The sequence below is a fragment of the Gadus macrocephalus genome, chromosome 9, assembly GCF_031168955.1.
Source record: "Gadus macrocephalus chromosome 9, ASM3116895v1".
Taxonomy (NCBI): domain Eukaryota; kingdom Metazoa; phylum Chordata; class Actinopteri; order Gadiformes; family Gadidae; genus Gadus; species Gadus macrocephalus.
The window spans coordinates 20,977,805-21,121,983 of NC_082390.1; the positions used below are offsets into that span (position 1 = coordinate 20,977,805).

Here is a 144,179-nt window from a genome sequence, read left to right on the forward strand (position 1 = left end):
AACCCGGAAGTGAGCGTCGCCCTGGTTTCCCTTGACAAAAAGCCAACGGGTTTTTCCATTGGATTTTGGATTATTGCAGAAAAATTAGCATCTTTGGAGCACCTCCTCAAAAACTGAAAATAAATAAATAAATAAAAAGATCTGTGCTCCAAAGAACGAAATGTAAACCAATGCATTCTGAATAATAATAATAATAATACATTTAATTTAGAGGCGCCTTTCAAGACACCCAAGGTCACTTTACAGAGCATATAGTCATCATTCAAAACTATGTAAAACAGACTAGGAATAAAAGAAAAACAGAGGTTAAACATGAAGAATAATAATAATTAATAACACTCAAAGACGCCTACAGTGAAGGGGGGACCTCACTAACCACCACCAATGAGTAGCACCCACTTGGGTGATGAATGGGAGTGTTTCTCCGATTTTTCCATGCTACACAGAACGAAATGTAAACCCATGCAAATAAAGACTTCATGTTCATAATCATTTAAATATCATTAATCTCCTGAGTGTGTCGAGTGGTATTCTATTTTTTTCAACGGGGCTGCATCCAGTCACTTGACCGTCATGGTTGCTATGGTGGTTGCTATCGACCGCCCCCTCTAATCCTTACATGGTTCTAAAAACCACGCGGCAAAGGAGCTGCCGTCCATTGTGTTGTTTTTGTCGTAAACTAGGGTCAGATGGTTAAAAAATAGACAGATATTCCAAGGTATCCTTAAAAGGCAGCTTGGATGTTTTTATTTTGTGCAGTTTAGACTTCTTCTATAACCTATTTTTGAAAGCAAAACACCGAGCTCATTGATTTAACGAGGCAGGGTTATTTGAAACAATTTATTGAATAAATATTTATGAGAGGTCATTCCTTCTCCTGAGTTTGCTTCCTATTTATGTCTAGTGTACACCCCTACTGTCAACAAGCATCACCCCCCCCCCCCCTCCCCATATGGATTTGGAGAATTGCTGCCACGTCCCGGTGGTGGAGGTATCATATATATGGAAGAGGGCATTCAATTATACTACAATGATCAATTAGGAGGCCGAAGCCCTAAAGGAAGTGATGCAATAGGTGACTGAGTCGACAACATATAAGTAAGCCTTGGGGTCTCTTATATATCAAAGGGGGTCTCAAAGGACGCATATACGCTTCAACCTGTGGCTTACAGGAAATGACTCAGCAAGTGCTCCATCTTGTTGCACCCACCCAGCGGCTCGCTTGCAAGATTTTGGCCTGAAGTTCTTCCCAGACCTACACCGTAGCCATCCAACCTGCATATCGGAGAATCAGGCCTCTCTTTAATAATGCCAAAAAGTTATGAGAGGAATACACATCAACTTTTGTTGCCTCATAAGCGGCGTGGTGCCGGCTGCTTTTGACCTTTTGACCCCAGACTTCTGAGGGAATAGCTGCATCAATTCATTAGTCAATCAGAAGTATGTAAATATCTTCCCGGTGTCGTAAGAGGGCGAACAAGGTGTCCTTCAACATCTACGCTTCCAGGCGATTGCAATGGTGCCACACATGAGCATATTCGAACATGTTTAATGGTAGTAATTAGCTGTCGAAATTGGAGGCCTTAATCAATAATGAGCAGCTATTGATTTACTTTCCGATAGAAATTTGTGACAAATGACATATTATTTAGCATCTACACGTTGAGCTGAGTCCAATGACACCAAGCATGACACTCTAGCAAATGTATTTTACATGGTACATATGGTCTAGGACATGATCTCGGTGTGGCAAGAGGGCAAGCTTGATCTCATTGGACTCAGCTTAAAGGACAATTCCGGTATTTTGAACATTGAGCCCCCTTTCTGGTTTGTTTAGGATGAAATAGAGTGGGTGACACCGAAATTTGAACTATTAGTCCTTTCTCGGGTATTTGGCTCATTTTGAATCGCTCCTGCCTGCTTCACAATGGTTGTCTGTGTGCATACACAAACCTGTCAACCCAGCAACCCTAAACGTTCGTTTTCAAAAATGTGCAAGTAACCGAGTGGTTAGTGGCATTCGTGAAGTTTAAAAAAAAAATATCGGCGCAATATATGTTTTCCATCCGTGTTAGTTGCTAAATTGAACTATTTTTTCAGATACCTCACAACCGCATATAAACTTCCGCACAAGGTCCCACTCCGTGCAGCACCTACTTTCGACTTCCGTCGGCATCTGCCTGCACTTCCCACAGGCACACCACCCGCCCGTGATCCCGGGGGGACCGCTTCAGCCGGAGCTTCAGGCGCCTCCGTAGCCCTAGCCTCCATCTCACGTAGCTCCTCTTGGGTGAATTCTGGTTCAAAACGATATCCTCTGCCGTCAAAATCGAGTGCGTCCTCCAGAAGCCACCTTTCATAATCCATTTTCAGTGATTTTCTATGTGATTTTCCCTAATCCGAAGTGCTCACGGTACAAGACTTCAAACCAACGTAAACAGCCCACCTTTCCGGTTCGGCGGAGTAATATCATCGTGCAGTAATGAGTCTTCCAACTGAAATCAACTGGCGATAAATATGCAATAAAACACGACAGAAACCATATATTGCGCCGATATTTTTTTTTTAAACTTCACGAATGTCACTAACCACTCGGTTACTTGCACATTTTTGAAAACGAACGTTTAGGGTTGCTGGGTTGACAGGTTTGTGTATGCACACAGACAACCAGTGTGAAGCAGGCAGGAGCGATTCAAAATGAGCCAAATACCCGAGAAAGGACTAATAGTTCAAATTTCGGTGTCACCCACTCTATTTCATCCTAAACAAACCAGAAAGGGGGCTCAATGTTCAAAATACCGGAATTGTCCTTTAAGCTGAGTCCAATGAGATCAAGCTTGCCCTCTTGCCACACCGAGATCATGTCCTAGACCATATGTACCATGTAAAATACATTTGCTAGAGTGTCATGCTTGGTGTCATTGGACTCAGCTCAACGTGTAGATGCTAAATAATATGTCATTTGTCACAAATTTCTATCGGAAAGTAAATCAATAGCTGCTCATTATTGATTAAGGCCTCCAATTTCGACAGCTAATTACTACCATTAAACATGTTCGAATATGCTCATGTGTGGCACCATTGCAATCGCCTGGAAGCGTAGATGTTGAAGGACACCTTGTTCGCCCTCTTACGACACCGGGAAGATATTTACATACTTCTGATTGACTAATGAATTGATGCAGCTATTCCCTCAGAAGTCTGGGGTCAAAAGGTCAAAAGCAGCCGGCACCACGCCGCTTATGAGACAACAAAAGTTGATGTGTATTCCTCTCATAACTTTTTGTCATTATTAAAGAGAGGCCTGATTCTCCGATATGCAGGTTGGATGGCTACGGTGTAGGTCTGGGAAGAACTTCAGGCCAAAATCTTGCAAGCGAGCCGCTGGGTGGGTGCAACAAGATGGAGCACTTGCTGAGTCATTTCCTGTAAGCCACAGGTTGAAGCGTATATGCGTCCTTTGAGACCCCCTTTGATATATAAGAGACCCCAAGGCTTACTTATATGTTGTCGACTCAGTCACCTATTGCATCACTTCCTTTAGGGCTTCGGCCTCCTAATTGATCATTGTAGTATAATTGAATGCCCTCTTCCATATATATGATACCTCCACCACCGGGACGTGGCAGCAATTCTCCAAATCCATATGGGGAGGGGGGGGGGTGGTGATGCTTGTTGACAGTAGGGGTGTACACTAGACATAAATAGGAAGCAAACTCAGGAGAAGGAATGACCTCTCATAAATATTTATTCAATAAATTGTTTCAAATAACCCTGCCTCGTTAAATCAATGAGCTTGGTGTTTTGCTTTCAAAAATAGGTTATAGAAGAAGTCTAAACTGCACAAAATAAAAACATCCAATCTGCCTTTTAAGGATACCTTGGAATATCTGTCTATTTTTTAACCATCTGACCCTAGTTTACGACAAAAACAACACAATGGACGGCAGCTCCTTTGCCGAGTGGTTTTTAGAACCATGTAAGGATTAGAGGGGGCGGTCGATAGCAACCACCATAGCAACCATGACGGTCAAGTGACTGGATGCAGCCCCGTTGAAAAAAATAGAATACCACTCGACACACTCAGGAGATTAATGATATTTAAATGATTATGAACATGAAGTCTTTATTTGCATGGGTTTACATTTCGTTCTGTGTAGCATGGAAAAATCTGAGAAACACTCCCATTCATCACCCAAGTGGGTGCTACTCATTGGTGGTGGTTAGTGAGGTCCCCCCTTCACTGTAGGCGTCTTTGAGTGTTATTAATTATTATTCTTCTTCATGTTTAACCTCTGTTTTTCTTTTATTCCTAGTCTGTTTTACATAGTTTTGAATGATGACTATATGCTCTGTAAAGTGACCTTGGGTGTCTTGAAAGGCGCCTCTAAATTAAATGTATTATTATTATTATTATTATTATTATTGTTATTCAGAATGCATTGGTTTACATTTCGTTCTTTGGAGCACAGATCTTTTTATTTATTTATTTATTTTCAGTTTTTGAGGAGGTGCTTCAAAGATGCTAATTTTTCTGCAATAATCCAAAATCCAATGGAAAAACCCGTTGGCTTTTTGTCAAGGGAAACCAGGGCGACGCTCACTTCCGGGTTGGGCAACATACGTCAGCCCTCCACCACGCTATACTGTAAAAACACATGTTCAAGTTGAATAATGATAATGCATGAATTTATTCTTTATTCTGCCATAGAATTTATTTAAGGGGGGGGGGGGGGGGGGGGGGGGGCATACAAGTATTTTGGCCATAGTGGATCCAGATCTGTTCCGGAGCATTTCAGCACCCCGGGCAACAGCGCAGGGTTGCCAGGTCCTGCAAAAAACGTCCCGCCCACATACCGTTCAAAATCCACCCAAAATGTCCTAGAAGCAGCCCAAATAAAAAGGATATTCCACCTTGGCCAACGTTTTGAAAGTAATAATAATTGAGGGAATATCTGCAGCGAAATGCATTGTGTGTGTGTGTGTGTGTGTGTGTGTGTGTGTGTGTGTGTGTGTGTGTGTGTGTGTGTGTGTGTGTGTGTGTGTGTGTGTGTGTGTGTGTGTGTGTGTGTGTGTGTGTGTGTGTGTGTGTGTGCTAGTTTAGCGAAAGCAGCGTCCTTAGCAACCTGACGTCATTGAAACATGCGAGCGAGCCGATAAAATCTTCCTAATAACTATAAAACTAAAGATCAGACGTAATCACTGACTAAAGATTATGCAAGTAAAAAGTATATTTCTCGCTAGAAATGCTATTAGACACAAGTTCAACGGTGATTCGGTCCTAAAATAGACCTATTGCATTTCCCATTCGATTAATAAAGAAACCAATTAAGATATCCCCGGACCCATGCAAGTGAACGGAGCGTTCCACGGCATTGAGAAGACCCGTGTAATAAAGACCCATAATATTTCTGTTTATGGCATAGATTTCTCCTCAGATTAGGCTAATTTATGATAATGATAAAATAAAAGTAAAAACGCTCGGGCAGATAATCTAAACACTGACTGGAACTACTTAGCAGGTGTCTGTAGCCTATATCAGGAGATAATACACACCCTGCAGCCAATCAGAATACGAGTATTCCCCCAGACTGTGGTATAAACAATAAACAAGAGTTATAATCAACCCCTACGCATCAATATTAATGATAACCCATTATTATACGGTATGACTTCTAGATGTCACGTCCGCTCGCGACACTGCATCGACGCGGACTTCCATTCACATAGCCAAAAACAAGACAATAGATCTATGGCTAGATCAAAACATCAAGACATACAATTCAGATTAAGATTAAGCAGCTACCCTTTTTTCTTTTGCGCTTTGCCTGAGCAGCGCACCTGCATTTAATAGCCTATATCCGTGAATTGTCACAATTTCTCAGAATCAAAGGTGAAAGTAGAAACGGGTGGCCTAAAGCTGTCATATTGTTCACAATTTTTAACAATAAATGTAGGCTACTGTACGGAGCTCCTTAAGGGACACTAGGGAGAACGCTCCCGCACAGAACCTTAGTTTGGAAGTCGTGCTGGTGACACGACAAATACTTCCAATTGAAATACATGGGTTTGAAATTTGTGCTTTATATAAAATACGTGATCCTGAACACATTTCAATAGATTAAATAACGTGACAGTGTCACGACTTTTCGTGAGACCGGGTTGCTATATTGGCCATATACATGAAGCACATTCTGTTTGGAATAATAACACTTTTCAATAACACAATTCATGTGTAAACATTACGTTCACACTCATGTTACGAAGTTACTATATCTGGTTTCAAGGAAAGTTTGTTTGACAGTGCACTGTCAAACAAACTTTCCTCTAAATCATTGTATCCTTTATCATTGTTTGACAGTGCACTGTCAAACAAGCTGTCCTCTGGCCCCGTTCACACGAAGCCGAAACGGGCGAAACCTTACGGTTTCGATCTATCCGGTTTCGAAGTATCTCCGTAAAGATGAAGCCAAGCGAAACCGGGTAGATCTGTAGAAACGCTGTAGTACACATTCCAGGCCCATAAGGGGCGCTGCTTCTGGTACAGAAATCCAGAAGAAATGAAATAAGAAGAAGAGGCGAGCATGCGCATAAAGAGGCTGCCCTTATGCGCATGCTCGCATGTGATTTCTGAGACTCCGCGGGCTTAAGAGCCATTGGCTAGGAGGTCGAGGGGTGGGGCGATGACGTCATGGTTTGCGGTTTCAGTCGGATTCAGGCGTACACACGAATCCAAAACGAAACCGGGTAGATTTGAAACCACCTCCGAGGGTGGTTTCAGAAGTTTGCGGTTTCGGTCAGTGGATTCGCCGGCTTCGTGTGTACGGAAGGCCGAACCGTACAAGACCTTTGCGGTTTCGCCATGAAATCGGCTTCGTGTGAACGGGGCCTAAATCACCATTCCACAGGCCTATATGTTTTCATGTCGGCAAATGGTCTAAATAAAGTCACTTTGTGACTCGGCGTACATTAGACTTTTTAGATGCAGACATGATTGCTGGAAGTGTTTATTCGGTTACACCACTCTAAAATAAGTTTTCCTTGAAACCATTACGCTAAGATTATGTTTTCATGTCGGCAAATGCTCGAAACAAAGTCACGTTGTGACTCGCGGCTACTGGACTGATTTTCCTTGTCACGTGTAGGGCAGGGGTGTCAAACGTACGGCCCGCGGGCCGCATCAGGCCCGCGAACGGGTTTAATCCGGCCCGCGAGATGATTTTGTGAAGTACAGTATTGTAAAAAAAAATAATAATAATTTTTTTTTTTTATTTTTTTTTTTTTATAAAAATCCTTCCTATCATTACATGGATTGCATTGACTGGCACTGATTAATTTGTTGTACATTGAACTACTGGACAATTGTGTGTAACTGGAAGTCGCTTTGGAATTTAAGTAAAATGATCTGCTATTTTTCAATGAAGGAAACTTCTTAATGTGTCCACTAGAAGTCGCAATAGCAATTATGTTAAGCAAGCAAACTTTATACCGGGGCTGAGCAGGGAGCAAGTATAAACAGGTGGTGCAGCTAGCCCGGAGCTACCTTGTCGTTCTGCCTTACACTTTCAACATTATGCGCTTTGGCACTCTCATCGCCCCAAAATGTCTTTGTCAAAAAGACGAAAAGTGGACACAGAGTGCAGAGTTTTCCAAGAAAAATGGTCATCGTCCTTTTTATTCAAGGAAGTAAATGGGAAACCTGTGTTTGGTGTGCTCACAGCATGTTTAATTTTACATAATTATGCCATATTTTTACCGGTCCGGCCCACTTGGGAATAGATTATCCTCCATGTGGCCCCTGAGCTAAAATGAGTTTGACACCCCTGGTGTAGGGGAATGTGTAGAAATGAGGACGGAGACTTTGTTGCCAGTGAAAATATATAGCGACGGATTTATTTCCCCAAACAGACAACCAGTGGCGGCGCCAGGGGGGGGCTAGGGGGTGCTAGGGCACCCCCTAGATTGGCCATAGCACCGCCATAGCACCCCCAAGAAATTAATGGTTTATTTATTATTATTTAATTTCATTCTGAGTTCTTAATAAAATGTATTGTGTGATAATAATATTTTAATCACAAAAGAAAATAACAGATTGAAATAAACAGATTGTTCACGTAGCACGACACAGACACGTTGCGTGCGTGAACGTGATTGTTCAATGAGTAGTAGGCCTAGGCTAAGTAACAGTAATCCTGGCGATCGGTCAATTCTCTTATTATTGTGGTTTTGAGTACCTACTGTTTGGTTTCATTCATGTTTTGATTGTGACCTAAAATAATATACTCTTTTTGAAAGCATTTCTGACTCTTTGCCTGTTTAAGTTAATTCTATCTGACATTCTAATCTGCCGTCTTTAGTTAGAAGTGTATTGAACTTGGTATGTTTAGTTTAATTTGTCGCTCATGGTAGTGGTGACCTAGTAGTCATCTGGCGCAAACTTTAATCCACACACTGAAGTAAGTGAAGTATTTGGGATTACGTTATCTATAACATGCTGCATCCATTTTGACCGTCGGAGATGAACGCGGCTTTGTGCGCGTCCGTCAGAAGTAGCCTAATGACAATAATAATACGATCGATTTGAATGGCGCTTTTTATGTACCCCAAAGACCCGTTAGAGAGCAAACGTGTAAACATATGTGACGATATGGTGGGGAGGTGTTGTAGTAGAGAAAAATGAGACTCGTATGCTATCACCCTAATTTCATAGCACCCTCAGTAAAACGCCGAGCACCCCCATAGCACCACCAGAAAAAAATCTCTGGCGCCGCCACTGCAGACAACCCCCTCACAGCCAGAGGTGCGTTCCTTAAATAGCGCGTCGCACCCCAGGTGCGTCTCACGCCCCCTTCTATAAAGGGGACACGCACCATACACCATACACACAGTGAATTACGATACCGGAGAGATACCGCTACAACAATACATTTTTGCTGGGTAGTAGGAAGAGTTTTTGAACTACTGCCATACACTAACCTAACTGAACACTATAACCCTATCAAAAATAGCCAAACCTGACCCATTTTCTAAAAAACGAAACAAATTTAACCATAATCTAAAAGGAAACTAGCCCTAGATTAGCCTAGCCCTCCATATAACCCAAACCTACAATGTAACAGGCAGAGTTACCTGCTTGACTTTGGGTTGTACACTACAGCTATGAACAAAGTTAATCTGAGTTAACACAGCCGTAAGTCTTGTCCTTAACTAACTGTCTATGACCATCAGTTTTAAATGGCCAAATTCACATGTTCCAAGGTTTACTGTAGATCCGTAATTAATAAAGGAAAAAAAACAAGACAGCTATTGTTTTCTCATTGTAATGACATAATAGTTTCACTGACTCACACTGCAAGACTTTGATGTAAATTGACAGTGAAATTCTATCAGTAATCTACTGTATTTAGATTTTACAGTACACTGCTATAATAAAAGTGCATTATGGGAGTCTCAATGATCGTTCAAACATTTCATCAATCAATGTATACATCTATAGCCATATACTTCAAATAGTAAAGAAACTTGTGGAAAATAACATTTGCCTTGGTTGAGTTGGGGGAAATCAGGCACCTCCACGAGGTACTCAGGGTGGTGGGATAACCCCTGTGTTGGCTGTGTGTTCTGGGTGATGAGTTAAAAGGCTGCCCTCGTAGTCCAGCGACGTTAGGGGCACAAGAGCCCCAATAGATTAAAATGATTAATCAATTGGAAATGTCATTGTTCTATATCGGGTGTTTGTGAGCTAGAGCCTAGGTGCTTCCCACATATCTGGCTTACTTCCGGTAGAAACTAAATGTTAACGCATTTGAAAACTATCTATTCACATCTGGCTATCTACACAAACAAAGTCATATGAAAGCTAAGACTCAAAGGAGTCCAACGGTACAAGCCTTATAATTTTGCTGCCAGTATATTACTGTATTATTACAGCGGAATGATGAGATTACAGAAAGCTACTGTATTATTATTATATTATACAGTAATACCACTGTAAATAAACAGTAAATTACTGGCATAACTGCTGCAAGTACTTTACTGTAATTTTAATAGAAAAAACGGTAGGCCAAATATATATGTGATATTACGGGAGATGAGATAGAAGTCGAACAAACTAACTAACTAAATCAGGAACTGGAAAAAGGCAATCATCATAAAACGTTCACTTGAGATCATTTTGAGCTTCACAACACCTTAATTAGCAGGTTCATACAACAGATTCAAGATTCAAGTATTTATTTGTCACATGCGTTATTTTTGGAACAAAAAGCAGTGAAATGGGGATTGCGACTGCAACTCCCAGCTGTGCAAAGTTTAATAATAATAGAAAAGTAAGAAGATTGAAAAAAGGGTGAGGATTAAATGAAATAAAATAAAATAAAAAGTACATGAAGAGTGGGAATTATGCATTCATTGTCCGTATGGCTTGGGGGAAAAAACTTCTTCTCAGTCTTTCTGTTTCCTTTTAGGAACGAAGCCGCTTTCCAGAGGGCAACCATTGAAACATTTTATGGCCAGGTGATTTTATGGCCATTTTATGCCTGTCATGGTATTTGCCTGTGACAGGCAACGCCTAGTGTAGATGTCCTGAAGTCCAGGGAGTGCAGTGCTGGTGATTTTCTCTGCACGACTGATAACTCTATGCAAGGCCTTCTTATCCTGAGAGTTGCTATTTCCGTACCAGGTTGTGATATTTCCAGAAATAACAGACTCTATTGTTGATTAGAATGTTTTCTGCAGCTCTCTGGATATTCTAAATGTGTTCAGCTTTCTAAGATGGCACAGACGCTGTCTTGCTTTTTTCACCAGGATGGAGATGTGTGATGTCCATGAAAGGTTCTCAGAGATGACTAGGTTCTCAGAAGCTATTTAAATGGTCTCACTGCCTCCACCAGGGCACAATTGATGTTCAGTGGTGTGTGATGTAGCCACTGCTTGTCCCTTCTGAAGTCAACCACCAATTCCAGTTGGCCCTACAAGGGTTTTCTGAAATATAAGGTACAGTTCATTAAAGACGTTCGCTGTTCTGAGTGCTCAGCTTTTAATAAAAATCATTGAAGGGTCTGGCACGTTGAACAGGCCTGGATTAATTCACAGGATCGAAATACACGCGTGTTCATCAGACTTTCATACCCACTGATATTACATTTTTCTTTAAATAGCAGCGTGTAGCATTATCTTTTCCTAAAGATAAGGCTAGAAAGCTTGCTTAGGCAAAATTGATCAATCTTTGCCTTAGCCATCTTTAAAGCTGGGGGGGGGATGTGTACAAAAGTGTATGCCTATAGTGTATATTTTCTTTATGCACTTTTACTATAAGTATAACAGAGATATTATTGTTTTGAAGATAAAGGTGATGCAGCCTGTGTCATGATTCATTATTTGTTAATTTCTTCTGAATTTCTAATTGAATCTTTGTTAATGTCAACCTCTTTTCACAACACATTTTCGTTAATTGAGAGGATTCTGCTTTCAGAACCGGACAGAGAACAGTGAACTGTATGGGCTGGTGTTTAATCCACATGGTGGCGCGGCTCTCCAAATCAGCAGTGGGCGGGTTCTCCAAACAGAAACACCTCAACCGGAAAACACTCCAACTCAGCAGTGGGTGGATTGTCCGGGCAGAAACACCGCAACCGGAAATGACGTTATCGTCCAGCAGAGAAAATGCAGTTGCAGGAGTAATGGCTGCAAAGCGCGAGCCGCTAAAAGGTAAGAGATTAACAGTTGGTTAACGTCATACTAGGCGCCAAAGTTATGTCGTATCGTTACAACTATTCCGCCTTTATTCGCATGTTGTAGTTGAACAATATGTAGAGTTTGACGGTTTGTGGTCGACTTGTTGGCAGGTCGGTGTTTGAGAGCTTTACTTATTTAATCAGTGTTTAAAGTTAAGAAACATCGACAGGAACACCTGGTCATCGCCGGCTAACGCACACACATGTTCTCCGATGAGCTGTCACTGTGTGTGGCTGGTTCATTGGACTGTTCAACCCGGTCCGGGTTAAGATGCTAACAGCTAACTTGCATACAGTCAAACTTTGCGTGATAAGTTCTCACGTCGGCGTTACGTTCAGAATGAAGAGACGTTCGGTACAGAGCCGGCCCCGGGTACGAGCCCAGGCCGGGGTACGAGCGCTTTCCCGTGATGATGGGATGTCTTTACTTAAGTGCGATAGGGCTTGTAGGCAGCCAGTTCCGCTTAAATCTTCCGCATTGCAAACTTGTTTTTATGGATACTTTTGTAAATGTTTTAATTTGGTTCAATACTGAATTACACACGGATGGTCTGTTAGATTCAAATCTGACCGCGGCGACCAAATCAACACATTACACCAGCCAGAAGCCCAATGTCAATGCTGCCTTATGGCGTGTTTCCACCGAGCAGTGCTGTTAGGTGCGGTACGGTTAGGTGGGGTGTGTTTCCACCGCTGACTGTACCATTATGGTAGGGCGGGGTTTAATCCGGAAAGCGATAACCGGGGCAACTCCATCATCATTGTGACATCATAGCAGCACGACACAGTGTAGCCTGCTAATAAAAAGTATGAAAAAGAAGAACACAACACATTAAAAATAGCAACAATGGAAGACGTCCAAGAAGGACGGCGAACTTTTGCTCCGATTTTCTCCAATAAACAAAGCTTTTGCCGTTGTCCAGAAATACTTCCCGGGTATTGTTTGTTTGTTTGTTTGTTTGTTTTATCGCCCTGTCGCACGTAAGTGACGATACTGTTGACCAATCAAAGGACTAAGTATGTAGCTCCAACCTCCCTATCAGACCGCTTGGTAGCCAAATTAAGGAGTATCGAAAAATAAGTCCGCCTAATGCTGCGTTTTATTATCCATCCGTCTCGGAGGTCCGAGGACGTTGCCCAGCGACACGCAAAAACACGCCCCTTTTCCTTGGACGGCGAACTCGCTATCTCGGTTGAACTCAGTGGTGACCGAGCAAAATTCCGAGACAGAATTCAAGATGGCTGCGCCCAGTGTGACTTGAAGTATGAACTGTTTTCATTGTGCTCGGACCACTTATAGCCTACTTATTTTGGAGTGCTTGGTCCTCTGCCAATGCTACCGCGGCAACAGCTTTCCGGGTGGCGACCATGTTTTCCTCCAACGACCGAGCGAAATAATAAAACGCTTGAAGTGTGGGCGTTGCGTCAGATCCGAGATCCGAGTCGGTTCGCAGAGAATACTCGAACGCAGCCTAAGCTCGGCTCAGTGGGCTTATTTTTGGACCCCGCCCACTTTTGGCGGTGGAAACGAGAACCGTACAGCACCTAACCGCACCGCTCGGTGGGTACGGTTGGCACCTCTTTGTTTGCGCCTCTTTTCTAATATTTACGGTAGCCATATCCTTGTTGTTATTGAGCGTGCAGTTATGATTACGTACTTTGTGTGCCTTCCGTTTCCCGCTGTTGTGGTGATGCTATAATGCAGGGGTGCCTAACCTTTTTTGGTCCAAGATCTACTTTTAAAGTTGATAGTGTATCGAGATCAACCAAGCCATATAGAAAGCCGTAGCGTAGCCACCATTTATTATGCACCTATATAGAACAGTTTTCTGACGCAAAGATAACGTTTTAACAACAATCATTCATTTGAAGTAAATGTGCGAGGTGCAAAGAATAAGTTCAAGTAGGCCTAGGACTGGCCTGTAACAACACAACAGGCATAAAAACAACCCAAATAATACAATGCCTAATTCAAGTGGTATCTATACCTTAGTGGGACACCTGGCACTGAGTGGAGGAAGCTAGTCTCACAGTCCGGACAGTAGCAGCTGAGTGCCAGCCGTAAGCAGGCTGCAAGGTGGTCATCAGTAGGGATGCACTGAAATGACAATTCTTGGGCGAAACCGAATATACTGAAAATGGCGTTGACGGGTGATCTACTGATGGTATTGTGTGTATAAAATTTCCTTTTAATAAACAATCTGTACACTTACAAAGTTCTCGATGCCTCGTTTCTTATGTGAAGACCCTTATTATACTACCAAAGAAGTGTCAGGCTACTTTTAGCCTTTTAAATGGTTTAAAATACTGATTTAGTTTTTTACCATTGCCCCCATTGTTCCAAGTTTATGGCATTTTGATAGAATCGGCTAAAAACAGCCAACTGAAGAAAGCGTCTATATGCGTTTTTTGTGCTCCAAAACGAACGTTTCAACTCGTTATCATACAAAACGTATCCCAAATCCATTTTACACCGGAATTACCCTTTAAATTCAGCAGAAATGCTTTTGAATGTGTGAATTGTGTTTAAATATGCTACAGTGGTCATTTGTTTAGCCAATTCATGTAAAACAATGAGGGTTTTGATTGTAGCGTAGCCTATGTGATAAAATAAATAAGTTGTTACATTTCGTCCACTCGCTCAAATTGATCGCTATAGACTACCGTAGGTTTATGAACTAAACGGCGGCAAGCTAGCGAAAGCCGGCGGCAAGCTTTGCGGAGTACCGGTATTTAACAACCATGGCGAATCAAAATATGATCACACACTTCTTCTTCTTTAGCCTGCCTATCCATTTTTTTAAGTGCAATATACACGGAAAATATCCGATTTTTATCCAATTTGACCGGTAAAATGAAACCTTCCCGGTCACATGACCGGCACCAATTTCTTCTAGCGGAAACACCGCATGTAGTGGCATGTTTTTTGTTTTTAATAAAGAGGAGAAAATTATATTTTAATTGTCTGTGTAAGTCAGTCATTAATATGTTCACTGTTCAAAAATGTATATTGTACAGAAAAGTGGCTTGTTAAGCAAAAGCAATTATGTTAACAAACAGAAGAGATTATGCCCATACTTGCTCTGTAGAATTAATTTATTAACATAATTTGAAAAAAAGCAGGAAAGGTCCAAGCTGCTGAAAGTTAAACCATAGTGAGACCGAGCTGGACCATTATTCATCTCTTTCCAGATATTTTAGATTTCATCGTGGTATCGAGTATTGAGGTATTTTCGGGCAGGTACCGTGTCAAAGCCATCATTTTGGTATCGTGTAACACCACTGAGCAGTCCACCTTCAATCAAAAACGACGAGCTATCGTGGTGAAATATTGCGACGCTGTCAGCAGCTGCCTACCTCTCCATCTAGCTCACTATCGTTCCATGGTTCCAATACAGCAATGTGCATCATTAAAAATATACTGTTATATCTTTTTCGATTTTTATTTTTTTATTTACAAAATGTGACTTTCCTGCTGTTGTGGTCAAGCTGTAATGTTATGCTCTGGAGAGCTATAAATATATGGACTAAACAAGTTGAATGAGATCTATTATTGGAGTATAACACATATCCCCATCCTTAAAGGTTGTATCAGCGATTCTAGGCAGAAACATGAAGGATCACATTCATATGATCTTCACGATCTGCGAGCTGCCTGCCCCATAAGCAAGCAGTCAAAAAAACGTGTCTCTGGAGGCAGGATGTTGTGGGGCTTTGCGCTGCGTTCATGATAGTTTTTACTGGATGAACGAAACATGGAAGGGAGGGGCGATCTGGCTCTGTTTATTTGGGATCTCATTGCAAATACCAACAGAAGTGACGTCACCCAACATCGCTGATAAAACCTTTAACCCCTAACCCTTAAACTAGGGCTGTACGGTATGGACTAAAATGTATATTACGGTATGATTTGAGGCATAGACGGTAATGGTATTATATCACAGTATAATTGTATCTTCTAAATACGATATAAATGCTTCTCAAGGGGTAAAATACTGGTTAGGCAGCAAAACTGCATGAAAAAAAAATGCTAAATCCTTTCTCAAGTTACTTCCATCTCTGAAAAACCCATGTGTATAATAGAATGGATCTTTCTCCACTTGTTCGCAGACCTTGGCGTATATTGAATGGTGAATTGAAAAAAACTATGTTGCATTACCATATTTTCAGTAGTTGCGCGTAACTTAACTTTTTACATGAGAAAGTATTTGCCTTACTGTATTAACATGTTACTTACTTTGTAACTCGTTACACACAACACTGTCTACTGGTCACACCTGTCTGACGGTAACGTCAAAATCCATACCGTAGCGCAACTTCACTCCGGTGTACTTTCTATACCGTTTATACCGTACGTACGCCCCTACCCTAAACCTAAGATAACCCAAACCTAAACCTAACCTTAAACCCTAACCATAACCGGGTTGCTCTGCCAGTGTAGAACCAATTAGATGGACTTCCAGAGAGGTGGAGCTGGACTAGGTCCAGAGAGGTGGAGCTGGACTAGGTCCAGAGAGGTGGGCTCTGCAGTGAGCCCCACTTGCTGATTTTGGCTGCCTGACCTACATCTTACTGCAATTAGCCTGTGTGGTGCAATTTAATAACATTAAGACATTATATCGGCCTGTTTCTATTATTTCTCACAGGTGAGACAGAAGAACACTTCGTAAATGTTGCGGAACACACAAGACCGGTAACCATAGCAACGCCGGTAAACAAACCCCTCGAAGAGAGCTCCCAGCCCTATGTGCCATCCAGAGGCTCACACAGCTTTTGGCCGTGATATTATGTATACAATTATATTATATTAATTCGCCCGATTCGTGTCTCTACGTTGACACGTGAACGCACAGTAAAACCGAAAAAAACGTGGCTTTGGCGATCCCGAGATCGCGTTGTCTGAAATCAAGATTTTGATCAGAAAACGATAAATCGTTCAGCCCTACTGTGCCATGACACCAAACTATAACTGTGCGGCTGGAGAAAATGTACAGCGAAGCAGCAGGCTCCCTCCGTGAGACCCTGTCCTTGGTTGAGAAAGTTGCCATCACCAACGATGCTTGGACAGCGTTGACTATGGAGTCGTACGTGACTGTGACGTTCACTTTTTTACTGACTGGGTTGTGCAGAGTGCGCAACCCAGAGTGCGAACACATTTTGCCAATTCTGCTCTATGCTCTGTGATATTTTGTTTAAGATCATTTCTATTAACTTTCTATTAAAAAATGCAATATTGGTGTGCTCCTGAGCACAGCATTTGAAATATGACGGGCGGGGAGCTGTCTTAAAGGAAAGCGCAGATCCTTTGAGCTCCGCAACTGCCGCAGCCACGGGGCCAAAAAAAACTAAAACGGTTGGTTGACGATTCATGAGTGTCGAGGTGTCAGTTAGCCAGACAACTCACCCTAACTGCTCCTGACGAGCTGGCTGTCGCCTTGCATGGCTGACACCGCTGTCCGTGTATGAATGCGTGAATGTTAGGCATTATTGTCTAGCGCTTTGAGTAGCCACTTGTTAGAAAAGCCCTCTATAAATGCAGTCCATTTACCATTTTTTGTTGCTGGTGAACAAGCTTACCCTAATATACAATAGATTAAACAAAAATCTATAAAATCAGGCATTGGATAGTTATTAAAACATTGAACCTCCTAACTATGTATGAGATTAATGTCATATTTGAACATTCTGCTCCTCTTGTTGAAGGTGTTTAATGTATTGTCCTCCAGGATTCGAGCCACAACAGCCTTCCTGAAGCCCTGTTAATGGCCCATTTGAGTTGACATAATGGCCCAGACTTCAAGTGGAAATGGATTCAAGCTTGATGTACCCCAGCCAAAGGGGATTGTGGGTAAAGAAGAAGCCCTCAGAATGGAGGAGGAAGCGATGGCAAAGTGTCAGAAGGAGAAGCAGCACTCTCTTTCAGCGTCCTCTCGCTTGTCTTCTTCCGCCCCATCCTCTTCTTCTCATAGACTTATGGCCTCATCTATCACTACTCCACCTCAATCATCCACCAGACCAGAAAGAGACCTCATCGTCTTCCCGGAGACCAAGAAGCCAGCGGAGAGCGACAAGTTCAGCGATATTGACGTGGAAAAATTGACCAATGAGGAGCTTGAGAAGCTCCTCCTGGATGATAACTTTGGGACTAGCAGCAGCAAGGCGACCCGTCCCTCCTCGTTGCTGGGCTTCAACCTCAGCGCCTCCTACCCGGGGGGCCATGCCTGTAGTCACTCTCCATTCCAGACTGGCCCGTGGACCCCTGTTATATCCACGACATCCGGCTCTGGTGTCTCCACTCCCACCAACCAGCAAGCCCCCTTGTTCCCCTCCGCCCCCTTTCCCAAACCGGTCTCCTTCCAGAACGGCTTCCCCCCGGGGATGTCCCCCTTCATGGGCCTGACGGCCCCCCAGCCTTCCTTCATGGGCTTCACCCCCATCCAGACCGCCGCTCCACTCGTCTACCAGCAGCCCCCAGTCGACCCGGTGATGGCCAGACTTTTTGACAAGATCGCCAGCACTTCGGAGTACCTGAAAAACGGCCGATTGGCCAGCATGGATGTAGACTCGGCCCCAGGCCCTGCCCTATCACCAGCCCATCCTGCCGCTGCCGAGGAACCCACTACGGTCAGCCGCTTCGAGTGGCTGGACCTCGACCCGCTCACCAGACGCAGAGACGAGGCAGAGGAGACGGCCGGGGCGAGAGTGACTGCAGCAGGGGACTCTGCTGGGGACCCCTGGGACGCAGTCCTTGAGACTGAAGGGAGTAGAGGCAGCAGCAGCCCCACCAACGAGGCCAAGCCCCCCCTCTCCACACAGGCTCAGCCCAGGAGGGCGTCAACGGGGGCCTCGGGGGGAGCTGCCATGACCAGGGGCCACCCCCTCAGCCCACCCTCGACCTCATCACGACAGCTTCCCAACAACCAGGTAGGCTTCCAGGTGGATTTAAACGCATTGATTGAATGTATTTACTGATGTTTAACTGCCTCGTCCTTGCATGTGAAAGTAAATGGGCTATCTGGAGCCATGGCACCCGACAGCCCAAACCTAACATGACAATCAGACAGAACAGAGCTCAATCAGCTCCTGGTTCATCTTTCTGAGTTCAGGCCCGCTTAAAAGAGTTTTGATTATATGAATTCATCATACTTTAGCTAAAACCATCCTTTTGAATCCTGTGCCCTGTAATACACACGCAAGCACGCACGCGCCAGATCCCTCTATTTCTGGGTTCTGCTGGTCATCCTGGACGTGTTGTCGCAAGAAACCAATGTAGGGAAGGTATGAGAAGGAAACACAGCATTTAATGAGGTTGTTGTAATTCCTGCTCCTTTAGAACTTCATGTTTTCTCAGAAGGACCAGAAAGTCTCTTGTATCCTTTCAAGTTAAGCAAATGGTTAAGGCCCAAAAAGCCGTAGGCCTAGTAAGGACATATCTGGAGCGTTGCGTCGTATTTCCTTCTGACCAGCTCTGTCTGGAGCAAGAGGAGCATATAGGAGTTGTTAAATCAACACCTAGGAGTGCTCCTCTGTGTTTCTATTGTTGTGAGCATACTAGGGTTGGGCAATCGTCTACAAGCTTCCATCGTCCGATAGCGCCCCCCAGCGATCGCCGATAGTCGATACTATCGGGGGGGGGGGGCAACTTTATAATAATTGTATAATATTAATTATTTATAATAATTTATCACTGTGAAAAAAATCACGTTTTTATTTTTCGATTTTTTTCTTAAAAACTAATACGATTGTCTTCCCCTTGGACCAGCGTGAGCCGTGAGCCTCCGCTGATTTAAGTTTCGATGCGTCGGCGCCGGCGGCGCTGTCACACGCTGATGACACACAGCTCGTAGCTGCGTTCGAAATCGTTCCCTATCACGGATATAGTGCACTATATAGGGTGCTCGCTATTTTGTAGTGTTGTTCGAATTCTCACTGGTTAATTTCATGCCCTATATAGTGCGCTTAAAATACCCAAAATGTGAGTGTACATATGATGTTCCCTACGTGTTACTCCCATATACCACAATGCAATGCGGTCGTGTTTTTCCGGAGGAGAAGAAGAAGCTCAATAACCGCAAGCGGGGAAAATGAATACATTTAATGATGGAGTCTCCGGCTTTCGTTTAGAAATATCAACAATTTATTTAGGATTTAACAAGAAAATGAAACATTCAAAATTAATAAGAAAAACCTTGTTCAAGGAAATGTAACATTCAGCATCAATACAACCTCCAGTTTTCCTCGAGAGTGCCCGGTTTGTTTACATGATCTGGGCGCATCTGTCTGCGTCACACAAATACCCGGCGCATTTACTGACGCAAATGACGTTTAGAAATGTTCAGCGTAGTGTCCGAATTCTCGTTTGTTCGATCCCTATGTAGTGCACTATATCATGAACACTATAGGGAATAGTGAGGGAGTGAATAGGGAACGATTTCGAACACAACTCATGTACCACAGCTGTGACCCGGAAATGGTGCAGCGGGGTGTGATGTCATTTCGCCGTGCGAGCAGACCGGTAGGTTTCGAGCCCCTCCCCTCTCCTCTCGCAGCAGTGAGTGAATACGGCAGGTCAGCGCTACATAGTATGTTTTCCACCGGTGCCAGTTCATTTCAATTACAATTTGCGGGGCTTTCTAAGTTGAAAAAAAGCTACCAGAGCGCTTTTAAAAAAATAATAATAAAAAAATAATAATAATTATTAAAATATAATTATCGCCTTTTTATCGGCTACTTGAGACGATCGACGATGGAATCCATCTATCGTCGATAGTCGATAGAATCGACTATCGGCCCATCCCTAGAGCATACAGTACATCTTAAGTCATTTATGGGGCAAATGTTTGATTGCCGATCTTCCAAACCTCACCTGAAGCTCCAAACAGCACCAATTGTCTACAACAGGGCTGCCCAAATTCTTCCCAGATGGGGGCCAAAATTGAATCTGTAGCACATAAAGTTAAATATGAATTAGGGCAAACTAAACACTATCACAAAGTAATTTAGAATAATGAATGAGTGTTTATTGTGCTGCACATTTTTGTTAAAAAATTAGAAAAAATAATTGAGCACTATGAAATATTTGAAGACAGACATGGAACATTACTAGGCCTTGGGCCTACATCTTCAAATATAAAGATACAATAGGCAAAGTAACATGGGACAAAACATGAGCCCATTAATCATACAGACCAGAACTTACTCCAAGGTGACACATCGGAGGCCGAGGCCTACACATTCTGCCCCAAGTAGGCCTATCAGTCAGAGACTTGAAGCCTGTCTTTGGTTTTTATAAGTCTCTCGATATCGGGCTCCAGCTGACTAACTGACAAAGTGAGAATATCATGTAGGTGAGTCTGATTTTTTTTTTTATACAGTTGGCAAGGCAAGGGCCAAACATAGTCGATCGCGGCGTAAGTTTTGCCCAAGTGCCCCAAATTGGGCAGCCATGAGCTACAAGATATGAAGTAAACAAGAGGTGAATGGTCTGTGGTAGTTACATGGGCGACAGGATCCCATACAAAGTAGGGCTGGGATAAACGATTATTTTTTAAACGATTAATCTAGCGATTATTTTTTCGATGCATCGATTCATCTAACGATTCATTTTTTCAGTCCGATTCGATTTCGATTCTCGATTATCTCCCCATTAATTGACTAATAGCAATTTATACATGTTGATTTACATATCTGAATTCCTTAACATTTCAATACATGTTTATTGCCTTTAAATTCCAAAATAAAAGTGAAAAGTAATGCATTCTTAGAATTCTACGGTGCTCAGTCATCTGCAGCTGCTACCGGGTGACGCCTCTTCAGGTGCTGGTGAATTGCCGTGGTGCTAGAATGGAAAGTCATCTCCATTTTGCAAAGACGACATATCACGGAATCGTTTCATTTCACATTAAAGAATTCCCATACTTTAGAGGAACGAGTGCGTGGCGCCTTGCACTTATGAAAGTCTGAGGAGCCACTCGCGTTGCAACTACGCTCCGGCGCCGCCCATTATTTATTTATTTTTTTTTTTTTTTAATCGACACGCATTTTTCGCGTCGACGTAATTTATGCGTCGACGTCGTCGATTACGTCGACGCGTCGTCCCAGCCCTAATACAAAGTGAACGTATAGACGCGTATCGGGCGAATTTTTCGCAAGAGAAAACTGGCAACACGTTTTGATTTGTCGCGCCACACTTTCGACGTGCACAGGCGAGCGCTTTCACGAGGATTTGTGGCGCGACAAATTCGCTCGAGTTGAAATATTTCCACTTTGACGCGAATTTCGCGTGATGACAGCCAATCAGCGTTCAACCCCGTGGCCACTGAGTCACATGTGTAACGTAACAGCCAATCAGCGTTCAACCGTCAAACTCAGTGCAGCAGTGCAGTCCGGGGTAGAGTTTAGATTTTCTGCCCGCACCCGAGCCCGAACCGAACCGAACCGACCAGACCCGCAGGCCGGGTCGGTCCAATATTTCCCGCCACTATCCTCGGGTCGGATCGGACCGGGCGTGATCAAGCTTTTTTAAAAAAAAAAGCACTGCTGCACTATTAGCTTAATTGGTACGGGCAAAATTGTCTATTAATCAGACGAAATATTCTATATAGGTAGATAATATTCTTAATGTATACAAAGTTGCAGAAGTCAGACTACGAAATTGCAAAAGGCAACGTGTCATGCGCAGTTTTCCTCCACTGGCAAGCGTAACACCGAGCCTTGTCTCTTCATTTGGATGTACGCTACGATCCAATTACGAATAAACACACATTTAGGCTACACGTGTTGTCCTTGTTGCATTGTTCATCTGGATAATTGTTAACCAATTTCTGTGATTCACTTCAAGCAACTCAAAATTGTTGTTGACAGCGTCGGCTATAACCGCCCACATATTAAGAAATGGTCGGGTTTAAATCGGCCGCGGGCTCATCATTACAGTTAATGTACCGGGCCGGGCCGGGCCGGGCTCGAATGAGCACAGGCTCGGATAGGGTCGGGTTAGATTTTTCGGCCCGATCTAAGCTCTAGTCCGGGGTGAACTGCAGCATGGAGGAGAAAGTGAATGTTGCCGTTTGTGACTCCCGGAGCTCTATATATAATATAATAGTATATAATATATTTGTATATATAATATCAAGGCCAAAAGCTCTGTGCGCCTCCGGATGGCCGTAGCGCGGGGAGCTCTCATAGGGATTGGGCTTCTCTGGGTTTGTTTACCGGCGTTGCTATGTTTCCGGTCTTGTGTGTTCCAACGGTTTATTAGGTAGGCCTATCTAATAAATCTCTGTCTATTCAATACTTCATTCGCTGCCTCTTCCGTGGTCATTACAATATTATGAATATACTGCGTCGGGTCCTCCGACGTCTCTCCCTCTTCCACAAAAGGTAAAGACATGCAATGGTGGTTATCTTGTTGTGGCGCGACAAATTAGACAAAACTTGCACAGTGACAGATTATGATCAGTGGCGCGACAAAACTTCGGCGACAACGCGAACGGGCGACAAATTTCGCGTTTGGTGTGAACGCACAGTTAGACTCAATCAATATAAGGTTGCGGTGAGCCGAAGCTGTTAGTTTGTATGGTAACAATATTAGGCCAAAACATTACTAAGAAACAAAGTAGTTCATCAATACAGGCTACAAAAAAGATTTTTTCTTTTTTTTTTACACGAAAAGTGAACCCCCCCATGGGTTCCGGCGCCTATGCATTCAATTCCAAGCTATCTGGTTCCAGATCAAGTGTATGTGGCGGGCATGACCATATTTTCCCAGATGAATCAGAAGCATTACTATTGTGGTAACATTAGGCTGGGGCTGGTGATTTGAATATGGCTTTTTCTACTTATCTTGTCTGCACAGTATGACTTTGCTTTCCAGTATGTAATAAGTATAGTAATGCTGGCAAATAGTAATAATAATGCCCCCCCCCCCACCCCTACCAACAGGTGGGCAACGCCATATTTAGTTATTTTTTTGTATCTTTTAAATACAGCCTCTTGATAAATGTAATTACTAACTGTACATTCAAAAGTATTTTTTGCTCAATCAACAAGGTTTAACAACTGCTGTTGTTTTTCTTTTGTTTCTCCTCCTCGAATGTATGTTTGTATACAGCGCGCAGGCTTGATGCGCATGCTCCGCCTCGTCGTCTTCTTTTTTTGGTACAGAACCAGCAACACATATAGGCCTGGAATATTTACTACAGCGTTTCTACAGCTAGATGCGTTTTTGCAATGAGTCCATGATTACGGGGAAATTCCTGAAGCGCTGCCAAGGAAAACGGGGGGAAAATATAGTTTTCGTCCGTGTGGACAGGGCCTTAATGTCAGACTTCATGTCTGTCTGTTCGCTAGGCTAGCAGGCAAGTCTCTTATGAGGTGTGTGTGATTGTGTGTGTGTGTGTGTGTGTGTTTGTCTTGACGTGGAGCAGTATGCGTTGGTGGTTGCTCCCCTCCTTTTGTCTCGTTGGCATGGCAACCCGTGTTGGTACAAGCAGGAACAAGCCCACGGTGCTCTGCTAAGGGGACAAATGTGTTCCCCCCCAGGGCCCGACATGCCACTGCCAAGCCTACCCTCATGTGGGCCGAGTTTACTGGGAGAAGGAAAGATAGAAATCTCTGTTCTTCCTGCCCCTATGTGCCAAATGGTTGCATATTTGTGCAGATAATATTTTACTTGGGCATAAAGAAGGAGTCTTTAAGTGCTTATTTTCCAGAGCATCTTAAAAGGAACGAAGATATCGAGTGTTTTCAGTGATGTGCGTTTGTGTGATAAAACATGAAGTTGGGAATGCAGTCACGATCTAAAGCCCATTTGCCCATTTCATTTTGGTCTCATAGGGATGCAGCGATTATACATTTTAATGGCACGATTATACTCTGAAGAATACCCAATGTTTGACTGCTTTATTAAATTATTCGATTATTATGCATTAATTATTTCAGAACACTAGGTATAAATAAAATCACATTAACACTCCATATATGTAGTGGAGTAACGGTACACAAAAGTCACGGTTCGGTTCGTACCTCGGTTATGAAGTCACAGGACGGTACGGTTCATAGTTAATGGGGAAATAAAAAAAAAACTGCTTGTTTTTCGGAGAACGGAGAATGGCCGTAGATCAGCAGCAATGAAAACACCATTCAACTTGGTTATAGAATTTGCATTTCTGAATTCCCAGACAGGTGTTTTTGAAATAGTGTTGTGAGCTGGGATTGCATAGCTTGTTTTTTTTCTCACAGCAACGGTGATAGTAACACCTGGACGGTGCCCTTTCAAATGCGTGTGCATGTTAAAGTGCCGTACGTAGACATGGAGAGCCCTCTCCATAGCTGAAGAGCCTGTCGGAGACCCTCTCCGTAGCTTACGTGCGCATACAATATTTTTCAACTATCCGAGGGTTAAGCTCAATCTAACCCCACGGTGTGTGGAACCTTTCATATATATATATACAGGTCCTTCTCAAAAAATTAGCATATTGTGATAAAGTTCATTCTTTTCCATAATGTAATGATAAAAATTAAACTTTCATATATTTTAGATTCATTGCACACCAACTGAAATATTTCAGGTCTTTTATTGTTTTAATACTGATGATTTTGGCATACAGCTCATGAAAACCCAAAATTCCTATCTCAAAAAATTGGCATATTTCATCCGACCAATAAAAGAAAAGTGTTTTTAATACAAAAAAAGTCAACCTTCAAATAATTATGTTCAGTTATGCACTCAATACTTGGTCGGGAATCCTTTTGCAGAAATGACTGCTTCAATGCGGCGTGGCATGGAGGCAATCAGCCTGTGGCACTGCTGAGGTCTTATGGAGGCCCAGGATGCTTCGATAGCGGCCTTAAGCTCATCCAGAGTGTTGGGTCTTGCGTCTCTCAACTTTCTCTTCACAATATCCCACATATTCTCTATGGGGTTCAGGTCAGGAGAGTTGGCAGGCCAATTGAGCACAGTAATACCATGGTCAGTAAACCATTTACCAGTGGTTTTGGCACTGTGAGCAGGTGCCAGGTCGTGCTGAAAAATGAAATCTTCATCTCCATAAAGCTTTTCAGCAGATGGAAGCATGAAGTGCTCCAAAATCTCCTGGTAGCTAGCTGCATTGACCCTGCCCTTGATAAAACACAGTGGACCAACACCAGCAGCTGACATGGCATCCCAGACCATCACTGACTGTGGGTACTTGACACTGGACTTCAGGCATTTTGGCATTTCCTTCTCCCCAGTCTTCCTCCAGACTCTGGCACCTTGATTTCCGAATGACATGCAAAATTTGCTTTCATCCGAAAAAAGTACTTTGGACCACTGAGCAACAGTCCAGTGCTGCTTCTCTGTAGCCCAGGTCAGGCGCTTCTGCCGCTGTTTCTGGTTCAAAAGTGGCTTGACCTGGGGAATGCGGCACCTGTAGCCCATTTCCTGCACACGCCTGTGCACGGTGGCTCTGGATGTTTCTACTCCAGACTCAGTCCACTGCTTCCGCAGGTCCCCCAAGGTCTGGAATCGGCCCTTCTCCACAATCTTCCTCAGGGTCCGGTCACCTCTTCTCGTCGTGCAGTGTTTTCTGCCACACTTTTTCCTTCCCACAGACTTCCCACTGAGGTGCCTTGATACGGCACTCTGGGAACAGCCTATTCGTTCAGAAATTTCTTTCTGTGTCTTACCCTCTTGCTTGAGGGTGTCAATGATGGCCTTCTGGACAGCAGTCAGGTCGGCAGTCTTACCCATGATTGCGGTTTTGAGTAATGAACCAGGCTGGGAGTTTTTAAAAGCCTCAGGAATCTTTTGCAGGTGTTTAGAGTTAATTCGTTGATTCAGATGATTAGGTTAATAGCTCGTTTAGAGAACCTTTTCATGATATGCTAATTTTTTGAGATAGGAATTTTGGGTTTTCATGAGCTGTATGCCAAAATCATCAGTATTAAAACAATAAAAGACCTGAAATATTTCAGTTGGTGTGCAATGAATCTAAAATATCTGAAAGTTAAATTTTTATCATTACATTATGGAAAAGAATGAACTTTATCACAATATGCTAATTTTTTGAGAAGGACCTGTATATATATATATATATATATATATATATATATATATATATATATATATATATATATATATATCTCAGGGCTCTAAAGTGCAACCTAATTTCTCAATGGTGCGACTAAAAAAAATCAGAGGTCGCACCGGTGCAACCAGCTGTTCAAAAAGAAAAAACCTCCAAGATAACCACCATTGCATGTCTTCGTGATATTATATATACAAATATTATATTATATACTATTATATTATATATAGAGCTCCGGGAGTCGCAAACGGTAACATTCACTTTATCCTCCATGCTGCAGTTCACCCCGGACTGAACTGCACTGAGTTTGACGTTTGAACGCTGATTGGCTGTTACGTTACACATGTGACTCAGTGGCCACGCTGTTGAACGCGGATTGGCTGTCATCACGCGAAATTTGCGTCAAAGTTCAAATATTTCAACTCGAGCAAATTTGTTGCACCACAAATCCTCGTGAACGCGCTCGCCTGTGCACGCTGCACGGCGAAAGTGTTGCGCGATAAATCAAAACTTGTCGCCGGTTTTCTCTCGCAAAAAATTCGCCCGATACGCGTCTATACGTTCACTTTGTATGGGATCCTGTCGCCCCGTCGGGTTTCGTGTGAACACACAGTTTAGACAGAGAGAGTGGATGTGGAGGAGGGTGACCAGACATCCCCGTTTTGGGTGACCTGTCCCCGGTCAAAGTCCCCGCTCATAAATGGTATGTTGTGTATGAACTTATTTATCGTGTGTGTGTGTGTGTGTGGGTGTGGGTGTGGTAACGTTAAAGTAAGTTGTTTATCTGAACTGAAGACCTAACGTAACGTTATAAAATTAATTAATAATAAATCAATGGTTGATAGTTGTGTGTGTTAGGCTAACTTCTGTATTTTGTGTCGGGCTGTGTGGGTAACTAATGACTGTAGTAGTTATAAATGCAGACCATCTGATTAGCTGATGCCCTGAGTCATGTAGCCTATAATATTAATATACTCATATGTTTTGACTTGGTCATTATTATTAATTACATCTTGATGATATTTACGATATTCATTTTTCACAGCGTGTTTCACGGCATGTGACTGCAATTGAGGATAGTCCATAAGACATAGAGCCATGAGATGTTCAGTTTGAAGTTTCAGTTTAAAACACTTTTCTTTTTATTTCATTTATCTTGAGATGTTTTTAGTTAGATTTCAGCTCAGTGAAGCACTTTAAGCACCAACATTTTTCAGTGAAATTACCTTTCTTGTGCAAACATTCAAATAAAGAACTTTATGTTGACCAGATTCTTAGTTCATTTACAAGTCAATAATGCCCATATGGGCAGCTATTTAAAAAACATGAACCTGTGAAACTGCAGTGTTGAATGCGATAGGTCGAAAATTTGGGTGCACCTAACATTTGCGCTGGTGCACCTAAAAAAAAAAAGGTTAGGCGCACCAGTGCAACCAGTGAAAAAAGTTAGTTTAGAGCCCTGTGTGTGTATATGTATGTATGTATATATATATATATATATATATATATATATATATATATATATATATATATATATATATATATATATATATATATATATATATATATATATATATATATATATATATATATATATATATATATATATATATATATATATATATATATATATATACAGGTCCTTCTCAAAAAATTAGCATATTGTGATAAAGTTCATTCTTTTCCATAATGTAATGATAAAAATTAAACTTTCATATATGTTAGATTCATTGCACACCAACTGAAATATTTCAGGTCTTTTATTGTTTTAATACTGAATACCTATCTCAAAAAATTAGCATATCATGAAAAGGTTCTCTAAACGAGCTATTAACCTAATCATCTGAATCAACGAATTAACTCTAAACACCTGCAAAAGATTCCTGAGGCTTTTAAAAACTCCCAGCCTGGTTCATTACTCAAAACCGCAATCATGGGTAAGACTGCCGACCTGACTGCTGTCCAGAAGGCCATCATTGACACCCTCAAGCAAGAGGGTAAGACACAGAAAGAAATTTCTGAACGAATAGGCTGTTCCCAGAGTGCCGTATCAAGGCACCTCAGTGGGAAGTCTGTGGGAAGGAAAAAGTGTAAAGTGGTAGAGTGATATATCGTACATAGCCGATATATCCTGCAGCCCTAGTCGGACTAACCCAATATTTAGATTTTCTTGAGTGTCATGTAAACGACTGTTTACATGACATGAAGCACACACAGTGTTCTGCAGTGTGCTTCATACTAAAGTGGGCATTACAACTAGGGATGCACCGATCCGATATTTGTATCGGTATCGGTACCGATATTGAAGACATTTCTAGATCGGGTATCGGTGACAAATGGGCCGATCCATATTAAAAAAAAAAAAAAAAAGTTTTTTTTTATTTAATTTTTTTACGTTTATGTACATACTTGAATCCTATTCCTACTACCTTGCTGCTTTGATAATTGAATTTCCCACGAAAATGTTCTCACGGGATTAATAAAAGTGTATCTATCTATCTATCTATTGGCTGATCTATTCAGTTTCTATGCTGTGCGCTGTGAGTGACATCATAAACAAGCAACACGCCGTGCGGAGCCTACAGTGATTGCAAAATGGAGCGAGCAAAAGGATCTGCTATCTGGAGCTATTTCACTTTACCTAAGCCAGCAAGCTCCACGGCTACATGCAACATATGCAAAGTAAATGTCCCGAGGGGTGGTACTAAACCTTCTAGCTTTAATACCACAAACCTTATAAAGCACCTCCAAAAATTCAAGTCTCATGATCCCAGTCTTTTCCCCTCAATGAAACTTACAGTTTGTAGCCATAATTTCGCGCTGTTTTTCTATATCGGTATCGGATCGGTATCGGCCGATACTAAACCTCAGATATCGGTATCGGTATCGGAGGTGAAAAAAGCGGATCGGTGCATCCCTAATTACAACGGCCAGTCAGTGCGGTCACGTGGACAAACAAATGATAGATGGATAGATATAAGGTTAAAAATACTGCGCTCTACAGAACAGTCCATAGCCATAATTTCTTCCTATCCTAGAATGCAGGACCGCCAGTAGGAAACTTGGGTGCTGAGTTACATCCCAGAAATAAGACGCCTATCCTCACACTCCTTCACTACCTCCTTTGTTTAAGACAAATGAAGTATGGCTGCTGCCTCATAGACCCAGCTATGGTCTAGTAAAGGTCGGGGATCCAGGGGGCCATACTGTAGCAGGGCTGCCAGACCTCGTTTGGAGGCAGACCGGTGCTCCAGGGGCCAGACCTCGTTTTTTGGTATATTGTTTAGTTTCTTCGGTTAAACATTAAACCTTTTGAAAACAACAAGTTTCTAGAACCTACTAATGCCATTGATGTCAGCAGAAAGGATCCAGACTGACCCTCTCTGTAGGGCTTGAAACTCTTGGCATAACCCTTACCGTTATTTTCAACACATCCTTGCACATTGTCAGAGTACCTTCAATTAACACAATCTTTTTTTTCCTCCATGATTGACAGGTATCGTCACATCTTAAAACCCTTTCTGGCGCCTCTAGTGATTTTCACAATTCACTCACGGCAATTCCGGAATAAATGGGCCAAGGGACAGCCCAGCCGAAGGCGGTAAACCCAAATTTATGAATTAAGAAATATGAGCTCCTTTTACTTCGCGATCTGTCCAGTTTCCAGTCATTGCGAAAAAAAAGTCGGTTGTACTTGCTGCTGACTGAGCACTAGGGGTGTAAATCTCTGGTTTCATCACGATACGATATTAAATCGATTCATTGGACAACGATACGATAATTGCCGATATCAAAAGTCTGCCGCGATACGATTTCGATTAGATTCAGTGGCCTGCGATCGATATGAGACGATATCATATGCCCATTTAACACAACCTGTTTCATCATCAACTCACAAAAAAATCGTAATTATAATTTCAACATTTTATTGCTTTGCTCTTCCAGATGTTAAACAAAAACCATACATTTAAAAGCTTAACTTAATAGCCTGTAATAGCTTTCAGAACAAATGTATTTGTAACCATTTGACCATAACAATAAATAATATAATAATCAAATATGTCCTCCAGTGTCCTTTGGGAGGTTTTTCTTCAAAAAAAAACAAGCTTAACTTAAGAGCCTGTAATAGCTTTCAGAACAAATGTATTGGTAACCATTCCACCATAACAATCAATAATATAATAATCAAATATGTCCTCCAGTGTCCTTTGGGAGGTTTTTCTTTAAAAAATACCAACTGGTCAACATGCTCTGCGGACAAAACACTGCGTTCAGAGCGGACAATGTCTCCAGCAGTTCTGAAAACATGTTCTGAAGGTAGGTTTTGGCAAGGTTTGCCAGGAGGGGAAACTTAGGCCCCGTTCACACGAAGCCGAAACGGGCGAAACCGTTACGGTTTCGATCTATCCGGTTTCGAAGTATCTCCGTAAAGACGAAGCCAAGCCGGGTACATCTGTAGAAACGCTGTAGTACACATTCCAGGCCCAGGCAAAGGGTCAGTGTCTTTATACTTGGCAACTTCTACATTGACTAGGTCTCTGGAGGTCTTTTGCCTTGGATCAGCAGTGCTGAATGTATCGCCAAAGAGGTCCTGAAATGCCTTCGACTTTTTGGGAGCAGGAAAATATTCTAAAATGACACAGAACAGAAGACTAAATTAATTCAGAAGAAATCTATTTTAATGCACTCCAAACTCATTCATACAGCACTATAACACTTTCCACGTAGGAAAAACACACACCTTGTTCTTGAGCCTGGGATGTCTCAGGGGTTGGCTCCAAGTCAGGCTCATCATCAGTTTGGTCAGCAGATGAGGGAAGAGGTATGTTCTCCTCGACATTTGTCAAGTGTCATCCTGTAGAATAGATCATGATCACACACACACATACACACACACACACACACACACACACACACACACACACACACACACTTAAATGGAAAGCATTTTAACAATAAGAAAAGGCAAGATTTATGAATATATTTTAATTATATTTATATTTTTAAGTATAATCAAAACATAACTATAATAGACAAAAAATATTAGCTTACTTTCTGGTCCCACAGCTCTGAAGCCTCATATGTGATGCTCCGGAAGGCCGCTTCTTTCTCCTCCTCACTTAGAAAGGGCAGAGTCTTGAATCTTGCATCCAAAGCAGATGCTATGTGGAGGACCTGCTGCACATCCTGGTAGCGCTGTGATAGCTCCCTGGACATAGTTTCCTTCATCTCTCCTAGTAAAGAAGAGTCTTCTTCTGTGATACGGTAATGCACCAGCAACTTAGCTCTGAGTGGAGCAATGACCGACAAAGTGGGTTGTTTCTCTTCACACATTATTGTGGTGGCGGTTCTGACTGGTCCGAGGAGCTTTACCATGTCTTCTGCAGCAGGGATGTCACTTTCACTGAGTGTGTGAATGTCATTCACACCGTTCCTTATTTTCCTGTCCAGGAGTGAAGCACAAACAGCAGCCTGCTGCTCCAAAAATCGCTCGAGCATATCAAATGAGCTATTCCAGCGTGTGCTCACGTCTTGTTTAAGCCTGTGTATTCCAAGCAACTTTTGCTTCTCTTTTAAAACTGCCGTTGCTACGTGCTCCGGTGAAAAAACATGACGATTCGTCTCACTCTGCCCAAAAGACGAGTTGCACCCGCACATTTCAGGCCTCTCTGTGTGGCCAAATTAATTGTATGCCCGAAGCACTTGATGTGAGGTGTCATTTTCGCCTCTGCTCCGGCTACCTTCATATTGCTGGAGTTATCTGTGACAAGCGTGGGATTTTTGTTGCGAATATTCCACTCTTCACATGCCTCTCTCAAAACTGCCGCAAGATTTGCACCCGTGTGTGAGTCATTCAAAACACAAGTCTGAAGAACAAAATTCTTCATCTGTCAGTCAGCGTCAATATGGTGGCTGGTCACGGTTACGTACGCTTCTGTTGTACAGGACGTCCAGCCATCTGTAGTCAGAGCGACTCGTTTTGCTTCCATCAACTCACGTTTAGCTTCTTTGTATAGCTTCGGTATGCAAGTTTCACTGAAAAACTGTCGGGGTGGGATTGTATATTTTGGCTCCAGAGTATGAAGTAGTTCACGAAAGCCGGCGTTCTCGACAACACAGTACGGCCTTATGTCTTTGCAAATGAAATTTGAAATGGCAGCTGTGATAATCATCTCTCTTTTGGAGTTGTGGTTCAGTTTTTGTGGGAAAAAACTGCTCAGGGCTGGTGTTGTTGACAATACCGAGCTGCTGTCGGACACATCGACGACGTTGCCGCGTGCTTCATGGGCGTCAATGCCGTGTTTCTTTTTGAGGTGCCCGGACAGGTTAGTTGTATTCCCCGAATATTTAATGGCGGATCGGCACTTTTTCATTATATATGCGTTTTGTGCATTGACCCGTCGTTTTTCAGAAATCCGAAATATTTCCACACCACTGACTTGTATCTGAGAGGGGATACAATAGCCTCGACATCATCTTGGCTGTTAGTAGGATTAGCAGTGCTGCTGCTGCTAGAAGCCAAACTAGACACTCTCCCAATCAAACATGTGCTCTTTGTGCTCATGATTGCCTCGTTGGTGGACGCAGTAGCGCACATGAGCGGCTTGGCGCGCTTGGCCGGAAATAGTGTCACAAACACCCGCGCAAGGAGACTGTCAAAATAAAAGCGTATAATACAGTGATATGCATCGATGTTTGAGCGTTGCATCGATGCATTTGGATCATTCGACAATGTATCGATATATCGATGTAGATCGATGTATCATTACACCCCTACTGAGCAGCACAGTGTCATCAAATAGTAGATCAATACGCCGCTTGTATTTTTTGGAATACTCGATTCGGTATGCAAAACTCAAAAGTTCTTGCAATTAATTCAAAATAAGGATTGCAAAGATAATCAACAGTTCCGTTATTTCTCTGGCACAAGGTCAAAGACTCTTCCTGCTCCAGCCCCTCCCCCAGGTAGGGTCACCCTTATATTAGTCTCGCAAAGCCAGACCAAACTACAGCAAGTAGAATGGTCTGGAGCCACGCTACCTCGAGCCGTCTATCCGTGGGGAAACTGGGCGGGCCTGTTTTTATTTCTTTAAACCAATCACAATCGTCTAGGGCGGGGCTAAGCCCGGTAGCAGCAGTTGTGTCCATGCAAAATAGTGCCGGGGGGAGGAATTATTTTGACGGAACTTCTTGACGTTCAGAGGCTGTCAGAAATGGCTCAATCCCAAACGCCACAAAAAACCATTAACGATGTATGTCGCCTATGTGGAGATAATTTTATAGATAAAAAGAACAAACATCGTTTGATTCTTTGTCACGATGATTTCAAGCCACCATGCACTTTGGCCCTTGAGGAGCTCACGGGACCTATAAAAACGAACGACGTTTTAACATTTATATGTGGTTCTTGTAGAACACTACTAAAGAAATACCGTAGGAGCTATTGTGAAGTGGAACGGATCGGTTCATTGGTTAAATCCATGTCAAACGCTCATGCCGCTGTCAGAGTGAAACGATGCGCCAAATCCACACCAACCGGCGATAGTCGTGACCGCAAACGCATCGTCCCCGGGGAGAATCCTGCCAGACGGAGTCTCCAAGGTAATGTCAAAATAGGCTATGTTGTGGTCCTACCATTGTAATGAAATCAGATAGTCAGTAATCAGTAATTACATTATATTAAAATTAAACAAGATTGGATGTCTAGTTCCACAAACAATTTCGAAAACTTGTCTGTAGGCCTATAGCCATTTACCACCAACTGCTATTTATGTGTCTCTTTGGAAAACAATGTTATACTGTCGATGTGTCCACGGAAAGAGCCAAACATGCCAACTTTACAGCGCCGTCAAAGTCCTCTTCAAAACTCGCCATACTGCCTAGTTTTCGAGTTTGAGGGGGAGCACAATACGGTAACGCCAGCAACCGGAAGGGGAGGAGTCGCGGCCAAATCGGCCGCTAAGCAATAGACGCTGTCCACTTCCGTTCAGCCAGACTACCCTTATATAGACGTCAAGGTCACCCGCATGGTCCAGCCACCAGAGGGAGATAACTCAGAGAAACACACAAATACGAAATGAAAGACACTTCTCTCCTTCTTCATTCTGGCTCCTACAATACTTATATTTATTTATTTATTTAAAGTGGTATGTTAAATTCAAGATGGGTGGGCAAGAGTAGGGATATAGTGCCATACCGTGAATATGAATTTCTGAGAGGATGGTCAATGGATATAAATCTCATTATAACAATAATTTATATCTATGTTACGAGAAAGGATGTAATGATAACGCCAAGAATAATAAAGGTCTCATGGTTATAATAATTTATATATAATTAACTTATAAAGCGTATAACGAGACAACGAGACGATCTAGTTGTGGGCCTATAACCTTGTACATAATAGTCTAACTCTATATGCATGTCAAAAGTCCGATATGCTGTAGGCCAGGGGTGCCCAACCAGTCGATCGCGGTCTACCAGTAGACAGCCGACAGATCCCAAGTCGACCGCGAGGGGTGAAGAAGAAAAATAAATAAAATTTGCGCGGGACATATACGCGCGGTAGCGCATGCGCTGTCAACAGCAGTTGAAAGCCGTCAACAGTAGATACGTACTCCTAAACGTTGGCATGGCTGAGGGGAAAAGAGCTAAGACCTACCATTTTCACCCTGAGTGGGAGGAAGATTATTGATTATTGTTGAGAAGGTGCCGTGCGCAGACGGAATGAAACCCCCACTGAAGTCCGTAGGTTCACGATACAATACCCCCCCCCCCCCCCCCCCCCCCCCGCTTGAAGGTAGGTTTGCAATGTTGACACTAGGCTGGTAGATCTCGGGAGGTTGGCTACTTGAAAAGTAGACCTTGGGTCAAAAAAGGTTGGGCACCCCTGCTGTAGGCCTACGAATAGGCTTGTTTTTTATATTATAAATATTTAAATATTGTCTGGTTATACCTGAACCATATTAGAACCACCTATAGAAAAAGTATTTGTGGAAGTGGATTGTCAATGGTCAGATACAGATCTTGAAAATGGTCTATTAAATTCAAGATGGGTGAATGGGCGAGAATAGGGATATAGTGCTATACCATCAATATGAATTTCATTCATATATATATAGGCTATGGTCATTTCACGGATCCCTGTGAGACCAGGTTGACTCGTCGTTGAGATGGGGATCTGTGTGTGTGCCACGGAAAATGAGTGTCATCAACATGCATTGGAGCAAATTCCGTGGGCATATCTCGGAAATTGGCGTGTTTCCGCCAGGATTCCACAGATTTTGACATGGATTAAAGTTCTCTCTCACACTTTGATTTCCGTCATTTGGAGTTCACAGAGGCCACTTCACATCTCCGATAACGTCGGGACAAATTTACAAACAGGCGTCATTTGGATAAACTAATCGCATATTAAGGATCTAAATAGGTACTTTCTCGCATAAAAAAATATTAAAACTTAAAGTGATGTATTAACAGCACTGAAGCGAGAATTAAAACAGCTTTTAGCAGCTTTACCGCTACCGCTGCCGCGAAATGCATTCTGGGAAACTTGCATACTGTATACTGCGGTGCAGTCGGTCTGCTGTATACTGCATACTGAATCCCACATTCAGTATGCAGTATACAGTACATACTGCGCAGTATGTAGTCGGCAGTATGGTAGTATGCAGTTTCGAACATGGACATAATACACGCGTGTATTATGTCGTCATACGTCAACGCCGGTAAAATTGTCAAATTATATAGTGAGTATTTAAAAGGTCTACCGTTAAAATTGACTGAAAACACAAGCATTTTAATGTACATCCCGATTATATATTAAATATATATTAAATATATTATATACAAATGTATATATATACACACCATTTTCGCGCCACATCTTACGTCTCTTTGTTGTGTTAGTGTTGAGTGTCAGAGCGAAAGTTAAGCTAGTATGAACTCCCTTATAATGATTGACGGCTCTGATGTATCGGATATTGATAAAACACAAAAAAATAAATGGAGATGGGCATGGCTGACGGAAACGGGGAACGATGGCAAGCCTTACGGTTCATGGTGCAAAAAAATATGAGACAAGCTTTGCAAAAAAAAATCTTAGAGTCTAATTGAAAAGACAACAAAAAAATTGCAATAGATGTAAAACAGTATTGGTCGAGCATTTAAACGTGATGGCTGCATTTGGTGCTGACGTCTTATACATTTGTATTTCTTAAGCAGGTGTCAAGTAACCTAACCTGGAACATGTTTCACACACTGCACGTGACTTGGCTGTAGAGCGAATAAAATTTCAGTCAGAAGATTTCTTTTCACTTTAATCCCTGTTTTGAGTTAAGCGTCCGTGGTCATTTCACGGATTCCTGTGAGATCAGGTTGAGGGAAAGACTACATGTATGAATGGGGTTATACATGCACACATTAACGCTACACATCCGTCATTCTATCCTATTTCCATTGATCACATATTCATTCTATACATTTGATGTAGGGTTGGGCCCCCTAGCGATCGCCGATAGTCGATACTATCGGGGGGGCAAATTTATAATAATTTTATCATAATAATTATTTATAATAATTTATCACTTCGAAAAAATGTTTTCCCCTTGGACCAGTGTGAGCCTCCGCTGGTTTAAGTTTCGATACGTCGGTGCCGGCGGCGCTGTCATGATGACACACGCTGATGACACACAGGTCGTAGCTGTGTTCGAAATCGTTCCCTATCACGGATATAGTGCATATGGTGCTCGCCATTTTGTGGTGTTTTTCGAATTCTCACTGGTTAATTTCATGCACTATAGTGCACTTAAAATACCCCAAATTTGAGCGTACATATGATGTTCCCTACGTGTTACTCCCGTATACCACAATGCCATGCGGTCGTGTTTTTCCGGAGGAGAAGAAGAAGCTGAATGACCGCGAAAACGAATAAATTTAATGATGGAGTCTCCGGCTTTCGTTTAGAAACGTCAACAATTTATTTGGGATTTAACATAGAAAATTTAACATTCAAAATGAATAAGAAAAACCTTGTTCAAGGAAATGTAACATTCAACATCAATACAACCTCCAGCTTTCCTCGAGAGTGCCCGGTTTGTTTACATGATGTTGGCGCATCTGTCTGCGTCACACAAATACCCGGCGCATTTACTGACGCAAATGACGTTTAGAAATGTTCAGCGTAGTGTCAGAATTCTCGTTTATTCGTTCCCTATGTAGTGCACTATATCATGAACACTATAGGGCAGTGGTTTTCAAACTATGGGGCGCGCCCCCCCTGGGGGGCGCCAGAGTTCTTCAGGGGGGGGCGCGACGTGAGAAGAAAATAAACCCGAAAAAAAACCTGAAAGTCGATGATTCAAATCATCAGTCGTACTTCAAGTGTAGAAGTAACACATAACTAAATCAATTTTCAACCGTTTATCTTCGTGCAAACCATTTAAAAAATCTACACACTTGTATCTTCAATAATATCTAAACAGAATTTTGATATCATTTAAAATTTCTTCAGAATCACAGTTTTAGTTTCATCCCTTTTCGTTTTCAGCTGTTTTCATGGAAGACGTCAGCCCATTCTGATACACCTACTTCTAGACATCGTAACTCATTCCTTTTTCAACCGTTTACCATCGTTCAAACCATTAAACAAATCTACACACTTGTGTCTTCAATATTATAGAAACGGAATTCTGATAGCATTTATACTTTTTTCAGAATCAGTTTTAGTTTCAAACCGGCATCGTTTTCAGTTGCTTATAATAATTTAGGTCACCATAGCAACGCCGGTAAACAAACCCCGCCGAATAGTCGAATCTCTGGACTGAAAAGGCAGATCTGATTCAACTGGCAGTTTACACAGATTAAGATGTTCAAGGTTAAGCTAAAACATGCTTAGATAAAGTTGTTAAATTGTGTTAAGAAATGTGTTTAAAAACGCACAAAGATGTTGTAATGTTTCAGAAATATGTTTAAAAGATATGTTTAATAAATATGTTTCAAATGTTTCAAAAATATGTTTCAAATGTTTTATAATTATGATCAGAGATGTTTAAAATGTGTAAAATAATTAAAATAGCTTTCAAAACATAGGTATTTATAAAAAAAAAAATTGGGGGGGCTCAGCTGAATTTTTTTATCTCTGAGGGGGGGCTCACTCTCTCACACTTTGAAAACCCCTGCTATAGGGAATAGTGAGTGAGTGAATAAGGAACGATTTCGAACACGGCTCATGTACCACAGCTGTGACCCGTAAATGGTGCAGCGGGGTGTGATGTCATTTCGCCGTGCGAGCAGACCGGTAGGTTTCGAGCCCCTCCCCTCTCCTCTCGCAGCAGTGAGTGAATACGGCAGGTCAGCGCTACATAGTATGTTTTCCACCTGTGCCAGTTAATTTCAATTACAATTTGCGGGGCTTTTTAAGTTGTAAAAATGGCTACCACAGCGCTGTTTTTCAAAAATAAAAAATTAATTATTAAAAAAAAAATATCGCATTTTTATCGGCAACTTGAGACGATCGAAGATGGAATCCATCTATCGTCGATAGTCGATAGAATTGACTATCGGCCCATCCCTAATTTGATGAATTCTTTCCTACATCCAATGCACGCATCCACCCTACTAGGCTTGGCCGGTATTTCGGTATACCTGGGTATTAAAAGATAGCTACGTCAAAAAGTCTAAACCTCCTCTTTCCATTAAACGTATTCAGACTTCAGGTTAATCCATTATTTTTATGATACTATGTAGTTGTTGTTTAGAAGCAGGATATGGAATTAAAGACTTTGCATTAAATACTCCAAAATGAAGACTTTCCACAGCAGCACACTGCTGCTGTGGTGGTGTTTTAAAACATTCTCAATAACAATTATGTACCGTATTTTCCGCACTCTTCACAGGGTATGTAAAATGGTCTGCATTTAAGCATCAGGAATTCCACGTCAGGGCAGCAAAGTTGCTCAACTATGGTGGGGTTTGTGCACCAAGAGTCATTGATGTAAATTAGGGCTGCAACTGTCGCATGCTGGCTCTAGCATGCAACATGAAATGGGGGAGACCACGCCGTTTTACAATAATAAAATAATTTATTATAGTAAGAAGATAATTTTACATATAATTAAATAGAATAAAGATAAAGAAGTGTGGTGTAAATCAGTTAAATGTAAAGTAACCCAAAGTGTCATGCAAAAGTCAGTCTGTGTGTAACCAAACAAAGGACAAAGAAAACCAACACGCCGGGAGGAGGGAGCGACCATGACTGTTGTGAAAGCAGGCTTTTAACCTGCTGCCAACACAGGCACACCTGAACTGCATCACCTATTAAGAGAGAGAGAGAGAACAGGCAAACCAAACAGCCAGGGTGGAGTCAAAGCAAGGGTGGAGTCAAAGACTCACCAGGGTCGTCACAAACAACGAATCGAGAAAAATCGATTGCTAAAAGCGTTGGCAACGAATTGGGTCATCGATTCGTTGAGTCGAGCGATTAATACGTCACTTGTAGGCGCGGCACTGTTTACAGCCAGCCGCCTACAGGTTGGTTCATGGTTCATGCACACCCACAGCGAACTTTAGTGTGAGCGACCACAGCTTGTATTTTGATCATATCTTAACACTGGACTGTTACTACAAAGGCAAAGTGCAGTAACTACGCCAACATTGAAACTGAGAAAAATGCCTTCAAAGTTTTCATACTGGCCGGCCAAACCTGTTGCAGGTACAATAGTGGTGATACTTTCAATTAATACCTTCATAGGAAGGAAAATTGTATAGAAAAAGAAAAGACCAACGATATGACCTTTGACCTCAAAATTGTAGATACTGCACTCTGCCTTTGTATTACCTCGAACAACTAGAGTACTATTACAAAGGCAAAGTGCAGTATCTACGATTTAAATGCGTTCTGAAAGTAACTTTTTTGCATTACCGATGCATTTTTATTTAATTTAAGTGGCTTGTGCTTCGTTTATGAAGGTTTTTGAGAGTATTGAAATTGCTTGTAACCTTCAATAATCTATTTTGTCCTTATGTCCCCGTCACATCGCAGCCCTAAACAATTGAAGAGTTTGGTTCCAACACGCTATATCCACAATTTTAATGAATTTTCATTAATCATTTTTTTATATAAAAAGGTTTTAGGTTATATCAGTGAACCTGGAGTTGGGATAGTGTTCTGTGATGTATCTTAACTTTAACAAAACAACAAAAATGCTATTTTGTTGATATCACTGGAGATACACAATATAAATATAGATAGCGTTTTGAAATCAAACCCTTCAATTGCGTTTTTTTGTCATCAACATTGTCATTATCTTCCCAAATATCCTTAACATTTTACACACAATCAATAGTATTTTGGTTTGTGGATTTTCATTTTAATTAGAAAATGAAGGGGGGGGGGCTACTGCATGGTGGCAGCCAGTGGGAAGCTTAGATAAGTGATTCACTGGAACTGTTGGATGCATACATGTGTGTATTAAAGTAAGTATTATACAAGATTGGATATTACTGTTTTGGCAAGAAGTGGTAAAAGACGATCAACAATTCATAGAGGTCACTCAGTTACATTAGTTTGAAATATAATAACCATAAGAACTACAGATAAGGTAGATATAATAAAAAAGTACTTGCCAATTATATCCCAAACTAGATCTAACGTCAAAATGAGTGACTGCCATTTTATACAATGGAAGAAATGAACCGAAGACGTCAACTGATCTCGATGGTGGTTTTGCAACCTTTGGACTTTCTGCTTGAACTTCATTGGCTATCCTTTCGACCAGGGGTTCTCAAAGTTTTGACAACTGAGGGCCAATTTAGGAACCCAAAATTTGACTGAGGGCCGCCAAAGAAAAAAATAAAATTGCCGGGAAACGCCGTCAGCATCCCAGTGGTGAAAAAAAACATTGCACTCGCACCGTGGACCTCTGGGAGTGAGGTCAAGTGAGGTCTAAATCATGAAACTGAGGTTCACCCTTTCAAAGTAATGTACAGCCGGATCAAAACTAAAAAATGTAAAAGGATTTAATTGAAAGCTAGAGAGAGTCGAATTTTCTCTTTATATTTATTAATATTTGTTTAAATTAATATTGATTAAAAAAGTTTTTTTTTTTTTTTTATAACTTACATAATTATGTATGTCATTGAGGGCCGCCAGGAATGATTCCGCGGGCCGCACTTTGAGAACCAATGCTTTAGACAATGCGATATTTTACCTAAACCATGTGATGTAGCGTGTGGAATGAGAAGTAAACAACCAATCTAAATGGACATTTCATTTTCATTCAATATCGTATTTGCGGCTGCAGGCGCTGCATGGCTCTCCTCAGGAAATCAGCTAACTCTAGAATGCTAAAGTAACAGTGACTTAAATGGAGTCGACTAACTAATGCCGCTTTTCCACCGCACATGTAGCTCCACTCGCCACGACACGACTCGACACGACTCGACACGGTAGCAGCACGGGTCCTTTTCCACCGCAAATAGTACCTCCTGGACGTGGGCGGGGTCGGCTGCGCGAAAGGGCCGTGACGTATTTTTGTACGCAACGCAAACAACACCTACGCAACCCACACATAGACAGAACCCACATAACAACAATGGAGGACATCGATGCGATGGTATTCGTGTTCGTATTATTAGCTGGCATGTTGAAGAAGTTGAAGAAGTGGAATATGTTGGCTGCGGCGCTGCTATAGCTGTTACCAGCATGGTTGCCATGTCGCTCTCGTGACTTCGTCACACTCTCTGGCCAATCAGTGGCCGGCCGTCTGCCGACGTCACCTTTTAGCATCGGCTCAGCTCGCTTGGAACCTAGAGCGAGGCGGTACTAGAAAAAGCAGCCACTTCAGGTACCAGATACCATGTTTTCGCGGTGGAAACGCAAAAAAGGCGAGCTGAGTCGAGTCGTGTCGAGCTGGTACCATGCAGTGGAAAAGCGGCATAAATGAGTAGGCTGATTTTGTTATCTTCACATCAGTTGGATTTGCTGCCCCGAAACGAAAATAGTTCCAGGAATGAAGACAAGAAACAAAACAGCGACGTGATCGTAATTGGCCTATGACAGCGTTTCCAGAGTGGAAAGATGCTACAGGCTTCAAGGGAGAAGGTTGGCTAAAATGGCTTAATAGATTTAGGTCAGTTGTTGATATTTTTCCATCGTCCTTACCATTGTCTGGATACTTGCGTTTCAAAGCAAGTTCCACCATGAGTTTTCCTCAATAGATTCGGATGGGGCTACTAAGGCAGACCGCAGTATCTACTGTGTCAAAGCCGGGTGAACAAAGGCAGAACGCAGTAACTTCACTTACTGCGTTTAGCCTTGGTATTAGGTTGGATTTTGTAGTTACTGCAAATTTGACTTAGGGATTTCTCTAGAACGGGACACAGTTGGACCAAGAGTTTTTGTCTCAAGATAAAGAAGGTGTTATAAAACCGATTTTCAGTCTGAACTCAATTTTGACAAAATACGTAGTTACTGCACTTTGCCTTTGTAGGACAGTGTAGGCCTATATAAAAGTGTTGTACCTTCACTTTCTTTGGGTTAAAAAAACTCCTTCAACTCAGTATCCGTCTAGTCCAACCGAAAACTGTCAGCTGCTGCTGCTGCAGACGGTGTGCAGACGGGCTCGGAGTCGGCACCGTGTGCATCAACAGTCATTCAAAGCAGCGGTAGTAATCACACAACCAGACGGTGTAGAAAGTCCCGTCAGTTAAAAATAGTGATCCAGTTTTTAAATCCATGTTAAAATCAGCAGGATATAATAATAATAATAATACATTTCATTTAGAGGCGCCTTTCAAGACACCCAAGGTCACCTTACAGAGCAGTCATCATACATTAAAAAAAAAAAAAGATATAGAGCTAGAGCTAGCTAGCTTAAATAAAAAGTAGCAAACGCTGTCAAATATGATGTGTTCAGGTCGGCTCAGTAATATGATTGATGGGTTCAAATGCAATACAAAAAAATGAAATTTGAGATTTTGGATAAAACTTGTTTCCCCAGCAATATAAAATAGATGGTAAGGATTGAATTATGACCAGTTTAACGTCCTATCTTGAGCTATGATCATCTCATCATCAATTAAAGCAATAATACAAGTTATATTTCAAAAAAATAATAGAAAAGTATCAGTAGTGGTATCAATAAAGACTTGGATCGTTAAGGAGACTAGAAAATGGTATCAATATCAAGAAAAATTAACTATCTCCTGTCATCTGAGAGAAATTAAGATGATTTAATTTATTTTTAACCGTTCGTATTTAAGGGTTAAAGATCTTATTGGTTAACCGGTTAACCATGGACATCCCTTATATGCTGTATATATATAAATGTGTATCTTACATTGTATCATTTAATATTACTTTTAATAGTTCCTGGACGTTGGAGCGATGACCTGGTGTATTTACACTTCAGTCTGCAATTTGAGTTTGAAATAATGTTCAGTTTTTGAATAAAGACGCTGCAATTACAAATGTTTCTTTTTATATCCAATTCATCGATTAATCGAAAAAATAATCGACAGATTAATCGAGGGAGCAAGAAGCTTGTGCATAGGTGAGGATTAAGGGTGCGCAGACCTTACTCCCACCATCTTCACATACCAGATGGACCTCCAGTGCAGGGCTCCAGACTAACTTTTTCCTTGGGTGCACTGGTGCGCCTACATTTTTAATTTGGGTGCACTGGTGCGCCTACATTTTTAATTTGGGTGCACCAGCACGTATTTATGGTGCACCCAAGTTTTGAGTTGTTGAGGGGGGGGGGTGACGCCATTATCGGAGGAGGGGCAAGGAAGTTGCGCACGCCGATATAAGTAGCCGATCTCCGGGTAGACTCGCTGAAAAGCTGCTCCCGACCACATACAGTGATACAGCGACGCTTAAAGAGATCGACTTTCATGGTACAGCTAACCCAGGCTTTCAGCTCAACATACCTCGCTAACCCTCTAATCGAGCTTCGTAGTACAGGCCCCTGGATTGGGCTTCGCGGGTTTGTTTACCGGCGTTGCTATTGTTACCGGTCTTGCATGTTCCAACGGTTTATTAGGTGTCTAATAAATCGCTGTCTAATCAATACTTCATTCACTGCCTCTTCCGTGGTTATTACAATATTATGAATAGACTCAGGGCTCCAGAGTGAGCCTAATTTGGGCGCACATGCGCCTAGAATTCGGGGTAGTGCGACCAAATATTTTATTTGGGCGCACCGGTGCGACTGAAAATGTATCTGGTATAATTTTTTTTTTTACAGAGCAGTCTATTCATAATATTGTAATGACCACAGAAGAGGCAGTGAATGAAGTATTGATTAGACAGCGATTTATTAGATACCTAATAAACCATTGGAACACGCAAGACCGGTAACAATAGCAACGCCGGTAAACAAACCCGCGAAGCCCAATCCAGGGGCCTGTACTACGAAGCTCGATTAGAGGGTTAGCGAGGTATGTTGAGCTGAAAGCCTGGGTTAGCTGTAGAATGAAAGTCGATCTCTTTAAGCGTCGCTGTATCACCATGGTGACTTACGCTCGCAACCAAACCTGGTCGGGAGCAGCTTTTCAGCGAGTCTACCCGGAGATCGGCTACTTATATCGGCGTGCGTAGCTTCCTTGCCCCTCCTCCGATAATTTCGTCAACATTTGTGGGTGTTCCCATGGACCTCGGCGCACTTATCGTACAGGCGTCTCTCCGGAGACAGAGGTTTTTTCGGGACAGAACCGATCCCTTGGCATTGTCTGACGATATTCTTTATGAGAGATACAGATTCGGCATTTATTTAAGGCATTTATTTAATGGTCAAAATATTATTAATCAGTGGCGTAAATATCGACGGTGCAACCGGTGCAGCTGCCCCCCCCCCCCCGTCAACAACTCAGCGCAAGGCAGGCACGGTCCAACGCCCCCCCATCCACCCCCCCCAACAACTCACAACTTGGGTGCACCATAAATACGTGCTGGTGCACCCAAATTAAAAATTTAGGCGCACCAGTGCACCCAAGGAAAAAGTTGTTGAATATTTTATTAATTTATTTATTTGTATTATTTTTGTAGCTTTAAATACAGCCCCTTGATAAATGTAATATCTAACTGTACATTGTAAGTATTTCTGCTCAATTTAAAAGGTTGAATCTCCTTGTGACTGAATGTTCTTATACAGCGCGCAGGCTTGATGCGCTCCAGTTCTTTGCTGGAGTTCTTTAGCAGAAGCAGCGCCCCTTATGGTTTCGCAATGAATCCGTTTTACGGGGATATTCTTGAACCGCATAAAACGAAACCGGATTGTGGACGGGGCCTAAGTGGTATCACAACGAGTGGTGATGAAACGTGACAGTTAGCTTCTGTCACATGACAGAAACCATGGAGGCCTTCTAGAGTCAATAATGAATTCTTCATGCTGGTAGTCTCACTACCGTCTCCCTCCCCTCCCTACCGGAGGGTGGTGATGTCACTGCCCTAACATGCCGGTCTTTATTGGCGCGTATCCACCGGTGGGTGTGCTTCGGCCCAGCACGCCATGGCCCAGTTGTGAAGATGCAGTTTGGCCCAGCTCAGTTACGGCTCGCGTTTCTACCGCTGACAGTACCCTTATGGTAGGGCGGGGTTTAAGCCGGATGGCGATAGCCGCGGCAGCTACGTAAGCATCGTAGCCTGCTAATAAATCCAAGGAAAAAGAAGAACGCAACACAATGAACAAAGAGCAACAATGTAGGACATCCAAAAAGGACGTTAAACTTTTGCGCAACATTTTCTTGAATAAACTAAGCTTTCGCCGTTGTCCAGAAGTACCTTGCTGGTACTGTGTTTGTTATTATCCCCCTTTGGCACGGAAGTGACGATTCTGCCGACGATTCAACAGACGGCGTGTGAAACTCGAACTTGTTGGCACCCAAGAATACCGATCCGAACCACACCCGCCCGAGATTGGGGCTTGTACCCTTCTGTTACCGCCTCTTCACGTGTGAAAGGAAGTGCATTCAGGGACTGCGGCCTGACTCAGGCCCCGTCCACATGGAGCCAATTTTTTGGTGAAACCGCATTTTTCTGAAACCATGTCCCAGGGTGGTTTCAAATATATCCGGACCTATGCGGTTTCGTGTTAGGATTCGTGTGGACGCCTGAAACGCAAACAATGACGTCATTAGCCCCTACCAGCTGGGGGACGTCAGAGTTGCGTTATTCTTTTTATTCTTTTATTTATTTTTATTATTTTTGTAGCTTTAAATAATACCCTTGATAAATGTAATAACTAACTGTACATTAAAAAGTATTTCTGCTCAATTTAAAAGGTTGAATATCCTCGTGACTGATCGTTTGTATACAGCGCGCAGGCTTTTTCTGTGGAGAACCGGCGCCTTGAATATTTACTACAGCGTTTCTACAGCTCGATGCGGTTTCCCAATGAGAGACTCTGTAGAATGAAAGTAGAAGGGGGGGGATAGATAACTGCTGCCACTTCGTGTGTGTGTGTGTGTGTGTGTGTGTGTGTGTGTGTGTGTGTGTGTGTGTGTGTGTGTGTGCCAGTGCCAATTGGAGCAGCTCTTTTTCCCCTCTGCAATGTTTAGTGACAGGAGATCAGTTGCCTGACCTGCTCTCTATGTGTCCTTCTGTAGGAGAAGGCCCGAGCCAGAGGAACGGAGAAGCCCTCAGCACTACAGGAACCCGAGGCCCAGAACCTGGAGGCTGTGGCCTTCTGCACAGAAGTTGCCATGTGAGACCATTTCTTCCACACACCATCGTCCCTGCTGTAGCTGAGCAGCATTGGATGTCGATGGATTGATGATCTGTTTTGTTGGATAACCTTCATTGCTCAGGCCGTGGTCGCTGAGCAGAGTCTCTCATAACTTGTATAAAGTAGTTTGTTATCTACTGTCCCCGCCCTCCTCTTCATCCTCTTCCTTCAGGCTGCGCTCCCGTTTCCCCCACGGCGACGTGTCCACCAACCCCGGCTACATCCTCAGCCCAGTCATCCCCCAGCGGGACGGGGGGGGGGACGGGGGCTGTTCCGTCAAGGTCTCCATCGAGATATCGGACTCCCAGGAGCCGGTCACCTTCACCTGTGACGGTAAATAGACCCTGCCCTGACAGCCATCACTAGAACCTGACCTGACAGCCATCACTAGAACCTGACCTGACAGCCATCACTAGAACCTGACCTGACAGCCATCACTAGAACCTGACCTGACAGCCATCACTAGAACCTGACCTGACAGCCATCACTAGAACCTGACCTGACAGCCATCACTAGAACCTGACCTGACAGCCATCACTAGAACCTGACCTGACAGCCATCACTAGAAGCTGCTCATCTGTTACCGCTATGGTGGTCTGTGACCGCCGGGGGCTGACCGCCTCACCACATGACTCCAGCAGTCCCTGGAGGTATTGCCCTTTATGTGTGAATTTGGGCATCTGCAGGCAAAGTTAACTGAGCAACTACTGTAAAGGACACTGGGACGTCATCGAATGAGCTATCAACACAAAACTTTATTCACATGTTACTAACATGTTAATAAAATGTTAATAACAACATGTTAATAACGTGTTCAGGGAGGTGTCCCTTAAAGGTCCCATGGCATGCTACTTTATGGATGCTTTTATATCGTTGTTAGTGGGCCCCTTATAAAGTATTTGAAGACGTTCAAGAAATTCAGCCTTGGTGCAGAATTACAGCCACTATGAGCCAGTCCCACTATGAGCCAGTCCCACTATGAGCCAGTCCCACTACCAGCCAGTCCCACTACCAGCCAGTCCCACAATGAGCTTTCCACAAACGTGACGCGGCGGTGCATATAGAATAAAATGTTATTCTATTTTGATTGTTATAACTTTAACAATTGCATAATGTAATGCGTTATTGAATTAAAAAATGCATTGCCATTTGAATTTTGCTACATCTATGCTTCCACACGGAAGCATAGAATGCTTATTTTAATGCCGTTATTCATAACGCCTTTATTCAGGCATATCTGGCATCTTTTATTTGTTGATTGACGGGTTGGCGCCCACTCTAGATTAAACAGGTTACTGAGAACGTTATTTTTCATTTGAATGTTTATGCCGTGGCCAGAAATATTAACGAGCGACATCATTGCATTATAATCGATTACGGTCGGCCACTCGATGCAGCATCGTCCATGTCCGCATCGCGATGCATTGATTATTTGATAAATTTTAACACCTCTAGTAGCTAGCCTAGCTCCTCCCAGTAAGCAGACCACTGCTTTTTATAGACCCACTCCAAATACACGCAATCCACTGGGATTTCAGTTCTATTGTATTTCCAGGATCCCATTTTGTGTGAACACCAGTGCACTCATAATATAATAAGAACAAATAAACCGTAATACTTTTTCTGCCTTACCTGATGTGGCAACATACACAGCGCATGGATCTCAGATATAGGATCAATAGGAAGGTTGATATCAAGCAACCTGAGTGTTTTCAACGTAGCTCCGCTTTACTTTTGGACATGAAATGCAGAAGTGAAGTCGACCATTGATTGGTGGTTCAGTGTCCTCACCCACCGCTGAATGTGCCCCTCCTCAATGCTGTCCTAGTCTCTGGACCGTCTTATGCTGGACACGTCAACATGGTGGTTATAGGGGCAGATGGTGGGATTGTGGTTCGGCTTCTCGCATATTAACCTTCTGGTTAGATTTCCAGTCTCCGCAGCCTATCTGTAGGACTCCCTGAAGAAGAAACCTCTGCCACGTACCTACTCCTTATTGAGATGGATTAGTTCAGTTCTTTATTAATCTTGGTTCAGTCAGGCTGAAGAGGGTGAATTAAAGCCCTGCCTGTATACATTTCTACTCCCATTTCTTTGTGTCAAATTGGATTCAATAGCCTGCTTATCAGTGGCGGCGCCAGAGATTTTTTTCTGGTGGTGCTATGGGGGTGCTCGGCGTTTTACTGAGGCTGCTATGAAATTAGGGTGATAGCATACGAGTCTCATTTTTCTCTACTACAACACCTCCCCACCATATCGTCACATATGTTTACACGTTTGCTCTCTATAACGGGTCTTTGGGGTACATAAAAAGCGCCATTCAAATCAATCGTATTATATTGTCATTAGGCTACTTCTGATGGACGCGCACAAAGCCGCGTTCATCTCCGACGGTCAAAATGGATGCAGCATGTTATAGATAACGTAATCCCAAATACTTCACTTACTTCAGTGTGTGGATTAAAGTTTGCGCCAGATGACTACCAGGTCACCACTACCATGAGCGACAAATTAAACTAAACATACCAAGTTCAATACACTTCTAACTAAAGACGGCAGATTAGAATGTCAGATAGAATTAACTTAAACAGGCAAAGAGTCAGAAATGCTTTCAAAAAGAGTATATTATTTTAGGTCACAATCAAAACATGAATGAAACCAAACAGTAGGTACTCAAAACCACAATAATAAGAGAATTGACCGATCGCCAGGATTACTGTTACTTAGCCTAGGCCTACTACTCATTGAACAATCACGTTCACGCACGCAACGTGTCTGTGTCGTGCTACGTGAACAATCTGTTTATTTCAATCTGTTATTTTCTTTTGTGATTAAAATATTATTATCACACAATACATTTTATTAAGAACTCAGAATGAAATTAAATAACAATAATAAATAAACCATTATTTTCTTGGGGGTGCTATGGCCAATCTAGGGGGTGCTCTAGCACCCCCTAGCCCCCCCCTGGCGCCGCCACTGCTGCTTATCATCATTTCTGTTCCCCTCCGTCTCCCTCCCAGTGAGCTCTCCAGTGGAGCTGCTGGTCAGCCAGACCCTGTGCTGGGTGCACGACGACTTGGACCAGGTGGACTTCTCCTGTTACCTGCTCAAGGTCTGCGGCCAGGAGGAGGTCCTGCAGAAGTGTGTAATACACACACAGACCGACAGACAGACACTAAATGTCATTTGGGGGTCTGAATGTGTAAATATTGGCAGCTCTGTGTTTGTGAATGGAGAGGCTAGACCCTGGTCAGACGTGGTATAGGTAGACTCTGGCCTACTGGTCTATTACGAGATACTGAACCCTGAACTGGTCATTATATAGAAACAATTATATAGAGCAATAGGCGCGTTCCGACTGAGGGTCTTTTCCCACTAGTAAGCCCCTATGGGTGTGGCTTGTCAGAGAGGATCCGCCCAGCTTCACCGTTTAGCGGCTCAGTTAGCAGCTCAGGTAGTACCTGCCTTGGGGTTGCTCCGAACCAGTCGACGCTGATGGTGTATGGTTGAGGCGGGATATGACATGAGTACGACGTATGATTAAGGCGGGATATGACGTGAGTAGAACTCAACACAACCACAACATATAAATTGTGCCATTGCTGCGTCGGCCTGTTTTGAGAGTCGCGTCATTGACGTCACAGTCAAAACTGTCGCTTAATAATCGCGTAAGACAAAAAGTGTTACAGAACTATTTGAAAAAATCCACAAAATGTTCAAATAGAGAATTTTCAAATAGAAAATAATGTACAAATATGTTTCCAGCTGTTTCTATCAAACATTTAATGAATAAAATAAATAGTTTCAACTCGATTATATTAGTTTGGTAATCGTTTGAGCAAAAAAAAAAACACACACACACACAATCCTTAGGTAATGGAATGCAAACCTTACTGAATGCAGAAATTACTAACTACATAAAATGTTTTGATTTATTTTCAGATTTGAAATAATACCTGGATACTATTTAGTAAGACATACCTTGAGCTAGAAGCTCCTCCTTATATCTGCTTAACTGCAGGCACTCTGGATCCAAGAATGACGTCATTAGAGTCCTATTAACAGTCTCTGTGCCCTCCAGTAAACACAGCCTGGGGAGCCATGAGTACGTCCAGAACTGCAGGAAGTGGGAGAGTGAGATCAGGTTACAGTTACTCTCTCAGTCCACCATGAGAAGAGACCTAGCCCGCACAGTAAGACCTGCTGCGACACACACACACACACACACACACACACACACACACACACACACACACACACACACACACACACACACACACACACACACACACACACACACACACACACACACACACACACACACACTTGCTTTAATAAAGCGCCCCCCCTCTGTTGCACGCTGTGTATGGCAGGCTGAAGACGAGAGCTCCCCCATAGACCTGGAGAAGCACCTGACTCTGGTGGAGAGGCCGTTCAAAGAGAATGTCACCAGGTAAAACACCTAGAGACTCACATGGACGGCAGGGGATGCTCTAAGTGGATCTGATATTGCTTACTAACGTTTGTAGAGCCTGAAGGAGCAGTTACTGAGGCTGTATACCGTATCCACTAAGGGTTCATAAGCTTCTCTTTTTCCCTCTATTGCCGTGATCTTCACCCATCACCACCACCTGTTCTCTTTCCCCTCTCTGTCTCCCTGTGTGCTGCTGTCCTCCCAAGACAAGGCCTGTCTGACTACCTGGAAGGCTACCACAAGCAGGTCACCATGTGCCTGCAGAACGAGGTAGGACTGGGCTGCCGGGTCGGAGGGGTGTACTGGGGAACTTTACTGGAGGTGACTCCTGGGAACAGGCAGAAAAGAGGCACAAGCTTCTAGTTGGGAGGGTAACGGGTGAACATGTAGGTAAAGATAAAGAACAGTGTGCTGGGCTATATTACCCTTCTCAGCACCGTGGGAAACTACCACCATACATTATTAGTAGAGGAACTTCTGTCACAGAGACCCACCACAGAGTAGGACTGCAGGATGATTGGTAGACTTGATTGATCTCATGCATCTGGCCTCTAGCGCTCGAACACACACACACACACACACACACACACACACACACACACACACACACACACACACACACACACACACACACACACACACACACACACTGTGTACCTCAACAAAACTAGAAAATGCAGTGAGTGCTGTAGTGCAAAGTGAGGTTAGTAAAGCCACATAGCTTAAGACGTAACAAAAGGTTAAAAGGCTTAAATAAAGTCAAGGGATATGACAGTCGAATAGTCTAAATGGAGTAAACAAAGGAAAGATGCAAAAAATGTTAAATGGTTTGAAACAAATAAACTGAAGAGTTAAACAAATAGCTAATGTGATCAAGTTTGAATACATTTGAGATAAAATATAGAATAGCTGAGCTGCTCTGATAGTGTGTATGTGTGGTAGTAACTTGGAAAAGTATGTTATTGACATTATTCCTTCACATCTACAGTATCTCACAAAATGGGGCTTTGGTGGGAATACTGGATCACGGCAATCACAAACTGTCTAAACCGAGTTCATCTGAACTTAAAATAATTATGGTCATTCGTCATTTGGGTAATAAAGGTACAATAACATACAACAATTGTACAACAAACAATCAAACAAACAATACAATAATCCAAGGCCTCAGATGGGAGTCCTCCCTGCGTCTCCAAGAGCTCCACAAGGAGAAGTCCCGATATGGGAGATCATCCTGCGTCCCTCCAAGAGGTCCGCAGGCTGAAGTCCGATGCATTGGCTTAAGCATGGACCTCTTTAACGGTGTTGTCAGGATGCAGAGAACAGCTCCATCCCAGCTCTGTCCAAAAAACTAAGTATTGGTGAACCGGAAACCCTAACCCTAATCTATTGATTTAACCTCCTCGGGATGTTATAAAGAACCCGGGTCTCTCACTTCCCCGAGAGGGTCAATTACCGCTTTTAAACACATCCCCCACAGGGGTCACGAAAACAGGCACATTCCAATGGCACTCAGAGAAACAGAATATGAAAATAGATTTTCCCATTACAGATTATGCAGCTTTCATATGGCATATCGTTTGTGTAGATAGCATGACGTTAAAAAGATTGTTTAAGCATTGTTGTTAGCATTCAGCCTATGCCGGGAGTAAGCCGCATATGTATGTAAGTACTTTATATAACGGGGGTCCCCACAGACAAACAGATATATAACAATCATATTTCCAATCGATCATTTTAGCGCCAGTGTAAAAAGAAATAACATAAACGTTTAAACTTGACATTGTGTTTCTAGGTTAAATATTGATGTTGTTTAAACTCTGCAACGTCTACATGGGTGAGCTTCTGTGATGGCCACGCCTGTTGGCCATCACCGCTCCAGCCGCTCTAGTCCAAGCTAGAGCTTCTGATGTCACACGCTCTAGCCTCAACGGAATACAACTGAAAATAAACAAAGCAGGTTTTAAATTAAACTGATGCTGAAAAATCTATAAATTATAATGAAATTCTGTTTTGATTTAATTGAAGTTGTTTTGTTGTTTTGTTGATTTGTTAAATGTTTGACTGAAGGTTAATGGTTAAAAATTGACTGTTGTTATCTTCGGATATCTGGCCTGTGGATGCCTTCCTCCCATTGACTTCCATTGTAAAAAAATAATAATATCTATTTAATAAAAAATAGCTTAAAAAGTTTTAAATATTTAAAAGAAAATCTATAAGTGAACAATTTTGGAAGGAGACTGGGGCAAAGTTTGTAAAAGAAAGAGAGAAAGAAACTTAAGAACAATAGTTGAGCGTTGCATGCAGCACTCGCCCTATAAAATGTTTAGGACTATGCATTTCATCAGTTTGCCAAATTTCAGAACGTCTGACCCTGGCGTTCTATGGGCTGCCATAGACTCCCAAGGCAGGAAAATAATAATAATAGGAAAACATAGCATAACAATGGTTGTCTCGCAGCTTTGCTGCTTGACCCCCAATAAAAGTCTTATTGGATAGAGAGTCATTTGAAGAGTTTACCTGTTTGCAGGAGGAATGGATATTCTTCTGTCCTTACTAAAAAGGGAAGTTATTATAAAGTGCAATTGCAGTAGGTAAAAAAGTATTCTTAAATCTGTCCCTTCTGCAGCTTAGCTGTCGCAGCCTCCCACTAAAAACACTATTTTGTTTACTCACTAGATTGTGCAAGGGATGTGTATTATCGTCCATAATACTCAACAATTTCTGTACCATCCTTCTCTCCATCACCACCTCCAGGGACACTACAGCAGTCCCCATCACATAGCCAGCCCTCATAACTAGCTTGTTAAGCTTTTTAGAGTCACAAGCCCTGATGCCGCTGCCCCAACTGATGGCTGCAAAGAAAATGGCACTAGCCACAACAGACTGATAAAACTTGTCAGGTCCATAAATATTGGGACATCGACACAATTCTAATCTTTTTGGCTCTATACACAACCACAATGGATTTAAAATGAAACGAGCAAGATGTGCTTTACTGCAGACTTTCAGCTTTAATTTGAGGATATTAACATCCAAATCAGGTGAACGGTGTAGGAATAACAGCAGTTTGTATATGTGCCACTTTTTAAGGGACCAAAAGTAATGGGACAAATTAACAATCATGAATCAAACTTTCACTAATACTTGGTTGCAAATCCTTTGCAGTCAATTACAGCCTGAAGTCTGGATCGATAGGCCTCACCAGATGCTGGGTTTCATCCCTGGTGATGCTCTGCCAGGCCTCTACTGCAACTCTCTCTCTGCTTGTTCTTGGGGCACTTTCCCTTCAGTTTTTTCTTCAGCTAGTGAAATGCATGCTCAATTGGATTCAGGTCAGGTGATTGACTTGGCCATTGCATAACATTCCACTTCTATGCCTTAAAAAACTCTTTGGTTGCTTTTGCAGTATGCTTCGGGTCATTGTCGATCTGCACTGTGAAGGGCCGTCCAATTATTTCTGAAACATTTGGCTGAATATGAGCAGATAATATCGCCCGAAACTCTTCAGAATTCATCCTGCTGCTTTTGTCAGTCACATCATCAATAAACACAAGGGAACCAGTTCCATTGGCAGCCATACATGCCCACGCCATGACACTACCACCACCATGCTTCACTGATGAGGTGGTATACTTTGGATCATGAGCAGTTCCTTCCCTTCTCCATACTCTTCTCTTCCCTTCACTCTGGTACAAGTTGATCTTTGTCTCATCTGTCCATAGGATGTTGTTCCAGAACTGTGAAGGCTTTTTTAGATGTTGTTTGGCGAACTCTAATCTGGCCTTCCGGTTTTTGAGGCTCACCAATGGTTTACATCTTGTGGTGAACCCTCTGTATTCACTCTGGTGAAGTCTTCTCTTGATTGTTGACTTTGACACACATACACCTACCTCCTGGAGAGTGTTCTTGATCTGGCCAACTGTTGTGAAGAGTGTTTTCTTCACCAGGGAAAGAGTTCTTCAATCATATACCAGTTGTTTTCCATGGTCTTCCGGGTCTTTTGGTGTTGCTGAGCTCACCGGTGCGTTCTTTCTTTTTAAGAATGTTCCAAACAGTTGATTTGGCCATACCTAATGTTTTTGCTATCTCTCTGATGGGTTTGTTTTGATTTTTCAGCCTAATGATGGCTTGCTTCACTGATAGTGACAGCTCTTTGGATCTCATATTGAGAGTTGACAGCAACAGATTCCAAATGCAAATAGCACACTTGAAATGAACTCTAGACCTCTTATCTGCTCCTTGTTAATGGGATAATGAGGGAATAACACACACCAAGCCATGGAACAGCTGAGCAGCCAATTGTTCCATTACTTTTGGTCCCTTAAAAAGTGTGGTCCCTTAAAAAGTGTGAGGCACATATACAAACTGTTGTAATTCCTACACCGTTCGCCTGATTTGGATGTAAATACCCTCAAATTAAAGCTATAAGTCTGCAGTTAAAGCACATCTTGTTCGTTTCATTTCAATCCATTGTGGTGGTGTATAGAGCCAAAAAGATTAGAATTGTGTCGATGTCCCAATATTTATGGACCTGACTGTACATAACATTTTGCTACACACATTAATTGACCTAAGCTTCCTCAAGAAGTAGCGTCTGCGCTGACCCTTCTTGTAGACAGCCTCTGTTTGTTGCTTCCAGTCCAGTTAGCTGGAGGTTGCAGATCTGAGAGAGGATTTACCCCATTTAAGAACTTTTTCCCATTTAGATAGATAGATATCTAAAGATATATAAATAAATGTTCACCAACACTTTTTCAGACAAAAGTGGAAATGTTTTCAACTGAACGAAGTGATTATGGAATATGATTCCCTTTTTAAAGTGTTTTATGGCTGTGCCTGTGTCCAGAGCACCCAGTACAAGACGTTGGAGCGAGTGATCCAGACGGTGAAGAACCTCTGCAGCGCCCTGGACGCTGTGGAGACCCAGCCCATAACCGAGGCCGTCAAGAGGCTGCGCCACCAGGCCAACCTCCCCCAGGCGCGCTCCCCAGAGGTAAGCCCCCAAACGGTCATGCCCCTCCCCAAAGGTCATGCCCCTCCACCAACGTCATGCTCCTCCCCCAACGGCTTTACTAAAAGGTTTAAACTGAATCATTGAAATTATTTTCTTAATTTCTTCACCTGCAGCTCGGATCAAGATCCTCTGGTCAATCGTCCTGTTGTGAGTACCTTTACAGACACAAACAGACCAACACACATGCACACAGTAACATCAGTTCTAGAGTCCTGACCTTTGACCCCCAGCAGGTAACGGCAGCCCTGTGCAGGAGGGCATGGCGCAGCTGACTGAGGCGGTCTACGACCTGGCCAAACTCTACCTGCGCTCCTTCTGCCCCGTGGCGCCCTCCTTCAGCCCCAGCCCCGCCGACAGCCCGGCCGCCGAGGGGAGGGCCGCTCGGGAGGCCTCTGGCACCACGGACCACCTGCAGTTCACCGTGTTCGCCCTGCATGGGATCCCAGCCCCCTGGATCAGCAGGTCAGCAGGGCCTCGACCACTGGGGACATTGCTGGGGAGGGGAGCGATGGGGGAGTTATGGGTCGACCTGAGCAGAGACAGAGGAGCAGAATGTGGCTAGACACGTTGACCATAGCCTGGCCAGAGCCATTCCCAGCACAGAGGATTATTTCCTTGTATGAAGTCTGTGATTTGTCCTCACTGGTAGAAAGAGAGAGAGAGAGAGAGAGAGAGAGAGAGAGAGAGTTTAGATTCCTACAGCTAGTAACTAGTTCCGTTTGTTTTCTGGAGTGCGAGCGTCATCTCCAGGTGAACGGAGCTCATGTATCACCAGACCCTGCAGTCCTCTGTATTTTAGTAAAATGTGAAGATGGAGCACGCTCTGAGTGGGCCGGTATCTACCACTCCTCTGGTTCTAGAGACCTTGCCTGTGATTGGAAAGCAGTGCGTTCCACACATATTACCTGGTTGACCTTTCTGAAGAGAATCCTTTGCTAACAGGGCTGCTTCTTTACAGCATCAACAGCTATGTCTAACTCTTTCCCAGAAGATGTTTTCAGAGCTAGCTTCACGCTTGTTGGCTAAAGGGTCTGGGCACGCAGGTTGATAACACTAGACACACACAAAGGAGCACGCTAGGTTTTGCGTTGCTGAGGCTAGAGAGTGTATCCTAGTTTTAGCATTGTTATGGCTTGTGTGTGCATGCTAGTCTTGATATTCCTGTGGTTAGCGTATGCATGTCATTGTATGTTCATCATTTAAGACATTTGTACATAGTGCTCCTCATCGTAATTCAAATGGTGATATACATATACTACATATATTGATCGTTGTGCTTGTTTCTACGTTGCAGTTATGAGAAGTACTACCTGACCTGCTCTCTCACCCACAATGGGAGGAACCTGTTCAAACCGGTCCAGTCCAAGAAGGTGGGGACCTACAAGAGCTTCTTCTACCACATCAGATGGGACGAGCTGTAAGACCTCTCTCCTCACGCTGACTCCTCCAGCCCTCCTGCTCTCGTTCATCTGCTCCTCCTCTTCTCCTTCTCCTCTCTGTCTCTCCTCCCTAATAACATGACAACATGTGGCAATTTTCCTCTTATTTCACATTTACTAAACCACACCCCTCCACTTACTCTAGTAACGTTCTGTTATTAATGTTTGAGCATACATTATACTGTTTATTATTCATTGTGATAATGTTTTGATCTGAAGATTTTCTTGGTGAGTGCCAAGATCAGCAATCGCAGCACTTGTTCTCCCACTGCTACTCTATACCTTTAACCTCTCACTCTACCTTTAACCTCTCTACCGCTACTCTCTACCTTTAACCTCTCTCTCTACCGCTACTCTCTACCTTTAACCTCTCTCTACCTTTAACCTCTCTCACTACCGCTACTCTCTACCTTTAACCTCTCTCTACCTTTAACCTCTCTCTACCTTTAACCTCTCTCTCTACCGCTACTCTCTACCTTTAACCTCTCTCTACCTTTAACCTCTCTACCGCTACTCTCTACCTTTAACCTCTCTCTACCTTTAACCTCTCTCACTACCGCTACTCTCTACCTTTAACCTCTCTCTACCTTTAACCTCTCTCTACCTTTAACCTCTCTCTCTACCGCTACTCTCTACCTTTAACCTCTCTCTACCTTTAACCTCTCTACCGCTACTCTCTACCTTTAACCTCTCTCTACCTTTAACCTCTCTCACTACCGCTACTCTCTACCTTTAACCTCTCTCTACCTTTAACCTCTCTCTCTACCTTTAACTTCTCTCTCTACCGCTACTCTCTACCTTTAACCTCTCTCTCTACCTTTAACCTCTCTCACTACCGCTACTCTCTACCTTTAACCTCTCTCTACCTTTAACCTCTCTCTACCTTTAACTTCTCTCTCTACCGCTACTCTCTACCTTTAACCTCTCTCTACCTTTAACCTCTCTCTCTACCTTTAACCTCTCTCACTACCGCTACTCTCTACCTTTAACCTCTCTCTACCTTTAACCTCTCTCTCTACCTTTAACCTCTCTCACTACCGCTACTCTCTACCTTTAACCTCTCTCTACCTTTAACTTCTCTCTCTACCGCTACTCTCTACCTTTAACCTCTCTCACTACTCTTAATGTCTCTTAACCTCTTTCTTAACCTTTCTCCCCACCCTTAACCTCTCTTAACCTCTATCTCTACCCTTAGTTAAGTTTAGTTTATTTCACATACAAAAGTATAAAAAAAACAACGCAGTGCTAAAACAAAGTACATGTGTGGGTCCACCAGAAACCTCTACAGTCTTATATGGAAACCACACCCAAATTACATTTTCATATTTGAATACAAAACACACGCACATAAGCACATACACACAAAACAAATACAAGGCAGTAATGTTTTTTTTTATAATAATTTATAAAAAAATCTGTTCGAATCAGTTACAACAAATCTAAATGTAGGGATACATATAGCGGTTTAGACTTAGCAAGCAGAGAGTCATGTTTAATATATGAACCAAATTATTATTTCAAACTAATTGCTTTTGATTGCATAGAATTCCGTAGTCTCTTTTTGTGCACAGACAATGTGACAGAAAAATCGTTTCATTCCATAAGAAGACTCTTAAGAATACAAAACTGACTGCGGGAACATTTATACAGAGGGAGATGAAGATTTTTAGCTTGTCTAGTACTGTGATTATGGAATTTTGAGTTCCATTTTTGAGTTCAACAAAATAACATCCAAAAGTATAAGGTAAATCCGTAAACTTGTATCTCACCTTAAAAACAAATGTGTTTTGGAGAATATTTATATAAAAAATAGACAATAACTTGAATTTATGGTGCACTGGTAAAACAGCTTTTGAGAAGGTCGCTAATCTAGCAAACTTTTTCTGCAGTAGCAACATTTTATATAGATAATGATAAATGTTCTTGGCCAGACAATATTACAATATGTTAAATATGGATAAATCAAACTATATTGTAACGTTAACAAACATGAATTTTGAACAAAAACTCATATTTTTCTAAGGATCGTAAGTGATTTAGTAACCTTATTGCAGACAAGACCAACCTGCTCTCTCCAGGAGAGTTTATCATCAATAACCGAGAACACATGTTGATGAAACTTTAACAATTTCTTCATAATTTATATTAAGTTTAATTTGGTCATTGTCTTGAATCTTTGTTTGGAACCAGATTGAAAACTGAATAAGCTTATGATTTAAACTTTTGAGGTCTCAAGACTGGCATCATCTGCAAAAAGCAAAGGGAATGTGAATTCAGAAACCTGAGCAATGCCATTTATATAAATTAGAAATAATAAAGCTCCTAATATGGATCCTTGAGGTACATCATATTGTATGCATGTTCTTGTGGAATCATGGGGGGGGGGGGGGTGAGAGAATATTTGGTATGCACAGAATCTATGAATTTAATAGTATAAATATTAATAATAAACTAGTAGTATAAAGGCTCAGCACTGTGTCATTTTTGTTTTCATCCTTTCTAAAGGTCCCATGGCATGCTACTTTATGGATGCTTTATTATAGATGTTAGGGTTAGGGTTTCCCCAAACGCGTCGTTTTGGTGTCTGTAGCTTGAATGCAAATGCGGAGGAGAGAGACGGGTCCAGGAGGAGGGTGGGGGTTTGGCCCTGAGCAGCTTGCGGCCACGGTACCATGCTCTATGTTTACAGTAGATTTATCGCAATGGCGAGGCACACACAGCCTTTGGCCGTGTTCTGTAAAAATTCAAGAATGCTCTATATCTAAATAATATCATATTATACGTAGATATCTATATCATATAATATATATTATCACGGCCAAAAGCTGTGTGTGCCTCCAGACGATTTTATGAATCTCAAATGACTGCGTCGGGTTCTCCGATGTCTCTGGTTCTTCCACGTCCACATCAATCTAAAATAGACTGAACGACGACATTGAGGAGAAAGGAATTGTTGCCCGCGATTGTTGACCGCGGTTGTCTCCCCCGCCGGAGCCTCGCTGCCGAGGGACCACCGTCTCGGCAGCGGTCAGCGCTTAGGCACCACCGCAATACCGCACTTCCACAATGAGACAATTTAAAATGTCTCTTAAATAACCCTTTAAATGGTTACTTCTGGTGAGATTTTTTGGGGGAAAATGTACAGATGTACGTCCAAATATGACATAACAACCAACAGAGTCAAGGCATCGCCTGAGACAAGATCATTGTGAAAATTTGTCTTGAACTTTTTTTTGCAAATATTTTGTTTGGAAATTCTTTTTGTTTTATGCAGTGCCGCTGACAATCCACCGCTGCTGAATGCATATAGGGGAAAAACTGGACACATTTTATTTTCCTTGATGAGCTCAAGACAGTTTGTGGGGCTATTATTGAAACAAATAATATCAGTCAGGTGTTCGGTAAATACCACCTATGACCACATTTTTTTTATTATTGTACGACAAGATTTCAATAAATACAGATTCAACCTCCACATCATCGCACTTTAAAGAAATGTCATGTCGATCATCAAATTCAAAATTTTGATGGAGAAGACTGAGACTCCTCCCCCAGACCTGATTGGTCTGACTAAAGGGGTAAAGTTATATGATGGCAGCTCATAAATGCCTCTTCCTTTAGATTCTTTTGTAAGCCATGTTTCAGTTAGGACAATTGCAGAAAATTCATGATTTAAAGATGATAAATAATGTACCAATTGATCATTATTTCCTGGAAGACTGCAAATATTTAAGTGCAATACTAAAAATAGCTTACATTGAACTGGAAATGTTTTAATCAGATGGTTAAAACTGTTTTCATTGTTATATTCAGATATGGCAAGTTATCAGTAGGAAAATTACTATTGGGGTCAAAATCAAAAAAATGATTTTTTCGATGTTTGTTTATTTCAAATGGATTGAATAACATACTATCATTTATTGTTGGACTATGGTTAATGTTAAGACTGTCAGACATAAGTACCACAAATTCTTCAGTTTTTTTACCCATAACCTCTCGTAACTGTCTCTACCCTCAAGGATCAGCCTCTACTCTCTACCTCTTAACCTCTCTCTACCCTTAACCTCTCTTGACCTCTCTTAACCTCTCTCTCTACCCATAACCTCTCCTAACCTCTGTCTCTACCCTCAAGGATCAACCTCTACTCTCTTAACCTCTCTCTACCCTTAACCTCTCTTGACCTCTCTTAACCTCTCTCTCTACCCTTAACCTCTCTCTCTACCCTTAACCTCTCTCTACCTCTCTCTACCACCGTCTCCATGGTGACGGCGCTCCTCTGAGTGCGACGTCGCGGAGCTCCCCATAGTCAAGTTGCGTCTTTTATGTTTTTCTCGCTTTTTAGTGCCGACTATGGCAATCAAACTGTCCCTAAACATCACATACGACCGGGCGAACTTACTGATACGGAGAGAGCGCAGTAATTCTGGCCTGTTTGACCCGAGTACGTTGAGCAATTACCCGGAGCTACTCATCGCATCGCCATGCCAACCACCGGCAGGCAGCTCTCCCACCCAACTGCCCGTAGCGGAGACGCGGTAGATGGGGAGGAGTGCAGCGAAGCTCGGGCGTTTGGCCAGCATAGGGAGGAAGGATATCCACGCAGAAGGACTTCCGGGATTGCACCTTGTTGTGTTTCTGCGAGACATGGCTGGGGAAAAGTCACCTGCCGAGGCTGTGACACTGGACGGATATACGGTCTTCAGGGGGGACCGGAGCGCTAGGGATAGCGGTAAAACCCCGGGAGGTGGAACGGTCATCTACGTCAAACAATCCTGGTGCACGGACTGCAGGATTATTTCCAAATCCTGTTCGGAAAACGTGGAATATTTGACGCTCACTTCAGCAGCCATACCATCATTTCCCCTGCAGTTCTCTGCTACTGCTACACTTGCATCGCCAGCAAACTGAACCTCCAGACCGAATAGTGGCCAAGTGTATCTTCTAAAAGGAAAGTCAGATAACCTGATTTGTCTGATTTCCATTTGTTAGCAAAAAAAAGTAATAAAACTAACCGCACTGATGTAGTATAGAATTGTACTTTACCTAAACTATTTAAATTTAAATTTGTCCTTATCTCAATTTTTAAAACTTTATATATTTTTTTATTATTACTATTTATTGTGCCCCCCCCCCCCTCTCTCTCTCTCTCTCTCTCTCTCTTTGTATTAATTCTGTACTCGACTTGGGAAGCCCTTCACAAGAATTCCAATGTGTATGAACTGTCTGATTTATGCACAAATGGCGAATAAAAACCTTTGAACCTTTTGATTTGAACCTTTTTGAACCTCTCTTAACCTCTCTCTCTACCCTTAACTTCTCTTGACCTCTCAACCTCTCTCTCTACCCATAACCTCTCCTAACCTCTCTGTTGTCCTCAGGATCATCTTCCCCATGGCGGTGGCGGTGCTGCCCCTGGAGTCTGTGCTCAGCCTGTCTGTGTTCGGGCTGCTCAACCAGAACGCAACCAGCTCCCCAGACTCCAACAGGCAGAGGAAAGGCCCTGAGCTGCTGGGCAAAGTGTCCATGGCTCTGTTCGACTTCCACAGGTAAGGAGAAGTACCCGGGCTTTGGGCTTTTATGTGGGTTGACTCCCCCGCGAGTCGGCCCCCACACACCCCAATGTGTCAACCCCCCGCGCACGTCGACACGCACGTCTCAACCATAACATATTCTTTAACGTTGTAGGCTTTATGCTACTCCAGTTTAGATTGTTCTCACTTGTAAGTTACCTTGGACTATAGTGTGTGTGTGTGTGTGTGTGTGTGTGTGTGTGTGTGTGTGTGTGTGTGTGTGTGTGTGTGTGTGTGTGTGTGTGTGTGTGTGTGTGTGTGTGTGTGTGTGTGTGTGTGTGTGTGTGCGTGCGTGCGTGCGTGCGTGCGTGCGTTCGTTCTATGCAGGGTGCTCGTCCAAGGGAGACATCTCTTGTGTCTCTGGTCGTCCCCTCTGGGGCCGGCTGCAGCGGCCGTGGGGGGGCGGAGGAGGAACCCTGCTGAGAGGATCGTACTGCAGGTCAGCTCCACTCACCCTGTCATAGCGCTTAGAACACACCTCTGCCTGTCGTGGAGCTCATCACTAACCTCACCCTGTCATAGCGCTCATCACTAACCTCACCCTGTCATAGCGCTCATCACTAACCACACCCTGTCATAGCGCTCATCACTAACCTCACCCTGTCATAGCGCTCATCACTAACCACACCCTGTCATAGCGCTCATCACTAACCTCACCCTGTCATAGCGCTCATCACTAACCACACCCTGTCATAGCGCTCATCACTAACCTCACCCTGTCATAGCGCTCATCACTAACCTCACCCCGTCATCACTAACCTCACCCTGTCATCACTAACCTCACCCTGTCATAGCGCTTAGAACACACCTCTGCCTGTCATAGCGCTCATCACTAACCTCACCCTGTCATAGCGCTCATCACTAACCTCACCCTGTCATCACTAATCTCATCCTGTCATCACCTACCTCACCCTGTTATAGCGTTGTCATTCATTCACCTGTTCTTCCTTCAGAACCCCATTTAGAGGCTCTGCTCTCCAGTCAGAATCCCAGTGAGAGGCTCTGTTCTCCAGTCAGAACCCCAGTGAGAGGCTCTGTTCTCCAGTCAGAACCCCAGTGAGAGGCTCTGTTCTCCAGTCAGAACCCCAGTGAGAGGCTCTGTTCTCCAGTCAGCTGCCAGTCAAACACCCTAACCAGGTCTCTCCGGCCCTTACTTGGTGTGTGTGTGTGTGTGTGTGTGTGTGTGTGTGTGTGTGTGTGTGTGTGTGTGTGTGTGTGTGTGTGTGTGTGTGTGTGTGTGTGTGTGTGTGTGTGTGTGTGTGTGTGCGTGCAGGTGGACTTCCCCAGCCCCTCAGCAGAGGTCCTCTATGTCGGGCCCCCTGCGGCCCCAAGCCCAGAGCACGACGCCCTGGAGGAACTGGACCCGGACCTCCGGCGCAAGCTGGAGAAGATCTGCAGCCGGGCCTCCACCTTCGGGTAGGACCATGCAACCCATTGGGACGCTTTGTTTTATTTGGAATACTTATACTGCTGATAAAATGCAAGTTATTCACAATATTGTTAATACTGGAAGTTTAGTCTTGAAGTTTAAGATATCTCCACACGATTGTATAATAGGATGTAATAAACTAAAGTGGTGAACCAGGCCTTCCCCCCGCCTCCCCAGACATTCTCCTCGATGGGCGTCTTATCATTGACTTTGTGTGTGTTCGTTTGTGTTGTGAACGCACCTTACACAACATTACGCTCATACACAACGGCGGTGCCTAAGAATACTGCCACTTTGGCCAGGCCTTGCTCGAAAAAGAGGTCATTTGCTCTCAAGCAATTCCTGCCTGGTAAAATAAAGGTTAAAGGAGACATTTTATGGTGTTTTCCCAACAAGTAGAATACATGTTTTTGAAGCTGTTTGCTGGAAATAGCTTTTAGGAAAAAAAATCTTGCCTACCGCTATTCCCCTCTGTTTCAGTCCCTTTCTGGTGTCTGTAGCTTTAATGCAAATTACCTGCTGCCCATTGACCAATGAGATTTCAGAGTGAACCACAGCATGGAGGAGAAGTGATTGTTGCCGTTTGCGGACTCCCGGAGCTCTAGATCTATATTATATAATAATAATAATAATAATATATGATGTATAGGTATTTATATAATATATCTAATATCACCGCCAAAGGCTATGTGCGCCTCCGATGATATTATGAATCATAAAGACTGTGTCCGACTTCTCTGGTACTTCCACAACAAGTAAAGACTCGTAGTTGGGGTTATCTCGGCCATGGTTGAGAAGAATTGGGGGAAAGGAACTTTATGTCCCCTTTAATAAATTAAACAGAATGATCACAAAGTGGCCATTGGTCGTAACCATGGGGTTACCACACCCCCCTGTCCCTAGAACTTGAATACTGTTCAATGACCTCACCCACTAATAATAGTGATACTACATTCCTATAGGCGGCCTTGTATACTTGCTTTAAGACCTGAAAACTTAGCCTTTAGAAACGACTGAATTACAATTAGGTCATTTAGCAGACGCCGACTGACCACGCCTCACTGAAACCAGTAGCCTATAGGAACGACTGACCACGCCTCACTGAAACCAGTACCCTATAGAAACGACTGACCACGCCTCACTGAAACCAGTACCCTATAGAAACGACTGACCACGCCTCACTGAAACCAGTAGCCTATAGGAACGACTGACCACGCCTCACATAAACCAGTAGCCTATAGAAACGACTGACCCCGCCTCACTGAAACCAGTAGCCTATAGAAACGACTGACCACGCCTCACTGAATCTAGTAGCCTATAGAAACGACTGACCACGCCTCACTGAATCCAGTACCCTATAGAAACGACTGACCATGCCTCACTGAATCCAGTAGCCTCAAACCCAGTGTCTCTACGGATGTTCTCTGGGTCTTCCCATTCTATTCATGAAGCCCCTCTGTCTCCCCCTGTCCGTCTTCTGTCCACCAGGCTGAAGAGGGCCGACTACCAGCTGCTCTGGGACCAGAGGCTGTACTGCAGGCGGGACCACCCCAGCAGCCTCCCGAAGGTGCTGGCCGGGGCCCCCAGCTGGGACTGGGCCAGTCTGGCTCACATCCATTCCCTGCTGCACCTTTGGGCCCCACTGACCCCCGTCACAGCGCTGGAGCTGCTCGACGCTAAGTACTGCGCTCACTAACTAGGATTAGACTGGGGACATGGGGGCCGATATGATGGCGTTTAGTGAATTTAACAAATGAGTAGTGAGAGGCATCTTAAGATGTGTGTGTTTGTGTGTGAGAGTCATCTAAAGGTGTTTGTGTGTGAGTGTCATCTAAAGGTTTGTGTTTGTCTGTGAGAAAGTCATCTTAAAGGTTGGGTATGGAATTCGCTTTTTTGGCCATTTTTGCAAAATTACTTGAAATCCTTATCATAACCCACTTACAGCCACTGAGTTAGAAGTACTGACATGAACATTAAACAAGTCAATCATCTGTGGAACGGGCAGGGCTCGAAAAACTCCAGCCAATGATTTCCATTGCCACCGAGTTGCATTGGACAGTAAGTACGTCAATCAAACGGTCGTACTGCACTCCCCCTCCCCCGCGCCCCGCGCGCGACCCCTTCGTGCACGTACTCAAACCTCGTGACCCAGAGCAAGCTTCTGTTTGTTGTTATCCTGCGGTAGCTACTGGAGCTAGCTAACTAGCAAATGACTCGCTCTCGCGCATCTGTGTTCGCTCGTGCATGATTGCGCGTCCATGTACTTGGAATGGGTGGAGTCAGAGTCAGCGTTGAAGGAGAGGGGGTAGGACCATTTGAGTTGTGTATTTTCAAAATCTGCTGGCATTTCGCAAATCCCATACCCAACCTTTAAGATTGTGTGTTTGAGTCATCTTAATATTTTTCTGTTTGTGCGTGAGAGTGTCATCTTAAGATGTGTGTTTGTGTGTGAAAGTGTCATCTTAAGATGTTTGTTTGTGTCTAAGTGTCATTTTAAGATGTTTGTTTGTGCGTGAGAGTGTAATCTTAAGATGTTTGTGCGTGAGAGTGTAATCTTAAGATTTGTGTGTTGTGTGTGAGTGTCATCTTAAGGTTTTTGTGTGCGAGTGTCATCTTAAGATGTATGTTTGTGTGTGAGTCATCTTAAGTTGTGTGTTTGTTTGTGAGAGAGTCATCTTAAAGGGGACTTATTATACCACCAGGTGTGAGTGTGATTAGCCTTACAAGCCGTTTCGAAAATCTGCCTAATATGACATCACTAGTGGGTGAGTCGGGTACAGTGCCAAAGGAGTGGCAAACCGGGGTGGTGGTTCCCCTGTTCAAAAAGGGGGACCAGAGAGTGTGTGCCAATTACCGGGGTATCACACTTCTCAGCCTCCCTGGTAAAGTCTACTCCAAGGTGCTGGAAAGGAGGGTTCGGCCGATCGTCGAACCTCAGATTGAAGAGGAACAATGCGGTTTTCGCCCCGGACGTGGAACTACGGACCAGCTCTTCACTCTCGCAAGGATCCTGGAGGGGGCCTGGGAGTATGCCCATCCGGTCTACATGTGTTTTGTGGATCTGGAGAAGGCGTATGACCGGGTCCCCCGGGAGAAACTGTGGGAGGTGCTGCGGGAGTATGGGGTAAGGGGGTCTATCCTCAGGGCCATCCAATCTTTGTACTCCCAAAGCGAGAGCTGTGTTCGTGTTCTCGGCAGCCAGTCAGTTTCGTTCTCAGTGGGTGCTGGTCTCCGCCAGGGCTGCGCCTTGTCACCAATCCTGTTTGTGATATACATGGACAGGATATCGAGGCGTAGTCATGGTGGGGAGGGGTTGCAGTTTGGTGGTCTGAGGATCTCGTCACTGCTTTTTGCAGATGATGTGGTCCTCATTGGATCATCGGCCTGTGACCTTCAGCACTCACTTGATCGGCTGGCGGCCGAGTGTGAATCGGCTGGGATGAGGATCAGCACTGCTAAATCTGAGGCCATGACTCTTAGCAGGAAACCGGTGGATTGCTTACTCCGGGTAGGAAATGAGTCCTTAGCCCAAGTGAAGGAGTTCAAGTACCTCGGGGTCTTGTTCGCGAGTGAGGGTACTATGGAGCGTGAGATTGGCCGGAGAATCGGAGCAGCGGGGGCGGTATTGCGTTCGCTTTACCGCACCGTTGTAACGAAAAGAGAGCTGAGCCGCAAGGCAAAGCTCTCGATCTACCGGTCGATCTTCGTTCCTATCCTCACCTATGGTCATGAGGGCTGGGTGATGACCGAAAGGACGAGATCGCGGGTACAAGCGGCCGAGATGAGTTTTCTCAGAAGGGTGGCTGGCGTCTCCCTTAGGGATAGGGTGAGAAGCTCAGCCATCCGTGAGGAACTCGGATTAGAGCCGCTGCTCCTTTACTTAGAAAGGAGTCAGCTGAGGTGGTTCGGGCATCTGGTAAGGATGCCCACTGGGCGCCTTCCTTGGGAGGTGTTTCAGGCACGTCCAGTGGGAAGGAGACCTCGGGGAAGACCCAGGACTAGGTGGAGAGATTATTTCTCAACACTGGCCTGGGAACGCCTCGGGATCCCCCCGTCAGAGCTGGTCAATGTGGCCCGGGAAAGGGAAGTCTGGGGTCCCCTGCTTGAGCTGCTCCCCCCGCGACCCGACCCCGGATAAGCGGATGACGATGAGGATGAGGATAGTGGGTGTGTCCACCTAGATCTGTGCTGGATAGATCTATCGACCAGCCTACCCAGTGGACTGAAGTAAACATTGCTCATCTATCCAGCACAGATCTAGGTGGACACACCCACTAGTGATGTCATATTAGGCCGATTTTCGAAACGGCTTGTAAGGCTAATCACACTCACACCTGGTGGTATAATAAGTCCCCTTTAAGGTGTGTGTGTGTGTGTGTGTGTGTGTGTGTATGTGTGTGTGAGTGTCATCTCAAGGTGTGTGTTATTGCGTATCAGGTTTGCAGACACTGAGGTGAGACGTGTTGCTGTGGGGTGGATAGAAGTGAGCACAGATGATGAGCTGGCTGACTACCTGCCTCAGTTAGTACAGGTAATGAATACAGGCACTCCCACTGGGATCCACCACTCTACCTCCCACTGGGATCCACCACTCTACCTCCCACTGGGATTCATCTCTCTACCTCCCACTGGGATTCATCTCTCTACCTCTCACTGGGATCATCCCTCTACCTCTCACTGGGATTCATCCCTCTACCTCTCACTGGGATTCATCCCCCTCTACCTCTCACTGGGATTCATCCCTCTCTACCTCTCACTGGGATTCATCTCTCTCTACCTCCCACTGGGATTCATCTCTCTCTACCTCCCACTGGGATTCATCTCTCTCTACCTCCCACTGGGATTCATCCCTCTCTACCTCTCTGCTCTTGCTGTGATTCATCACTCACTAACTCGCCACTCTCAAATATAAACGAAACCGTTAATTTCTATGAGGAATGTAGTTATTTATTTTAATAACCAGAATTAAGTACATTTTCACCTGCAGAAACTGTCAATTTAGCTCCACTCAGAGTCACTTAACTCTCAGAGGACCTGTACTTCCATGGCCCATGTTTGGCAGACTGATTCAATAAACGCTTTTCATCTAAAGCTACTTCACGTTGCTGGGATCAACCTCAGAATATTTTGCCTTGGAGCAGACCTTGTTCAGTCGGCTTTCTAGTCGCTCTTCCATTTAAATTCTCATTGTCTTGCTCTGTTTTCTCTCTCTGTCTCTATCGGTATGTCTCTCTGTTTAATGTCTCTCTCAATCTCTGTCCCTGTCTCTCTCCCCCGTTAGGCGCTGAAGTTTGAATGTCATCTAAAGAATGCGCTAGTCATGGCATTGCTGTCCAGAGCCCAAGGAAACATCAATATCGCCCACTATCTATACTGGTGGGTACTGAGAAGGGCACATGACACTAGATTTTGAGAAGGAGCAGAATTCCATATGTGGCAGAGTTTGGTAGGCATGGTAAAATGTAATTTGTATGCCTTAAAATCTAAATGAACACTAAACATGTTTCCAAATATACAGTAGCAAAATCCACCTTCAAAAGCCCCTTTAAGGCCCAGACTTTGCTGGAGGGAGGCCGTGGTTTAGATCGCCTACTTCAAACTAATCCATCCAGTTAGTCTTTTTAAATATAGACTTGAAATGGATGGAGATTCTTTTGCCATCTCAGACCCTGAACGCTGTCTCAGCCTCTCCTGTCTATGTTGTGGTAACCCGGTCCTCGGTTGGACCGGGTTCCACGGACAGAACTCGCTTGGCTTAGGGGTTTTGGCCATTTCAGGCGTTTATTCACAACCAACTTAACAAACCAACAATGACGGAGACTCGGTCTCTAGGGCCTCCGTGGGCCTCTAGGCTCTCTCGCTGCCACGAGCCCTTCCTTCCTGCACCCGAGCCGTGCTGTGCTGTGCTGTGCCTCCTTTTAAAATGGCCCCCGTGCTTTCGGCCAGGTGTCCCCCAATCACCCTGATTGGGGTGCCGAAAGGGCTGCTCTCCCTCGCCGGCTGGTGGGTGGGGGTGGTACACCCCGTCCTCCACGGTACCCCGGGCCCGTCCAGGCCGAGGACCACGTGGCGGGATGCCACAATGTGGACATTAGGGATGTGTCGGTCGAGACTGATTCGTTACAACGAACGAATCCCGAACGTGAAAGACAAGAACTGGTTCCCCAAAACAAGAAGAACTGGTTCTTTGATTCTTTTTTTTTTAACATAAACCAAACATATGGTCACGAAAATAAAATATACAAACGAACAGAGCTCCGTCACCCCGCGACTTATATTGATTGAGTCTACAACGTGCTCAAAGATTCAGCCAATGAGAGGTAGCAATGCTGTTGGAATGGTACCTGGGTAAACCAATGACAAGGCGGTACCGTCGAATATGCGCGCTTTCTCTGTCTGACGTATCTTGGGTCATACCATTCGACAATAGACTTGACCTCCATCTGTTTATTGGATAAACGCATTTCCCAATCCCAGGAGTCTTTGCTCCATTCTACGTCAATTTAAGAACAAACAAAGAAATTAAACTGCAGTTCGTATTTTTTATTTATGACCATGCAAGTTCTGTAATGCCTGAACAATGAAGAATTAAATATAAAATAAATTTATAAATGTAAAACCATGAATGAAATATAGAGAGTAAGCAAGTGGTATAAATACTGGTGGGACGTTCGATATACTATATAGCAGGCATCTCCAAACGGCGGACTGCGGTCTTAACGGTCCTATCCGGACCCATGACCAATTAAAAAAATTATTATTATTTTTTTTTTTTATTATTATTATTTTTTTTTAAGATGTAATCTGACGTAACAAACTAATCAAAACGACCGAATCAAATACACGAATCGTTATAGTGAACTGAACTGAAAGAACTAGTTCCCGGAAAATAATCATTTTGCCCATCCCTAGTGGACATCAGTCTCTTACCGTGAAGCCCTGTGTCTGCTGCCCCCTGCAGGCTGCTGAGGGACGCACTGGAGGACCAGGCCTGGAGCCGGCGCTACGAGCAGGTGCTGGGGGCCCTGATGTGTCTTTGTGGGGCAGGGCTGAGGGCCGAGCTCGACAGGCAGACCAGCCTGGTCAACCTGCTAGCAGGCGTGGCTGAGAGGGTCCGACAGGCGGGGGGCTCTGCGCGCCAGGTGAGTGCGGTGTGTGTACGTGTGTACCACGGTGCACACCATATGGTACAGCAGTGTTTCCCCCAGAACATGTCTGAGTCAAGGTGGTCAAGGAGCCTTATGGCATGACCGTTTTGTAACAGTATTACTGATGCATTATTAAGCTTTATTTTTTACACCTGATAAAAGTATGTTTTTTTTCCCTACGAGAGTTTTCTACTTTGTTAATGCATAATAATTTAAAAATATTTATTAATATATATATATTTTTTTAATATACATTGGTAGTCAAGGCGGGGCCCTATTGTTGTTAAGGCGGCCGCCTTAACAACACAGTACTGGGGGAAACACTGGGTACAGCCAAGCTATGCATCATAAAGTCAACAACAGTATGATTGGTTTTGTTCTTTGTATTTAAGCCATTCAATTATTACTACATGGAACAAGGAAAAATATAAATTAACAAATTCCACCGTCTAATAAAAGAGTTCTCAATTTAAAGAAGCAGTGCTTCAATAGCTCAAAGTACAGGATCTGTTTACCACACACTGTTAAACTATACCTTCAACAGAGGAGATGGTGGCGCCATCTGCTGCAAAAACAGCAGATGACACACAATAGAATCAGGGTGCATTCTGGGAGGTTGTTTATAGTAGGGGTACGGAGGATCAACTCCCAGCTCTAAGGTTCAATGTTCGATTCTCAATGTCTGCTGCTGAACTGAATGCACCCTCGAGCCTTTGTAAAAAATGTCTGTTAAATATAAAAAGGTACCATGTACAATCTACCATAAGGTCCACTTTGCATCTGAGGGGTGGTGGGAGGGTCTGAGGGTCTGAGGGGTGGTGGGAGGGTGTGAGGGGCGGTGGGAGGGTCTGAGGGGTGGTGGGAGGGTCTGAGGGGTGGTGGGAGGGTCTGAGGGGTGGTGGGAGGGTCTGAGGGGTGGTGGGAGGGTCTGAGGGGTGGTGGGAGGGTCTGAGGGGTGGTGGGAGGGTCTGAGGGTCTGAGGGGTGGTGGGAGGGTCTGAGGGGTGGTGGGAGGGTATGAGGGTCTGAGGGGTGGTGGGAGGGTCTGAGGGGTGGTGGGAGGGTATGAGGGTCTGAGGGGTGGTGGGAGGGTCTGAGGGTCTGGTGGGAGGGTCTGACAGGGTCTGGTGGGAGGGTCTGACAGGGTCTGGTGGGAGGGTCTGACAGGGTCTGGTGTGTGTGTAGGTTGCACTCCAGGAGGGACTGGAGAACGTCCAGACCTTCTTCCAGAGGAACAGCTGTCGTTTGCCCCTCAGCCCCAGCCTTGTGGCCAAGGAGCTCAACATCAAGGTACACACAGACACACACTCTGGTCTATACCCAACATGGAGTAAAGAGTGGAACCCGTTTGATTCAGTGTTTGTGTATGCATGCAGGCCTGCTCCTTCTTCAACTCCAACGCTGTTCCGTTGAAGTTGGCTCTGGTCAACGCAGACCCTCTGGGAGAAGAGATCAATGTCATGTATAAGGTAACGATGACCTCTTACCTCAGACAGTCAGGACGACCCCTGACCTTACACCGTATTGCTGACCTCAGATAGCGGGAATGACCCCTGATAGTCGGGTTAACCTGTGTGTCAGGTGGGAGAGGACCTGAGGCAGGACATGCTGGCCCTCCAGATGATTCGCATCATGGACCGCATCTGGCTGCAGGAGGGCCTGGACCTGCGCATGGTCAACTTCAAATGCATCTCTACTGGCAAAGACAAAGGTACCGCCCCCCAGACCAACCAGAGACCAGGCCGGCTTCTGTAGTTCAGACCCTCCTTTACGGCCGTCCGCCCAGTGGTGTTAGGAGTGTAACAGGTGCTGTAAGGACATACAAACTACTACTGTATGTCAGTGAGGCACCCATTGCAGTGATGCAGGGTACGATTCCTTTTTGGGGATATATGTAATTTATTTATTTTATCGTCTGCATTTAATTTGACTGAAAAAGTAGGCTACTATTAGCCTTGTATATTATAATATAGACTTGAGTTCATGATGGATTAATTTACCATAATTAATCCATCATGAACTCAACTGCTGCCGGTTTCTGGAGAGGGAGAGTTCTGTTCTGTCTGATTGTGCACGGTATTCACATCGCATAAAGAGACTGTTAAAATGGATTTTGGATGGTCATTTATGTAAGCTAAGCATAACACAGCAAATTACAGAAGACTTAGTCAATCCCCCAACCCAAATACATATTATAAAATTGTCCTTCCAGAAGTCCAGCAATGCTTATGTATCACAAATGTATCACCCCATTCTCCCAGTGTGTCACGCCTTTATCACCCCGTCCTCCCCATGTATCACTCCTTAATAATAATAATAATAATAATAATACATTTAATTTAGAGGCGCCTTTCAAGACACCCAAGGTCACCTTACAGAGCATATAGTCATCATTCAAAACTATGTAAAACAGACTAGGAATAAAAGGAAAACGGAGGTTAAACATGAAGAATAATAATAATTAATAACACTCAAAGACGCCTAAAGTGAAGTGGGGACCTCACTAACCCCCACCAATATGTAGCACCCACTTGGGTGATGCACGGCAGCCAATCGGTGCCAGAACGCTCACTACACACCAGCTTGAGGTGGAGAGTTAGGGATGAGGTGGAGAGTGAGGGAAAAGAACATATTTAAACACTATCGACCATATTTAAACACTGTCGATCACATTTAAACAATATCGACCACATGTAAACACTATCGACCACATTTAAACACTATCGACCACATGTAAACACTATCGCCCACATTTAAACACTATCACCCACATTTAAACACTATGGACCACACGTAAACCCTATCGACCACATTTAAACACTATCGCCCATTTGAACACTATCGCCCACATTTAAACACTATGGACCACATTTAAACACTATGGACCACATTTAAACACTATGGACCACATGTAAACCCTATCGACCACATGTAAACCCTATCGACCATATATAAACACTATCGACCACATTTAAACATGTAAACCCTATCGACCACAATTAAACACTATCGACCACAATTAAACACTATCGACCACATTTAAACATGTAAACCCTATCGACCACATTTAAACACTATCGACCACATTTAAACACTCTCGCCCACATTTACACACTATCGACCACATTTAAACACTATCGACCACATGTAAACACTAGCGACCATATTTAAACACTTAAGCCCCCCGTCCTCCCCATGTATCACTCCTTTAGCCCCCGTCCTCCCCATGTATCACTCCTTTAGCCCCTGTCCTCCCCATGTATCACTCCTTTAGCCCCCATCCTCCAAGTGGATGCCTGGTGTTTGATAAAGTGTACACAGAAGGTGAGGGGATCACATGATGAGAGTGTGTTCTCCCCTCAGGCATGGTGGAGCTGGTGCCGTCCTCAGACACCCTTAGGAAAATCCAGGTGGAGTATGGAGTCACCGGCTCCTTCAAGGACAAGCCCCTGGCTGAGTGGCTCCGCAAGTACAACCCTGCAGAGGACGAGTATGACAAGGTACATGGTACAGCCTACTGTAGCCTTCCACTGTCTAAACCATACTGTAGCCTTCCACTGTCTAAACCATACTGTAGCCTTCCACTGTTTAAGTCAGGGGTCGGCAACCTTTTCAACAGTGCCAGCTTGACATTTTCTCGTTAATGCAATGTTCCTTAAGCAACAATATATAAAAAATTAAGCTGAATTATGACACAGCGACCAAAAACATTTTCAGAAGACCTGGAATTGCACTATTTCCATATAGTCCACAATCATGCATTAACATTTTAAGGTTTTTTTGGTTGTTATATTTGCAACATGGGCTTACAAATTATAATTACATATGTCCCATCTTAAAACACCATTTTCAGAAACTCATTCAAAAACATATTTGCACTGTGAGAAATGTAAAAAACAAGAACATATGAGAATGTTGGAACCATCCACATCAATAACTTTAAGACATGTACAGCTTTGCAATACCATGTTAAGGCGATGCATACAGGCCACTTGCAACAATATTTTAAATATTTTCTTCACTATTACTCACAACATAGGTTTAAAAACTATTAATTGATCCCATTTCAGAACACTACTTTCTGTAACTACGGTAATTGAAATTGAAATATTTGCACTGGGAGGAAATGCCCAAACAGAATAAAGTGCAAAAAAAATCGGTAGTAATGATTATGCAGCCGCATAGTGCTGTCGATTTTATTAATAATAATAATAATACAATTTTATATATATATATATATATATATATATATATAATTTTTTTAAGTGTGCCAATGATTATGCTGCCCGGTGCCAGTGGTGGTGTCATGCCAAATTTGTACCGGCTGCCAAATTTGTACCGGGCGCGTCATCCATACGTAATCCATTCCAAACCTGCCTGGCAACAGATGATCGCATCGTCCGTTGCCTGGCAACGGACGATCGCGTCGAATGACGAGAAAGGTTCACGAACATTCGCGAACCTTCAAGCTCGTTCATTCGCACTTGTCCGTTATCTGTATTGTGCTATTTCGTCCTTGACCTGCTTTAAACACTCAGTTTACTAGCTAAATTTGATTAAACAATTAAATACAATACAAATATAAAGTAAAAGCAAGTGTTATCTAGCGATCCGTTATCTGTATTATGTTATTTCGTCTTTGGAAACATGAGCGCGAATGTTTTTTGAAACCTGCCCGGCAACGGACAACCATTACGTAATCAGTTGTCCGTTGCCTGGCAACGGACAACTGTTGACGTGCCCGGTACAAATTTGGCATGACAGTGGCACGCGTGCCTAGGGTTGCCGACCCCTGGTCTAAACCATACTGTAGCCTTTCACTGTCTAAAGCATACTGTACTCTTTCACTTTTTACTGTTTCTGTCTACTGAACAGGTTGGAAATGAATAGACCCAAGTTTTCCTTGTGTGTTCTTTTATGTCTTCTTGTGCAAAGTGATAGTGCTTCTGTCTATTTTCGTGAAGCTTTGCATGATGTACAAACCCTCTTTTTGTTTTTTAAGATAAGTTCCCAAATACGATGCAAGCTGTCATAATATTGGAACTTGCATTGAAACTCTGTCGTAAGAGTCGGATTTTGGTCCAACAGCCCAGAACTTAAGGTGCATTTACGCCAAACGCAGAGCAAACTTTTGGCACGTCCCATTTAAATAAATAATAAGTAATAAATAAAGCTGGTGGACAGAAAACATTTAAAATTGGTTTTACTTTTGGTGTAAACATGGCTTTAGGACTACTTGGGATATTGAAGCGTCTTTATGAAGCATTTTTCAAATAAAAACTGAGTTAACCGATTTTACCATTTAGAAATGACTATTATGTCCATTAAAGCGTTTTCACTCTGCTCTGCCTCTGGTACACCTACTGGTAGACCTACTGGCAGCCCTACTGGTAGACCTACTGGTAGCCCTACTGGTAGACCTCCTGGTAGACCTACCGGTAGACCTACCAGCAGACCTACCGGTAGACCTGAAGCCCTACTGGTAGACCTGCTGGTAGACCTGGTGGCCCTACTGGTAGACCTGAAGCCCTACTGGTAGACCCGGTAGCCCTACTGGTAGACCCGGTAGCCCTACTGGTAGACCCACTTGTAGACCCGCTGGTAGACCTGGTGGCCCTACTGGTAGACCCGGTAGGCCTACTGGTAGACCCGGTAGGCCTACTGGTAGACCCGGTAGGACTACTGGTAGACTGAGGAGGGTGCATGGTTTTGCAGCGCCACTAATGCATAATTTTTGCACGTACACACATGTCCACACGTGCATCACATTCTTCTTGTATCAACGTTGTGCAGTTTGGATACAGCGCAGGTGAAACAGTGAACATGTCCTCTGTCCTCCAGGCCTCAGAGAACTTCATCTACTCGTGTGCTGGCTGCTGCGTGGCCACCTATGTGCTCGGCATCTGTGACCGCCACAACGACAACATCATGCTGCGCTCCTCCGGACACATGTTCCACATCGACTTCGGCAAATTCCTGGGCCACGCCCAGATGTTCGGGAGCTTCAAGAGGTGAGGCTCGCTGAGGTCTGACCACAGACCAGGAGGGGGCGCTGGGTGCTTTGACCTCATGAGGGGAAATCAAAGCAGAAACATTGATTAAGTTACTGCAACTACCAAGCTAAGGTCTGAGGCAAGCTGGAAATATATGACTGAATGGGTACATGAACATTAACCCAAGGAGTTGGTCATCTCCCTGGTGAATCACTGGACTAGCTGAGCACGAATGAATCGGGGGCCCTGATCTTTGACCCTCAGAGACCGCGCCCCCTTCGTTCTGACCTCCGACATGGCCTACGTAATCAACGGGGGGGAGCGGCCCACCAGCCGCTTCCAGCTGTTTGTGGACCTCTGCTCTCAGGCCTACAACCTGATCCGCAAGCACTCGGGCCTCTTCCTCAACCTGCTGTCGCTGGTCAGACGCACGCACACACGCACGCATGCACGCACACACAGTATCAGCGTTTGGTAATCTGTATTTGATGGTGCGTGTTCAAAGTGGTGAAGACCTGTTCAGGGAGCCTTTGGCTGAACATGGCTTCAGCGTGACGCCAATAAAGCCACATTTGTAGAACGCTAACGTTTTACTGTAGGGCTCTGTTAACCCCCTTATGGATTAAACCTGGGGACAACGGTGTGAGGCCCAGTCAGCGGGCACTGGTTATACTGGGCTGGTTATACTGGGGCTGGGTAGTGAACCGTGCATGGTGTTATGCAGCCTGTTAGGTACACAAAGCAATGGTGTTTCAGGGTCCAGTGGGGTCCTCCACCCGGCCAGCAGTACCTTAGCTCAGAACCACTGGTGTACATTCATAGTTTGAATTAATCTATAGTGTGTGTGTGCTCAGTCTACCATGTATGAAGCGTACTGAGTGTGTTTCCTCTGCACCAGATGACCTCCTCGGGCCTCCCAGAGCTGAGTGGCTCTCAGGACCTAAAGTACGTGTTTGATGCTCTGCAGCCCCACACCACCGACGCTGAGGCCACCATCTTCTTCACCAGGTCAGTGAGGCTGTTCTGCTCTCAAAAAGATGTCTTCATTGATAGAATTAAATTAAGAAAATACATACATGTAGCACGGTTTCTCTCTGGTCTCATGTTGTAGCTTTAGATTATGTTTAAGCAATTAGGCGATGATAATAATATTTTATAATAAAATTTATATAGCGCTTTTCTAGACACTCAAAGACGCTTTACAGGAAGGAGCAGTCTGTTGAGGCTCGGTCCTGATCGATAGCGGATCCACCATATGAAATCCACAATCCCCAAGATCACCAACATATATAATAATAATAGATTGATTCTTTACAGCGCTTTTCTTGGTACTCAAAGACGCTTTAAAAAAGGAATACATACAGACAGTACACTAAAACAGAAGACAAATAAAACAACAATACAACAATATACAACACATTAAGAGAGAGAGAGGGTTTGAAGATGGCGGAGCATGATTAGTCAGATCTTGTATGTGGTCCTGAAGAGATGGGTTTTAAGCTTACTTTTGAACGAAAGGAGTGTTTCAGAGTTTCGGACGGCCAGAGGGAGGGATTTCCAGAGGGTAGGGGTGGCGATGGCGAAGGCTCTTTCCCCCAGGGTGGGGTACTTGGTCTTGGTGATGGGGGGGAGAAGGTTGGCATCAGCGGGAGCGTAGGCAGCGAGTGGGGGAGTGGCGTTGGAGGAGATTGGTTAGGTATGAGAGGGCAAGGTTGTTTAGGGCTTTGTAGGTGGTGAGGAGGATCTATGTACCCAAGTTGTGGCTTCACTTTCTAATCACATGCCTGTACAAGATTCAAGGAGATAAGTTGGATCCGAGCCACTATCGAGGACTGAGCACTATCTCTGCTATATGCTCCAAGATTTTTGTTGCATAATAATTGAGCGGTTAAGACCAATTAGAGAAATGTCCACCGATGATGTGATTTTTTTTTTGTGAAAATGTTATCGACAATCACGAGGGGGAACTATTCTGCTGTTTTATACGATCCTAAAGCAGCGTATGACAGGTTTGATCGAGGTACGCTCTTCAAAAATATAAGGATTGCGTACCTGAGCAAAAACGCTTGTCATGTTACTGAAATGTACAGTGGAGGAAATAATGACTTGATCCCTCACTGATTTTGCAAGTTGACAAAGACCACTGACTGAAAGAATTTAACAGTCTATAAATTTAATGCTAGGTTTATTAATACAGTGAGAGACCGAATATCAAAAAAAATCCAGAAAGTCACATGAATAACAATAAGATATATAATTGTTTTGCATTTCATTGAGTGACATAAGTATTTGATCCCCTATCTAAGCATTGCTCAGTGCTTGGTGGTGAAACCCCTGAGGGCGTACAGAGGTCAGACATTTCTTGAGGTTGATGACCATTTCAGGATAAAATTTGGACCACTCCTCTTTGCAGTTCCTCCCCAAAGCTTTAAGGTTTCGAGGCTGTCGCTTTGCAACTCGAAGCTTCAGCTCCCTCCCCAGATTTTCTATGGGATTAAGGTCTGGAGACTGGCTAGGGCTCTCCATGACCTTAATGTGATTCATCTTGAGCCACTCCTTTGTTGCCTTTGCTGTATGTTTTGGATCATTGTAGTGCTGGAAGACCCATCCTCGATCCATTTTTTGTGTCCTGGCTGAGAGAAGGAGGTAGTCAGCCAGGATCTTACGGAACACGGCCCCATCCATCTTTCCCTTGATGCTGTGAAGTCGACCTTTCCCCTTAGCAGAGAAACACCTCCAAAGCAAAATGCTTCCACCTCCATGCTTGACCTCTGGGATGGTGTTCTTGGGGTCATAGTCCAAATTCCTCTTCCTCCAAACACAGCGCGTCAAATTGATACCTAAGAGCTTGATTTTGGTTTCATCTGACCATATCACCTTCAGCCAAGCATTCTCAGATTCATCCAGGTGTTCATTGGGAAACCTCAGACCGGCCTGTACATGTGCCTTCTTGAGCAGGGGGACCTTACAGGCGCTGCAGGATTTTAAACCATTAAGGCATAGTGTGTTACCAATGGTTTTGTAGTAACCTTGTAGGAACCAGGAAGTGTTATTGACAGTTCCGCTCTCAGGTTCCTCTGAACTGTTCCCCTCTCAGGTTCCTCTGAACTGTTCCCCTCTCAGGTTCCTCTGATAGAACTGTTCCCCTCTCAGGTTCCTCTGAACTGTTCCCCTCTCAGGTTCCTCTGAACCGTTCCCCTCCCAGGTTCCTCTGATAGAACTGTTCCCCTCTCAGGTTCAGTGTTTCCCGCAGGATTTTTTTCAGCAGCGGTGGTGTGGTCCCCGATCCCTCTAGGGGGGTCCGGGGGCATGCCCCCCCGGCGAAACATTTTTGTACCCTTTACATTGGAAAGCATGAATCTGGTGCACTTTGAGAGGAGAATATGCACTTAAATCCTATTCAAACAGTCCTGTGTATTACTGTAGATGGGATTATTGGTGTTGTAACTTTGCCTTTTGTGTCTTCATTTACAGATTTTTATATTTTTGTATAGTAATATTTAAACAAAAAATGCCACAACGCAAATATAATTTGCACAATTTATTTACAGATTTTTGCCTAATGCTTAAACACTAAACATGCCCAAAGCATAACTGTTTTTTTACATAAGACACTTTGTTCAAAAATGAAATCCCCTGCAACAATGGGCAAAACACATCTTTTTAAATTATAAACCTAACTAAAATTTGAAAAGAACACAGACTCACACACATGAAAAATAAAAAATAAAGCTAATTTAATACCAATCAGTGTGAGCCTTAGCACTACAAATAGACCTCAGGTGAGCTCAGTTCCTTTGTGAGACAGTGAGAGTCAGGGGAAGAGGACAAGAGAGCGATGATAAGCTTGTTATTGCTTAAAACACTTCTTCTTAGTCTTGGGAGTCAAAAAGTGATGAAAAAATTATAAAATAAATATAAGTTATACATAATAGAAACTATTCATTATCTTTTAAGAAGTCCTTAGGTTTTTTCCCTGCATTTATGCTAATGACCACATGCTTACAGGCGATTAGCATAAATCCCTAACTAAAATACGCGATGAAAACAGATTTTATATGGCAATAAAGAACAACATCGGATCTAACAGTATGGATTCATTTTTCAAAGTTCCCGAAAATACCTAGGCTGGATATAAGCTCCTGTAAAGGCTATGAGTGATCCCAAAAAGAGCGACAACACGCACACACACATAGGCCTAAGCACACACACACAATACTAGAGGAAAAACGGCACGGAGGTTGCGGTTTATAGATACAATAAAATGATTGGGCTCAGAGGGTTTTTAACACTGGTGGTCATGTAGCGACACATTTTAGCAACTTACTTTCTCTCTCTCTCTCTGTCTGTCTGTCTGTCTGTCTCTCTCTGTCTCTCTCTTTCCTTCTTTCTTCGATCTTCCGCTTCACTCGCTACTGCTAGAATCAATGTAACTTTGCAACCGTGTAGGGTAGCCTACTGCCAACAACTGCCACACTCGCTGTGTATTTTCCTTCTTTGATGTTGGTTACGTGACGATGTGCCGCGTGCTGCGCAATTGACGTTACGCGCTGTACATTTTCTAAAAGGAGCTACGTAAAAAAAAAAAATGAGGAGAAGGATTTTTATTGCAGCGGCGGAGAAAATTCTGCAGCGGCGGCGCGCCGCTGCTGTGTGAACGTGGGGGAAACACTGAGGTTCCTCTGAACTGTTCCCCTCTCATGCTCTGCTCTTCTTTCATCAAGTTTCATATCACTTCCTCTCTTCTTCACTTTATATTATTTTCCAATCCAATCTACTTCAGGTCCTGAGTTGGAAATCATCATTGGTATCGATTAGGTTATGTTAGGTTTTAATAATAATAATGTTTTTTAACAAATTGATTATCGAATGTCAAGTTCAACTCTCTCTGTCTCCCTCTGTCTCTCTGTCTCCCTGACTGTCTCTCTGTCGCCCTGTCTGTCTCCCTCTGTCTCTCTGTCTCCCTGTCTGTCTCTCTGTCTCCCTGTCTGTCTCTCTGTCCCTCTCTCTCTCTCCTCCAGGCTGATTGAGTCCAGTCTTGGCAGCATGGCCACCAAGTTTAACTTCTTCATCCATAATCTGGCCCAGCTGCGTTTCTCTGGTCTGCCTGCTAGTGACGAGCCCATCCTGAGCTTCTCCCCGCGGACCTACAGCCTGAAGCAGGACGGGCGGGTGCTGCAGGCCTCCATCTTCTCCTTCCAGAAGAGATACAGCCCTGACAAACACTACGTGAGTCAGGCTGGTTATTGGGACTACCTTCCCCATAACCTCTGGTCTGGAGAGAAATGGTGTGATCTCAGTGAGATCCCACCAATCCGGTCTGCTCTTGAAATCGAAGAAAGAGCTAATTGGGTAATATTAAGTGACTGTATATGATCAATATTAAACAAAAATCAATGTTGGACTTATATGATCAATATTCCAATCAAATCACACGACTGCATGCTGTTCTCTGTACAAATTGACTCAGTACTCACCTTATGGACCGTCAGTCAACTCCCACTTAGTAATAATAACACCTATGGACCGTCAGTCAACCCCCACTTAGTAATAATAACACCTATGGACCGTCAGTCAACCCCCACTTAGTAATAATAACACCTATGGACTGTCAGTCAACCCCCACTTAGTAATAATAACACCTATGGACCGTCAGTCAACCCCCACTTAGTAATAATAACACCTATGGACCGTCAGTCAACCCCCACTTAGTAATAATAACACCTATGGACCGTCAGTCAACCCCCACTTAGTAATAATAACAGCTATGGACCGTCAGTCTTAAGGTGCGTTCACACCAACAAAAAAAGAAGTCCAAGTCAATGTAAAGACTTGTTTTGAGGCGTGAATTGATGAATGGCGCAGCGCGAACAACCTGGTTCCCATGGAGTTCGCGTGATTCTACTCAAGCAAACACTTTGGTCAAGGTGAGATATTTGAACACGTGATGCTTTGTGGAGACGCCAACCAGCGCTCACTCCCTGATGAGTAAACACAACAAGGAGGAGAAAGGGATTGTTGCCGTTTGTGGACTCCCGGAGCGCTATAGCTCTATAATATATGATATCTATATAATATATAGTATCATGGCCAAAAGCTGTGCGTCTCCTGATGATATTATGAACCCCAAACGACTGCGTTGGGCTCTCGTCTCTGGTACTGCCCCAACAAGTGAAGGCTCGTAGTGGTGGTTATTGCGGCCATGGTTGAGAAGGTCAAACTTGTGCAAATCCCTCAAACAGGTGGTTCGCCCAAGTCAAATTTGCGTGACCAATGGAGTTTTCTCCTGGTTGTGTTCTGTCTCCTCAGACCTATGTGGTGAGGCTCCTGAGGGAGGGGCAGAACGAGCCCCAGTTTGTTTTCCGCACCTTCGACGAGTTCCAGGAGCTGCACAGCAAGCTCAGCATCCTGTTCCCCCTCTGGAAGCTGCCCAGGTAATAAGCACAGGAAAAGGGAAACCTTAAGGACCCAAAGAGGCTGTCTGTCTGCCTCCACTCTGTGGTGGTAACCTCCCAGTGCTGTCTGTCTGTCTCCACTCTGTGGTGGTAACCTCCCAGTGCTGTCTGTCTGTCTCCACTCAGTGGTGGTAACCTCCCAGTGCTGTCTGTCTGCCTCCACTCTGTGGTGGTAACCTCCCAGTGCTGTCTGTCTGCCTCCACTCTGTGGTGGTAACCTCCCAGTCTGTGGTGGTAATGTCCCCACTCTGTGGTGGTAACCTCCCAGTGTTGTCTCTCTGTAGCTTCCCTAACAAAATGGTTCTGGGCCGCACACACATCAAGGAGGTGGCGTCCAAGAGGAAACTGGAGCTCAACAACTACGTCCACAACCTGCTGAGGAGCTCCACAGAGGTCACCCAGGTGAGGTGGGGGTCAGGCTCCTCCCATGTTATATAGGTGGTAAGAGAAATTTAACAGGTCGTTAGCTGTTAGCTAGCATGGCAATGCTACGGAGCGAAGCTGAGAAAGTATATATATTTTAAATGTATGAGAAGTTCTACAGAAGGTCATCATGGCCGAATAACCTATTGAGACACCAGCCCACCCAGCAGTGACCATGTGTCTACAGAGGATCACATCTTACTGCTATAACAGCAGGCCTGTCGCACCACTTATTCCAGTTACTCATGTGCGCATGTGCCAAGCAGCCTGCAGCTCACACACACAGCACGCGCGAAAGCATACATATGCCACAAGCACGCACAAACACATAGCACATACATACCACATACACACACCACACACACACATACGCACGAACATACATGGAATCACATACACACACCAAGACAAAGGCAGTGACACATACACGGAAGCGCACACACACACGCGCACACACACGCTCGCACACACACACACACGCATGCACACACACCGTACGTCAAGACAAAGGCAGTGACACAATCGCAGAGCTAAGACCTTAAGTTTTTAAACATAACTGCTCCGCCATCGACACTCGCCCAGGTAAGAACACACACACCGCAGCGACACTCGCCCAGGCAAGACGTTGTAGAAATTGCGATAAAATAAGGGAAGAGACAATTTCTCACCTCGACAACCAACGGCGGGTCGTTCATTTCGTCATATTAAAACAGTTAAATTCAAACGACTACACTTTGTTGCTCAAACGTAATATTACTCTACTCCTTGAGCCTCCCCAAATGTCTTGCGATATTGATATCCCCCCTCCCCCCTGTGGACTGTTTTAGTTTTACTTTTCTTATGTTTTGTGTGTATGCTATATGTGACTGTAGGCTACTGCTGCCTGTCTTGGCCAGGAAGAGATGTTTGATCTCAATGATGATTATTATTTTCAACTAACCAATAATAGTTGCCTTGCATTTTAAAATGTCAATGCACTTTTCAGCCCTGAATAACAGTAAAATCTATTTAAGAATTGATTTGAATGCATAGTATACTACACTTTCCGTTCAACTATTACCCGTTACCATAAATTGACTAATTTTATAATGTAATCAGATGCTCACACACTTGCTGCTTTCAGACACACGTGGAAGTCCTGCCGTATGTGCGAACAGCATATCCTGACATTTGTACCCTGAAAATCTCCTGAATAATTTTCTCTCGGAAATATAAATTACCTTATATGTGAATGAGGAGTAGAAAATCACACTTTTCTCACAATTCAGTGGGCGTGTTGTTGACGCTTCTGTATGTCATTGAGTGGCCCCCTAAATGATAATCAGCCTGTTGCCTTTTGTTCGCTGAATGGTTAAAAAATATTTAAATGTTCACACTGCTTTTAAGAGTCATTTGTGGTGAACAAATGTTATACGTTGTACAATTATAGGCAAAATGTTATTATATTATGCGCTCAGAAATTTGTTACATAATCGACTTGGGTTTCGACATTATTGCTATGGGTTTAATTACAACTAGAGGTTGAGTGCGCGCAACGCGCGTGTGAAAACTGTAGTATGTTTAATAGCATGATCCAACAGTCGATCGCTGGGAGGATCGGTTGTAAGAACAAAGATTCAGCTGCGGTTTTTCCTCGTTTCCACGTGACTACGGAGGTTTTTGGGCTAGAAACCAGAGACTTAAAGGCACCCAGTGCAACTTTATGTAAACATTCAATGAAAAATAAACATTCAATTTCTAGTCTTTTTTACACGTAGAAAGTTTCAATAACTCCATACCATTACATATCGACATTCAAGGAGCAAAGATGAGACGTCGTTGTGTGGTGAGAACTGATAGAAAATCGATAACAACAATGCCGCCATTTTCTTTATTTTTTGTAACCTACAATAAATAAAGCAGGCTTCCAGTCAATGGAAAAATGGCTTCTCCCCACCGGCGATTGTTGTTGTTTACGATTTTCTATCAGTTCTCACCACACAACGACGTCTCATCTTTGCTCCTTGAATGTCGATATGTAATGGTATGGAGTTATTGAAACTTTCTACGTGTAAAAAAGACTAGAAATTGAATGTTTATTTTTAAGCCTCGAAAGTTGCACTGGGTGCCTTTAACTCCACTTCAAGAGGGAGTTCTTCAAAACACAGCCTTACTGCGTCATATGGACGGGCAAAACCCCAGCTTCTGACGACACGCTGCAGTAGAAAGCCGTTGTCACAGGCTGATGGTTTTCTTCAGTTCTTTTTCATATTTGATCAGAAAGTTAAACCACGCCCTACTGGCCTGGCATGCTTACTACACCCTTCTTACTACACCTTTCTTACTACACCCTTCTTGCTACACCCACGGAACCTCTCCAGAACCTGGAGAGATTCCGTGGCGTCTGATTGGCTCCCCCTTTTGCAAGCAGCCCCACAAATGTTTTTCTTATGGTCCCTTGATATCTCTCGACAGTGTGACCTCATCTACACCTTCTACCACCCGGTCGCCCGTGACGACAAGACAGAAGGTGTTGAGGCCACGCCCAAAGCTCCAGGTATGTCTTACCTGATGGAATCATGTGGGGGCCTTTAATGTGCCTCATCATTCCTATCTTCATCAGAACACAGGCATATCATGATGCTAATCATGGGGGCTTAAATGGATGAGCAACATCAGTCTGGGTCCTGCTGTTAGACCGCTCTGATGAAGCAGGCTGCTTTCATCTGACTAGTTTACAAAGGTTATTTTCAAATGATGCAGTTGATTAGTTTAGTTGATTCATTTGCACAAGGAAAGGAAACAATAAAAGAACACATAAAAAATAATTAAGAATTGAAAAGAAGCTCCAGATGTGAGCCAGCTGGGCTGGTCAGACTAGAGGAACGGCTGGAGTCTGGAGGCTCTAACATTGTCTCTCCGGTTCCAGAACCCCCGCTCAGCCCCACAGGTGGCCGGGTGGAAGGAGAGGTGAAGGTCTCTGTGTCGTACAGGAACAGCAACCTCTTCATCATGGTCATGCACATCAGAGACCTGGTACGTGCACTGCCCACCTCCTTCTGTCCAACGGCTCGTCTTTACTGGTGGTTTTCTGTACAAGTTCTCGTATTGTCTTGTGTAGGAAGATGAGCAGTAGCAATCTATCCATATTTCTACTACCAGTGATGTTGTGTCTTCAGGTTTCTGAGGACGGGACAGATCCAAACCCCTATGTGAAGACCTACCTGCTCCCTGACCCTCACAAGACATCCAAACGCAAGACCAAGATAACTAGGAAGACGAGGAATCCAACCTTTAATGAGATGGTACACACAACACTAAGCAGTTTGATACTTAGTGCATGGCATAAGTCTGGGGCCTTCATGTAGTGGGTTCTTCTCCCCACTGCCTGTGTACCTTCATGTAGTGGGTTCTTCTCTCCACAGCCTGTGTTCCTTCATGTAGTGGGTTCTTCTCTCCACAGCCTGTGTTCCTTCATGTAGTTGGTTCTTCTCTCCACAGCTGGTCTACAGCGGCTACAGTAAGGAGACCCTGGGCCTTCGGGAGCTTCAGCTCAGTGTGCTGAGCGCCGAGTCGCTGCGGGAGAACTTCTTCCTGGGTGGCATCACGCTCCGACTCAAAGAATTTGACCTTAGCAAAGAGACGGTCAAGTGGCACAAGCTCACCGCTGTCCCCTACTTCTAGACCCCTCCTTCTAGACCCCTCTCCCGACCCCTCCTTCTAGACCCCTCCTTCTAGACCCCTCTCCCGACCCCTCCTTCTAGACCCCTCCTTCTAGACCCCTCTCCCGACCCCTCCTTCTAGACCCCTCTCCCGTGCCATACTTCTAGATCCCCTCACAGGTCACTTCCTGGGGACGGCGTGCACGCATCTGTCTTCAAAAATCAAAGCTCCTACAGACGGCCCTCAGAGAGGGACAGCTCCTACAGACGGGCCTCAGAGGGACAGCTCCTACAGACGGGCCTCAGAGGGACAGCTCCTACAGACGGGCCTCAGAGGGACAGCTCCTACAGACGGCCCTCAGAGAGGGACAGCTCCTACAGACGGGCCTCAGAGGGACAGCTCCTACAGACGGGCCTCAGAGGGACAGCTCCTACAGACGGCCCTCAGAGGGACAGCTCCTACAGACGGCCCTCAGAGGGACAGCTCCTACAGACGGCCCTCAGAGGGACAGCTCCTACAGACGGGCCTCAGAGGGACAGCTCCTACAGACGGCCCTCAGAGGGACAGCTCCTACAGACGGCCCTCAGAGAGGGACAGCTCCTACAGACGGCCCTCAGAGGGACAGCTCCTACAGATGGGCCTCAGAGGGACAGCTCCTACAGACGGCCCTCAGAGGGACAGCTCCTACAGACGGGCCTCAGAGGGACAGCTCCTACAGACGGCCCTCAGAGGGACAGCTCCTACAGACGGCCCTCAGAGGGACAGCTCCTACAGACGGGCCTCAGAGGGACAGCTCCTACAGACGGGCCTCAGAGGGACAGCTCCTACAGACGGCCCTCAGAGAGGGACAGCTCCTACAGACGGCCCTCAGAGAGGGACAGCTCCTACAGACGGCCCTCAGAGAGGGACAGCTCCTACAGACGGCCCTCAGAGGGACAGCTCCTACAGACGGCCCTCAGAGAGGGACAGCTCCTACAGACGGGCCTCAGAGGGACAGCTCCCAACCATCACTCCTTTGTTTCACTCCATCTTTTATTGTGCCTCCCTTTCCTCCCCCTTTTATCAGACTAATCGAAAAAGTTTGTGACGAACAATCTCTCTCACCGTGTTGCTCTTTTCTAAACGATAACAGAGCTGTAATGTTTGTACATTTTGACATTAGAGGACCAAACTGCTTCCTTCAGGAGAGTATATATAGATTGAGACATTTATTTTCCAGACCTTTGTAATCGAGAGGATTCTTTTATCTACATAGACAAAAAGGGACCGGCATCCAGGTTTTGCAGGAGTGACGTCTCGGAACATTATTCCCACAAGACGAGACTGTACGTGGCCTTATTAATGCCTGGAATGTGCCGAATTGATTATTAAGGCTGGAAAATGAACAACTGTGCCTACAAAAGATATGTTTTAACACTCAGAAATCCACTTGACTAAAGAGTCCAGTAGAATATCTTAGTGAAGCCTTCAGCTACTAGAGCCTTGGGTGTTTAGAACTAGGATCTGCAATATGAATGGAGCCGGGATGAAGGGCCAACCCGGTCATCCCGGGACCCCTGGGGGGTGGGAGGGTCCACCGTTTAGCCCGGGGCCACCACTGGTTCCTCAGTAACGGCTGAATATCATTTAGTTGACCGGTGAATTATCAGTGTTGGGCAACTTAGTTCAACTCTGTAGAAATCTTAAGTTAAACAAAAGGGAACAACTGCAATGGAGGTTGGTTGGCTATCCTCCTCTCCTGCAGCTAACGATAACTATGAGATGTTTAATAAATAAAGTTAATTATCTGGAGGGAAAACCTTTTCTTATAAATAGAATATCTAAAAATACAGTTATGATTTAAGACACTTTGCTCACAGTATGAATAATGGTGATACACTATTAGAGACTATAAAAGGAGTGTCTTAACATGCCTGTTATTTATTCTTCATTGGTGATCTTTAACCTTATGATTGTGTACTATAATTCATCTACCCTAAAGAAAATAAAATGTTTTTGGAACAAGATGTGTGTGGCTTCTTTGTGTATTTTGAGTCGATCTTAAAGCCCTCCTGTTTGGCTGCAGTCTCTCCAGCCTACCGGTCTTTCTGTAGGGAACCTGTATGTCTGAAGCCAACATGTATGTCTGAAGCCAACCTGTCTGTCTGCAGCCTACCTGTCTGCATCGTTGAGCAGGATGCTTCAGCCTTTCCTGCTCAATAACGTGTATCTATAAATCTCTTTCTTTTGATAGATCTGCTAAAATGATCAACTAACTGAGATATGTTGATCATAGCACATGATATAGAAGTCAACCTTTTTTGGATAAACAAGCTACTTGATTTAACTTCATATTTGCTGCTCTACTCAAGAGAAGAGAGTAGAGAAGGTTTATGTTGAATAACTAAAGTCATAATCAATAGAGCTGTTTTAGTATACAGAAACAAGAAGTCAAGTTTAGTTGTAAAGCCCTTGATTACATTATCAAAGGGCTTTACTTTGATCTTACTTTAGAACACCCCCCTTACCCTAGCCCCACAAATGGCAACAAGAAAACAGAGTGGGGGATCTCTCCTTCCATATTTAGAAAAGAAACAAAGAAAAGAGAATCTTCCATAGTGATGGGTTGGCTGCTGAGGAGGCCGGTAGCTGTCCCAGCCAGCAACCCTTAAACAGACAGCATTAGGGCTACATGGTGGAGGGTGGACGAGGAACACGTAGTAGACCTCTCACCTCACACCTGCTGCAGAGGTAGCTACTGCTGTCTCATAGGCTTGCTGTAATGAAAGCTGTACATCCGTTCAGGATTTATAGATTAATAGTACCACCTTAAATCTCACCTGGCGTTTGATGGTAGCCTTTTGAAGAAGAGGTTTATGTGGTTGAATTGACTTTCTAATAAAATATGGTAATTTAGTAGTACTGTCTGCCATTATTACACAGCAATTATCAATTATAAAACCCCTAACCATAAAACATGTTTGTATTTTTTTTGTTTTTTATTTAAACTAGGCTTACTTGAGGATACTCAAGTTGAAATATAAACTACACATCATTACTAACAAAGTAGGTTTGTAATATGGTGTTAAGAGAAGGGTGATGCCCATTTGCAAATTGCTACATAATGGAAACATCTACCGAGGGTCAAATAATTATCAAAAGGAATAATATTAATGGGAACGAGTCTAGTTTGAGTCCCATGGGTTGTCGGTTAGAAACACTCATCTGTCTAAAGGCCTTCATTGTCAGTTTGAAATAATTATTGCCGATATAGTTGATATTGATAACTTATAATGATATTGATAAATCCAACAAAGAGACTCATATGTTGGAAAAAGAAAAATCTGAAATAAGTGAATGATCGGTACCTACATGGTGTTTTAGTGTTATCTTTAGTGATATATTTAATGTTATATCTTTGGTTCTAAACCGGAAAGCTGATAACTCGTGCCGTGTGTCGTCTACGTCACTTCCTGTGCAAACGCAAAATAGCTCTTTCCGTCGCTTGAGCGGCCTCTCTTCCTCCAGCGCCATCATGGGTCGCATGCACGCTCCCGGGTAGGTGCTCCTTTAGACCAATCTATCCCCTTTTAATTCATTTTGACGTGTTCAGCTGTTGACATATTGTACGGTAACACCACCACAGTCCTTCGTTGAATCAAACGAAGAGTTTGAATTCGTTATTGAGACAGAAATTGTGTTATCTAAGTGCGGTCAGTCCGCTTCCACTTCAAAAGCTGCTGGTGGGTAGCGGCAGCTAACGCTAACACATGCTAACGCTGGAACATGTGGAGGAACTTCGGTTTCAATAACCGTAGTGTTGCTATTCAATGTCGTCTACATTTACGTAAACTGCGGGATGGATTATTTTAGGTTATGTTACAGTTCTTGGTGTTAATCTGGAGATAGAAACTATCTGTCCCCTGAACACGTTTAGGCTCCGCGGAAAGGCCTTCGATACTCCTACTGTCAGAGGAGTACCTAACCTAAATAACTAAACCCTGTTTATTCCGGAGGACTAAACCCTGTATGATCCTTAAGGAATAACCCTTGTTCTGTCTCCTCCACACAGAAAGGGCTTGTCCCAGTCTGCTCTGCCGTACAGGCGCAGTGTTCCCACTGTGAGTATCAACCTGTTCTCTATCCACACGTAGAACAAAGACCTGTTTATTCGATGGTCTAAATTAAACTTTCAATTTGTTCCAGTGGCTGAAACTAACATCTGATGATGTAAAGGAGCAGATCTTCAAGCTGGCCAAAAAGGGTCTGACTCCATCTCAGATCGGTGAGTAGAGCTCCACACGGTCACCGTAGTCAGTAGAGGTTGTAATACTCGTTGAGGATGTAAAATACAGGCGTAAGCGTCCCGGGGCCTCCTGCTAAGTCAGTTATTAACCCGGGCCATGTTAATAGCTATAACCGGACAAGTTCATAAACTATGGTTCAGTCTTTTTGACAGCTGCTTGCATTAACGGAACAATACTTAATCCAGCATCAGGACTTATCTTTTTTGTGGTGTCATGGTGCTGCACCCGCTCCAGGGGTCTGGTTCCTCCTGTTCAGAGGACCAGAGCCCCATGTTGGTGGCAATAAAGAAATATCCTGTATTGTTGAACCAGCAAAACGTAATACTTCTCGGGTCAACAATATATCCCTGCTATTAAAATGTATGAAGGGAGATGATGCTTCTATCCTCAGACCTACGTCAGTATTGAGATGCCTGTTGATCTCAGAATAAGGTGATGCACAATTCACTATCTCCCCCATACCTTCCATAAGAGTGGAGATATGTCATTTGTGCTAGAGAAACTGGAGGTAAATTAGCGGAGTGGCTTCACGGTGCCTCCTCCGCCAGTCCCCTTCGTACAGAACGACATGGAGCTGGACTTCAGATTTGGACATTTTGCCATATTCTGCTCCACCGACTAAAAAAACATTGGTTTGCATTTAAATCATTTTTTGCCGTGGCTCAATATAACCTGACCAAAGAACAGTTCTCTAAACATTTTCTGTGCGTTAGTTAGATTTTTTTGCCACAGTTGTTCACTGTACTGCTCAAGTCAGTTAGCTGAAATTGTACTCTGTGATCAATTATTGTGATGCAGGAAATGGTACTAGCGCAACACTTCGTTGTCACAAAGTATCATAAAAGCAACGCTGTCTAGTGAATAAGTGCAGCTGGTATTGAAGGTCTCCGGAGCCCTCCCTGTGGACTAGTTGAGAGGACTGCTTCATATGGAGGTGTGACTGTTGTCTCTCCTCAGGTGTGATTCTGAGGGATTCCCACGGTGTGGCCCAGGTGCGTTTCGTCACAGGAAACAAGATCTTGAGGATCCTGAAGTCCAAGGGCCTGGCCCCGGACCTCCCAGAGGACCTCTACCACCTCATCAAGAAGGCTGTGGCAGTCAGGAAGCATCTTGAGAGGAACAGAAAGGTATATGATGTAGTCAGGCTCAAGAATAAAGCATTGCATTCACTGATCACATATCAGGAGTAAGCAGCTGTATGCTGAGCTCCAAACATTTGCATTCTTATGTGCATTAAGTGTCAACGTGAACATCTCTGTAGTAGGCTGTGCATTTCTGGCAACAATACTATTCGATATTTGCTGAGAAGTATTTTACCAATATTAGGAAATCGGGCCAAGTGGACGGAGCGTTCAGCAGCATTGAGAAGAGCTGTGTAATGAATAACCAGTCACATTCATTACATTCACTCATCAGTGGTGATTTCAATAATATACATCTTGCTTATTGGGACTTTAAGGTTCAATAAATGTGCATCCACATCACACGCATTTAGAAAACCCAACCACAATGCGTTTTCGTTCGTCTAGACTTAAATTATTTGACCTGTGGTGGAAAATTAGAGTGGCTGCCAACATTTCTATGTTAACTGTTTGATTGAAGAACTATGATCTTACATTGTGAGTTGATGCACAATTCACTGTCTCCCCTTACCTTCCATAAGAGTGGAGATATGTCATTTGTGCTAGAGAAAACTGGAGGTAAATTAGCGGAGTGGCTTCATGTGCCTCCTCTGCCAGTCCCCTTCGTACAGAACGACGTGGAGCTCGACTTCAGATTTGGACACTTAAGTTTCCTTTGGTCTTGGCTCAATGTAATTTCCTTAATGTTAACCGTTTGAGTGCTGTCTTCCAGGACAGGGATGCTAAGTTCCGGCTCATTCTGGTGGAAAGCAGGATCCACAGGCTGGCCCGCTACTACAAGACCAAGAGAGTACTGGCCCCCAACTGGAAGTAGTACGTATACTTACTTACGTATGCTTGCTAGTACACGTAAGATACTGACCAGGTGTATACTTGGTGCACAATTCATTGTCTGCTCTTACATTTATTAAGAGATGGGATATTTCTGTTGTGCGAGAAACACTGGAGGTAAATTAGCAGAGTGGCTACCATGTGCCGGCTCTGCCAGTCCCCTTCGTACATCCATTATATAGATATCACGTCTTCATTGATGTGGTCTTTATTTCAAATGATGTTAGACGCAATTCAGGAAATGCTGAGAGGATTAAATGTAGTTGCTATAAAAACGTAAGTATCGGATGGTAACTACTATAAGTGTCAACTGGCAGCCCGTTTGTTGAACATGTGTAGATTATTATTTTTAACGCCCTTTTTTTTTTCTGTCAACAGCGAGTCCTCTACAGCTTCTGCTCTGGTGGCATAAACAATTTTTGGATCAATAAAAAAATAAATTCTATATTTTGTCTTGTCATTCTTTTGACTGTTAAGGGTGTGTTTCAAAGCATGTTGTGGTGGTATAAAATGATCCAATTAGGGAAATATGGCTTTATATTTAATTTAAACGGATGAATTTCCCTATTGGGATTGAAGTCCAAACATTATTCAACGAATCGTTATAGGGAAGATGGGGGCGCGTTATCGCCATAGTTACGACCCACGGCAACTTGATGTTATTTTTAGTGCCGTTACGAGTGTATCGGACATGTATCACAACGTTATACTAATCGTGTTCCTGAATCCTCGGACGCAGCCTTCCACGTTGCACTTCTGACGTATTTTGATTGTGCCATGAAATTGGCACTCCACTCCAATAATATAATAGGCTATATAGGAAAATTGAGAAACGGCAATCTCACAATCTTTTTCAAGCCACTGATGTGTAGGGTACAGCTTGCTTGCCGTGTGAATACGCATAACTTTTCATTTATATTCATTCAAAATTTTAACATACTCTTTTAAAACTAAATAGGCTGTTTGGTTTTATATAATTTGTATTGGTCAATAGTTATATGCCTACATGAGGCCGTAGGACAGTTAACAGACGAGCTGAGCTGGTGACGTCATCGAGGCCGCTGCTGTTCCAATTACAGGTGCGTACTCCCTTCCTCGGAAGTGTTTACTTGAAGTCCATACTTGACAAGTACGAACTTCCGAGTCCGTAGTTCGTGTACTTGAAATTGAGAAACGGCCATACTCCTCACCCCATCAGCCATGAGGAGGGCCGTTACTAGCGGAGGTGGCGCCGTGGCGGATTGAATCGGCTGCCAGATCAACTCGGGGTCCTAGATGCGCAATAAAGACGCACTTCCTGTAAACGCTGTCTTTCCATTGTCATTCATTCCCATGTTATCCCCAAGTATTAACCTTTTGTTTTCTGAAATATGAATAATCTAATGTACAAATTATTGTTGCCGATACTTGGGTTATAAAGAAGAATCGGTTAACTCCATTCACTGAAAGGGGCGATCCACTTTATTTCCAGCGCTCCCAACACGATTCTAAACAGCGACCCACACGCAGACACTTCCGTTCTCCTCCTTCAGAATAAAGGCCGATCCATACCTCCGGATCCGGACGAAAATCGTCCGTCGCCCCAAACGTATGGAGTCAGTTTCCTGCCATAATTCAAACCTGAAAAAAAATGTTTCAAAGGCTTGCAAGTCTGGGTTTGAAAACTCAACACCTTGTAAAAAAGGTTTTGCAACACTGAAAAAATAGATTATAACCTGCAAAAAAATAAAACTAAAATTCAAACATCTGTAAACATGATTTTGTGTTCTATTTTATCTTCTTCATCATTTTCAGCAACACATTTTCAAAGTTCAAACAATTTCACCAGCGCATTTGCAGAGTTTCAAATCTGGCACTGTTCTAACGGTGTATTTCATTGTTGCCCGGTTTTGAAACCTTGTAAATGGGATTCTGCAAACAGGTGTTCATACATTGAGAAATACGTTTTGAAAGGTTGAATATTTAGTTTTAAAAACTTGTAAAGGTGTACGTTTACGACATTGCAACGTATTTTTTCAGAACTGACTTTTCAGAGATTTGAGCGCAAGCTTTGAGTCACGTGAATATTGGCAGTGTTCTGACGCCACTCGTTTTGAAACTCCTGACAGTCGAATCTGAAAACGTTCCTGGGGGCGGGACCATTTAGCTCTAAACCTATTGGTTGCTCTCGGCTGACGTACATTCCAATCACATGTGCCGTTCACCGGGCTGTTCGTGATTGACAGTGCTCTGCCGATGACACGAATAACAACGGGTTGATTTCGCGGTTGATTTTGATTTCCATTTTCTGGAACCAGAGTCTCATCTCCATAGGACGCGACTAGCAAGGACGCGTCCTAGCAAGGCTGCAGCCTTCACTTTGGGAAACAGCCATGGTTCCAGAAAATGGAAATCAAAATCAACCGCGAAAGTCGCTTGTTATTTGTGTCATCGGCAGAGCACTGTCAATCACGCACAGCCCGGTGAACGGCACATGTGATTGGAATGTACGTCAGCCGAGAGCAACCAATAGGTTTAGAGCTAAATGGTCCGGCCCCCAGGAACGTTTTCAGATTCGACTGTCAGGGGCCTCATGTACTAAGGTTGCGTACGCACAAAAACGTGGCGTACGTCCTTTTCCACGCTCACGTTCAGATGTACAAAACGTGAAATGACCGTAAAAATGTGCGGTCCCCACGCCAGCTCCAGAGCTGTCGTACGCACGTTTCTACAGCTATTGTTCCTTTGGCGACACTTAGGGCCCTTACATAGTCGACGCAACGCTACGCTTACGCGTCCAAAAGGCTACGCGACGCGACGCTTCGGCCGCCATTAACGTCGAAGCGTAGCAAAACGCGTCCTCCAAATTTTTGATACGCGACGCGCCGATCCATGCAATACCAAGCGTAGTCGGTGGGGGCGATACTGCAAATATTGTACATTATTACTACTATAGGTTATATTTACAGAAGAATATATGAGAGGATGCGGGAACGTGATAAGAATGACTTGACGGCTGTGTCCCAATTCCAAGGACGCATCCTTCGAAGGCTGCATTCGAAGGATGCGTCGACGCCGATTGCGTCACAGCGTCGCGCCAAGTGCTGTCCCAATTCCAAGGGTCCTTCAAATGCGGCCTACGAATGCAGCCTTCTTTTCCCGGATTTGAAGGATGCATCGGCTGTATCCTTCACGGCCCAACGTATCCCAAGATCCTTCACGGCCCAACGTATCCCTCCCAAGATTCATTGCGCATTCAATCAATGGAGATGGCGGAGAATGGCGATTAAAACTTTTTTCATTAAAGTAATAGGCAATATAAGTAAGGTAACGTTACAGTTAGTGACGCTGTAACGTTAACTAAGAACACCCGTTAAGTCCTATAGTTTCAAATTTAAGAGGTTAAAATGGTTATATTTACCGAAATTGTGGCGATTATATAGATAATTTGCTATTCTGTAACGTTAGATAAATGGACCAACGCGAACACAGGTTGTGGACCCTGGTTTTCAGACCGTAACGTTACAGACGTTGGGATTGATTACACAGTTAACTTGGTTATTTTGCTATTTAAGCTGCTTTGGTTTGGTAGTGTAAAGCAAAACTAATTCTAACATTTGGTTTTGGTTTAGGGGGCCAGCAGCATACTGCTCGATTTATTCTATTGAGGGGGGAGAATGATGAGCTGTTCACCGGGGTGAAATACTCAGCAAGTGTGGCTTGGGGGTAAAGAAACAATCGTTTATTTATATCGTAAGTTAGTTTATAAAAATTATTATAGGCCATTTATATATCTTCATTTGACCATCTTGTAAAGGTTAGTTAAATTAGCCCTCATTAAACAGCAGGACCGATACAACATCCCCAGAAATCCTTTACTACGATGTCCTATTTTGGGTTATTAAAGAAAGAAAGACAAAAAAAAGTCACAGCTCGCATCACCCCTAGTGGGTGCTACACACTGGTGGTGGTGAGTGAGGTCCCCCCCTTCAATGTAAAGCGTCTTTGAGTGTCTAGGAAAAAGCGCTATATAAATTCAATGCATTATTATTATTAGACAGCACTAGAAAAACACACAAAGAAAAAGGGTGTTTTGACTTCTACTGGTTGTCTTATTATTATGGGCTTCATATAGGATGAGGGCTAATTTAAATGTAACCTTTACAAGATGGTCAAATATATATATTATAAATGGCCTATTGTTAACATGGGCTATTAACATGATTGATAAATGTGTCTCTTGTTTTCTCTGATTAATAATGTCTCTGTGTTTACTGTTTAGGACAATTCTGGAGAAAATAGGCCTGCAGGGTAAGGTGACTCCCCCGCTGGCAAAGAAAAACTTTTGCTGAAATTAGTTTTGATACTGCTCTTGTTGTTAACTGCCATGATGGATTTCCTCTGCCTTAGGATTGCAAGTATCCAGGGTCAGGAGAGGGGGTAGGTGGGAAACCCACTGCTGCCACTTGGACCTGGTTTGTCCCCATGGATGAGGTATTGTGACAGATGCATTCCACCAACCCCCCTGTCCTAATTGCCTCCATCCCTGAGAACACACCAGGGCCAAGTACAGCAAGTACAGCAGTGGTGGATCAGGAGGTTGAGGACAAGGATCAGGAGGAGGAAAGACAGCGAGGGCCAAGGTCCAGAAAGAGGGACAGAGAGGAAGACATGTTCCAGAGTCGCTCACTATCTTCCGAAAAGGACTCAAGATTCACCTGTTCAGAGTCCACCTCGACTGCATAGCCACCCTCCCCCTTCTGGCAACCATTGTACACTGTGTTGTATTGTATTGTATTATAGTACTTAACTGTGTAGCAACTGCAGTAGCTGCTATCATGGCTGTAACACGGGGAATGGGTTAGCCTAGCGATTGTGGTACTTGCACTTGGTTCTATGAACATCCTTTCTGTACCGACAGCGATATATTGATGCACTTCTTATGACAAATGTACTTATTGTAAGTCGCTTTGGATAAAAGCGTCTGCTAAATGCCCTAAATGTAAATGTAAAATGTCAATGTTCCAGTTAATAAAAGAGGACATGAGGCTACAAAGGGAGGCAGAAGAATGGATAGGTTTTTCTCAAATTTGGAGCGTTTGGTGGACAAATAACTTATGTTCTGTTATATTTAACACATCGTTTATTATTATTTACATTTTTATTGAAACTTACTTATTTAACTAACTATTTAACTAACTTTTTTGATTAACTATTTATTAAAACCCTTACTAACTTTTTTGTATTGACTAATGTATTTGTATATAACTTATAAAACATATATACAACAATAAAACTATTTACAACAAACATTCATGTGACTATTTACAACAATTATTATAAAACTACTATATACAAAAACATAATGATCAATAATAATTTTTGTTGGTTTCTTTTTTTCCGCGCTGTCCGGTTTAACTTCTGTTTACTAACAGGTCAGTTCAGCTGTCAGGGTTGCTAGGTGACAGGAGCAGCGCGTGGTCACGCAAGTGAAAGGGCGGTAACGGTTTGTTACGTAAACCAGAAATGCTCCGTAGGCTAGACCGTCCCATTTCTTCGGCCTTCGGAGTGTCCTTCGCGGTCTACGAAGGCCGCATCCTTCGAAGGACGCGGTCTACAAAGGATGCGTCCTATTATGGCGACACATTAGTGCCATAATTCACTAATGTGATAAAAGATGCATTCGGGCGTATTATATTATTCCACACGCGTAGATATTAACTGCGATCGAGCAAATGATCTCTGCGCGCGCGCAAATTACCTCTGCGCGCGCAAAACAGCCTCTCGCGCGCGCAAATTACCTCAGCGTGCGCAAAACAGCCTCTCGCGCGTAACAGCCTCTCGCGAAAGATGTTTTTACGCTCGCTCGAATTTAATTTTGGCACTATGGGGGAGGGAACCAAGGCAGGGCGGGCTTTCCTATGATTGGCCGTTTCTGAAGCGCGATATTTGATTGACAGCCCTCCTCAGCCCTCCTCTCATTCAATTCTGAATTGTTCAGTAAATGGCTGAAACGAGTTACGTATTGTAACTCCAGATTCTATGAGTATAGGCGCAGCCTTTTAAGTGTCGGCCTCATTGTCCTTTAAATAGCTGAAGAAAAGCTGTTTATTGGGAGCAGAACGTCCGCCGGCGCCCGACTATATCTGCGAAATGCGGACGTCGTTGAGGCACGCCGCACGCGGACGTAATTGAGGCCCACGCTGTTGGTGGTCGGGGATTACACATTTTTCAGTGCTACGGCTCACGCCTAGGGACAACCCAATAGCAATAGCCTTAAAAGGCTGTGCCTATACTCATAGAATCTAGAGTTACAATACGTAACTATCGTTTCAGCCATTTACTGTACAATTCAGATTGGAATTGAATGAGAGGAAGGCTGAGGAGGGCTGTCAATCAAATATCGCGCTTCAGAAACGGCCAATCATAGGAAAGCCCGCCCTGCCTTGGTTCCCTCCCCCATAGTGCCAAAATTAAATTCGAGCGAGCGTAAAAAGATCTTTCGCGAGAGGCTGTTACGCGCGAGAGGCTGTTTTGCGCGCGCTGAGGTAATTTGCGCGCGCGAGAGGCTGTTTTGCGCGCGCAGAGGTAATTTGCGCGCGCGCAGAGATCATTTGCGCGCTCGCAGTTAATATCTACGCGTGTGGAATAATATAATACGCCCGAATGCATCTTTTATCACATCAGTGAATTATGGCACTAATGTGTCGCCATATCCTATGAATTGGGACACAGCCGACGTCTCTTTTACTAATTATCTGTGCCAATTTATGCGAACCCTTCCACAGGGTCAAAGTGCTATTTTGATGCGCGACATCAAACAGCTGATGCGGGATTGTGAGCCATTTTAATGATCTTCTTGTCACCCGATATTCGTTCTATTACTGGCCTTATTTGTTTTACTGTTAGCCTATTTGAATTAATTACGTAATGTTTTGTGTTCACGTTCAATTTGAAACATAAGTTCAGTAGCCTCTTTGAGTGAATGAAATTTGAAAGCGTGAGTGTGTAGTGAATGAAAAATGTGTGCGTGTATGGTGGGACTATTTTCTGTATTTGATAAATAAACCCCTTTTCTCTAATAATGTTGGCTACCATATAATTTCTGTGGACATTATGCGCTATAGCTTAAAGCCTTTGGCTATAGGCCTACACTTAAATAATTCATTCATCCGTCAAGGCAATAGCTCGTTGTATAAACATTTTATATGGATATGAATTAATGAGTTTGACGTAAACCAAATTAGGTAACTTGTGTAACATAACTAATGAATCAAAAGTCATGCTTCCAAGTGACCAATGTATATACATTTATTGGTCAGTGCGCATACCCAATCGTAGCACATTGTACTGGTGGGGAAACACGCCAGCATCTGACGAAAAATAATCTGCCAGCTGCTCCCTGACAAGGGCCGGTTTTGGTGAGAGTCGGGAAGATATCGGATGACTCGCGAAAGGAGATCATCAAACTTTGGTGCCGACATCCGAAAATACTGGAAATGCCTCTCCTCGTCCATGCTTCGCATTGGAAGCACCAGAGAAACAAATTCCCCATCCTGATCTCGTGTGGTATTTAAAGGGCGCACATACCACCGCCTATCTCTGCGCTTCATCACTCTTCTTCCGTAGCCACTTTGATCGGAACGTCACCTCGAACGTCCCCCCGCGAAAACACCGGTGACTCTGCTGCCACCCATGGCGTGAGTGGTGTATTGCATGTCATGCATTGCCCGCGACGTTCGCGTATGCTGTGGAGACTCGCGACGCTCGCGTCACTCACGTCGTTTACGCGCGTCGCTCGCGTCGACTATGTAAGGGCCATTAGAGGTGACGCTGGGAAACTGGGAAAAAAGGTGAAAACCATGACTCATCAGAGTGATTTGCACATCAGAGACACACTAATGAACGATTAACACACCTTGCAATTATATGGGTGGCTATAAAAGCATGCGCAATGGATGAAGAAAATTGTTTTAAAAATGGCTGCGTTAGCGTTGTTAGAGGACATCGCAAATGGTCAAATCCGAAGGGAACGTATATATAGGGAACGCGAGGACTTGCTCGCAAATGATGATGATTGGCTCATGAGCCGATTTCGTTTCCCCAGGCCAGTATTACTGGAGCTGTGCGCAGAGCTGCGGCCGGCCCTAGAGCGCCACACAGCCAGGAGCCAGGGGTTGTCCGTGCCCACACAGGTGCTGACCACGCTGGGGTTCCTGGCAACAGGGGCCTTCCAGCGGGAGCTGGCCGATCGGTCAGGAGTGTGCCAGTCCACCCTGAGCCGAGCCATGCCAGCTGTGTGGGACGGAATCATCATATGAGATTAATATGAGTCCAGACCGGCCTCATATGCATTAATGCATTAATATGAGATAATTAATGCATTCAAAGCCGAGCCACGTCGCCTTGCCCTGTGAATTCAGTTGCAGCGCAAATATAGCAGCAAATAAGTTACATTCTTAACCCAGCAGCGGTGTTGTTCAGATACTGATTAAATGGGTTTGTTAACCATGCGTAATAGTATGGCTCCATGAGTATGCGCACACGTTCTATGTGTTCTTCATCTCTGGGCACTGCGTCCCTTTATGTTTTGCAGCGGTTGCATTTGTTCTCTGTTAAAATACATGGTTAATGTATTATTTTGGAGTTAATACATTTGAAAAAAAAACAGGAACACCACTAGTTTCTGGCTACGCCACTGGTGTCACCGATCAAAGCGGCCACTCTCAAATCGAAGGGGGAGAGTTCCCCCACTCCCGTCCCCCCTCCTGTTGCGGTCACGCTTCGGCGGTGGGCAGAAACCCTCCGCTTCACCTCCACCTTGAGGTCTGACCACTTTTTTTTAATTTCAGAGTGTGTGCGCTGCTGAGACCCCACTGCATTGACGGCCTCGCAAACACGCTCCCACTCACTTCTCTTTTGTTTTGCATTTATCCCTGTTGACAGGGTTCCAAATAGCATATGCTTGCGCATTTCTACCTCGTGGAGCAAAATCTCGAGCTCGGACTCCGTGAAGTTTCGTTTTTTGCCTCTGTTCATGGTGCCAGGTAATCGGATTAAGAGGTGAATCTCAGGTCCAGAGGCCTATTTAAATGAAATTGCATATTTAAATGAGGGCGTGGACAGGGAGGAGTTTGGCACCTCGGCATGTGCGCTCAATTCCACGTTGATCGAGATGTACAAAAGAAACGTGCTTGGATCCATGCGTTCGCACACTTTGATGCATCTGAATTTATTTGTGCGTAAAACAGTTTCTGGGTTTTGGCGTACGCCAAGTTTCAGTATGAAATCCACGCAAGTCTTAGTACATGAGGCCCCAGGAGTTTCAAAACGAGTGGCGTCAGAACACTGCCAATATTCACGTGACTCAAAGCTTGCGCCTGTGTGGTCAAATCTCTGAAAAGTCGGTGCTGAAAAGTCAGTTCTGAAAAAATACGTTGTAATGTCGTTAACGTACACCTTTACAAGTTTTTAAAACTAAATATTCAACCTTTCAAAACGTATTTCTCAATGTATGAACACCTGTTTGCATAATCCCATTTACAAGGTTTCAAAACCGGGCAACAATGAAATACACTGTTAGAACAGTGCCAGATTTGAAACTCTGCAAATGCGCTGGTGAAATTGTTTGAACTTTGAAAATGTGTTGGTGAAAATGATGAAGAAGATAAAATAGAACACAAAATCATGTTTACAGATGTTTGAATTTTAGTTTTAGTTTTTTTCAGGTTATAATCGCTTTTTTCAGTGTTGCAAAACCTTTATTACAAGGTGTTGAGTTTTCAAACCCAGACTTACAAGCCTTTGAAACTTTTTTTTTCAGGTTTGAATTATGGCAGGAAACTGACTCCATACAAACGTTGCCCCCGGAACTACCCTTCATACCTGGTTTCAGCGTTGTTATGGATGTTACGCAATAAATCCTCTAGATGGCAGTGACTGTCGTTTCACAAATTAACGGCATCGACAATCGCATACATGACATCTGTAGAGATGATTTTGCTTTGCGTCATCCGAAATCGGATGCAAAAAGTGTGCGGTGGCATGTGACACCCCTCATCAACCCGCAGATTATCTCCTCAAAATGTTGTTAATTCTTCTTTCTGTACATGCTTCCTCTTGGTCAGATCCTTCGTCACCATGGACTCCGGTTCCATTGTTACGCCCCTTTGACACACAGCTTTACCTCCCCTCCAAAACCATCAGTCCTTCCACCCTCTCAACCCTCTCCAACTGTTTGACTGACATCAAGACCTGGATGCAAAACAGCTTTCTCAAACTCAACTCCAACAAATCCGAAATCCTCATCATTGGTCCTGACACCCTCACTCACTCCACTCTGAACTTCACCCTTAACATTGACGGCTCCACCATCACCCCCTCCACCAAAATCCGTAACCTTGGAGTTATCCTGGACCCCACTCTCTCCTTCCTCCCCCATGTTAACCATATTACCAAAACTGCCCTTTTCCACCTCCGAAACATCACCCACCTCCGCCCCAACCTGTCAACTACCGCTGCTGCGACACTCATCCACGCTTTCATTTCATCCAGGCTTGACTACTGCAATGGTCTTCTCTACGGCACCACCAACAAAGTCCTCAAAAAACGTCAATATGTCCAGAACTCAGCTGCACGCCTCCTCACTGGTACCCGCTCCAGAGAACACATCACACCTGTCCTCCGTGAACTCCATTGGCTTCCAATTAAACACAGAATCAACTACAAAATCTTACTCATCACCTACAAGGCCCTCAACAGCCTAGCCCCCCCTACCTTGCCGACCTCCTCCATCACCGCGCCCCCTCCCGATTCCTCAGGTCCAATTCTGCCAACCTGCTACAAGTTCCACGGACTGAGCGACGGACTTGGGGTGATCGGGCCTTCTCAGTTGCTGCCCCACCCTTTGGAATTCACTCCCCTCCCACATCAAAGTCTCTCCAACCCTCTCTTCTTTCAAATCTGCCCTCAAAACATACCTTTTCACACTAGCCTTCCCCACCTAACTCCCACCTTATTCTTCATGTTTAACCTCTGTTTTTCTTTTATTCCTAGTCTGTCTTACATAGTTTTGATAGGGCAATATGTAAAGCGTCTTAGAGTACCATATTAAGCGCTATATAAATTTCATTTATTATTATTATTATTATTAAATGACCAGTTACAACTCATTGCCAAAGCAGGGGAACAATAACAATAAACAATAAAATAAGTGTCAGGTATATAGTATAATATAAGTACAAAACGTCAAATACAATATGTATATATTTATATTTATATATATATATATCAGATATTATACTACTCTATCTATTTTCGCGTCGATCTGGCAGCCGAGTCAATGCGGTACCAACAGCTGTCGTACGGTCCTTTCCCGAATATCGATTTTCCTTTTTCAAAATCTTCCTAAACCATAAATTCGAATTAATTGAAAATAATCAATGAATCACCCAGCTCTAAATCAGCCTGCCCTATACAGTACACACCATGGACCTCCTGTAGTGTTTAACAGCTTAAGTTTGTAGATCAATTATGGCCAGATGTAGTAGAGTAGGGCTCATAAATGTTTACCAATCAGGCGATTCTAGGTTCTGACTTTTGGGGGGGCTTAACCCTAGGAAGCCACAGGAGTATATGAAGTTTATAAACATTCCTGTCCAAGATATTTCTTTTCCCACAACCTTTATTTTCTTAGTTACTATGCTGTTGTATGTCTAAGCCAATAGCTGGCAGTGTCAGCTAAATAATGCAGTTCTGAACCACTAAAGTGATGAAAGGAAAAAAGACTGTTTGAATGAAGGAATAATCAATGGATGTGAACTGTAATAATAAATTTGAGGGATATTAAATTTCCTTTGCGTAAGTTTCACTCAAAAATGACCATATTTTCCTGAATTTGTTACTGAAACACATTGGTACAACATGTACTAGATTATTAATATGAGAAACAGACCACTATTTCGGGAGCACTAAACTATATTGCCTCACTTTCAGGGGCCCATACATTTTTTGTATTTTTTGTAAACTTCTGATGCCAAAAAATCTTGTTGTTCTGATGCAAAAAAAAAGGGTGCTAATTTTCAGTAAAAAAAAAACCGCTGGCATTATTTTACCATTTTAACATGTTCTAGACCATTGGTTCTCAATTATTTTCTGCTATTCCCCCCCTAAGAGACAGACATTTTTTAACGCCCTCCCTGAATTGAAATAGCCTACTATTGAGAACCTGCAAATATTTATTTATTTCGATTAATAAAATTAGCGGAAAATTAGCATCTGCAAAAACTTAAAACAATTTCCAAGTTCAGTTTATTAATTCAATTTGTAACATTTAAACAAGACTGCTAAGTCTTTCAAAACAGAGAAACAAGAGCAAATGATTCGCTGGGGTTTGCATTTAATGAAAAATATTTTTCAACAGTAAACATTGGTCACTTGTCAGCTTCATCAGCTTATTCCCTTTCAAAAAAAATAATATATGTTCATCTTTCAAGCATGAATAAACACAAGTCCCTATGCCATGACTTTGTAAGATCAAAATTCTTGTAAAACTCCTGACCCTTGGTATTATGTTTATTTAAAATAAAAGATGTAACTTATTAAAATAAATAAATAAGACACTAAGTCCCCTCTGCCGCTCACGCCCCCCCTGACACCTAATCAGCTGAGGGCGTTTTCCTGAAACTCATAGTATTAGAACATGTTGTAATTGTTGATTAGCTCACGTTGTTATGGCAATGAATATGCCCTTAGCTGATATAGCGTATTTTTTCAACTGAAAATTAGCCCCCATGTCAACTTTTTTTGCTCCTTGCACCTTATCATGCTACGCAGCATTACAACGCTCTGCCGACTAAAACATGAAGCAATTCAAGAGGAGGCATAGATAGCCTTGTGGTCAACTGTCATTTAATAGACATCTGACAGATTATGTCAAGGTTTTAAAATGATTATTATTATTATTATTATTACCAGGTCATGTTATAAGTAACACAGCTGAAAATCATGGATTTTCTGATAAAGACTAGCTAGCCTCTTTGACAGACAGAACAGCAGAAACTATGTTAGGTGCGCTCGTGCTGCATTTTTGGTTTTGTCAAACAGGAGACGCCCACCCACCAATCAGAGGTTAGAGATTCCTGCAGGAAGGTTGCGCTCGATTTCACTAGCCCATTTGAGCCTGTTCTTTAGTGTCCAGCATCCATCCTCTCATTGCTTGTGTAAAAAAAAACGGTAGAATGTTAGATTTGAGGTCGAAACGATAGGGTGGGCTAAGGCAAGTTTTGGGTGGGCTTGAGCCCACCAAAAAGAGGTCTAGCTTCGCCACTGTTTTCCATCATCAGATACAAGATTGGTATGTTATTTTACCGTTATACAAAAAGATATGACCACAATTGTTAAATGTTCGGATGACTCTTTATTCTACACGGTTTACACAAAACGATTGACGTGATCCGAAAATTCCCACCACAACTCCTTATACACAATTAATCGAGGTTAGCCCACCTGGACAACTCACAAGATCATCTTTCACTTTCTCGAATGAAGTTGGGCTTCTAGGACTTATAACATTGTTTCCTGACGCATCCTCCCCCACACCAATTAATTGTGAACAATCATAACACGACAAATAAGCAAACCATTATCTCAAGTCTATCTGTAGCCAATTGCTGCACTCGTGGAATAGTATTCTTCTTCAATGATACTTTCTTTGGGTTCTTTGGGTCAGCAGTTCTTTTAGGAATGATGAATTTGTCCAATCGAGATCAATCAATCAATCAATCAATCAATCAATCAATCAATCAATCAATCAATCAATCCATCAGCATCTCGATTGGCGTCTCAATGTCCATATTCAAAACAATAAGCCACTTACCAGAAATCGGTAATTGTACCGCGATGGCAGTCTCTGGGTAATTTCTGGGGTGTAACTTTTCAATTGTTTTCCGCAGCCGGGGAAATCACAAACACAAACCATCTCTCTCTCTCTTGACTTCAAGCTGTAAATGGGTCGTCTTCTCCGGTGCTTGAGCTGTCCTTCACTCTATGCGCTAATCACGTGTGCAGTGAGTCTTCTGTTAACAACGTGCTATGCTTGATTGTAGAGAACAAATATTTTGTAACTGTAACCTACTTATGCAAGTCCTTTAACTTACGTGTCAACACTTGCTAAATATAAATTATATAAATTATAAATTCCAAAACTTTCCTCCTTGAACTGAACATTCGGCAATCGACTTGTGTGGACTTCCTGTAAAGACGGACCTAAGTTCCTGTTAGTTATTCTGCTGAGGTATTCCAACATGAGATGACTACTTGTATACATATATAATTTTAATCATCACATACCTGCAATTGAATAAACTGCTTCCTTCATCCTCTGTGGAGTTAGATGGCCAGGAAAAGTGACAAATACAGTTAACAACTTTTTTATTGCAAGGCCCACTCTTCTGATCTCCCTACAGCTGGTGGCTTTGGAGAGACGCTCTGCATCACCTACTGTATAGACAAAAGTCCCTAATGCCAAAAAGCGGAGCGTCACACACACGGACTGAATCGTTGTAAGGGCCTGACTGCGTCGAGTACTCCTTCTTATTTGAGGCTCAAGTAAACAGGAGAGGTACACAATCTTGGGCCTTGTGAATCTGCACCTCTCCCACAGGTACCCATTACTGAAGGCCAGTGGGTTGGTCCGGTCCCTGCCTCCGGGTTGGTAGCTGGAATGCCTTATCATCTGAGCACCCACATCAATTGGCTCTTCATCTACAAAAGGGCATGCCATTCTTGCAGTTGTTTGTTTGGCTGCTTACATACCCTAGTCCTCTTGTAAGGCCCATCCTACCGATCAATTCATACATTAAATTAACCTATTATAAACTCACCTGAATTGAATTTATGTGGATGACAATTTCCCATGCAGCAGTCTCTTTGTCATTTTGACAAAGACTTCACTATCAGTAACATTAATATTAACATTAACTATACCATGGGTTCTAGGGAAATGTAAGACATATTTATTGTATAAAAAGTCAATTGTTAGGCCTATTGTCTCTAACATAAAGGGAATTACAAAAATAAGCCAACGCCAAGAATTAAATAACATACTCGGGGTGCGAACCCGGCCTGCCTGCACCATAGCACCACGCTATACCACTCACCCAACTGCTGGTTCCCAATTGCGGTAGAAAACATATATTTCTTTCAAATGTATTCTTGAAAATATCCACAATAACAATAGATAGCAATTCATTTTATTATTTTATTTGCATCATTTAATGTTGGACCCTTTTTTTTACATCATACATGTAAATGTATGACAAAATCGTGAGGACTAGGCTGGGCGGAAACTTCTGATGGTACACTTGTTTCTGACAGAGGACTTCTCTCAAGCACCGATCAAGTAGGCCTGACAGTTAGCCTGCTACCGGTTTAGTTTGGTTGGATAAATGACCATGGTTACTTAGCGGAGATTCCCTAAGTCACGTTTATGAAATGGAACTCTATCTGAAAGTAGCGAGGCTAAGTGAAATAAGCCCGGCTTTTCCTTTAGTCTGGTTGATGGAATACCCCTCTGATCTAGAGTTGGCGAGATCAGAGCCATCTAGCAGGCGTTTAATAATGTCTTCATTTCACATCCTTTGATTGGATGGGAAGAGAGCGTAAAAACTAGGTAAACCGCATTCATAGCGACTAGGGATATCCCGATACCACTTTTTCGCTTCCGATAAATACCGATACCGCAGCTTTGGCCATCTGCAGATACCGATATAAGTCTGATACTTTGATTTACTCTAGCACAAATAATAATAATAATAATAAAATATAGGGAAGCACTTTGCTCATGATGGCCAATTAGCCACCTAAAAACATCTCACTCAAATGGAGAAAGCGTCGAAACCCCACATTTTCCACCACTGAATAAACTGAACTACAAAATGTATTTCCTGCAGAAAATGTGGTGAGTGATGTAGTGCAAAGTGAAGTTGAAAATATGTTTTAAAGCCATATAGTTTAAAACGTAAGGAAAAGTTGACTTGCTTAAATCAAGTGAAAAGATTTTAACAGAGCTGATGCTTGGTATATTTTCAGTTGGTCTTCCGTTGAGGCAAGAGCATTAGGGCGGGTGCCAAAACGCATTAGAAAGCTCTCCTAACGAGGGGTTCGTCCCCAAGCTGAGTGTCCTGGTCCCCCCTTTGCCCTGATGGCCAGGCAAGCAGATCTCCTCACAGTCGGCATCACAAGGACCAGCACCTCCTTCCTCTTGGGCTTGAGGCAGCACAAGCTGAAACAGCATGTGCCCACAGGCTTCGATCCAGGGGTGCTTGACCTTCACATTGAACCAACATGGATATTATATGCCAATTATGAATTCCACAATGATTCACAGATTCTTCAAGTTCTTCCTTCAAGTCTATGCTTTGAGACCCAGAGCCTGAGAAGTCTGTTTGCCGTGGTTCATTGGTCCAATCTCCAACGTAGCCAACCTTGCAGGAAAATCTCCATCCCTGTCTGCACAGACAGTCTTAAATCCATAGTGTTGATCAGTTGAGAGATCTTGAAGGACCATGTCAGGCAACTCGAGGAGGGCCAACAGAGATCCCCGGGAAGTTTGGATTGATATCCAAGTCCATTGCAGAATCCAGGAGCCTTCCTTCTTTTTTTGCGGTCAGACAGAGTAGGACTATCAAGGTCAACAATGAGATGACACAGGAGAAGTTCACCAGTGTGCAGGGTGCACACCAACCAGACCAGTTTCTCAGGTGCAGCTCCAGCTTCTGCACAATTCCAGCATTCACACCAGTATTGATATTTGTTTAGGGTCCTCCAATGGCCCACAAGGTATTATCAAAACCCCTCTTTCAGCCAGGCAAACAGGACCTTAGCAATCTGCTCAGCATGTGACTCCTTTTTAGTTGCTTTCTCTGGGTTGAAGTAGAACACATAGTAGCTGCAAGGCTCACCAGCAACACTAAAGTGTTCGTCCTTGATCTTTACTGGACAAGATTGGTCCCTGGCCTTAACTTCCACCATCACATGGGTCTGGTCAATCCGCCCCTCAAAGACGATGCAGGAGATTGCCCCCTCCTCCCTGCACTTCTCCTCAAACTCTTCCCCCAGCTTTCTCATCAACTTCTCCTGTGCTCTCTTGACCTTGTTCTTATAAATGTTCTTTAGTATGGCCAACCCTGCTAGAGCACGATGACGTCTCGAGCTTGGGCTACAGCGGTTCACGGCTTTTGTGATCGCCACGCTTTTGGTTTTCACAAAAGCGCTAGCTAGCTGCTTCTTACATATCCGTTGTACTTCAGGTAGAAGGTCAATTATATTTTCACGTCATTATCTTTCACTATCTACACAAACAATATGTCACATGAAAGAGTCCAAAGGTACAAGCCTAATCATTTCGTGAGCTTATCTCGATTAACTAAATGTGAAAGAATAACGTCAGTAACACTTTTCCTGGTTACTGCAAGTGATCACCCAGATGCACACGCACACACACACACACACACACACACACACACACACACACACACACACACACACACACACACACACACACACACACACACACACACACTTGACTGTCACATTGACCAGATTTAACCATTTCACACTCTGTACTGGTCTGGGTGGATCTGAGCAGCAATCCCACTATCCAGTTCAGCTAAACTAATTCATAATGAATAACTCCAAGAAGCATGGTGCCGATTAGGAAGGTTTACTCAATTTCAAAGAGTGAAACTGAAACACAAACATAAATATATATCAGTTACAAAACTGGATGCACTCAAAATGCAAAAACACAATATAACATATTGCAATAACTAAGTGCACGAAAGATGGAGTTTTGCTGTATCTCTCCACAGGCAATAAACAGATATGGAAAACATAGCTGGCGCCATATAAAATGGTACAAATCGATGATCCAATAACCAAAATAATGCTTCTGATGCGCAGCTAAGGACCTAAAAGCTGCGGTACTTACAAACATTGCGATCATACAGCTAGCAAGACTAGGATGGTGGAAGATGCAATTTCTCTAGTGTTAATGTAACTCAGTAGTCAGCGGAACCACTTCCGAAAGTACTAACAAATAAAGACAGCTCGATAAAATAAAAGCCACAGCATAAGAACAGCGACGAATAGGGTCCAGAACACTCCCCTCCTGGGGTCTCTAACGAGCCCAGATAAAACCAAAAGTACTAGTCTTGTGGAGAAAGGAGAAAGACCATTTCGGCCAAGGGACGGAAGAAGACTCCTTGACGACTCCACTTTCCTCACGACCCTGTCCTGCTTCCAAGGGTCTCCACGACAATAGCCATAGGCCACTGGTTTCTCTTGGCTTGATTGTTCTTCATTAGGACGATGTCTCCTACTTATTTTCCTGCCACTTGCGACGACTTTGAAGTGTGTGGAGATACTCTCGTCGCCACCTGTTCCAAAAGGTGTCCGCTAGACTCCGAACCTGTTTCCATTCTTCCTTGAAGAGGCCTCCTTCCCCAAAGTCACCTGGGGGAGGAGAGGCTGTGAAGGTCTTCTGGGTCAAGAGCATAGCTGGAGTAAGGATGAGAGGAGACTTCGGGTCTGAAGACACTGGGACAAGGGGTCTTGCATTCATCACCGCAGTAATCTAAACCATAAGGGTAGTTAGGACTTTGTGTGTGAGACGCGATGGTCCACATTGAAGGAGCATGCAGTCGAGGATGCGACGGGTGATGCCAATCATGCGCTCCCATGCGCCCCCCATGTAAGATGAGTGGGGTGGGTTGAATACCCAGGTGCAGTTGTGCTCCTGGAGATATTTCTCAACAGTCTCTGAGCTGGAGCTTGGTTTGTCCATCTTGAGTTCTCTGCAGGCACAGATGAAATTGGTGCCTTTGTCCGAGCGTATTTGCTTTGCTGGGCCTCTGATGGCGAAGAACCCTCTCAGGGCATTAATGCAACTGCTGGAGCTCATGGCTTCTATTACTTCGATGTGCACGGCTCTTGTGCACGTACATGAGAACATGACAACCCATCTTTTGCTGTTGGCGTGTCCTCCTCTGGTACGACTTGAAGTGACCTCCCATGGTCCGAAGACATCCACACCAACATAGGTGAATGGAGGGACTACCTGTAGACACTCGGCCGGCAGATTAGCCATTTGCTGGTGTTCTGTCTTCCCACAAAGCTTCTTGCAGGTGACACACTTGAAGAGAATGCTGCTGATGCATCTTTTAGCTCCAACCACCCAGAGTCCGGCTGCTCTAACAGCACCCTCTGTAAAGTGCCTCCCTTGATGTTTCACGGCCTCATGGTATCATGGCCCGAAATGATGATGGGGTTTGTTTCTTCTGTTGCTAGCTTAGACTGAGTTATGCGGCCTCCGACTCTGAGAAGCCCATTGCTGTCGATGAAAGAGTGTAGCTTCAACAGACTGCTACGAGGGGGGAGACTTTGTTCGGAGGCTATGCTCTTCAGCTCTTCTGCATAAAGCTCATGCTGGACGCTCTTCATCACAAAGACCCTGGCTCTATCCATCTCCTCCTCTGAGGGACCCCTTGGACAGATGTGCCATCCTCTGCAGGTGCCCTTCTGTGCCGGCAGGGCAAAAGAATGGGCAATATTGATCAAACGTGCGACTGTAGTGGTGAGAGGGGTCTATTTTGAGAAACGCTCAAAGCGTGTGGGGTCTATAAGGTGTCGAGAGACTACGGTGAGGTTCACAGCAATCTCGGGGCGTAAGTCGGAGTCGGAAGCGGGGTTGACAAGGTTGAATGTCTCTTGGGGTTTGAGAGGGTGGGGGGATGGATTCCGATTAAAGGCTGGTCCGGAGAGCCATGTTGTGCTGCTTAAGAGGGCCGCTGGGTTAGACCTAGTCCCGTGGTCAGCTGGCTTGTGGTCGGTAGGCACATGCCTCCATTGGTCTGGGGATGTGGACTGTCGTATCCGTTGAACTCTGTTGTTCACGTAGACGAAGAACCGCCTTGCTTGATTAGGAATGTACCCAAGGACTACCTTGCTGTCTGAGTAGTATGTGATACAGTCGACCTCCAGGTCCATCTCTCCCACGATCAACTCTGCAATCTCGACTGCAGGCACTGCTGCGCACAATTCCAGTCTAGGGATAGAGAGGTCTGGTTGAGGCGCCAGCTTGGCTTTTCCAAAGATGAAACCGACCTCAGTCTGTCCCGTGGTGGCTTTCAGATAAGCTACCGCAGCGATGGCCATAGTAGAGGCGTCCGCAAAGACACAAAGATCCTTGAGGAGAGTACTAGAAGGAGAGAAAGACGTGTAGGTGCGGGGTATCTGAAGCTCCTGTAGGTCTTTTAATGAGTCTCTCCACCTGGTCCACTCAGCTTCCCTGTTTCCGGGGAGGGGTGAGCCCCAGTCCTCGGCTTGCTTGGTGAGGTCTCTGAGGAGCAGCCTGCCTTGTATTGTGACGGGGGCTAAGAAGCCGAGGGGGTCATACAGGCTGTTTACCATAGGCAACACTCCTCTACGGGTGAAAGGTTTGTTGTCGTCCATGGCCTGGAATGTGAAAGTGTCCAAAGCAATGTTCGAGGACACTCCAAGGCTGCGTTGTAGAGAGAGGTCATCGGTGAGGAGGTTGAGATCCTGGATATCCTTGGCACGATCTTCACGATCGTGCCTTCACGATCTTCTTGACAAATGATGGGATATACCAACACTCTTGGCCTTCCTGTAAAGGTGGAGCGATCTCTGCATGTTTGTTGGTAAGCATCTTTGTGAGGGACCGGCGTGGTCGCCCCACGTATCTGGGATACGGCCAACTGGGAATTCCGAGTGTGGGCAAAAATGAGGGCAACGGACAGAGGACTAAGAAAAAAGTGAAGTTTTAATGTCTCCAAAACATCACACAAAAATCTAGCAACGTTTCAAAAGAAAAGGAAATGACTGCATCCGTCAGCAAACATAAACTAAGAAAATATAACATAGCATAGCCTAACATGAATCTAGCATAGCGTTACTAGTACTGGCCTCACATCAAGCCAGCACCTACCCTCAGCCTCTAACACCAAATGAGCAGCCCTTAAATAGGGAAATGCCAATTGGCCCAATCAAGGCTGTATGGGCCAGACCATTAGTAGGGGGGGGGAACATTCTTCACCTAAAGCTACATTACTATACTGCCCCCTACCGGGACGGAAGACTAACTTCCACCAGCCCAATCTAATATATATATACACAAACACACAATATAATAATAATAATAGCTCCAATGCGAGACAGTGAGAAGGGGGAGGATTTCACCTTCTCACAATCTTCTTGACAAACTCTAGGTATTTTTTACTTTTAGACTCGTCTTGTCGATACTCATGATCTGCAGGAACCTCAGGTCATCCATTGAAGGAGCAAGCTTGTTGTCATTGGCTGTGTGGAGGAAGACTGACTGACCCGGGTTTTCTCCATTGAAAATTTGTGTGCTGTCTGTGGTGTCCAACGCTGAGTAGCCGTGGGCGAACATCTCTTTCAGCTGGATTTTGCTGCTGCATGGGCTGAGAAAACTGGGACGTCCATTTTCCAGAATGGAGGTTTTGAATGTTCCGACGTGGGGTGGCTTTGTGCGCTCCCCCGAGGCACACGTCGCCGCCGACGACCCATCCAAGGTCCAGCTTTTGGGCGAATGGGGTGTCATGTGGACCGTTGATTTGGCTTCTTACTTTGTGTGTGCATCTGGAACCGGGGGTGGGATCTCGTTTGCAATGCGTCTCAGGTGTCTGTGGTGTCGAGCAGCATTGGGGGTTGGGATCTCTGAACGGTTGTTTGGGATTTGGTTGCATTCGAGGAGTGTGGGAAGAGGGAAACTGACCTTCTCATCGGCTGACTCCACAACGTAACCACGGGCCTTTCTGCCACCTGTCTCCTTGAGACCTGAACATATCCTGAGTGTGTATGGCGATGGACTACACGCCACGTTGAAGATGCTGAAGAACTCTGACGTCACCAAGGAACGGTTGCTTTGCTCGTCCAAGATAGCGTACATCCTTCTGGACTCCTCCCTTCGTCCTTCAGGAAAGACGCTGACGAGGCAGATCTTGGAACATGCCCTGAGACTTATTCCATCTCTGCATACTTCCGTGCACTTGGAGGTGACTTCCTGATTGTCCACTTGTTCTCCTCGCTCCCCGTTCTCTGAAGCAGGGGGGGACGTGCCTTCATTGTGCCCCCTCGACCACGCCCTGGAGGCGAGCGCCAGAGTGTCTTAATTTGAACCGTATTGTCATCTCATGACACGTACCTCAATATGGAGAGGCAGAGAAGAAAGCCCTCGGGGTCACAACATAGAAAAAGAAAGATTGGGAAGGAGAAAGGGTGCGCAGGGATGAAAGAAAGCTTTTCACAGTGGTTGAAAGACAGTCGTTTTTATGTCAGTGTATCAAGAGGAGGCTTGTAAATATTCAGGTTAGCTAAATCTACAACTAGTAAAACAACAGGTTACTGTTGTCTTGCAACTGTGTACTGATCAGAATGGAGCCTACAATATAACGGATCATAACAAGAAAAATAAAGGAACTTGTTTGTGGTTATTTTGTTTTACTTCAATCTCTATGCAAGTCTTTGTTTTATGTTAATAGAACCAGTAAAAACAGAGTTTTAAAGTTGATACTTTATAACTCCGTTAATAATCCAAAAATTAATAAATTAATAATCCAAAAAAAATAATAAAGATTATTATCGTATCTGAATCGAGACTGAATCGTTCTACACAGTATTGCGATGCATCAAAGAATCGATTATTTTTCCCACCCCTATTGGTTACTGTACTCCAACAGTTCTAACAGAGTCCATTGTTTTGCATGTAAGCTTTTTGGTGAAGCTAGAGTTGCTGACACGCGCCTTGTGGTGGGGTATAATAACTTGCAGTGTCTTTCAAAGATACTGAAGCACCATGAAACAAGTGGTTATCACATAAACCGCTTATGCCTTGGTAAAACTATTGATAGCGAATTGCAGAGAGCCTGTTGACTCGAGTGATCGACTGCATACTCTTCCTTGCAGAAAGAAACCTGCCACTGAGGGGGACAAAATGCACGATTAGGAAATCCTAGAATTTGACATTTTCTGGGTATCCTTGATCTCTTATGGCACGGTATGATGTTACACTGGCAGAGCATCTTAGAAAGGCTGCCTCTAAAAAGACACCGGATATCTGTCCTGGTGCACTCAAAATTAATTCTTTGATTCAATATCAGAGTGTGTTTTAGGTCAAATTGGTGCCCAGATCAAAGGAGGGGGGGGGGGCGCCTGCTATGTGTCTGCATACCCCCCAGAAAGTAGGCAGTTGCGCCCCTGGCCAGTACTGTTACGTGAGAAGCTGGAGCTGATACAGGTAGACACCACCACAATATCATGGATCATGGATTACCTGAATGACAGACCCCAGTTTGTGAGGCTGGGGTGGTCTGTTTCTGAGCAGGCAGTCAGTGGCACAGGAGCGCCGCAGGGGACTGTGCTGTCCCCTTTTCCTCTTCTCACTATACACCTCAGACTTCCAGTGTAACTCTGAGGCTTGTCTGAGAACAAAAGTTCTCAGACGATACTGTATGCGGTAGTGGGGTGTATCAGTGGTGGAGATGAGACAGAATACAGGCAGCTGGTGGATAACTTTGTTGCATGGAGTGGGGAAAACCACCTTGTTTTAAATGTAACAAAGACCAAGGAAATGGTGGTGGACTTCAGGAGGGCCAGGCCTGAGCTAAGCACCATCTCTATCCTTGGGGATAAAGTGCAGGTGGTAGAGAGTAAATAGGGTGTGCACATGAACAATAAACTGGACTGGAAGCAACAAACGGAGGCTGTCTACAAGAAGGGTCAGAGCAGACTCTACTTCTTGAGCAAGCTTAGGTCTTATAATGTGTGTAACAAAATGTTATGTATGTTTTATCAGTCTGTTGTGGCAAGTGCCATTTTCTTTGCAGCCATCAGTTGGGGCAGCGGCATCAGGGCTTGTGACTCTAAAAAGCTTAACAAGCTGATTAGGAGGGCTGGCTATGTGCTGGGGACTGCTGTAGTGTCCCTGGAAGTGGTGATGGAGAGAAGGATGGTACAGAAATTGTTGAGTATTATGGACGATAACACGCATCCCTTGCACAATCTAGTGAGTAAACAAAAGAGTGTTTTTAGTGGGAGGCTACGACAGCTAAGCTGCAGAAAGGACAGATTTAAGAATACTTTTTTACCTGCAATTGCACTTTATAATTACTCCCCTTTTTAGTAAGGACAGAAGAATATTCATTTAAACTTTAGCTTGCGCTGCTTATATATATCAAACCTATATATACTTATATATATTTATTTATTTATCTTTTTTGCACCTGTTTATTGCACACCTGTTTAATTGCACACCTGCATATTTGCACACATTTTGTACTGTTATCTCTGAGTAACATCTACTTCTACTTATGCATGTGGACCATCCATTCCACTTTTTCTGTCCTAGGCTAGGTATTGTGGGTGCATGGTTTTGTTTAGGTGGGATATGTATGTATACATGTGTTGTGTTGTGTATGTATGCTGGTTGCTGGAACACCTACATTTCTCTGCTGAGATGAATAAAGTACATCTTATCTTATCTTAACAATTTCTAAATGGTTTGCATGTTTACATTGTTTAACTCATTTAGAGTATTGAACTCTGTTCAAATCTTTTCACTTGATTTAAGCCAGTCAACTCTTCTTTACGATTTAAATGATGTGGCTTTATTAAAACATATTTTCAACCTCACTACAGCACTCATCGCATTTTCTGCAGGAAATGTACTTGGCAGTTTATTGTCCTGGACGACCAACCCCTTTCAGTTGTAGAAAATGTAGGTTTTTAACGCTTAATCCATTTGAGTGAGATTATTTACGGTGGCTTAAATTGGCAATCATGAGCAAAGTTTCCATATATTTATATATATGGAATATATATATATATTGGTATCGAAGTGAAAAAGTGGTATCGGGATGCTACGAGCCTACGAATATAGTTTAGCTAGTTCTTCACTCTCTGTCCATCCAAACAAAGGATGGGAAAATGCTGACGTTATTAAAGGCCTGCTTGATTTGATGTTACAAGTGCCCGCACTGTTGATTCTGAAGGCCTCAAGGCAGATTTCTTTGACAAGGCAACACATGATGGATGAACTTAGACTTCTAGAAGCAGCGCAAACAAAAGAAAAGCTTTCAAATGAAGACAATCAACTTTTGGGAATTATTGAATTAAGATTCATGAAAATAAGAAGTCAGTGATTCTGATAGTGTTTAGGCCAGCAGAGAAGGCCTTGCTGGCCCTGACGCCCACCACTGTTAAATACTGAGTGTATAATAATCAAGCCTATATATGATTATGTTTAGTAAATGAATGCAATATACTGTAGACAACAACCAAGTCTATATATGATTATGTTATATATGTTATGTTATATCATGTATTGTTATGATTATGATATGATCCTATCAGGACCCCAGCATCACATCCTACCAGGACCCCAGCATCACATCCTACCAGGACCCCAGCATCACATCCTACCAGGACCCCAGCATCACATCCTACCAGGACCCCAGCATCACATCCTACCAGGACCCCAGCATCACATCCTACCAGGCCCCAGCATCACATCCTACCAGGACCCCAGCATCACATCCTACCAGGCCCCAGTAGCTCACTAACATGTTTATATTCTTAATTCTGCTGCATAAACAAAAAGTTAACAAGTTTGTACATACATTCATACAGACATAAACATCAACATTGTTATTGTTTGATTATTCCGCTCTGTCTCAGAGGTGTTACATCCACTCTAAGTTCAACATGGGGCTGTTTGTCCCACCAAATATCGAACAGGATTTTGCTTTCCAAAATATTAATAAATGTGTCGGTTCTTAACTAACCTCACGTTACTGACTGAGGGGAAAACGTCTCTGTTATCATGGCAATGCTCATCACTGACCACAAGTAGATCTCTCAGTCTCCCTCATGGATAAGTGGAAGAGGAGGGTTGTTTATTAAATGAATGCTACATACTGTAGACAACCATCAAGAGTGCTGATGCTAAGCAAGTGTTTTACATTTTATTTTTAAGATAGGAAAATCCATATAGTGATTTGAAGCGTTACTATAGACAGTACGACCAAACCGATAAGTCTAAAATAAAGTATTTTCAGTGAAACTAGGTTGTAATAAAATACCATTTTGTTTTACATTTACAGAGATAAATATAGTTTAAGAAGGCACTGGGCCTTGATGTTAAATGTATACTTTCAGAAGGTTTCCAAACTGCTGCGCTATGTAATCTTCATTGTTTCTATTTCTAAACGAGATCGTCCCACATACTGTCGCGAAGTTCGGGCTCTTTCGAGATGAGTGTTTGACGTCGGGAAATTCCGGCCTTTTCCGTACGTCACTGATGGTCGTAATCCGGAGGCGGGGTTTATTGGTGGGCGGAATTTATGTAACTGACCTCCTTTGGAGCCAATCGGCGAGCATTGACGTCACAACCTGTTTTGTTTTAGTATCGGGTTGCAATCGCTCCCAATATCACTCTCCACTCATACTCAACTCACTCTTCACTCACACTTACTACGACGAACACGAACATAATGGACGACACGGAGCGAAGACATTTTGGGTTTTGATAAAGAAGATAAGACCAACGGGCGTAAAGATGAAGCGGCTCTACATCAACGTACTTCTGTCACTGGAAAATAAGAGAAATCGATTTATTTTCGACGAAGAATACCAAAATACGTGAGGATTTCCGGATCATCGCCGAATCTCAAGGCAAAATGACCACAGTCGGTGACTCTGGGAGGGTCTCGAACCCCTCGGCCATGGAGGGGTTCGGGACCAGCGGAAGGGCGCTGCTGCCCTGGACCCGTCACCTGCTGGGCGCCGTGTGGGACCAGGTCTGCACCCTGCTCCAAGTCCTCTACATCAGCTTCATGTCAGGTACAAATAGACCTGTACTACAAGTGTACTACTACTATACTATACTATACCTGTACTGTACTAACCCTATACTATACATGTCAGGTATTACACAACTAAACCTATGCTATATATATACTACTATTATACTATTCCTGTACACATAACACAACTATACATTTGCTATATATATATATATATATATATATATATATATATATATATATATATATATATATATATATATATACACTATTACTACTATACTATAAATATACTATACCTATACTATGTATACTACTAGTATACTATACCTGTACACATTACAAAACTACCTATACTATATATACATACTATACTATACATATCCTATATATGTACATGTATACTACTCTTATACTATACCTGTACACATTAAAAACTATACTGTTACTATATATACTACTACTATACTATACATACTTCCACTATACTAAACATACTACCACCATGTCAGGTAGCTATAAATATACTAGACATGTCATTTACGCAACTATAAATATACTATACATGTCAGGTAACAATAAATATACTTTCAGGTATATGTCAGGTAACTATAAATATACTAGACATGTAATTAACACAATTATAAATATAACTATATACATATATTATAAATATACTGTCAGGTGTCAGTTCCCGACCTGTTACAGCAGCACACGCGTTGTCTCTGACCGGGTGGATCAATGTCTCATTGAGTTGGACTTCAACGGCTCCATAATGATTCTAGTGTTTGACGGTGCCTCTCTGCTGGTTCCAGTCTTCCAGCTGTTCCGGTTGGAGGTGCACCTGCGGATCACCGATGAGACGGGGCAGCGCGTGGGGCACCTGGGGGCCACCAGCCCAGCTGACTCCTTCCTCTTCTCCTCGCTGTTTGACGGGGACAACGGGGTTATGGTCGGCGGTTCCAATCCACTCTCTACTTTCTGCGGGGACGAGGGGTTCCCCGGGGGGGGGGCTGAGGCGCTGCTCTCCAGCCTGCGCGCGGACGAGCTCTGCTGCGGCATGGTGGACGACTTCGTCTCCATAGCAACCGGCAAGGAAGATGGCCTGTTCGTGGGAACCCATCCGAGCTGGAAGGTGGGCTTCTCGGGCGACTGGAACATCTTTGCGTCCGGCGCAGATGCCTCGGATTCGAGTAGGAGCGGCGCGGGAGAGGGGCTGAAGCAGGAGCTGGCAGAGGAGGAGCGGAGCCCCCAGTGGAGCAGCGAGGAGGACCAGAGCCAGGGAGACTGGGACAGCGAGGAGAGTCGAGCCCTCTGGGACTCCCTGGCCAAGTCCAGCGACCCCTACAACCCCTTCTACTTCTCTGCCTGCCTCTCCACCAACACCACCACGGGGAAGACCCCCCAAGAAGCCAGGAGTGCCAGGGACCCAGACCCTGTCTCCGGCAGTCAGAAGGGCGAGGAGCCGAGCAGGCCCCCGGGGCTGACCGTCTGGGGGAGCCGGTCCGACAGCGAGAGCAGCTGGGGCGGCTCGGAGGGCTCCTGCGCCGACCCGGACCCGGAGGAGAGCGAGAGGCTGTGGGAGTTCTTCAGCAAGCCCCTGGATCCCTACAACCCCCTGTTCTTCACGGCCTGCGCTGCCAGTGAGCCGCCCCCCGGCCTCCCCCCCCCCAGCCCGACCTCACCGTCGGCCCGGTGGTCCTCGGAGGAGGAGGAGGAGGAGGAGGAGGACCAGCTGTGGAAGTCGCTCGGCCAGAGCGGCGACCCCTTCCACCCGCTCAACTTCACGGCCTGCCTCCAGAGCCCAGCGCCCCGGCTCTCTCCCGGACCCGGAGTGGACCTCCCGGACCCAGCAGAGATCCTCCCCGAGCAGAGCGCCCCCCCGCCCGGGGAGGGGGGGTTCCTGGTCCCAAAGCCGCCCAGGGTTCCCCGCCCCGTCCTCCCGGAGCGCCCGCGGGCGTGTGCCCACCGTCCGCCGATGCCCCGGCTCCCCTGGACCCGGCCCTCCGGAGCTCCCGGCCCCTCTGCCCCGGAGCGCCGCCTCGGCCCCTGCAGCCAAAAGCAGGTCAATATTCAACCACTCCCAGCCCCTTCCATGCATCCAGAACCCCCCCCTGTTCTTTAGTACCACCTCCCCCTCCTGCCCTTTGAGGTCCTTCTGTTAGAAACTGTCATGGTAGTATCGGGCTCATATAGAAGTTAGGATGAGGACTATTATTTATTACTATTATTTCTGTTTGGGAGAGAATGCGTTTCCATGACTCAGGAGTGACATGCGCGTGAGTAATGTCTCACGCGCGAGTAATGTGAGGTGGGGGTTAGTCCTATGCTTTGGGGCTGAGTTTAGCCTTCAGCTCCAAGCGGTCATGGCTAAGCTAGTGGAGTGAGTGACTCAGCATGGGCTCAACTCCCTTCCTGTGAGCCTCTAAGGCCTAAAAAAGGAAATGTGTTTGGTTCCGGTTTCCGACCGACCCTGTCAATTTATGTGCGACCCAAATTATTTTATGAGCTTTAAAAAAGAAAATACATTTTTTTTGTTTTTTTTTATGCAAACTATAATTACGTTTTGGTACAGCACCTCTTCATTCTATACAAGCATGAGCGAATTTTCTCGTTTTTAAATGAAAAAAACCTACCTATCATTCGCTGCCACTGGAAAAAATTAAATAAATTCCCTACCTACCCATGACCTCAACTGACAACCAACAGGAACCAAACATCTTTTTTTTTTAGGCCTAACCACTCTTATGTCATGGTCAATCTAAGACACTTGGGCAGCATAGCAAACACATCTCCTAGTCACCCAATAGGCCTCTCCCAGTATTCCCAGTTGCTTTTTTTGTAAGCCAATTCCAGTGTGTTGTAGTTGCATGTCCGTTCCGTAGTCCGTGGAAGTCAAACCCCCTCCACTATCCCGCCCAGGGAACTTTCCCCCCAACACAGAGAATTTTAACGAGCTCTGAGGGGAAGGGCCTTGTTCCTGTTTGTTTTTAACTACTCAGTTCTTTCAGTCTCTCTAAGTTAGAACTGAGTTTTTTCGGTCTCTCTAAGTTAGAACTGAGTTCTTTCGGTCTCTAAATTAGCACTGAGTTCCAGACGTCTCTCTAAGTTACTATGGCGTTCTGGAGGTATCTCCAACGTGCATTGTTCTACCTGTACTAAGATGTTGTTTCTAAGTACTGAGTTCTGGAGGTCTCTCCAGCGTTCATCGCTCTACCTGTACTGAGATGCTGTTCCCTAACTGGTGTTTCCCGTGGTGCTGCAGGTGCGTTTCTCCCCGGTTGTCCACCTCCATGTCATGCACTCCTGGCCGTTCGCTCGTCAGGCCTGCCGCAAAGGACCCTGGGAGGAGATGGTCCGCGACCGTGACCGGTTCCACCGGCGGATCGTGGATGTGGAGAAGGCCATCGGACATTGTTTCACCCAGCAACACCGAGAGCGAATCAGGACTGACCTGGACAGCATATTGATCTAACCCCGTCCCTCCTCTGGTCTGCTGACAATGTTTTCTGACTCTTCATGTTTTAGGAGAAACTCTGACTGGTTGCAATGCAACATGGAATTAGACTTGGCTGATGGGTAATTCGGATTCGTAATTCGTACAATGTTATTGTTGTGTACCATGACCTGTGGCTCATAGATTACTATAACGCCTGATTTCCACCGGGGACGTAAGCGCCGCGGAACGGCTGCGCCGCGGTCACCGCTGCTGATCGCTGCCACTCTAATCAATGAAACCATTTCCACCGGGCGCGCTGCGGAACGTCCATTTCCCGGTGGAAATGGACGCAGGGCGGAGTTTGCAGCCGTTCCGCGGCGTGTACGTCCCAGGTGGAAATCAGGCGTAACTGTTGCACTGATTTGACACTTTTCAACATAAATGTTTTGTATGCCTGAAATGATGACCCAGTAATGTAACTTATCTATTGGCCTATGGAGCTTGTGCTTTTACTATTGGTATTTTTTACAGTTGGTTTGAAATGATGAGTTGTGATTAAGTTTTTGTGTTTATATCTGTAATTATTTTTGTTAATGTGAATATAAACAGTGGTGCCTAGAAGACTGCAGTGAATGAAGACCAGAAGGATGTTAGATTTCATCTCATCTAGGACTGGGGGGGGGGGGGGGGGGGTATATTTTCTTGTAGAAGTTGTATTCACCACGTATTTGCTTTATATTATTTGCACTGAATAAGGTTCCATGTTAATGACTTAAAGAAGGAACATTGAATCTTCCTGTAGTAATGTTATCTCCTGGTGCTGTTTACTGAATAAAGGCCGGACACTATTTATATATCAAACCTGTGTAACGTGTTGTATCCGCTGCGGTTTCAACCAAACTAAACCTTTCCTCTTTCCAATTTAGGTCATGCTGGTTGTGGTGTTTTGGGGATTTCTCTTTAGTATCCAACTGGAGCAAACAGAAATGACTCCATTAAATTGTATCTGTGTAACTAAGGATGTATGTTAAAACTTTAAACATAAGTCATTTAACCTACTTACAAATTTGAAATACATTTAGAGAGCCCTCCATCCACACAAATGTTACTATAAACTGGAGCCATACTGACATTAACAAGAGACGCAGAGGACACTGGAATGGATAATAACCAGTTCAACTGTGACCCAGTGGCAGTGTTGATGTAGGTGTGTCTTCTTATGGGTGGGTCAGTTTATGAGCAAGAATGCCTTAGGCAGTACCGTGTGTACTCAGTGCAAACACGAATAGCCAACACATATTGAAATTATATTGGAAATGTATGTAGTATGCTAGTGTATGAAAACATTAGCCTAGCCTAATACTATTCAGTATTAGTTTAAGGCAACGCAATCTACTATGTTACTTTGTGCCACTGCTTTATATTTTAAACCCTTTCAGAACCATTTCCCCGTTCAATCCATTTAACAAGCTGGTCATGTATTTGTCTGTTTGTGCGCGCGTGTGTGTTTGCGTGTGTGTGTGTGTGTGTGTCACTCCTCTCAGCCTCTCTCTGTAGAGATGCTGCTGCAAGGCTGGTGTAACACAGGGGTTAAAAACACAGGAATGATGAAACCAAGTCCCGGGGGGCAGAAATCTATTAACACGTCGTTTCACTCCAACTACAGTGTGGTGCAAAGGTGAGCAATCGCTGACACTGTTTGCTAGTCGTTCCCTCGTCCTCCCAGCGGGGACCCCCGACCTGGTAGTGTCTTACAGGGACCGATGGTCGACTTTATTCTGTAGCAATATCCAGGATGGTTATTAATACCTTCCTCTTGAGTCACTTGGGCTACTTTAGAAATGATTCTGACGAATTCTATACGCGTCAATTTTACGACGAATTTCTAGTTGTCCGTATAAAGTCGCCCTTCTCATCCTCTTCCCGGGTACCAACAGCTCGGTGGCCTAGGTGACCACGTTACTAAGCAACCATCAGGACGGGCAAAGCTGGAACACAATTGCATGTGATTGCAGCAGCGTACCAATGGGCTTTGTTTTCACACACGCATGCGCGCGCGTGCACACACACACACACACACACACACACACACACACACACACACACACACACACACACACACACACACACACACACACACACACACACACACACACACACACAAATACTTCCTGGGCATAGAGGGGTATCTCTTGGGTCATAATTACTCCTCCCTCACTCCTCGCCGTATCCAAGCTGCTGATGCAACTCCTGTGTGTGACTGAAGTGAAGACATGAGAGCAGCAGATAGCCTCTAGCAGCCTAGAGCAGCCATATATTATCCTGATCACATAGCCCCTCCATTCATTTATATAATGAATCAAGTGTTGTAGTTTGAGAAATGTAGCTATCCAATGTATGAAGGAGAAAGTCTGGTGTTATCAGACATATGTTTACATCTCATATGATCACAACAACACACACACACACACACACGCACGCACGCACGCACGCACGCACGCACGCACGCACACACGCACACACACACACACACACACACACACACACACACACACACACACACACACACACACACACACACACACATTCAATATCATCTGATTCTCTACCATGGTCTTAGAGTTTGACTTAAATAGAAAATGTCACGTTTTATCACAAAACAAAGTAATTTCTGTAATATATTACATATATGTATGTAATGCATGATACATTTTTATGCAAGGATAAACGAGTGACCCCTATAGGTCACCTTAGATTGGTCTGATGGTACTTTGTTGTAAAGATGATGACTCTGAAGTTCTGGGGTCACGGTGCCTTCAGCCATACAGCTGGCCCTTTCTCCACATGCTTTGGGTTCAAATCAAACACGGTGTACCACACTTCATGACGCATGGCAGCGTCATGAAGATGGATCTGGTCTGAATGCTTTTTCACGTTTTAGATGAGGTCACTCTTTTTGTTATTAATACATTATTTATTTTGACATTGGTAAAACATAGGAAATGGATGCACTTGTATGCTTGACTCTACTGCCCCCTTATGGTAAATTTTGCACACATGTGTTTCTACCTGCCAGGTCGCAGTATATGCAATCAAATTGTTATTTCAGTCCAAGTTGATAATTAAGTGGTTCTGTATCGTATAGAGCTGTTAAGCTATTCAAATGATGCCTTGGAACCTTGCCCTAAAAAAAAGAGAAAAAAGAATGTGCATTCAATGTTTTAAAAAATATATTTTTTTCACATTCAATTTCTCTGTAATATTGTGATGTATATGTTGATCATGTAAGGCCTGGGCTTCTCCGAGCCGAAACCTTCCCTTGATGGTAGCATGATGATGTATGATGATGTACACTGGCCTGGAACTTGACGCTTATATAGCCTACACTAAGCAAAGGGCTCTTGGCCTCATCATTTGGTGAAATGTCTCATCGAGCAAACATGTGGATCACTTCTATCTGTATGAGGAGGATATACCAGGGCAGGGTAGTGAAGTATTGGTGTTCGACTCCCAGGCAGTCGATTCTGGGTTCCATCCCGAGTTCTGGGTGCCTTTAAGCAAACAGGAGCAGAATCCCCTGACGACCTGCCTCTCAACGACATGTTCTGAATAAACCCTCTATGGGAGGGCCTCCCCAGGGTCTATAGTCGATTGCTAACCTCTTCCATCAACAGATGGACCTTGGATACTGTCAGGAGCTTGCTACAGCTATTCTGCTGTCATTTTGGCTGGCCCTATGGTGTGTGTTAGAGTGTGGCTGGCTGGAGGAGAGGCAAGAGAGGCCTGAAGGATGATGGAAGTTTATAATCAGGAACAGTGTACAGGATTATATAGTGTACAGTTGTAAAGCTCTGGTGATACACACCCAAGGTTAGTAGATAGTGTTTGCACCATTAATGGTGGTTTGAACTACCAATATAATAATGAAGAAGAAGAAGAAGAAGAAGAAGAAGAAGAAGAAGAAGAAGAAGAAGAAGAAGAAGAAGAAGAAGAAGAAAAGGCAGAAGGAGATGGATGAGAAGGAGAAGAAGGAGGAGAAGAAGAAGGGGAAGGAGGAGAAGGAGACGGAGAAGGAGAAAGAGAAGGAGGAGAAGGAGAAGAGCCCCATTTCCACCATCTTGTCTCAGATTCATTTAAAAGGTCAGCGATGTTGTGAGAGTTCAAGAGAATCGCCCTATGGGGGAAAACGTTGGTGTTCCATTAAACGGACAGCAGCTCAAGTGTGAATGCACCCTTATTTTGTAACTCATAAACGTGTTATCCTTTAAAAGTACATTTTGTGTGTTTTTAAGGCAGGCCTATTTGAGGTGGTGCACGTGAAAAACTTTACGATGGACAGATATATTATTATATATTATATAATAATAGTATCATAATATTCTAGGTTCCTTAGCCTCCATGTCTTTTATGGAGCGTTTCAGAGCTCACATCTCATGAACGCTCTATAGACAGGATATTCAGAGATCTGTAAGGTGCAGAGGCCTTCATTAAACATCTAACTATAGACAGGACAATCTACAACAACACAACACTGCATACTCTAACATTACCGACAGACCCTGAGGTATTTCAGAAGGGAGGTGAAAACAATCATTTGTCTAATCCTTTGTTCAGTGTTCCCTCCCTAGGGATCGGCTTTATGAAGTAATGTGAGGTCGCACAACTTCATCACTCACATGAGCTACTGCAGGTAAGGAGGAAGAAGGAAAGTATACATAATCTAATGCCCAGTGTCTATTCTAAAATTATAAAGCAGATTGAAGCGTTCAAAACATAATAATATCATGTTAGGCCGACATTTTGTTCCAAACAAACATTACATCAAATGTGGTGCATTATAAACCCCCTTTGTTGGCGAGAGCAACAGCAAAGAAGAGTAGGCTACAAGCTTTCTACCTTTTCCTTCATGGCCCATGCAGGCTCCCACATGTCCGCTCAGCAGTCTACATGTCACCCATGAGCTCACCCCATGGGTGACACACACTCCAAGGGGCTTATTACGCTAACCACCAGCTGAGGAGAGGAACACATGTTCCTCAGACCCACCTGGTCGCCAGACCACCACACGTCTCTCTTCAAGTGAAACAGTTAAGATGCTTCTTTAACATGGGGCTGGGTAAAATAAGGTGAGATTTGCCACAGTAAGAGATATTTCTATAGTTCAATATTTAGAGAGTTGTATATCGTCCAGATTGGGCCTATAGGGGAGGTGAGATGTTATGGTTTGGTAGTTCTCGTTTAAGGGTTAACAGCATCCTGCTGGGGTAGAGAATGTATCTTAAATGCGAACTCGCGAGATCTAGAGTTTCCCATGGCTATTATATACCTGCCTTCAGCTAATCAATAATGCAAATAATTATCGGTTTGTCAAAATGATTGAAATGTGAAAGAGGTGTAGGATAAATAAATATTATAATTAGGAATTCAAATGACTTGGCTTACTTAAAAGTAAAGCAACTAAAGACAGATTTAAAACACAACAGGTGAAGGCTTATTTGCTTGCGTTGACAGCAGGGAGTCAGGACGGCCCAACCTCGCGATATCTGCATCGTCACATCACGTCTCAGCAGATCCATCATCTAAACCTCCTGCCATTACTGTCGGCGGACGGAAAAGGACGAGCGGAGTCGTTCAGTCGTCTCCTTTAACCCTGACGCCGTCTCCTTTAACGGCCGCTCAGCCGGGAGCACCGAGGAGACTCCCGGAGAGAAGGAGACGAGAGAGAATGACCCCGGAGCCGGACCATGGCGGATCTACCTGAGCACTGGTCCTACGGAGTGTGTGGGGACGGCAGGGTGTTTTTCATCAAGTAAGACGAGATCTTTACCAGACCCAGTAGCGAGAGTTCTGTTTTGTTAGGCGTAGTGTCTCTGGTGTAACAGGTGTTACCGTGAGGTAGTATTATTAGTGCAAAGTATAGTGTCTCTGGTGTAACAGGTGTTTACCGTGAGGTAGTATTATAGTGTATAGTAGTATAATGTCCCTCTGGTGGAACAGGTGGAACCGTGAGGTAATATTATAGTGTATAGTAGTATAGTGTTCCTCTTACCGTGAGGTATTATTATGGTGTATAGTAGTATAGTGTCTCTGGTGTAACAGGTGTTACCTTGAGGTAGTATTATAGTGTATACTAGTATAGTGTCCCTCTGGAGTTACAGGTGTTTACCCTGAGGTAGGCCTAGTATTATAGAGTATGGTAGTATAGTGTCTCTCTGGTGTAACAGGTGTTACCGTGAGGTAGTATTATAGTGTATAGTAGTATAATGTCTCTGGTGTAACAGGTGTTTACCGTGAGGTAATATTATAGTGCATAGTAGTATAATGTCTCTGGTGTATCAGGTGTTTACCGTGAGGTAGTATTATAGTGTATAGTAGTATAATGTCTCTGGTGTAACAGGTGTTTACCCTGAGGTAGTATTATAGTGTATAGTAGTATAATGTCTCTGGTGTAACAGGTGTTTACCGTGAGGTAGTATTATAGTGTATGGTAGTATAATGTCTCTGGTGTAACAGGTGTTTACCCTGAGGTAGTATTATAGTGTATAGTAGTATAATGTCCCTTTGGTGTAACAGGTTTTTACCGTGAGGTAGTATTATAGTGTATAGTAGTATAATGTCCCTCTGGTGTAACAGGTGTTTAGCCTGAGGTAGTATTATAGTGTATGGTAGTAGGCCTAAAATGTCCCTCTGGTGTAACAGGTGTTTACCCTGAGGTAGTATTATAGTGTATACTAGTATAGTGTCTCTCTGGTGTAACAGCTGTTTCTCTCCCGCAGCGATGAGGAGCTCCGTACTACTTGGCTTCATCCCCGCTCTGGAGAATCCGTCAACTCCGGACACATGATGCGCTCAGGTAGACGGCTGGTGTGATACACATGTTGGTCACATGTTGGTAGCTGTTTACATGTTGGTCGCTGTTCACATGTTGGTCGCTGTTCACAGTTCACATGTTTGATAGCTGTTCACACGATGGGCGATGTTGACACGTTGGTAGCTTTTAATATGTTGCTCACTGTTCACATGTTGGTAGCTGTTCACATGTTGGTCTCTGTTCACATGTCGGTAGCTGTTAATATGTTTGTGACTGTTCAAATGTTGGTCGCTGTTCCCATGTTGGTAGCTATTCAAATGTTGATGACTGGTCACATGTTGGTAGCTGTTCAGATGTTGGTGACTGTTAACATGTTGGTCACTGTTCACATGTTGTAATCTGTTCAATTGTTGGTCGCTGTTCCCATGTTGGTAGCTATTCAAATGATTGTGACTGGTCACATGTTGGTAGATGCTCACATGTCGGTAGCTGTTCAGATGTTGGTGACTGTTAACATGTTGGTCGGTGTTCACATGTTGGTGGCTATTCACATGTCGTGACTGTTTACTTATTGATAGCTGTTTACATGTTGGTGACTGTTCACATGTTTGCGACTGTCACATGTTGGTGACACTTCACATGTTGCTTACACTTCACATGTTGGTGCCTGTTTACATGTTTGTCAGTGTTCACAAGTTGGTGACTGTTCACATGTTGTTGACTGTTTACATGTTGGTCGCTGTTCACATGTTGGTAGCTATTCAAATGTTGGTAGCTGTTCAGATGTTCGTGACTGTTAACATGTTGGTCGGTTTTCACATGTTGGTCACTGTTATGTTGGTAGGTGTTCAGATGTTGGTGACTGGTCACATGTTGGTGACTGTCACATGTCATCTTTTCAGATGTTGGTCGGTGTTCACATGTTGGTGACTGTTCACATGTCGGTGACCCTTCACGTGTTGGTGACTGTTTACATGTTGGTCGTTGTTCACATATTGGTCGCTGTGCACATGTTGGTTGCTGTTCACATGTGGGTCACTGTTCACATGTTCGTTGGTAGCTGTTCCCATGTTGGTTGCTGTTCCCATGTGGGTCACTGTTCACATGTTGGTCGCTGTTCACAAGTTGGTCACTGTTCTCATGTTGGTAGTTGTTCACATGTTGGTAGCTGTTCACGTGTTGGTGTTTATAGGGGAGGCTTTAGAGGAAGCAGAAAACCTTCAGCTGACACTCAGCGGTCTTATTCCTACGTTCCAGACCTACCTCAGGGATGGGAGGAAGGATTCACGGACGACGGGGCGAGTTACCTCATCAAGTAAGCATTTATTTTTTATTTACTGATAATACTTTTGTTGGTATAGATAAATATAGAGAACACTTTATTGGATAATACAAGTTGAAATGAGATGCAGTGAGCAGTGTCCAGCTCACTGAAGCATTGCATGTTGGCCTGCTGGTTACCGGTGTTACCGACCTAATGCTACTCACTCACTAACTTCCTCTACTAGCAAAGTAAACAGTAAACCACATGATTTTGTATGTGCTTAAGCAACCACGAGGAAATAGTAGTTATAGTCTTTTCTCTAGGAAAAGACACACACACACACACACACACACACACACACACACACACACACACACACACACACACACACACAGACACACAGACACACAGACACACAGACACAGACACACAGACACACAGACACACAGACACACAGACACACAGACACACAGACACACAGACACAGAGGACTTTGGTCTTGTGATCCTTGCCAAGTGCTTCAGGTGTGGACTGTAATCATTTTAGAACTGAGTTGTTTTTATTGCGTAGAAACAAGGTTACATTTGAAAATGTTGAAGGAAACTTTTATTCAGTCTCTTCAGATATTCAGTTTAGTTCAGTTATGTTTGGTTCAACTACTTTTAGTTTAGTTCAGATTAGTTTAGTTTAGTTCAGATTTAGTTTAGTTCAGATTAGTTTAGTTCCGTTTAGTTCGAGGGATGACCAGATTATAATTGCTTGCAAGCGACTGAAAGTGTAATTCCGGCGACCCATAAAATAAGCCCTCTTTTTTTCGTTGATAATCGAGTAGAGATTCTCAAAGTTGCCCGGAGGAATGTAACAGCCCAAATGGCTTCCATATTATTGGCATGTGCACAGCGAACGCTTACAAATCTGCATTTTTTAACCAATAATATTGCTCAAAATAAACCCCCCCTCTTGATACTTGTCCTTTTTAAATTTGTTGGCGCCTCTATTATATTATTTACGGTAGCCGGTAATCGACATGTGTTGACTTCCTGGTAACATGGACCTACCGGTAAGGCACAGACTGGGAAAACAGTATTTTTTAATAAAATCCTGGTACGCTAACTAAGTTGTCTATGCTTTCTTTAATTTGTAGGGACCCTAATCATGCTACTGCAGAGGTTTGGTTGTATTTTGAGCAATATTGATTAAAAAATGCAGATTTGGAAGTGTTCGCTGTGCCCCTAGTCAATAACATGGAAAGCATTCAGGCTGTTAGATTGCTCCGGGCTACTTTGGGCAAGCTCTTTTATCCATTATCACTGAAAAAAAGTGTCTGAGGGCTTATTTTACGGGTCGGAATTACGGAATTGCGCTTGAAGAGATAGAAGGTGCTGCCTCTGGCCTTGGACAGTTGTCTTTTCTACTTGAAACCAAACAGTTCAGAGTCAAAGGAGGATGTTTGTCATTCCTTAGTCACTGCTCTACAGGTACAGTTAGTCCTGGCAGCTCACTGCTCTACTGTGTACAGTTGGTCCTGGCAGCTCGCTGCTCTAGTGTGTACAGTTGGTCCTGGCAGCTCACTGCTCTACTGTGTACAGTTGGTCCTGGCAGCTCACTGCTCTATTGGTTCAGTTAGTCCTGGCAGCTCACTGCTCTACTGTGTACAGTTGGTCCTGGCAGCTCACTGCTCTACTGTGTACAGTTAGTCCTGGCAGCTCACTGCTGTATTGGTTCAGTTAGTCCTGGCAGCTCACTGCTCTACTGGTACAGTTGGTCCTGGCAGCTCACTGCTCTACTGGTGCAGTTGGTCCTGGCAGCTCACTGCTGTATTGGTTCAGTTAGTCCTGGCAGCTTACTGCTCTACTGGTGCAGTTGGTCCTGGCAGCTCACTGCTCTACTGTATGCAGTTGGTCCTGGTAGCTCACTGCTCTACTGTGTACAGTTGGTCCTGGCAGCTCACTGCTCTACTGGTACAGTTGGTCCTGGCAGCTCACTGCTCTACTGGTACAGTTAGTCCTGGCAGCTCACTGCTCTGTGTGCAGAGCAGACCATCCAATGAGGCTGTGCTTCATTCTGTTGAAGGATTAAATATCCAGGTTGTTCACTGCTCAACAGATTTGATGACTGGGGAACTGGTGGGTTAATGAATGAAGAGACAAACTTTGTGATTGATGCCATTAAGTAGTTTGATCTTTGGTAACCTTAATTGATTTGTTTCCTGGTTTGTTTGGTGTTTGAACAACAAGCCTTCACCAGGATGTAGATAAACAGCATTATAAACTGGATAACTATCGAATTTAAACATTATATATCAACCACATAACATGCTGACAGAATATAACATCAAGTGAATATTAAAAAAGCAGAGTGATCTTTTAAACCTAAAACATCAATGCTAGGTAAAGGGCTGAGTAGTTTCGGTGTGCGCTCAACTCGTAGCCCGAAGATTATGGGTTTGATCCCCTGCAGGTCCACATGCCACCTGTAGTCTTTAGCCAGACGCCCTCTCCCCCATGCATACATGTGCCCTGAATTCACTATAGTCCATCGGTAAACGCGTCTGCAATGTTACGAATACTAAACAGGATCATTCTACCGTATCAGAAGATGACCCAAGATACTGCCTGAGGCTGTTTGCATACTGACATTTGTCGCTTGTGAGGCTCACTCACTCCCTCACCTACTCACACTCTCCCATTACAAACAAAGTAGTCCATTCACTTGCAACCCATCATTCCTCAAGACTCTCTTGTTTCCTGCTCACACAACATGTTGGTAAGGGAGATCAATGTTGAGGAATGTCTCTCACTCTGTCTGTACTCACACACACTCACGCACACACGTATGTTTGTATTCTATGTGTGTGTTTGTTGAAGAGTACTAAGCCCCCCCTCAGCAGGGGGCATCCAGCATGAAGGGGAAGGGACAAATCTCATGAAAGAGAGATAAACCTATCCCAGGAATGCAGAGAGAGGGAGACGGAGGGGGAGAGAAAAAACAAAAGGACAACACACTTTTTATTTATTGAAGAACGCCATGGCTTCTGCTTACCTGTAACTGTCTAACAGTGGCTCTATGATGGGAACCTTGTGTTGATCATCCTAGTGAACCATACAGGATTAAGGGATGTCTAGCGAGGAGGCTGCAGGTTCTGCTCCTGCACTAGGAAGTCCCTGTGGACCCTGTACCCTGTGTCCTACACCCTCCTTCCCTCTGACGCGTCTGATCAGGGACGACTTCATCAAAGAAGATGACAGTCCTCTGAAACAATCACATCAATGAAAGGTTCTCTATAGCAGGGTTCCTCAACCTCTATAGCAGGGTTCAACCTCTATAGCAGGGTTCAACCTCTATAGCAGGGTTCCTCAACCTCTATAGCAGGGTTCAAGCTCTATAGCAGGGTTCAACCTCTATAGCAGGGTTCCTCAACCTCTAGAGCAGGGTTCAACCTCTATAGCAGGGTTCCTCAACCTCTAGAGCAGGGTTCAACCTCTATAGCAGGGTTCCTCAACCTCTAGAGCAGGGTTCAACCTCTATAGCAGGGTTCAACCTCTATAGCAGGGTTCCTCAACCTCTATAGCAGGGTTCCGGAGCTCTGCCCCGCCCCCCAGCCCCCTCCACCACGAGTCATTGATGGCTCAGAGACCTTCACTGTTCGCCATTGATGTCCGCCGCCAAGGCCGCGGCCCAAGTTCCTATTGGACTAGGGTTACGGTCCAGAAGAAAGGTTCTGGGTTGCAGCTCGGGACATTATGGACCATCCACTCATTAAAGACTTTCTTGAGGAACATCCAGTTCCTCCTGTTAAGAAGCCAGGAGGCGTCCGTAAGAGGGGGGGTTACTGTTAGTTATCCTGATATTTTTGTGTTCCTGTTTTTTCGGCAACGTGCTTTTGTTTACATTTTGGAAGTCAGGTGATGGTCAGACATGCAAACGGCGCGATTTTCGGTGCAAGTCTCCTTTTTTTTATCAATAATTTTGGGGATCTGTGTGGTTCGTGCAGATCCGAAGTTCCGTGCGAGTAATCTTATTGATTACTCTTCCCACCATTCTAACGCCGTTACCGTTACTTCCAAAAAATGCAGCGCGTTACTATAATTGAAGCAGTTTTTTCATAACTAACTGGAGCTCTCTCTCTTTACTGTTCCTTCCTTGGTTAGTGGGCACGAGACAATCACATTAATGATAACGATTGGTTGAGGTAGAATAACATGTCACGGTAAGCCAATCAGAGGTAGAGTTGGGTGGGTATTGTTTAAAAAAACTCGAAAGCACGCATAGTCGGAAACACAACGGCACAATTGAGTCAACAAGAAACAGGAATGGTGAGCCAAAATAATCCAAAAACAGCCTTCTTTAAATAGAAGTGGATTGTGTTACTTTTCCCTCCGAGAAATTAAAGGAACGTGTGTAATCGTGAAATGCACATTATGCCCTGGACAAAGTGCCTCTCGACGTCGGTGTCAAGTAATTCAAACATCTTTCAACGTTGCTTGCTTCCGTGCATTCCATGCTTCCTTGCAAGAACATGAACATGTATTTTGAGTTCCGTTAAAGAGGGTTGGAGGTAGGGTCCAAATTATTTGACACATTTGATCATTTAAAAATGTACTTGAAAGTAACGCAAAAGTCACTTTCCACAGTAACGAGTTTGGTTTATACTACTCCGTATAGTGCTGTACGTACACACAGAGAGCCCTGTCCGTCATCGGAGACCCGGTCGGAGACCCTCTAGCTCTAAGTACGGACGGAGATGGCAAGGGCTGTGATTGGTCCTCTAACAAGATCATTTCCAGATCGCTTTTTCCTGGTTTGACTTTTCACCTTATTTATTTTATACCTTGTTAACTTTGCACATTAAGTACCAATAAAACACCAAATAAGATTTGAAAAACTTTGGAAGTTTATTTATAGCACTATTTACATGGTATTTATCACATAAGATCAATCGGGCGGCGAATTTCATTGCGTATCCAACATCCTGACGGAGAACTACGATGGCTCGAAGGGTCTCCATAGTTACGGAGTCTGATTTTCTTTTATTTTCCTGTGCTTCTGACTCCACAATGCTACTTCCTGTCTTTGTTTGAATTGCTGCCTTTTTGTGAGCACACCTGTTTTTAATTTGTGTTTTGTTGGGTTTGTGATTATTTAAAGGGGCCATATTATGAAAACAATCCTTTTCTGTGGATTTGGGGTGTTGTTTTGGGTCTCTGGTGCTCCAACACGCATACAAACTTTGAAAAAAGTCTGCATGTGAGATATGCATTTCTGAAAGTACTTTGCCTACGGTTACCAAACGAGCGAGTCAGTTTCGGCACCCCGCCCTCCTACGTAGGAAGGGGGCACACTTGAATATCACTTCCCAACTTCCCTCCGATCAGAGCGAGTGAGAGGCGGGGAAGGGGAGCTACCCCCGCCGAACCACCCCCGCCTTAGCTTCGGCGACAGTCCGGCCGCCGTCGAAGCCGTCCAGCGGCAGTCCGGCAGCTCTGGCGGTGTACTCCGGGAGCTGAACTGCCGCTGAAGCTTTCCGGCTGCTCCGGCGGGTGTACTCCGGGAGCTGAACTGCCGCTGAAGCTGGCAGGTCCGGGGAGGGGAAGCTCAGTGGCAGTCCAGCAGCTACGGCGCAGGGAGCTCGGCGGCAGTCCAGCAGCTCAGCTCCCGGAGTACAATCCCTTTCTACTCCATGTCGCGGTTCATGGACTTCAGAGAGTCAAGGCCAAAGTTCCTTTCCCCCAATTCTTCTCAACCATGGCTGAGATATCCCCCACTCCGAGTCTTTACTTGTTGTGGAAGTACCAGAGACGTCAAACGCAGTCTTTATGATTCATAATATCATCCGAGGCACACACAGCTTTTGGCTGTGTTATTAGATATAGTATTATATAAATACCCATATATAATATTATATTATATTTAGTGCTGTCAAGCGATTAAAATATTTAATCGCAATTAATCTTGTTAATGTCATAGTTAACTCACGATCAGTGTTCAATATAGCCGGCTATAGCCGGACATTGGCCGGTTTGCACGCACGCATGGCCGGTATAATAAAATGTAAACGGCCCACATGTCCGAGAAAAAAAGGCAAGAAGTTCGCATTTATGTATGAATTAATTAGTAGCATGTGAAAACCAGTAGCCGTTCCTGGCCGAGCTCACCAGGGAGGCAAACACGAACGTGCATTCATGAACGCGCAGTGCACCCGCACATGCATACACATGTCACTCAGTGGCCACGCTATTGAACGCTGATTGGCTGTCATCACGCATAATAGTTCCTCCATTTTTAGTTCCAATTGTGATTGTTGTCAGACAGAAGTCACCTGGGCATCTGCTAAGTGACTGAATGCAATTGCTACCACAAACATCCTCATACAACAGGTGGATTAGGATAGATAAGGATAACAGGGTTACCTTTACCATCACTTAACCGACAAAACACCATACCAACCAGTTCTTTGTTTGACTCTGGTTACAGAAGGAATTCTAAGGTCTAGCAGAGCTGTAAATGTCACCCAAGGACAGTCTCTCTTTATGTTCTTAATGATACAGCCTTCAGGCTCTCACAACGTTTTATCTGAAGACTGGAGGACATTGTTGTGCTCCCCTGATCCCTGAGTGGTGGTGTGCCTCGTAGGATCCAGAAACGTGTCAATGAGTAACTCCAAGCCAGGAGTCTGGTCAATCATTTATTTTCCACTCGTCTACAGTCTTCCTAATTTGCTTTGTGTTAAGAAATATGATTTCTTTCCTATTTTCCTTTCATAGATATTTTATGTTTGTATGTATGTTGAGGTTTTTTTTGTCACCAAAACCTTTTAAAGCAAGCCTTTTAGAACACATAGAGGGACTGTAATCAATGATAAAACAGTAGTTATTGATTAGCTAGTAGCCTTGGCATCATTTGTGTCACACAATTGGGATTCCTAAAATAAATTGTAGTAACTCATGTATTACAAGTGTTCAATAAGCAAAACGTGTGATTTCAGTGTCAATTTCATTCCCCCTCAAATGCCTCATTATGCATATTGGGGATTGCTTTAAAACAGACTGCCACACTCAATAACAACAACAACAACATAAAACAGTAACATCACAAGGTCGTGATCACCTATCATTAGGTGAGTGCTGCATTCGCTCAACTATTGTTCTTCTTAGGTTTTATTCTTTCTTGCTTTATTATTCTCTACAAACTTTTGTACCCTACTCGTTCCAAAAAAAATTTGAATTGTACAAATATTTAAACTTAAACTAATTTATTTCACAATGAAAGTCAATTGCATTTCTCTGACACTTCAACTACCTAAGACTTCATAACTTGATCAGTTTTTAACCGTTAACCTTCGCTCAAACTTTTAAAAAATCAATCAACACACGTATATACACAAACAGATTTTCAATATCATTTATACTTTTTTCAGAATCACAGTTTAATGTTGTAACAGCTTTGAATACTTTCAGTTGGTCTCATTTAGTTACATTGAGGCTAGAGCATGAGGAAATGCGAGATGACGATCTAGACCAAGGTGGCTGTCACAAAAGCTAACCAATGCGGAGCCTAAACAACGTAAATATTTAACCTAGAAACACAATGTCAAGCTTAAACTGTAAGGTCATTTTTTTTTACACTGGCGCTAAGATTATTGAATCGATTGGAAATATGATTGTTATATAGCGGGCGTTTGTCTGTTTGGACCCCTGTTTATATGGCTAGAGGCTAAGTACATATGCGGTTTTGCTCCCGGTAGAAGCTGAATGCTAACAACAATGCTTAAGCAATCTTTTTCACGTCATGCTATCTCCACAAACGATATGCCAGATGAAAGCTCAGACTCAAAGGAGTCCAATGGTATAAGCCTCAATAACTTACTTTTTCGAAGTTACTAGCACAGACACACGCTCTCTCTCACTCTCACTCTCTCACACGCACGTACGCACACTATCAGAAAAGCTCAGCTATTCTATATTTGATCTCAAATGTAATCAAACTTCATCACATTAGCTATTTTTTTAACCCTTCACCTTATTTGTTCGCAACCATTTACATTTTTTATATGGTGGGTCTTCAGTGTGCCCTCATGCAATTGAGTTGCAAGCAACCCCAGCGCGTTCGACACACCAAAAATAACAAACACAAAAATAAAAAAACAAAACAACAAACAGCGGTAAGCGCTCTATTCCTAGCGAGGGTTCACGTGTGCTCCGGTAGAATCTAACCTACCACCCCCCCACAGTTACCACTACACCTGCACCCAATTCGCCTACCTGCAACGCAAACGTCAGAAACCGCAGGTAGCCTCCCAAATGGCACTCCTCCTCCTCGGCAAATCAACCAAAGCAAACCACTATCAAACCAAATTAACAACGAAATCTCAATGAACACCAAAACACTAAATTATCATTTACCAACTACAAACTTAGCGTGTGTCTCCCCATTTTCTGATAATTTGACTGCACAGGTAATTTATTCCCGTCAGTACAATCCAAAAGCCAATTCAACTATACAGCCAAGTCAAAACAAAGCATACTTACAATTAAGTGAAGAATGAAGAATGATCAACTTCCATTTTTAAGAAACGACCAAAGCCTGGTAAAGCATTAAATCATTCATCTTATTTGGGTGATAAGCTAAATGCTGCCAACACTGATTTGTTTGATTCCTATATTGTCCAAATCCTTGGAGAAGTTCTGCCAGAGAGTTTCAAGTGTCTATATCGAAGTCTGTGCCTAAACAATTTGAACTGTTAGTATTGAAAATTTAATTATCGCAGAATTGTGTTTTTACATTGTCCTCATTGTCCGATTGTTTGTCATCTATTAACTATATCGAACTGGTTTTACTGGTTGACTTATACTGGGACTGGCTTACTCCTGCATCTGATTTATTCAAATGTTTTTGTGACTCAGCGAACTTGACCCAATTTATAGACTCGCCTACTCTCCTGCAAAACCCTAAACATCCTGAAAAGTCTACACTGCTTGATTTGTTTTTAACCAATGTGCCGCAGAAATTCAAAGCTACTGCTGTTTTTGCTAATGATTTGAGTGACCACTGCGTTATTGCTGGTGTGAGAGATACTAGTTTATCGAAATGTAACCCGCGTATTATAGTAAGAAGAAATCTTAAGTCGTTCTGTGAACCAGCTTTCTTAAAAGATCTTAATCTTTCTGACTGGACCAGGGTAAACTACCAATGCAATATTTTAAATCATTATTTTTGGACATTATAAACACACATGCTCCTCTTAGGAAACATAAGCTTAAAGGGCGGGATAATCCGTGGTTTTCAGAGCAATTGTATGATCTAATCCATGAGCGTGATCTTGCTTGGGCAACGGTAAAGAAATCCAACAATAGTCATCTGAGGAACAAATGTGTCTCTCAAATACGTAAAGCTAAATCAGATTTTTATGTTAATGAAATATGTGATAGTTCAGATAACCCTTCTAAATTTTGGCAAAATTATAAAATCACTGTCCCAAGGAACTAGGGATAATGTGCTCCCAAATGAACTGAACTATAATGAAAAAAAGTATGCTAGATTCCCTGAACCAGCATTTTATGTCTTCTGGTTTGTTGTTTGAGCATGCAGAACAACAGCAGATGAGACAAGAGGATTACCCTTGGTCTAGGAATAATGCACCTTTCGATTTTGATCTTGTCCCTATTACAACAAAGGAGGTAATTGATACTATTATAAAATTAAATGCCAAGAAATCCTCTGGTCCTGATGGGTTGGATCCATACTTTTTAAAAATTTCTGCTGAACATATTGCAGAACCTTTGACACACATTTTCAACCTTGCAATTGAAACTGGAGAAGTACCTAGTGTATGGAAATCTGCATATGTCACTCCGTCATTGAAGGGTGGAGACTGATCAAATCCAAATAATTATAGGCCAATATCTAAACTATCTGTTTTAGCCAAGGTTTTAGAAGGGCTTATAAGTGTCCAGTTGAAAGATTATTTAGCAACAAATAACATCTTAAATGATTTGCTATGTGCAATTGATTCTGAAGAATATTGTGCTGCGCTATTCATGGGTCTGTCAAAGGCGTTTGACACAGTTGACCACTCTTTCCCCAACTACTTTGGGGGGTCCGAACACAAAGTGTTCAGGTTGATGGTGTGTCCTCAAACTCCTTACTTATACAAAATGGTGTCCCCCAGGGGTCCGTTTAGGGTCCCATTTTATTTACTATTTATATCAATGACATGTGTCACAATTTTACAAAAGCAAAGTGTCATTTTTATGCGGATTTTAACACCGTTTTGTATTGCTCTGCCTCATCCTTGGGAAGTGACACAGAAAAACTACAATCTGCTTTTAATACTATTCAGGGGAATCTCCACAAATTGAGACTTGTACTAAACTCTGACAAAACTAAAACTATGTGCTTCTCAA

At 43.8% G+C, this 144,179-nt stretch overlaps 4 protein-coding genes, 1 long non-coding RNA gene and 2 other non-coding genes across 18 annotated transcripts in view; all 7 read left to right on the plus strand.

The window, feature by feature from the left end:
- The first annotated feature begins 1,794 nt into the window (after positions 1 to 1,794).
- LOC132463914 (uncharacterized) lies at positions 1,795 to 2,815 on the plus strand. Its single transcript, XR_009527138.1, has 2 exons — positions 1,795 to 2,210; positions 2,247 to 2,815. It is a non-coding gene; the product is annotated as an uncharacterized LOC132463914 (long non-coding RNA).
- Positions 2,816 to 11,571: 8,756 nt separating this feature from the next.
- pik3c2a (phosphatidylinositol-4-phosphate 3-kinase, catalytic subunit type 2 alpha) lies at positions 11,572 to 89,903 on the plus strand. Of its 3 annotated transcripts, none has more exons than XM_060061377.1 (33): positions 11,572 to 11,709; positions 17,439 to 18,659; positions 47,411 to 47,508; positions 47,702 to 47,862; positions 50,553 to 50,673; positions 51,614 to 51,725; positions 51,906 to 51,985; positions 52,213 to 52,276; positions 56,856 to 57,002; positions 57,137 to 57,170; positions 57,254 to 57,485; positions 58,318 to 58,440; positions 63,841 to 64,008; positions 64,360 to 64,471; positions 65,306 to 65,448; positions 66,950 to 67,141; positions 69,899 to 69,992; positions 70,743 to 70,837; positions 72,423 to 72,603; positions 73,794 to 73,898; positions 73,985 to 74,077; positions 74,190 to 74,319; positions 75,972 to 76,108; positions 78,450 to 78,619; positions 78,866 to 79,022; positions 79,500 to 79,609; positions 83,623 to 83,830; positions 84,911 to 85,035; positions 85,341 to 85,458; positions 87,934 to 88,015; positions 88,388 to 88,494; positions 88,638 to 88,763; positions 88,960 to 89,903. In XM_060061377.1, exons 2-33 carry the CDS (start codon positions 17,520 to 17,522, stop codon positions 89,140 to 89,142), a joined length of 5,148 nt encoding a protein of 1,715 aa, XP_059917360.1. In that variant the 5' UTR covers positions 11,572 to 11,709; positions 17,439 to 17,519; the 3' UTR covers positions 89,143 to 89,903. The 3 variants fall into 3 exon arrangements, with proteins under 3 accessions (XP_059917360.1, XP_059917362.1, XP_059917361.1); XM_060061379.1 differs by having other exon boundaries at positions 57,257 to 57,485; XM_060061378.1 differs by having other exon boundaries at positions 11,597 to 11,709; positions 17,462 to 18,659.
- A 2,643-nt stretch (positions 89,904 to 92,546) lies between these two features.
- On the plus strand, positions 92,547 to 95,825 carry rps13 (ribosomal protein S13). The gene is made up of 6 exons (XM_060061373.1): positions 92,547 to 92,658; positions 93,173 to 93,221; positions 93,307 to 93,385; positions 94,365 to 94,534; positions 95,262 to 95,362; positions 95,759 to 95,825. Exons 1-6 carry the CDS (start codon positions 92,636 to 92,638, stop codon positions 95,790 to 95,792), a joined length of 456 nt encoding a protein of 151 aa, XP_059917356.1. The 5' UTR covers positions 92,547 to 92,635; the 3' UTR covers positions 95,793 to 95,825.
- LOC132465311 (small nucleolar RNA SNORA19) lies at positions 95,035 to 95,162 on the plus strand. The gene has a single exon (XR_009527544.1). It is a non-coding gene; the product is annotated as a small nucleolar RNA SNORA19 (small nucleolar RNA).
- Positions 95,426 to 95,553, plus strand: LOC132465310 (small nucleolar RNA SNORA19). The gene has a single exon (XR_009527543.1). It is a non-coding gene; the product is annotated as a small nucleolar RNA SNORA19 (small nucleolar RNA).
- A 26,017-nt stretch (positions 95,826 to 121,842) lies between the features above and the next one.
- On the plus strand, positions 121,843 to 126,562 carry ppp1r15b (protein phosphatase 1, regulatory subunit 15B). 2 transcript variants are annotated; one of them, XR_009527348.1, is made up of 4 exons: positions 121,843 to 122,299; positions 123,078 to 124,327; positions 125,528 to 125,891; positions 126,094 to 126,562. XR_009527348.1 is itself a non-coding variant. In XM_060061374.1 (3 exons), the coding sequence occupies exons 1-3, from the start codon at positions 122,137 to 122,139 to the stop codon at positions 125,735 to 125,737; spliced, it is 1,623 nt and encodes a 540-aa protein (XP_059917357.1). In that variant the 5' UTR covers positions 121,843 to 122,136; the 3' UTR covers positions 125,738 to 126,562. The 2 variants fall into 2 exon arrangements, 1 of the variants encoding a protein (XP_059917357.1); XM_060061374.1 differs by having other exon boundaries at positions 125,528 to 126,562.
- Positions 126,563 to 131,276: 4,714 nt separating this feature from the next.
- Positions 131,277 to 144,179, plus strand: part of LOC132464801 (pleckstrin homology domain-containing family A member 7-like) — a 140,070-nt gene continuing 127,167 nt past the window's right edge. For 6 of the 9 annotated variants that reach the window (XR_009527350.1, XM_060061403.1, XM_060061405.1 and 3 more), the window contains exons 1-3: positions 131,278 to 131,510; positions 132,478 to 132,554; positions 133,770 to 133,827. Coding sequence is in view for 7 of the 9 variants with exons in the window: in XM_060061403.1 (XP_059917386.1) it covers positions 131,446 to 131,510; positions 132,478 to 132,554; positions 133,770 to 133,827 (200 nt within the window). In the remaining 2 variants the exon portion in view is untranslated. Of the gene's footprint in view, positions 131,511 to 132,477; positions 132,555 to 133,769; positions 133,828 to 144,179 lie in introns of those variants that run through there. The other 3 variants (XM_060061398.1, XM_060061409.1, XM_060061408.1) reach the window with 2 other exon arrangements.

What these genes read in the sequence shown, in the direction of transcription:
- pik3c2a (XM_060061377.1), top strand. Translation starts at nt 17,520, where the DNA reads ATGGCCCAGACTTCAAGTGGAAATGGATTCAAGCTTGATGTACCCCAG. An exon ending in AGCCGGGCCTCCACCTTCGG is followed by an intron (nt 65,449 to 66,949) that starts GTAGGACCATGC and finishes TCTGTCCACCAG; the next exon opens with GCTGAAGAGGGCCGACTACC. An exon ending in ATGTTCGGGAGCTTCAAGAG is followed by an intron (nt 78,620 to 78,865) that starts GTGAGGCTCGCT and finishes TTTGACCCTCAG; the next exon opens with AGACCGCGCCCCCTTCGTTC.
- rps13 (XM_060061373.1), top strand. Translation starts at nt 92,636, where the DNA reads ATGGGTCGCATGCACGCTCCCGG. An exon ending in ATCTTGAGAGGAACAGAAAG is followed by an intron (nt 94,535 to 95,261) that starts GTATATGATGTA and finishes GCTGTCTTCCAG; the next exon opens with GACAGGGATGCTAAGTTCCG. An exon ending in CTGGCCCCCAACTGGAAGTA is followed by an intron (nt 95,363 to 95,758) that starts GTACGTATACTT and finishes TTCTGTCAACAG; the next exon opens with CGAGTCCTCTACAGCTTCTG.
- ppp1r15b (XM_060061374.1), top strand. Translation starts at nt 122,137, where the DNA reads ATGACCACAGTCGGTGACTCTGGGAGGGTCTCGAACCCCTCGGCCATG. An exon ending in CTACATCAGCTTCATGTCAG is followed by an intron (nt 122,300 to 123,077) that starts GTACAAATAGAC and finishes TGCTGGTTCCAG; the next exon opens with TCTTCCAGCTGTTCCGGTTG. An exon ending in GCCCCTGCAGCCAAAAGCAG is followed by an intron (nt 124,328 to 125,527) that starts GTCAATATTCAA and finishes GTGGTGCTGCAG; the next exon opens with GTGCGTTTCTCCCCGGTTGT.